General features: G+C 43.1%; 1 long non-coding RNA gene across 3 annotated transcripts; it reads right to left on the minus strand.

Moving 5' to 3' along the window:
• Positions 1 to 18486: 18486 nt before the first annotated feature.
• Positions 18487 to 71737, minus strand: LOC120380353. Of its 3 annotated transcripts, none has more exons than XR_005587734.1 (5): positions 71676 to 71737; positions 65279 to 65411; positions 58358 to 58454; positions 23535 to 23680; positions 18487 to 18678 (listed from the first exon to the last, which is right to left on the minus strand). It is a non-coding gene; the product is annotated as an uncharacterized LOC120380353 (long non-coding RNA). The 3 variants fall into 3 exon arrangements; XR_005587733.1 differs by having other exon boundaries at positions 23535 to 23685; XR_005587735.1 differs by lacking the exon at positions 23535 to 23680.
• Between the last annotated feature and the right edge of the window lie 72442 nt (positions 71738 to 144179).

Below are 144179 nucleotides of genomic sequence, written 5' to 3' on the forward strand. Positions count from 1 at the left end.
TAATGAAGTTGCACTAGGATTTTGAGTCATCTGGTGTAAGACTCCTTTGCTTTAAGATGAGACAAATGCAGTATTGCAGATAGCTTTCCAAGATTTAGGAGAATCAGAGAGACCTGAATAACATGCTTTGGAATGTCTGGCTTTGGAGTATATAAAACTTAGTTTTCCACAGATGCATGGTTTTAGAGGAAAGCATTTTCACATTACAATGAAAGCATTTGTCATGGCCTTAGTTTTTCTCTATGCCTAGGGCACTCTGGGCTGATGTGCATACAGCTTGTACCCATGACACTGCCCACATGACATGGGAGCTGTGGCATGGTTTGGAAGCTGAGTGTGACTGATAAATACATAAAATAAGGAAAAATTGAGAGGAAAGGAAGATTCTGCCCCCAAAAATCTATTTTTTGCTTTTAAAGGCAAATACCTGATACTGATGTTCATCAACAGTATGGAAATAGTGAGTAACCAAGACAAAGGAGTTCTACAGGGGCTGAGGAAAATACATTTGTAGGAAAAAATGGATAACATTTTCCTATATGCCTTTAAAGAAAGAATTTGTCTATAAATTAAAAAAGGTACAGTTCGCCAGATGTTTTATAACAATTGGTTATGTATTAAAAAGTGAGCTACTGTTTTGGTCTTTGAAGTGAGAAATAAAATGACTTCTGATTGTTTCTGATCTGCAACAGCACTGACCTGTTTTTTCAATGAATGTGAAATAATAGGGTCTGTGGTCTTGCCAAAAACATTACTTTATTGCAAATTTCAAAGTCATTTATTGCTCTGTATGTGATAAATTTGTATTTCTTCTAATGTCAAGGACACAGTATTCAGTCTTTGGCCAACTCCTCCTATTTAATGGGGTTTACATGGGTGTAACTGAAAGGAGAATTTGTCCTCTTGTACCCTGCCTGCTATTTTCGTCACTTGATCCAAAAGCTAAAAAGTAGCATTAAATCAAGAAAATCCTGTGAAAATTTTTGTATAAAGTGTTGCAGCCCACCTACAGTGTGATACTTAGTGAGATGAAAGGGTGTTAAATTATGAGTGCCTTGTGCTTTTCAAAAGAAACCTTGTTCCTTATATTGAAAACAAAGATAACTAACATAGTTCAGGTACATAGTTCAATTACACTCTAACAGAAGTTGAAAATCTCTCTCTCTATTGATGTAATGTAATTTTTGTTTAGAAAATACAGTATTTGTGTGCATTATATAGTAGTGCAGGAATGCCCCTTGTTGGAAAATGTTTGTTAGGGGGTGTTGTCATGTGCATATTTCCATATACTACCTAGGTTAACAAGCCTGCAATTTTTTTTCTCTTTTGAATTTAAATGAGGTTCAAGGGGTTATTTTATTCCTTTCTCCCTATTTTAGCGCACTCAGTGTCAACATGTCCAAGTTCCTATATGTGGTTTGAAGTGCTTAGATTATATGCGATTGCCCAAAAAAGAGCCATTTTTGTTCTTTTCCCTCTTAAATAATTGAAAACTACATATAAAAATTTCCATAAATTCAGAAGTAGGAAATATTTCAACAAAAGACAAGAGCAGAGTTAGCATTATTCCTTTAATCATTGCATAGCCTCAAACGTGTACCTGTATCCCAGTGATTGCTGTTTGCAGCTAAATTTCAATGAAAATGTAGTGTATGCAAACCAGTCAGGTAACATCACATAAATACAGTTAAGTAGCTAGTGCCACATTGTTCTCTCGGTTACTCTGTTTAAAATACTAGGGTTGCACTGGTACAACTGAGAGCAGAATTTGGCCCCCAGACATTAGCAATATGAACCTTTGTCAAACAGCAATATTCAGCCTACTGCTTAGTTTTATTTGACAAATGATGGTTATATAAGCACTCTAGGTTCAGGAGAGAATGAAGAAGACAATTTGCTGTCTGGATAAATATTTGCAATATATTAATAGTAAAGATTAAACAAATGAGAATGAAGGTTGGAATCAACTATTCACTTTAAGCAAATACTAAAAAATCATGCTAATTTGTTCCCCTTTGGAGGAGATCCTTTAAGTAGTCTGGAGCTGGGTTGTAGCTTCAAGATATTAGTAAGTGATAACTTCAAGCAGTTTCAAAAGGTTTATCATTAGGGCCATGCCCACCAGACAACTCAAACACCAAAACTCAAGGTGTTTTGGGATAGTTTTATTGCAAACATTGGGATCTGTTCTAGAGTCTTTGCTCTGGCAAAGCTCCCCATAGGGAAAAGTCCTATAGAATTTAACAGCCAATGATAACCCAGCATCATCCTAGAATATTATTGCTGATATAGAACTTTCTAAGATGGTTAGCAAAACCCTATACAAAGAATATAGTTCTGCATTATATTCTATGGGCGTTAAGGTTTCTTTGTTTTGTTTTTGGAAGTGATATAAAACTTCATGTTTCAAGGCATAAGCCAACCTCTAACTGAATGGGGTTACGAAAAATCTTTCCCTGTATGTAGGTTATTCCATAACTGCCTATTGCAGAATTTCTTGCACCTTCCTCTGTAGCATCTGGTACTGGCACTGTCCAAAAGAAGCTACTGGACTAGATGGACCACTGCATGGTATCCATTGGCGGGATCTGATATGGCAATTCTTATGTTTCTAATCTCTCTCTCTCTCTCATGCTTCTCTATTCCACGTGGACCATAGGGTTTTCACCACTGCCTTCCATCTCTCTAATAGAACCCCATTACATTTCTATAGTACCCTATTAACTTATATTAAACATAGAACTTTTCATAAAATAAGAACTGCCCAAGTTGTCAGAGCCTCAGAAATTGTGCTCTGAGGGCCACTCCTTTGGCCAGGTTTCAAAGCCTAGACTCCAGCATGAGCTTGAATATCTGCACTGTTCTTTTTAGCCTCATAGAGTGAGCCCCGTGAACCCAAATCAGTTGACCGAGACTCTGAGACTCACTGCTCTGGGTTTTGTTTTGCAGTGCAGACATACGCTTAGTCACATGGTACTCTTTTTGCTAGGTGATCGGATGACTGAAACATTTCAAACTGGTGGACAACAAATGAAGTGTTTCAAAGTAAATTTGCAGATGACTAAATCATGCATGCTAAATATATATGAATAATTTAGTATCTGTGAACATTTTGTGAGTAAATCGGTGATAATTTGCATCCTTGCAAAGATGGGTGAATAAACTTGTTACTTTATAACTTTTCACTTTGTGAACTTGCAACAAAAATATTAGCATATCACTTTTTTATTGGTATTATTTGACCAGATCTAGTTGAGGGGATTAACAAAATAGTGACTCCTGTCGCAAGGGTGGAACTGTCATTATAATTTAGCTTGATGCTCACATAATTTGAAATAAAGGATGTCCTTATGCATGTAGTTCTAGAGACCTGTGCCATGGTTTTGAGCATATGATGTAGCTATGCTGGCTCTTTTTGCATTGGCCCTGAGTGGAAGAGAGTATATTGTACAGGCAAACTCATTCTGTATGATTTGTAGGAAAATATTTCCATTATAAAAGGGCTGAGGCTATGGGAAATTATTCACTGTACTAGTAACTGGCAATACACTGAAGTGCAAATTGCTATTCTCTTCTGGAATTACCCAGCATGGAATAAAAACACATCTTTTATTATTACAGAAATCCAAACGTGTCAAATCTTACCCTTTTCTGGGTGTTTGGCTTTATTCACGAAAGGAACTTAAATGAAATAACACAATCCAGCCCCAGACTTCTCAGCCTTGGCTGCTACCATTATTTCTTCTTGTGGACTGCACAGCCCACACTCTAGGTCGAATCTCTCTCTCTCTCTTCAGAGAACCACTCTCTTATATCCAGCTGGGCTAACAGGCCACCTGATTCAGTGAGTTAGAAAAATCCATTTTATCCAGTCCCAACAGAACCAGTGCCTGCTGACAGGACCAGGTGTTTCACAAAAAACATTGCCAGCCTGGAATAGGATGTTTTTATGAAAACATTATCTTTGTTGCTACACTTTATGGACTGAATTGCTCCCCTTTTCTGTTCATGAATGACTCGCAAACAGAAGCTGATTTTTAGAAATTCATTTTATCTGGGTTTCTGTTCTAGCCAATTCATGATATATATAGCAACATTTTGTATTGTAGGCCACTTGTTTTCAAAATGCAAGGCTGGTGTTTCTGTAAAGCAGCATTATTATAAAGCATGGCACATCTATCTATTTCAATTGTAATTTGGCATGGTCTCCTCTTCTTACTGGCACTGTTGATTGTACTTACCCTATTTTCTTCTCTCTCTGCTGCAGAATTGAAGACAGTACTTTTGGCAACACATGTGATATGTATGTCACACCTGTGGGACCAACATGCCAAACTTTAGAATGTATTTTACCAGCAGCAGCATGTGGGCCTATGTTCCTCCCTCAGTGGCTGGCTGATTCCACCTCTGCTCTGGTTTCACTGCAAGCTGTGGACTTGCGTAAAAGGTCAGACTGATGCCATGGTCTTTTGATTTACATTTAATGGCATTTGAATGTTGAAAGTAGCATTTCTTCACAAACTTTTAACAAGATGCATATACAGTTGGTCAAATCAGTGTTACATTCATCCACCCTGAGACTGGTTACTCCTTAAAGGATCATTTATAAATACAGAGTAGGAACAAACTAGAAATGACTAGACAAGACTACAAAGTTCTTTGATGATAAAACAGAACATTTGCCCAAATCCATTTCCTTCTATCTAACCGCTGTCTTCCTTCCTATCTTTCCAAATATGTAGGCTTAGCAGATCCCTCAATCTAAACTTAATAATTATGATTAATGTGGTGCAAAGTCATAGCAAATGAAACAATGCACACTATGCTATAGGAAAATACCAAATAATATGTAAGTGTAGAGTCAGGCTGAGATTTTCAAAAGTGGTTAAGGGAGGTTGGTGCTCAACTCCCTTTGAAAGTCACTGGGAGTTGGGTGCCTAACTATTATGCATTGCCAGTGTGGTGAGAGAGCTGTATTTTGCACACATTATGCTGTAAATACCTGGGTGCATAGTGTGGTGAATGTGGAGCTTAACTAAGGATTCACAGGGAAACATCTTATTTGGGCTGCTCATTTTAACAGTGTAAACTCTTATCTATCATTTACATTTTTATCACTTTTCATTCAAACACATAATAAACAGCTGGGAAGAATTTGCTTTTGTGGCATTATCTAGGACAGCTACTTCAACAGCTGCTGCTGCTGTGCTTGCATGCAAGGGAAGCTATATTTTGATATCCTTCAACTAGAGTGCTACTTGACATGCTTGGGTGATGATGATATGCTGAGGGCACAATCCAGTCTCTGACCTGTCAAGAGAACAAGCACTACATATATGTTTCCACAGTGCATGATAAATCAGACGTGCAAGAAAGAGAAAAGTCTTGTGCCACAGGTGTAAGGCTGCCAATGCCAGTGACATTCTTGGGTATCAGTTTTTAAAGTGACAATCACATGAATTAGTGTCACTTAGCTTTAGCTATAGTACATGTCCTTACATACATAGCTAGACCTCTCCTCTTTTCACACACTGGTGTTATTTCAGTGATCATAACAACACTTTGTTTTGTATCTGTGTAGCCTCTGCCTTTCAGCTTTGTGCACTCTACAGCGGTTGGACGTTACAATCACTTGTTACAATCATTCATTGTTAGGGCCCTACCAAATTCATGGCCATGAAAAACACATCATTGACCATAAATCTGGTCTCCCCCCACCAAATCTGGTCTTTAGTGTGCTTTTACCCTATATTATAGAGATTTAACAGGGGAGACCAGTGTTTCTCAAATTGTGGGTCCTGACCCAAAAGGGAGTTGCAAGGGGGCATCACAAGGTTATTTTAGGGGGGGTCACAGTATTGCTACCCCTACTTCTGCGCTGCCTTCATAGCTGGGTGGCCGGAGAGCAGCTGCTGTTGGCCAGATGCCCAGCACTGAAGGCAGCACCCCACCAGCAGCAGCACAGAAGTAAGGGTAGCAGTGCTGCAACCCCTCCCCCACAATAACTCCCCACAACTCCTTTTTGAGTCATGATTCCTACAATTACAACACCGTGAAATTTCAGATTTAAATATCTGATATCATGAAATTTACAATTTTTAAAATCCTATGACTGTGAAATTGACAAAAATAGACAGAATCTGGTAGGGCCCTAACCATTGTCGAAGAAAAACTCAGTTCTCACTTTTTGTTTGGATGCAGCAAAATCAAATACTTTATTATTTCTCCAGTAATTACCATGGAGGGAGAGAGTGCCATAGGACACAGGGTCCTGGACAGGTCTCTCAACTGGTAAAACAATCACAGCAAGCCTTTATACCTTTTACAGACAATTTCTAGCAATAATACAGACAGTAAAAAACAACAACTACATTTTGTTTATACATAGCAAAAAGGCTTATCTTATTTGTCTCAATCCTAAGAAAAGTAAGCCTGCATTTTGGTTAGTGATTGCAAGGTCATAATAACTTTGTACACAGTTCCTGTCCTGTCGCCTCGCACTATCTTTGCTCCTACAAGTCTTACGTCATTAAGGTTACAGTATGGCCTGACTCTTGCTAACTAACATTCATTAAGATCTCTTCAAATCCTTGTTAATTATTTACTGGCTTCCACACCATTGTGTAACAAGTAACTCAGCTTTGCATTACTTTCAGTTTTGTGTGTGCAAAAAAATGAGCCCAAACAGGGCATAACTCCACCAGAGAGGTCCTTTGGGGCCATCTGCCTGTCCCAAGTCAGGGTAAAGGAGGAGGGTTGGGCGTGGGGCTAGCAACTCCACCCTGTAAAAATCAGCTTGCTACAGAAACGACAACAATAGAGTTAACAGAGACTTTTAGCCTGGAAAAAGAAGGGTCTTCAACTCGAAGATGCATGACGCTGGGTGGTGAAAGCCGCGAGGAAGCCACTAAGCCGATCACCCTTCTTGCAGCCAGGAGGATTACCATCGGCACATGGAACGTGAGGACCATGTACGAGTCAGGAAAGACGGCGCAGGTTGCAGCAGAGATGAGGAGCAACAACCTGACCCTACTAGGCATTAGCGAGACAAGATGGACGCAAGCTGGACAGAGACGACTGTTGACAGGAGAGCTGTTGCTGTATTCAGGACATGAAGAGAGCGACGCACACCACACACAGGGAGTAGGCTTCATGTTGTCCAAGCAGGCACAGAGAGCACTGATTGGTTGGGAGGCACATGGTCCCAGGATCATCACAGCATCCTTCAGAACTAAAATGAAGAGGATTAAGATGAATGTTGTTCAGTGCTACGCTCCAACCAATGACAGTGAAGAGGAGGACAAAGACTACTTTTACAACAGACTCCAGAAAATATTAGAGACTCTCCCAGACAAAGACATTACCATCCTTATGGGAGACTTTAATGCCAAAATTGGACCTGATAACACAGGATACGAACAAGTCATGGGGACCCATGCTCTGGGAGAGATGAGTGAGAATGGAGAGAGATTTGTGGATCTGTGTGCACTTAACAATCTGGTCATAGGAGGCAGCGTCTTTCCTCACAAGCGGATCCACAAGAGTACCTGGGTATCGCCAGCAGGCATGACAGAAAACCAGATCGACCATGTCTGCATTAGCAAGAAGTTCAGAAGATCCTTGCAGGACGTTAGAGTTAGAAGAGGAGCAGACGTGGCGTCCGACCATCACTTAGTGGTGGCCAGATTGAAGCTGAAGCTGAAGAAGAACAACTGGATAGACGCGTCAGACAGAAGGTACAACGTCAACCTTCTGAAGGACCATAAGACCAAGGAAGATTTTGGATTGACGCTGAAGAATAAGTTTTCAGTACTACAGGATCGGTCTGAGGAAGAGGAAGACAGTGTACTCAACAGATGGCAGAAAGTGAGAGACACACTTAGGTCAGCATGCCAGGAAGTGCTTGGAATTAAGAAACACCAGCAGAAAGAGTGGATCACAGCAGAGTCCTTGACAAAGATAGAAGACAGAAAGAAGAAGAAGGCAGCAGTCAACAACAGCAGGACTAGAGCAGCAAAGGCCAAAGCTCAAAAAGAGTATGCTGAAGCCCACAGAGCAGTGAAGAGGAATATTAGGAAGGACAAGAGAGATTATGTGGATGGACTGGCAGCAGAAGCAGAGCAGGCAGCATACAGCGGTAACATGAAACAGCTGTACGATACGCGACTGTCTGGAAAGTTCAGCAAGCCAGAACGTCCGTTAAAGACAAGCAGGAAAGTCTATAACAGGAATAGAACTACAGATGAACAGATGGGGAGCACTTTGAGGAACTCCTGAACAGACCAGCACCACCAAATCCACCAGACATCGACCCAGCCAACGAGGACCTCCCAATCAATTGCGATAAACCAACCAGAGACGAGATCAGAAAAGCCATCACCATGATGAAGAACAGGAAGGTGCTGGACCTGACGATATCCCAGCAGAGGCCCTGAAAGCAGACCTGGATGCCTCAGTGGAAATGCTGTACCTCTTTGAGAAAATATGGGAAGAAGAAGTGATTCCGGCTGACTGGAAAGAGGGATATCTCATCAAAATCCCCAAGAAAGGAGACCTCAGCAACTGTGCCAACTATAGAGGAATCACACTCCTGTCGGTGCCAGGAAGGTCTTCAACCGAGTCCTCTTAGAGAGAATGAAGGATGCCGTCGATCCACAGCTACGAGATGAACAGGCAGGTTTCCGGCAGAACAGATCATGCACGGACCAGATAGCAACGCTCCGCATCATAGTCGAGCAGTCTATGGAGTGGAACTCCTCGTTGTACATCAACTTTGTTGACTATGAGAAAGCATTCGATAGCGTGGATCGAGAGACCCTCTGGAAGCTCCTTCGGCACTATGGCATCCCAGCAAAGGTGGTCAACCTGATCAAGAATTCATACGACGGCATACACTGTAGAGTGATCCATGGAGGGCAGCTCACAAACAGCTTCCAGGTGCGAACCGAGTCAGACAAGGATGCTTGTTGTCACCACTTCTCTTTCTTCTCGTCATCGATTGGATTATGAAGACATCCACTTACAAGCGTAGGAATGGAATCCAATGGTCATTGTGGACCCAGCTTGATGACCTGGACTTTGCCGACGACCTTGCACTCCTTTCGCACAGTAAACAGCAGATGCAAGAGAAGACCAACGTAGTGGCAGCCACGTCATCACAGGTTGGCCTCAACATCCACAAGGACAAGACCAAGATCCTTAGGATCAATTCCATCAGCAACGACCCAGTCACACTGAATGGAAGAAGTGCAGTCCTTCACCTACCTAGGTAGCATCATCGACCAGCAGGGTGGCACAGACGCAGACATCAAAGTAAGGATTGGTAAGGCAAGAGCAGCCTTCTTACAGCTCAAGAACATCTGGAGCTCCAGAGAGCTGTCTTTGGCAATAAAGATTCGACTGTTCAACTCCAACGTGAAATCAGTCTTACTGTATGGAGCTGAAACCTGGAGGACAACCAAAACAACCACCAGGAAGATCCAGACCTTCATTAATAGCTGCCTCAGAAGGATTCTCCAGATCCGCTGGCCAGACACCATCAGTAACATCCACCTCTTGGAGAGGACCCATCAACTCCCAGCAGAGGAAGAAATTAGAAGGAGAAGGTGGGGCTGGATAGGACATACACTACGCAAGCAGCCAACCAACATCACCAGACAGGCACTGCGGTGGAACCCCCAAGGCAAGCGGAAAAGAAATACCTGGCGACGCGACCTTCAGGTTGATAGCAAAAAAATGGGCTATACCTGGAACCAGCTAGAGCGAATGGCCCAGGATAGAAGACTATGGAGATCTGTTGTTGGCGGCCCATACCCCAGTTGGGGTGACGGGCATGAATGAATGAATGATGAAACAGGGCATGGATCATAATGAATTGGGCCCACTAGTAATATATTGCAGTACTGATTGGTGTCAATAATATCTGAAGGGGAAGGTGACGCTAGGTTTTTCTACTTTGTTCCCATAGACTCATAGAGTTTAAGATCAGAAGGGACCATTATGATCATCTAGTCTGATCTCCTGCACAATGCAGGCCACAGAATCTCACCCACCCACTCCTGTAACAAACCCCTAACCTATGTCTGAGTTATTGAAGTCCTCAAATTGTGGTTTGAAGACCTCAAGCTACAGAGAATCCTCCAGCAAGTGACCCGTGCCCCATGCTGCAGAGGAAGGCGAAAAACCTCCAGGGCCTCTGCCAATCTGCCCTGGAGGAAAATTATTAAAAATGCTGTTATACAATACATGTAACTGCACTGGTTCTAAAGCTCCATTTTTGATACTACCTAGTTAATATGATGCTGGCCTTCATAAAGAACATGGCAATCTTTAATTACTCAGAAAGCCCCTAGACAAGGAAATCAGGAAGGCACATGTTGAAATCCTTCCAAATTGCTAGTTTAAGTCAGTATCTGGCACCATGTGGGCACTCTGGGCAGCACACCACAAATACTTGCAGGTATACAGACCATTTGTATTGATGGCTCTGACTAATTTTAGCTTGAAAAAACAAACAACCTATCTGTGGTTTTATTCAAAGATTGTACTTGAAGTCAATTCTGAATGCCTTCTCAGAGCCATTTAAACCAGAAGCTGCTGTTTTTGAGCTTTACAAAAATGGATTTGAATATTACAGCCTGTAAAAAAATAATCTATCTTTGCTTATATGAAAAAAAAACAACCCAAGTCAATAGAGTCAACTGTGTCAACATTAAGTCAACTGATCCTTTAACATAGTGCTAACCCTTGTAATCACTTATTACAACTATAATAACTTATTTTAATAATAAATAATTTCATTTCTATTTTCATATTGCACTATACTGTTGCAAGACTTCCATTATAACCTCGTGTCTCTATATGCTCATAAGTTTCTGAACATTTTTTGTTTGACATTTCCAGGAATGCTCTCAGTTCCAAATAATTTTTTTTACAGTTTGCATAGAATATGTTCATATGTTCTTGGTTATAATAAAGTTAAAAGACCTTTTCTGTTGTAAAATTATGTCTTATTTTCAGAAGTACTTAGCAGTCACAAATCCCATTGAAGTCTATGGGAGCTGCACTTTTAAAATCAGGACAGTACTTTGTTTTGCGCACACAGAACCAAAATGACAACATTACAAGTTGGAACTTTCCTAGTAACTAGTCCCTAAGGAGGATTAGCCTTCAGGTCAATTTCCAGTGGAATAAGTGCAATGATGATGGTGTTAATTGAATTTTATACACAGATATGTGCACACAACTCCATAGACTGCAATGGGAGCTGTATACATGTACAGTAGAACCTCAGAGTTACAAACACCAGAGTTATGAACTGACCAGTCAACCACACACCTCATTTGGAACCAGAAGTCCGCAATCAGGCAGCAGCAGAGACCAAAACAAAAGCAAATACAGTATAGTACTGTGTTAAATGTGATCTACTTTAAAAAAAATGGAAATTTAAAAAATTGACAAGGTAAAGGAACTGTTTCTGTGCCTGTTTCATTTAAATTAAAATGGTTAAAAGCAGCATTTTTCTTCTGCATAATAAAGTTTCAAAGCTGTATTAAGTCAATGTTCAGTTGTAAACTTTTGAAAGAACAACCATAATGTTTTGTTCAGAGTGATGAACATTCCTGAGGTGTTTGTAACTCTGAGGTTCTGCTGTGCTTGAAAGTAGAATTTAGCTCCCTGCTATATGTGCAATGCAGCAAATAAGTGTTGTAGCCATGTTGATTCTTGGCTATTAGAGAGAGAGGTGGACAAGGTGTTAATTTTTATTGCACCAACCTTGGTAAAAGAGACAAGCGTTCCAGTTTATTTAACTCCTTATCTGTTCCATCCTTGCATTTAGCTGTACCTTTCCCAGACCTGAAGAAGAGCTCTGTGTAAGCTCGAAAGCTTGTCTCTCTCACCAACAGAAGTTGGTCCAATAAAAGATATTACCTTACCCACCTTGTCTCTCAAATATGCAGCAAATAACACTGAGCTGGAAACTGAAGTTCCTGACTTCTAAGCATTTAAAGATGAGATTTTTCCAAAATGCATATGGGATATAGGTGCCTGAACCCCATTGAAAATAAGTCTGGGTCAGAAGCTAACTTCCTTAGGTTCTGTTGAAAATGTCTGTCTAACGTAACTCTGTGCAGTATCACTGTATCCATTTCTGCATAGAACTTTCCATTAAACTCAACAGCCTGTCTGTCTCCATTTCCTCATCTGTTACATTGTACCAGAGAGTGAGGCAGACACAGCTTCCTTCTTGCCAGCAGGGGCCCCGGTAAATTTGTCCCCAAGAAATACAGTGAGGCTAAGCCCTGCAACAAGTCCTGCCCTAAAGGGTATGAACAACTGTCCTACGCGATTCCCTGAATGGCTAACACTCTCCATTGATTCCAAATGCACCTGAGGATAACTATACTATTTTGTACATTGGGAAGGATATGGATCCGAAGAGTGCACTTGGGAACCTGCCTCCCATGTCCACGCCTCTGACCTGGTGAAAGAGTTTCATAAGGCTCATCCAGACAAGCCTGGCCTGGTTCTAGCCTGAAAAAGAGGGGTTGCCAGGGAAAGAGTGTTGGGCCTAGAACCAGAAACTGCAGCAGGCACCACTTCGTCATTGCCACTAGGGTTCCAGGGGAGGGGGGTTGCCACTGAGAAGTACTGTGAGGCTAAGTCCTGCAGGAAGTCCTGCCCTGTGATTCGCTGATTGGCTGTCACTCTCCATATAAACCAGGAAGCCATTTCTGGGAGTTATCTGAGTGATGCAGAGCTCTGGTATACTTTTGCCCTAGGTCTTCCCTTACCTGGATCCCAGACTCTGGGCTCTCAACGTTGGCCCAGCTCCCAACCCTGATCAATGTTTACTGTCTTCGGCTTAGGACCATTGCAGATCCTGGTGAAAGACCCCGCCTGACCTGGCCCCACATCTTGCCGCCAGGGGCGGCTCTACAAATTTGGCCGCCCCAAGCAATCATGCCCGGGAGGCGCCCCCGAGCCGCGGGAGCAGCAGACCTGCCGCGGGCATTACTGCGGAGGGTCCGCTGGTCGGGCGGCTCAGCTGGACCTCCCGCAGCTGCGGGCGGTTCGCTGGTCCGGCGGCTCCGGTTGAGCTGCCGCAGTCATGCCTGCGGGAGGTCCAGCCGAGCCGCGGGACCAGCGAACCGTCCGCAGTCATGCCTGCGGCAGGTCCGGTCGTCCCCGGGCTCCGGTGGACCTCCCGCAGGCATGACTGCGGCAGGTCCACCGGCCCAGCCTGCCGCCCCCCTGGGAAAGGGCCGCCCCAGGCAGGTGCTTGCCCCGCTGGGCTCTAGAGCCGCCCCTGCTTGCCGCATGCTCTGAATTTAATACCATACTCTAACTCTGAGGTTTTTGAGCTGGCCTGGTTCCAGACTGGTCTTCAACTCTTTGGCCCAGATACAGAGCAGCTCAGCCTGTGCCCACAGGCCACCCATGACACAGCCCTGACACATTGCCCTAAACCACTGGAGATAATGAGACAACCTCTATTCAGTTACACCCGTGCAACTCTGATTTATTGAGTTGCTGAGCCATTTATTGAGTTGGTGCGTGCTTGGTATGTAAGGGGTTAAGGTCAGCACAGTGTTTTTTTTCCTGTTCACCAGTTGTTCCCACAGGACATCATGAGGAACTGAAAAAAATAGCACACAGACAATTTTCAAGGCACAGTACTATCTGGTAAAGCAGGTCACTAGCTATGCAAGGGTCAGCTGCTGAAGAACTTCCTCTTTTCTTATGCAGGTAATGCTCTCAATGGGATCAATGGGCCAAATTCTGAAATATTTACTACATTCAAACTTGGACAAACCTCTCGCTGAGGTCAATGGGAATTCTGAGTAAAATGTAAGTGCCAGATAGCTGTATCTCCATAGTATGATTCAGACACAGAACTCAGCTGTTTCTCAAAACGGCCATAGGTGACCTTCTTTATCACACAGACATCAGCACAATACATCACTGACCTCAGAAGAGGTGAAGCCAAGTAGAGAAAAGAACAACCCCAGGGGAAAGCAAAAGCTATTTATATCAAATGACAGAAGTTGGACGACCTTATACTAGGCAGCTCACATGTAAATCTTTTAAAGCCTTCCACTCTAGAGTTCTTACATTTAAAGGAATATGTACAAAATGAACACATGTTGCTTCTTGTTCTGAGTCTGAAAAATGATAAACAAAATAATAGCTCTTCTGTGACAATACTAAATGATATTGACATTAGAAATGACCTTATTGTTTTGCAAATTTGTTCTGCAAAATATACATAATAAATGAATCTTTGGCTTTTAAAAATAGCTGATTTTGCTGTATTGCGGGTGAACCAGCATTATGATCATGACTGAGCAAGAAAGGCTTTACTCTCATATAAAACTAAAGGTACTTTTGTGAGCAGCACACAGTTGCACGTGTTGAAATACTGTAGCAGCTCTTTAGGTAACTCATAACAAAAGTGTATGCTCCCATACTTACCATTTGTTATTTCTTATGCTAGTCCTGAATCCTAATCTAGTAGGGGTTTAGGTCAGGGTGCACATGATGAGTTCAGGTATGGGCATATGATAACAGCAACTTTTCAACTGGCACTGATTTGATGCTGACTAGAGAGAAGATTACATGCCCTATTTGTATCTCAACCCATTAGGATGTTATATGTTGCTCTCCTTTTAATATGGAGAATTTACACATCTGTGGGCTGATTTCAATCAAGGTTGGGGCATGGAGGAGGTCTGTCATAATGTTTTGCATCATGAAAATGGTGGCTCCTAAGATTCTTTCGGGGCAGGTTGTAACTCTCTATGCCCTTCCATCCAATGGGGCAGGCCATACATGGGGCTAGTGGTCCCAGATACTGACAGCTCCCCTACTCCATATGTGATTTTGTTTCCCATAGAACCAAGAACATAAAACTTGCATAACTGAAATTTGTTGCTTGCAGTAGAGTATGAGATGCTACTCATCTTAGCTGGGAGATCTGCATGACTGCAGCTTAGAAGGGACAAGGTCACACATGCTAGTGCCACTACAATTAAAAGTCTGTCACTGTTTCTGTTAAACCTTTTAATCCTGTTTCTCTGGTATTTGTATAACCTCAATGTATTTAATACACTCCAGGTTTTCAACCTTTTCCATACCAGGATGGCTCCCCTAGGTGAGTCATGACCCTTCTATGTTCCTTTCAAAGAAATGCAATGAGTAACAGTAAACATGATGGGTCACTACACTGAAGTCTATGGAGGGATCATTTGGGCTGCTGTGTCTGCCTTACTCATAGAACGTGTACTGAAAAATTAGTTATTCTGGTGTAGATTACTCACAACAATTTCATGTTGCCATACTAACCCAGCTTCAAGTTCCAATTGTTCCAGTATAAATCCAGAGAGAAGGATCTGGCCCTCTTACTCTCAAACATCTCTTGTAAAAGGAAATTTTAAAAATCGAAATAAATACATTATACAAAAATGTGTAATTGAATATCTGAGGTGAAAAATCATCAGGCTAAGCTACATCATGTTACATTACTTCACTGATGGTAGGAAAAAAGAAATATTTGCTGTGGATTTTATATTTTTGGTTATTGATTATACAGCACTTTGTTTACAGAGATATATTTTAATTTATTCTGATATTGTAATCTGAATATTTTTTCCAGTGCAGGTTTTCTATTTTGGTGGCCAAATTTATAAGAATCACAATAAAGTTTTAAGACTATTTTAATGGCTAATTATCCCAAGAAGTTTTGAATGACAAGTGTTTATTTCTTTGTGTTTTGTAAGTAATTATTTTAGTACATCATGAAAGGCCAATCCCTGGACTCCTTACTCAGCCCTTACTCAGTTAAAACTTCAATTGTAAAAACAAATGATGTGATTCTGACCCCACCTACAGTAGTGTCAATTGATTTAAATGGCTGGATTTACACCAATGTAACTGATAGCACAATTAGGTTAAATGTGTCTGACGAAGTGGGTATTCACCCACGAAAGCTTATGCTCCAATACTTCTGTTAGTCTATAAGGTGCCACGGGACTCTTTGTCGCAGGTTAAATAGAGTTACCCAGTATAAAACTTTCAGGATTCAGTGCACTCCCACTGACCTGGAGAGGGAGGGACCACTCACAGAGCCCTGGTGGGTGGAGGCAGGCTGTGCTTACTCCTCCCACCAGAAGTCAGTGAGCAGGACAGGAAGTACAAAAGGCGGGTCTACGAGCTCAGTTGGGCCGCAGCAGCCAGATGCCTCCTGCCTGTTCCTGAACTGGGAGTCTGCAGCGGACCCCGGCAGCGCTGTGGACTGGCCAATGCAGCCAGAGCCACACACTGACCAAGCCAAGGAGGAGTTGCTGGGACTGCCGCTGGCCTTCTACCTGGTTGATGCAGAGGACCCCTTACAGACCCAGGTACTCCCCGAGGGGGAGATAGGAAGTAGCCCAGGGGAAGTAGACTAGACAACTGTCTGGTTGAGAGCTGACCTGCGACTAGGTCAACGTGTTGTGGGAGGATCCCTGCTGACCCCTGCCTGAGCTCCCCTAGTCTGCATTTGGGTGCTCTACCCCTGCCTGAGCCCAGAGGACTTGCTGCCCTGCCCTGACTAAGGGCCTGGGCTCTGAACTATTTGTTTGCTGCTCGGCCCTGAGTGCAGGCCTGAGACCCAGACTCTGTACCACCCCGCCCTGACTAAGGGCTTGGCTTACTAACTGTTTATTTGGCGCTCACCCCTGAGTACAGGTCTGAGCCACTGACCTCCACTGCCCTGACTGCGGGCTAGAGACCCTAACTGCCTGTCACTGTACCCAGACTGCCGACCAGAGCTACAGGCTGACAGCGACTCAGCTAATTCCCCAACCGTGAGCATTGCCCTGTGATGTAGTGAGGCGGAGTGGTCACCTACTGACCCAGATGAGGAGGGGCCACCGCTAACCCACTACAGTCTGTTACTGACCAGGGATCCCAAACAACTGAAAATATCCCAACAATTTTGCAGTTCATTTTTAATGCAGCCTTTATTCATTCCTCACATTGCTGTTGTGTAAGAGCGATGACAGCAGCCTACAGTTGTACTAATGAGGTAGGTGACTCCAGTATCACCTTTACCCACACCCGGCTAAAAATAAAAGTTCTATTCCCTTGGGAAACAACATGTTTTTCTTAAACCATTTTATAATTCTAACGTCTTTTACTGCTTTCTCTTGTTGATAGCGCTGTGAATATACATTGCTCACTTTCCACTCTCTACTGCAGTACCCAGGCCAGGTCTACACTTAAATTAGATTGACCTAGCTACGTTGCTAAGAGCTGTTAAAAATATTGTACCTTCTGATGAGTGATGGTTTACCTAACACTCTGTGTAAACACAGCTAGAATTCTTACTTCAACTTAGCTACCAGAGAGCTGGATTGACTACACTAGATAGGGTGGGATCTGAGTTACTACAGAGAATTCTTTCCTGGGGGTGTCTGGCTGGTGAGTCTTGCCCATATGCTCAGGGCTAAGCTGATTGCCATATCTGGGGTCGGGAAGGAATTTTCCTCTAAGGCAGATTGGCAGAGGCCCTGGGGTTTTTTCACCTTCCTCTGCAGCGTGGGGCATGGGTCACTTGCTGGAAGATTCTCTTTACCTCCAAGTCTTTAAACCACAAGATGAGGATTTCAGTAGCTTAGACATAGGTCAGGGGTTTGTTACAGGAGTGGGTGGGTGAGATTCTGTGGCCTGCATTGTGCAGGAGGTCAGACCAGAAGGGACCATTATGATCTTCTAGCCTTTAAGTCTATGAGTCTACATCGATAGAAAAAAACAAACCCTTCTCTCAATGTAGGAAGCATCTACACTACTGAAATACAGCAGCACAGCTGCAGCACCATGGCTGGGCTGTTGTAGGGTAAGATCCACCCACAAACTTTGAGATGTGGAATATGTATTCTCACTGGGTGAAATTCAGCCCCATTCAGAGAGTTTAAAGAATGCAATTCAGAACTGGATCTTGAAATGAACAGGATGCTAATGGAGTTGTTTGAGATGGGGATGATAAAATATTATAGAAACATCTTGGTACAGTGGTTGCTTTTAAAATGTCGACATTTATCCGTTGCCACATTAGGATATTTGAGATGATGTAGAACAATAATTCCTTGTACTTAGATTAAGAAATCACTGTGTCTCTAAGACATTGTGATGTAGTAATGATATGTAAATGTTTCTTATCAACTACTGTCATGTCAAATGCATTTAGTGTGTTAGTTGGAATACATACACCAGAATCAGAAAACTGCAGCATGTATGTACAGTACATGTGCTACATGTGTACATTGGAAAAGCATATAAGGTTATATTGTGCATACCGTGTAACTTTCCAGAAACATTTTCTGATTAATTATGCTACGCTGTAGTTGTACTGTTTATACAGCTCCATTTAAGTATCCCCAAATGTGAAAAAACAACAACAAAAAAGCATTAAAATTCACTTGGCATCCACATTTTATTCCCAGAGATGTTTTTCTATATATTGTATAGTGTGAAATTCAGACATTTATGTCTGAATCAGAACAGACTTGCTGGGATAGCTTTATGCTGCTTTTTCCCCTCACTGTGCCATTTGATATCTCACTGAAAACTCCCAGCTGTAACAACTCTACATTTCTGTTCCTTTCTGTCACATGGAAGAGATGCTCAGAGTTGTTTCTGGAAAAGGTGGAGAATAATGGAGATGGTGAAAATGCAGGACTGAGAAATGAAGAAGAAAATCCAAAACCGACCAACCTATTGAGCCATTTGGTATTTTTCTGTTTCTTACGTTTCATGACATCAAATGCTAGGATTATAGAGGGATAGGACAAAGCCAGAACTGTTTGGAAATGGCACAATCACTGACCTATGACTATTTAACTAATGGATACTGCTCAGTCTGGTAGCTAGGGCTGCCTTTCTGAATCTAATACAGAATATACCAGTAAAACAAATACAGTAAATACAAGCAGTCACATAAAAGAGTGATTTGCTGGGTAACCTTGGTGGGAACTTCCAAGGCTCTTGTTAAAATTCCACCCACGAACTGCACAGAAAGTTAGGGATGAATTCCACTCCTTCTCTTAGAAGTTTTGCGTGCTATTTAGGCTAAGATGTCTCTTAATGTCACCACATTATCTTTAAGTATCTCACTTAAATTTTTAATCCCTACAACCTGTTCTTGTTCTCCCTCCTTGGGGCTGGATTCTGAGTAGCTCTGACACAGGTGTGCAGTAGGAGAGGAGGAACTAAGGCTCCCCCTGTCCTGTCACTTGCATGACATAAATTCTGGGCAGAATTTCAGTTCCAGAGTTCACAGACTCCTCCAAAATTACTTCCCCAGAGGCACTTGGCACCCCAGATGGAGCAGGGGAGAGGGGAAATTAGGTAGAACCATGGCTCTGTCCCTTCCTGTTATCAGCTATGCTGGGGAGTACATGTCCCTAATCAGCTCTATGCTGAAATGGCATGACCTTGCCCTTGGTGTTTACAGACGGTGAGCACCTGTGGATGGTATCGTATCACCTCCTCAGAGCTGTCCTTTGGCAAAGGGGTGCCTATTTAGGGTCCAATTCTGACATGCTAAATCCATAATCTACAATTAATAACATTGCAATGCACATCATCATGTGTGCCACTTCTGCTTGCACCTAATGGCCACCGGACTTCCTTTTTAAAAGACATGGGTATTTCCCATTTGAACTGGTAGTAAATTGCATGCCACACTATAGAATTCCATCACAAAAGGTATAGTATTTGTATAATGTAATGTATAACTTGCAAAGGAAACACTAATTAGTTCCTACAACAGCTATGCAATGGTCAGTAAGAGTCACCTTACAGAAGGCCATATTTCAGAGACAGCCTGAAATCTTTAGTGGCTGCCCACAGGAGTGTAAACACCATGCCTTGTCTTGAAACGAGGGTTGTCCTTAGGTGCTGGCGTACCTATTAAAAATCTCCTGTTTCTTCAATTTAATCAGGATCAAGCAGACCTGCCTATCACGGATGATCCTAAGACGTGCCTTTGAGAGGCATGCTAAGAATGAATTCCCCCCAAACAGGGCAGAGTCAAATAACAGTCTAAATGCAGCATTTATTCTCTAATATGTATAGTGCCAAATATTCAATATAGGAACTAGGAAAAAAGTGGATTATATAGAAAATTCATTTTTGAAAATTAACTAAGAGCCTTTGGTAGTGCATGTAGGAAACTTCATGACAAAGTATAAATGAAATATATTTACTACAATGTAAAGCTTATTCTCCAAGTGCAATTCACCCCTGTGTAGAGGGGCATGCAAAGTCTATGCACCACTTAAGTTCCACTTAAGCCCCTAAATAGTGAATTTCATCCTTTGAGTTTTCATCTAGTCTTTTGACATGCCAAGACATGTCCTGGAGACTGGAGGCATGAAAAAGACACTTCAATGGCATTGAATAGCTTTTTTAAAATGCCTTTTAATCCACTCACTTTGGCTAGCCTGATCAAATGATTTAAAATTGCTTATTTCATTTAAATGACTCAGTGCAACTGACTGGCTATGTGCTGGGATTTTTGGTGTGAAATTAAACATTTGGACGCAGACAGGCCAATGAAAAAACATTTGTGTCTTTGACCTCTGCAGCCTCTCTGTCTGAGCTCACCTGTTAAGAAATGTCACACTTGTTTGTTCTACAGAAAATTCAGCTCTCTGGGATAAGCCCTTTTTGCAAATCATTTTTGTGTTTAGTTTGCTCATCTGAAATTTGTCCTCAGCCTAGACCTCTCAGGGTAAAGACAAAGCACAAACGATTTTTAATCCCATTTCCAATTTAATTTTTTAAAAAAGGAAACATTTATTCTTCCACTGGTGAAAGGCATGTTTAGCATTTCAGGGTCCACTCTGCTAATTAAAAAGAACATTTTGCAAAGACATAAGGAGACAAATCCTGAAGTCCTTAATCAGTTTTCTCTTTGTCTGAACTCAGGGAAACTCTATGGGAGTAAAAACTGAATCAGAGACTCTCAATTTTATAAACATTTTTGCCTTTATTGGTTCAAAATTGAGTTAAGGAAAGTAGCATTTTGCCATGAAGGGAATGAAATTCTCACTGACTGCCAAGTATTGTACCCCTCAGTAAATCTGAGGAGCCCAGCCTGGAAGCTGAGGTATATTTTATGTAGAAGCTGCAGGCAGAAAGGAGTCCTATCCCCTCCCACAAATGAGAGGGTCAATGATTGGTGGATCTGTATAGCAGCAGTTGTCCTGGGCCCACTCTTCCCCCGAGGTAGCTCCTTCCCCGATCTCCAAGCCCATTGTGTGGGAAGCTTCCACAGAGTGAGGCTCCATGAGTGACCTGTGGACCCCTTGAATAACTTTATCAAGTCCTGCATATGTCAGCCCCCTCACAATGCAACCCAACCATTCCTACTATGTGCGCAGTCCTCTGTCACTGCCGAAGAGGAGACAAGTTTTCTTTGGGAATATGATTGTTATGTAGCCTATTAACTGAATAGGAAGGGTGAAGATCCTAGAGAATTATGGTTCAGGATATAGTACTGGGGAGTAGCTCGAGGGCAGTGGTTCTCAACTGGGGTGTGTGTGTGTGGCATCTGGGGCCCCCTGGGGGGCTGTGAGCAGGTTTCAAGGGGTCCAGCAAGTAGGACCACCGTTAAACAAGCCAGTGCCCAGAGCAGCAAGCCTAAGCCCTGCCATGCAGGGCTGAAGCCTGGGGCCCTGAGCCCTGCCACCCAGGGCTGAAACAGAAGCCTGAGCAACTTAGCTTCATGGGGAGCCCTATGGCATGGAGCCTGGGGCAATTGCCCTGCTTGCTACCCCTTAACGCCAGCCCTGGCTTTTATATGCAGAAAACCAGTTGTTGTGGCACAAGTGGGACTTGGAATTTTTAATAACATGCTGGGGGAAGGGGGAGGTGAGGGCTCAGAAAGAAAAAGGTTGAGAACCCCTGCTCTAGGGCATAGTTAGTGCTTTGACTGTGTTAGTAGTTGAGTTTAGTGCTCACATAGTCTGTATATATATATATATATATATATTTTCCTTCACATCCTAGCACTACTAAACTTGAATTGCTTCCCTTAATCCTGGATGAATCAGACAGGACAGTGATTGTAATATCCCAGAATAAAGATCCTAAGGAGTAAGTGTCACTTGGGATATTCTTAGTGGGAAGTACGAAACTCCCAAGGCTAGAAATGTTCTAGTAACCCCTTTATTCTGAGATGCCTAAATCTCTGACGATAATCCTATGAGAGTTCAGCGAGGAGTTGGAGTTTGGGAATAGCTGGGGAGAATGTTACTTTGTGGAAGCTTTAAATGTACAGCTTTAAATTGCATCAGTGTTTTACAGATTTACTCTGCAAATCTCCTCAAATACCCATTGAACACTAGAGGAGAACCCCCCCCCCCCAACTTCATGTGTCACAGACATTCCTAGATGGTACAGTTGCTTTTGTCAAATTAGTTACAAGGTCCAAGTTAAAGGTTAGTTTGTTTGGATTAAGGATATTGTTTGTTTAAGAATAAGGTGGTTTCAAGTCAGAGGATAGTCTACTTTTAGCAGAGGTTTTATAAATATAACTCCTGAAGCCAGTGGGTTCTGCCAACTTTCTCTTTTGAAGATGTTGGGACTTATTCTTCTTTCATTTACAGAATTGTAAATCAAGAGTAATGTCAGCAAAGTCAAAAGAGTTATCCTGGTATAAAATGGATATGAGAGGAGAATCAGGACCTGTGAATGATTAAGAACATAAGAACATAAGAAAGGCCGTACCGGGTCAGACCAAAGGTCCATCTAGCCCAGTATCTGTCTACCGACAGTGGCCAATGCCAGGTGCCCCTGAGGGAGTGAACCTAACAGGCAATGATCAAGTGATCTCTCTCCTGCCATCCATCTCCATCCTCTGACGAACAGAGGCTAGGGACACCATTCTTACCCATCCTGGCTAATAGCCATTTATGGACTTAGCCACCATGAATTTATCATTTATTAACTCAAGAAGCCCATGCCTCATGGCCAACTGCTTCTCATGGAGTCCTACAATACAACCCCTTGCGAGCCTCATCTTTAAAACATGTGCATGACCCAATCCCAGCATATGATGATGTAGCCACTCAGATCAAGATGGCATATCAGACACTGGGAACTATAAAGCCGATTCAAAGATCTTTGAAGTCAGTGGAAGTCTCTCCACTGACATCAGTGAGATTTGGTTCAGGTCCATAGATTCTTAGGCCTGGACCTCAATGCCAAAAATTAGGGTAAATGCAGTCTTTTCCATCTATACAAATTAGGTGTGGCTGTCAGGATCCTGGCAAGCTGCCAATGTGGCCCTAAAATGGGCAAAGTTTGGTAGCCCCTGCTTTAAAGGAAAAGAAGCATAATTGCTCTCAACCTGCTGAAGGGTTAAAAGGGAACTTACTGGATCTGCTGGTCATATAGACAAAAAAAGTCTAATGCTTTGCTAGACAAGGATAGTGGGTTTTGCAACAGGCTTAAGGAAAGGAAAGAGAAGATTACTCTGTTGTCACCTTTTGTCCACTCTTTTATCACCTGCTGACTTTAAGTAAATTTTTTCTGAAGAAATTTTTCTGGATTAATGTAATGACTGCTTCCATTACTTCTGTACGTTTTCTAATGAAATCTGATCGTTCTGTTTCACATTCCTCTTCCTCACCTGCTCTGAGGAAGCAAATTTAATTCTTTGAACAGAAAGGCAGTCCTGATTAGCAAACACACGCGTGCACACACCCACCCACCCCAACCCCAAACCCAAGTCTTATTCTCAGTCATAAATATTTCTTTTTTTAATTGTTTATGTTATACTTAGGCTCGGCAGAATTAGATTTTTATTTTTTGTATAATTACAGTGGATAATGTTTATTTTTAGGTTTTCAGATTTTTAATAATTTAAATTTTCACAGTTGTGTGAAATTATAGGGGGGTGAGGCTAAGTAAATATTCTTAAATTAAAAAATCATACCTGTTTTTACTAACCATTTGCTAGTTCATTTGTAAGAAGCCTAATTCAAAAGTCTAAATCACAGGATTTTGACTAATAGGTTCTCAAGCGGCACTTTTCTTACTTTCTCTATCTGTAAATTTCAATGATTATTGATGGAAATAGGTTTTGCTGGTTTGTGTGAATACAGTGAAATCAATGTTTATCCACAGTTGATAAAAATCTAATCTTTCCAAGATTAGTTATATAGTTTATTTCATTACCGTTCATTTGCAGGTGCTGAGAAAACCTGAGATGTTTTGCAGCTAGTTTTCTGAATAATGCTATATGAGCTCCTACCCATTTAAATGAAATCCGAACACAGAATATTTTAAATGAGTTTTGTCTTGGACTCATTTGGGGGTAAAGTAGAAGTTCTCTGATTTTATTATTCACCAAAGTTATCTAATCAAATCTCTCCCATCAATGTGGGATCTGAACACCTTAAATGTTCTGCACACCTGAAGGACAGCCTTGGCGGTAAGGCACTGGATGAGACAGAGACAACCCGTGCCTGCTGATAGTGGGGTGAGGTTGGGGGAACAAAGTGAGGGCAGCTGGCATCAGCAGCATTACTGAGCATGCTAAGTACAAGCCAAGCAGCACATCTGTGGGGCATGTGACCCCATATGCCCCACCCCCCACACAGCCTCTGTGGTGAGGGTTCAATTCCTGGCTGTACCACATAGTTTTATGTGATCTTTCACAAAGTACATAATCTCTTCTGGGAAGTGGAGATAATACCCTTTCTCCCTTTGTTTGTCTATATAGATTGTAAACTCTTTGGGAGCAGTGAGCATATCTCTTCCGGTGCCTATGACAGTGATGCTGTAACCTTGTTTGAGGTCTCCATTTGCTACTATAATACAAATTATAATGAGGTTAAACTACACATGATATAGATTTGCAGGCCAAGAGGCACATGGGATTAGTTAAAATAAATAGTAATCTGTGAAAAAAATAGGTAAAGTTGTATGTTGCTCTCTGTGCTCTGAACCTATATTGATCCAGCACAGGCCTGTGTGGTGCTAGGGGGCATTGTGATGCTGGAAGTGCTGATGGGTGTTAACCATGTGTCTTATATACAGTTTGGAAAGGATCTTAACATAAGAACATAAGAACATAAGAAAGGCCGTACCGGGTCAGACCAAAGGTCCATCTAGCCCAGTATCTGTCTACCGACAGTGGCCAATGCCAGGTGCCCCTGAGGGAGTGAACCTAACAGGCAATGATCAAGTGATCTCTCTCCTGCCATCCATCTCCATCCTCTGACGAACAGAGGCTAGGGACACCATTCTTACCCATCCTGGCTAATAGCCATTTATGGACTTAGCCACCATGAATTTATCCAGTCCCCTTTTAAACATTGTTATAGTCCTAGCCTTCACAGCCGCACGAAAGGCTCTATATTGCAGAAGGATGTAGCAGCTCCCATATAGGTAAGGTTGTCGAGAGGTCTTCTTTCTAACTCCCCATTTTCAATAGCTGTTTTCAGAAATGTTCACTGCTGAGTCTTTGCTTAAGGGGGAATTTTGGGGGCGAAACTCGAGGAAAAACTTTGCTAGTGCCAACTAGTTTAATTGTGCTAAATAGGAGTCAGATTCCAAGTTCTGAAACTAATATATAGATTAATGTCCAAATAATGATTAAGGAATTCATTTCCCTTTTTATATTACTCAAGAGGCCTCAATCTGGGTGATTAGGTATGGTGTCTTTAGTCAAGGACGGATGCATTCTGGTGGTGTCCTCGTGAAAGAATATGGAATTGACACTCTGAAATTTTTCTCAAGCCAGGAGAGCTTCAAAGCCCTGGAGACTTTAGCTTTTTCTATTTATTCTCCCTCCCCCATCCCTTTTTTCATAAATTGAAACAAAACAAACATATATGACATTCCATACAAAAATCTAGGTTAACAGAATATTACAGTTGCACATTTAAGAACTCAAAAGTCAGTTAATTCCAAAGCTCAGCTACAGCTTGAACTCTGCCTCCTTAGACATACATATTGCTATACAATATTTTGATATTGCATGATCACATACTGTTTCTCAAATAGCACAATACTGTGTATGTTTCTAGAAACCTAGACACACGTGTAACTTATTGTAATCTGATGAATATCCAGATTTAGAGCGATTGAGCCAAATTCTGCCAATTGTGCAGTTTTTACTAAGGCAAAACTCCCACTGAGTTGAGAAGGAATTTTGTTTGTGCAAGGATGGACTAAGCACTTTATTATCTGGCCCTGTTGCTTTGTACTGGTGCCATATGTTATGTGCATGACTAAAACATAGTATGTTAGGAAAACTGCAAATGTGACCGTATGGAAATGAATATAATCATACAATATAATAGCCTGCCATGCCAATGACAATGGCAGCAAAGAAGAAGGATAGCTACCATCTGTACATTTTTATTGTATAATGCTATAATAATGACTAAGTAAAAGAATTATTGTGGTTGAAAACTGAGTTAACATAAGGCTTTAAGTCAGGCCAGGAATGCAACAAAGTACATCCCTGGGGTCTGTTCACTGTAGCAGCTGCTTTAACTGTGCTTGAGAATTCCATACCTTTATCCTGCTATCAGATTTAGTAATTTTATGGTTCCTGATTCTCTTTTGATTAAATGTGTATTACTGTGCCACAAGGGTGTTCCTTGGCCTGGAGTACCCTGCTGCAACATCAGAAATACCTCAACCCTCTCAATATTTAAATGACTGAGACATGAAGGGTAAATGGGTCCTTCATGATCTTCCATGGTAGGGGGAAGACCAGTCTATTGAGGGCTACCCTCACCTTCCAGTCAAAGAGAGTTCTGGACTCTCAAATAAACATGAAGGAAAAGGAAGGGAGGAGAGTGTGGTGAAAGGAGAGGAGTCAGAATGGGAAAATAGGGAAGGGATTTGAGTGAATTTAAATTCTGGAACAAGTATAATACAAGTAGATGGCCTGACCCTGCAAATTCATTCAAGTAGTGATTGGGCCCTTATTTTGTATAGCATTGTTTTGAGAAACAATATCTTAAAATACTTTAGAATTATAGTTAAATAATAAACAATAGAACAGAAAGAGAGAATTCAGTGGAACAGGCTAAGGAAGAAAGTATAGCGTTCCTTTGAATTTGAAAGAGGATGGCAAGTCAATGGGGCATGGAGCTATAGGAAGGAGAGCTGGTTGAAAAATGCCTTTTTTTTTGCAGGAAAATAAAAATAAAAAATCCTTTTTCTTTTTTCTTTTTTGACCTCCTCCTTCGCCTCCAAAAAACTCCTCAAACCAGAAATCATTGTGTTTGTTTGTTTTGGTAATTATTTTTGGTTTTCAGTAAAAATGTTCAGTATTTGAAAACCAAAATCTTGGAATATTTTACCATTTTTAATTGAAATTCAAAACATTTTTATTGGACAGATAATATTCTGTTTCTAGTTTTTTGACAATTTTTTTTTGTTTTGGATGAAAAGCCATTTTTTGCCAAAAAATTTGTTGACAGAAATATTTTGACCAGCTCTAGGAAGAGACACATCTTCTGCACTGCATTGTTTAAAATAACGCAATGAGAATTTAGGGAAAAATTCATCCCTAGAGGGTCCATCTGCAGAGTTGAAAACAATGCCCTGTGCACCACTCAAACCCTTTGCTTGTGAACAGGGTGAATGTCACCACACACAACTAGGATCTTGTCTTCATTATGACACTTTAGGTTCTAGTGCACCTTGGCTTTTTAAAACTTTTAATTTAAAATCTCTCTCTAAATCATTAATGGGCCAATTCTGTTTGCCTTATAAACATGAGCAGTTCCACTGATGTCAATGGGATTGCTAATGTGAATAAAGTGAACAGAATTTAGCCGTTCATCTATAGGCACTCTAGTCCAGTTCCTCACCCACACATTCCTTTGTCCTCTGTTCTACTGAGGTATTTAATGGAAGGCAATGCAGTTACAAACAAAAGAAAAGCTGTCAGTTTGACGACCCAACAGTGAATGCAAGTGTAAATGCTCTTCATCCACCAAACAGCTCAATTTCGGTACAGTTAATCTCATGAATGCATGCTCAGATTTAACTTTGACTCTTTTGTAGAGACTTGCTTTTGCTATTTGGACAGGTGAAAACATCAACCATGCAATTCATGTAAAATAATAACTGGTTGGTGTAAGTGAAGAAAGTCTTAAAGTGTATCAATTACAGTTCTCATTTCCACTTCAGCAACATTTTATTTACCCAGAGGGATAGTACATATGCATCATTTTAAAAGGAGAGCCCCTTAAGAATGACACACAATAATGGTGTTTTTTTTTTGGCTTAAAGGGTCTTGGAAGATATAAACAATAGGATTTATAAACAAAACAATGTATAAGTGAACTAAATGTTTTTGCTTTAAAAGTAATAAGATAATGGGCTGTATATTTGATATCAGAATGAAGAATATTCCATGCAGAAGGGGCTATGAATGAGAAAATATTTTAATAAATCTTAGTACTAAAATAAAAACAGAAAGAAGATTTCATACGTCCGAAGATCTTAGGGCTAGATGTTTAGGTGGGGTAAACCAGCATAATGGCATAGATCCATTGAAGTCAATGGAGATATGCTAATTTACACCAGTTGACGGTCTGGCCAGCAGTGTGAATGTTGCAAAGACCAAAAGTATAACTCAGTTCAAAAAAGGAATTAGATAAGTTCATGCAGAATAGGGCCATCAATGGCTATTAGCCAGAAGGGTCATGTTCTGGGTGTCCCTAAACCTCTGACTGACAGAAGCTGTGACTGAATGACACGGATGGACCACTCAAAAATTGCCCTGTTCCGTTCATTCCCTCTGAATCATCTGGCACTGGATACTGTTGGAAGACATGGTTAAATGGTCCATTGGCTGACCCAGTTTGGCCTTTCTTATGTATGTTTTTATGTACGCACAGAATTCCTAGGATTAGTGACTACATACTATGGTATTTCCCAAATAGGATATATGATAATAGGTGCACTAGAAATACTTATAAGTAGAGAAACAGACATAGAGAAGTAGATGTCGGGGAGACACAAACAAGAAAATAGTTGTGTAAGTTAACCACTCTTGCATTTAACATCTCAAAACAGTCGATGATCTAATGTACTATGGGGTGTGATGGCCTGAACATTTTGATATAAATTATAACAAACATAAGTTCTAGAAGCAGATGGTAAATAAAATAATGCTGTTATACATAAGATTTCTCAAGAGTCCAGGTTACTTCAGAGACAAAAACAATATTGCAGTGTTGCCTTCTAAGGCATCATTAGTTCCTAACAGTTCACTAGATTAAAATGGCCTCAGAAGAGATAATACTATTACTTTGTCATTATTTCTACTTGATATAATAACTTTTGCTTGATATGAGCCACCATGAGATGTAAAGCAAACTGAGGTCCTTACTGAGGCAAAAGTTTCATTTACTTCCATGGGTTAAATATTATATTTGATTTATAAGTTATTAATTCAGTGAGAATTTTGCCTTTGTAGGAACCTGGTTTGAGCAGGGGGTTAGACTAGATGACCTCCTGAGGTCCCTTCCAACCCTGACATTCTATGATTCTATCTCTAACTCAGTAAAAACTGAATGGACTTCAGGATTTGCCCTACTTTCTCATAGGATCTTGGCGGCTAGAGTCATGTGATCACACCAGAATCTCAGCTGTTATTTAAAAATAAAGACCATTTCTTGCCCTCCTGGTTATGGAACCCGAGTGGTATTACTGATGCAGAGATGTCTGCCTGAACCTGCAGACAGCCTGAAACAAGGGGTGAAATCCTGGCCCTTTTTCAAGTTGATGGGAGTTTTGTCATTGAATTTAACGTATGCAGAATGTCACCCAATATTTCTGAGTGGTTTGAACTGCTCCATACATCTCAATGGGGTGTTAACTACAAGAGCCATTGCTCTGGAGGGGATAGGCCTGCCATCATCAACCCAGCACAGGACTCCATGTGTGCAAAAGAAAAGGAGTGCAGTGGGCCTGGCCCACTTATCTGTTCATGTAGACACATTTCCCCTGCTGGGCTAAGTACTGAGGAAACCCAGGCTGCCACACCTTTCTCCTATCATGAGTGGTAGGAATGTTATTTGAACAATCAGGCCTTAGGCCTCCTGTGGGTCCAAGAATGACTCAATGACTTATCCCAATTTAGATCCGTTTCAAAAGGCAACAGCAAAAGAAATAATCAATTAGTTAGATCAGATTAGCATGGCTACAGCCTCCATTGAGCATCACCTAAATATTATTAAACCATTTGTTGCATATATGCAAAATGTGCTGTAGGGTGTGTGTGTGTTACTTCCTGGAATGTTGGGTTCAATAATCTCAGCTACAATAATCTGTGTATATCTGAACATTGGCATGATATTCATTTACTGTCAGTTATTCATTTTGCAAAAATAGAAATAACTGGGGGCCTAAAACAGACCCTTGTGGTATTCCCCTACACTTTCCAAACCTAAGAACTTGGGGCCATTTACAGAACCAAATTAAAGTGCATGTGACTGATAAAATTTAACACAAAGACCAAATGTTGGGCAAAATTCAGTCTGCAATGTCAATGATAAAACAAACCAATCAATCATTTCAAATGATTCATACAAAGATGCAATAATAGCACCCAATTGCTTGTCCAAAGCTTGAGAAAAATCATTTGTTACTTTGAACAGAGCAGCAGTTGCTGGATGATTTGCTGTGTGTTCAGATTATAATGGATGAAGAATACTCAACTGATGTTAATGGGGATGCTCTAATACTGGGGTTCAACTCTCATTTGGCCTTCAGTATCCCAGACTGCTGCATGGATGTTCTTGATATGTTTTGCCACATTGGGTAATTTATTTTGGGGCATGATGGAATCCTGATGCAGTTTGTACTCTTTATTGACAAAAGGAGACACCCTTTTTGATCTGGACCCTGGTTGTAGTGTTAGTGACAAATAGCTTTACTACAGTCAGAGCTAAGTTCAAAACCCACCTCCTTACTTGGGTTTCCCCCAATATTAACCTCACTCTCATACTTAGATGTTCATAATCTAAGGCTATGGCAAGAAGGTTTAGAGGGTAAGGAGCTCTCTGCTTCCATCTATTGGTGAACAGAGGAGAGAACACTCACACAGCTGTTTCATCTGCATAAACTGTTTACCCAGAACTCCAGATGGACAGATGCTCCAGAGAGCAAGGAGCTCTCTGCCCTGATCTATTGGTCAATAGGTGGAAAGTACATTTACAGATAGAGCTTCATTTGCATAAGCTTTCTACACAGTATACCTCCAGTGACACTTTGGGATCACCAAAACTGTACACCAACTCAGAATTGGCTGGATATGGAACTGAACTGAAAGATGGGATATCCTTTGTGGCAAGGATGCTGCTCAAAGGTCCTATATGCTAGTGGTTTCCTTTCACTGAACTTCTTGTGCTGCTGAGAAGTGCTTCTTTCACACAGTGCGATCTAGAGAGCACTCTTTGCTGAAGCTGCAGAGGACAGCAGGAAAGCTGAGTGAACTTTGGGGAGGCCTCTCCTATCTACCCATTAAATAAAGCTGAAATCACTGTGCCTGGGTTAAGTGGTGGAGCCTCAGGATAGGACCAGGCAGCACTTCCCCAATGGACTGGAGACATGCCTGTCCAAGTATACATCAGGACCTTGGGACTATGTTACTCACTGATCCCTGACTGTGAGTGGAATATAACAGATGGTGAAGAGGGAAGTGGCTTGGCAAAGGAACATTTGGTTATTGGACACTCACACTGGTGGGTAGGGAACTGATGGACAACTGCCAAAGTGGGGCAGGGTTTTATTTATCATTCACATAGATACATTATTGCTGTGTTTTCCCAAGTTGATTCTGTGTCCCTCTTTCCCTTCTAAAGAGATTGTTTCATACACAGACTCAGTGCTTGCGAGTGAGAATTGCATATTGAGGGTGACCAGAGAAGAAATGTAGTGATTCCAGAAATTCTGGATGGTGGATTGAGCTGAGGGTTTTTGATTCTGGCTTTTATTGATTCCAACACCACCTGGCAGATGGGATACAGTAAATTAAAAAAATAACCTTTATACTTCAGCATCAATTATGCTAAAACAGTAAAATAAGTGTTTCTTGTAGATTTATGTGGTGTACAAAGTAGAGTAGCTTATATCCTCAGCCTTAGGTATTTTGTGGAAGAAAAGCCTCTGTGGACTGCGAGATGATGATGAAGGGCCCATTAACTCGAAGAGCTGGGTAGCAGAGGAAGTGAAGTTGGCTCAGTTAGGCTTTTATCCCTTTTTTTACTTGTGTATTTCTGCTGGAGCTTATTCTTGAACACATCCCTGGAGTATTTATGTCCAAAATTCTTTACACATGATTACTAACTCTTGAAAAGGAGGCTTGCTCTTGGGAGACCTTTAGATGGCTGGGATGGTTGACCACAAAGGCAAGGCAGAAATTTCATTCAGAAATCAAAGAAGAAACACTTGAAAGAAAGGTCTAAAAGGAAAGGAAAAAATCCAGCTACTCAGGAATGCTTTACATGGACCTATTTAGTTCATGTTTTATTTGTATCGGATGCCAGGAGGAATGCTGTGGTTAGCAGGGGGTTACTTAACTCTTTCCTTGCTCTGTAGAGCAGTGATGCTTCCCATGCACTGGGTTTGTACCAGTATTGGTAGTTCATGGCTCTGTGGATAGCACTTAGGGATTTACTTTACTCCTTATACCTTATGTCAATTCTTATGTGTCTCTCATGGGTCCCAGAGCATAGATGCTGCCTGCCTTTCATTCAGTTGCACGTGTTCCCACCCACAAGGGGGAGGTTGGTCTGCTCTGAATGTCAGTTGTTCTGTGTGCATGTAGGATCTGATTCGCTCTTGCCTTGCGCCTTTCATTTCCACCCGTGCAAAGTGGGTGTAAAAACACAACTGGATCAGAATGGCTGTGTTTTCCACCCACTGTGCTCTCAGTGGGCACACATTTCAGTGACACCGTGAGGCTTAAGGAAGACAAAATTCAGTCCTACAGTCTCACCAGCCAACACGTGGCCTTTCTATTAGCAAGACTGGGGAAACTGCCTCTTCTGGGCAAACTCAGACATTGTCATGAATGTGCCTAGGTGGGAATGCATGTTTTTGACAGAAATGTTGACATTTTCCAGCAAAATGATATTTTCCACTGGTGAAACTGCCTTTCATTTCTATGGTAACAGAAAAAGGGGAGGCCAATACAGCTTCTTTGTGTCTAGTGGCTGGATTCTGTCTGGCCCTTTTGTGGTGGCGGAGGGGGAAAGAAGCATAATTCCTACCCCTATGCTCAGGGGGTGCAGAGACTGCTCTCTCCCGCTGCTGCAGGGCCACACACCACCCCGAAAGAGGGGGAGGAAGAAGTTGGGCCAGAGCTGTGTCTCTTTACACACTGGGTTGGGGGAAGGGTTGGGGTAAGCTGCATCTCCTAAAGGGGAGCAACAGTGGGAACTCCAAGAGGCAGAATACCACCTGGTGCTTCCCTAGGGTGGCATGGCACGATGAAGCCCTAAGTACACACCTGCCCTCTATCTGCAATTTGACACACATAACTATCTAAATGGAAATCTGCCGCTGTATCACTTCTGCCTGGCTCACAGTAATTGTGGAATAGCAACTGCTCTGCAGACCGAATGGATGAGGCTCCATTCTGTCCAGTGAGCATGGGTGGATGGAATAGTTGTTTTTAACACTATGCTGGGACATAGCAGAATATCCACTATATAGTCACAAGAAGCCTTTAGCCTGACTCTCCTTTTGCTCACACCAGTATAGCTCCATTGTCTCCATCAGAGTGAGGCCTGATTTACGCCAGTGGAATTCCCAAGAAGTGCTCCTTTAGATTAGTGATTTCCATACTGTACCAGTCTGTCAGAATAAAATCCAGCCATTCCTGCCAGGGCCTATTCCATCCCCTTCAAACGAGGGGCTAACCTACAATGGCTTTTGGGCTCCCTCTGCCCTGCCTTGCCTTGCCCTAAGGAGAAGTTTCTGCCTTTTCATTGTGAATAAAATGGTGTGCTTGCTGGAAATAGTAACAGTAAGCCCTGGATCAAATTCCCAAAGGCTTGTGTTAGTTCTGCACAGCTCTATTTAGGGGTTCCCAGTGACTTTAAATAAAGTTAGTAAACGCTGGAGTCTGTCCCAGTGATTCTTTGGGAATCATATTTAACCCATACCTAGCAGATGGAATCCACGGGGTTAAGGCAGAAGGGGAGTTAAAATAGGCAGCTGAGCATTCATGGGGAAAAGAGTATTATATAAACCCAGCTGGTCGAGTGACTGCAAAGAAGAATCTAACCAAATGTGGGAATAGATCCCAATTTATCACCCAGAAATCTACTGTTTCCATATTTTAACTTCTTACTAAATTACAGATTGGATGTGTAGTGCAGGTGGACTGGATGAACCACCTTAGTGACAAAATAACTGGGGACTAGATTCAGTTTCCTACAAAATCTTATGCTTTCCACTTTATTGTAGGTCTAAGATCCAGCAAACAATTGGACCTGTTTGTTTAAAACATTCTGGATCTGATTCGTCTCTGTCCTGCACCTTGGGTGGTCATTTACATCAGTGCAAATCAGGGGTAAAATGCTACCATGCTGATTGGATAATGTTTTACACCCACTGTGCATAGGTGTAAAGGATGATGGAGAATCAGCCCCTCTATCATTCACTGTTGCAGAGTTCATAGTGGTTGTACTCTCTAACATAAACGGAGACTACTACTATTGTGGTTTTCAAGTTTTTAGCAAGTAATAAAACACCAAGAGGACATTCCATTTACTTTCAGCTTATGCATGTCAGCACCTAACTAAATAAAGAGAAAGACCAAAATAAACTGACAGTGATTAATATCACTAATGTCTTGATTTGCTTATTTTCTAAAGCAGTAACTTGATTGTATGGGCTAAATTCTGCTCTCAGTTACAATAGAATTACTCTGTATTTACTCCAGTTTTGCATTGGTTTAACTAGGGTGACCAGATGTCCCGATTTTATAGGGACAGTCCCGATATTTGAGGCTTTTTTTTATGTGGGCTCCTATTGCACCCCACCCCCATCCCAATTTTACTCACATGCTATCTGGTCACCCTAGGTGTAACTGAGAGTAGAATTTACTCTCTGCATTTAAAACAGAGACAGAAATTACTTATAACCAAGGCACTTCTCTCCTGTTCAAACTTATTCCCTTAGCTCTGTTGTTTTCTATGATAGCAAATAAACAAATTAACAAATTTGTGAGGCGGTTCTGTTTAAAGAGGTTAAGATTGTAGGATAAAAAATGAAAGCAGTGAAACCTACATGAAGCTCCACCTCCAGCAAACCTCCTGTCTTGCAGTCTTAAGCAACCACTGTAAAGTATCCTGAGGTTTTCCAAAACAATTTTGTTCAACATTTAGGGCTTGTCTACATTACCCGTTGGATCAACAGGCAGCGATCGATCCAGCAAGGGTCGATTTATCGTATCTAGTCTAGATGCGATAAATCGACCGCCGAGTGCTCTCCCATCAACTCTGGTACTCCACCAGGGCGAGAGGCACAGGCGGAGTCGATGGGAGAGCATCAGCCGTCGACCTACCGCAGTGAAGATACCATGGTAAGTAAATCTAAGTACATCCACTTTAGCTACGTTATTCACGTAGCTGAAGTTGCATAACTTAGATCGATCCCCCCACTAGTGCAGACCAGGCCTTAGTTAAAGATCACTCCTAGCAAGCAACTAGTTTTTAACTGATCCTTTGGGGATCACAAAAGACAGAGTGCTCTGTACACATCTATTATGTAACAGCTGTTGTGTATTTCATTATAAAGTGATACAAAAGCAGGAGGGAAGAAGTTGCAGCTTAAGGCACAACCTGTTCTTCCTCAACTGGAGTAGTGAATGAAAAGTGCTGATCTCCAGGTTGCAGGAAGAAAACCCCACTAACGGAGACAAAATTACAATGTTATACAGCAGGTTTTTCTTCCCACCAGGGCTTCCGAGTGAAGAGCTGCTGCACAGCCTATAATTCTAGTTTATCGGTGCTAAAAATAAACGTGCTTCTTGCCAGTTACAGTGATTCACATTATGCTAATACTGGGCCTAGCGCTGAGAGGTTCTGAGTCCCTGCCGCACAGTGTCGAGCAACTTTTGGGAGAGGGCTCAGCACCTTGCATGATCGGGCCCACCGTTGGTTACTTCTGTACTGTGTTTCTAGCACCTGATCTTGTGATGTGCTGAGTGCTTCCTGTGAGTGGCCCTCTCACCTCCCCATTTCAGTCAAGGGGAATTGAGGGCACTCAGCAATGCACAGATAAGGACTTAATGCATAAGAGGGCAGAGTGGAGGCAGATACACACTATCCCTGCTGAGAAAGTGACTCATTCATGAATTTCTCTAAAAAGAATGTTTATGAGACCCTCCCCCCACTCAGCATTACTGCTACCCAACCAAGCTCGAAACAAGAGCCGCTGGATCCATTTGTAGAGGGAGCAGGATTGGGCCCAGTATGTTTTGGAATGATTTATGTGTGAGACGCTTGCTTGCTACCAATGCAGGGATTTACTGCTGTTGTCTAATCCTGAGGCACAGTCAGTTTGTTTGGATTTCACTTCTATTGTGCGTGACGCTGAGTGCCAGCACAGCCACATCAAGACCAAATTACTGGGTGCATTCAGTTCAGCTGGGCCATTTCGTGATGTCAGTTTGGAGGATGGTTCTATAGATGGGTGAAGTAAAAACAGCTGGTGTTTTCCTGTTTACTCATTCAGGCGTCCTCCTAGAAGTTCCGGAATGAAAACAAGTGGCCTTGACAAAATAGCATTTCTATTTATTTTATTGGAAACAATTTTAGTGATGGTGAAAGGGGCTGGGTTGACTGAAATCCTCTGACCATCATGAAAACAGGTATAGCACAGGCATTAGAAGCTTCCCAACCTCACCCTGCTAGTGACTCTGAGTGTGAGATACAGCTGAGCTCAGGAGGGGGACAGGGGAAAAGGGTGGCCTTACCATCCATTGGGGCACCTGCGTTTTGAGGCAGGCCAGAACTCTTGGGGCCATTCTGGCAGCTGAGAATTGCTGGAATGCAGATGCACTGTAGCCATGCCCCCTTTCCCACAGCCATGCTCCTGACACACTGCTGTACTGGGGACTAGAAGGGGCATAGGAGGTTTGTTCTGCTGGCTCAGTGCCACACAGGATTCCTTATACCAGGGAAATTCCCACCCAGGCTTCCCCATACTCTGAGGGAGTCTCCAAGAAGCCAGTCAGGCCAGATGTCCTCCTGCTTTATATTTCCAAAGGAGAAACGTGACTGAGAATTGGGGCAAATATTTTTTAACTCTGACGTGGTGGGAGTGTTTCTGTAGGTGAAAGGGTAGCTAGCTTTAGTCTCCATGGTTAGTCAGTCTTTGGCCTTTTTGCTGAGACTGCTGACAACCTGGAATGCAATTCTGAAAGCTGGACTGAAACCGCCTACTTATTTCACACGAGCCAGCACATGGAGACCACTTTTAATCACTAGCAAACCACTGACCTAGAGGTGCAGGGTTCTAAAAGCTTTTCCTGGAGCCACCCCATTCTCTAAAAAATAACATTTCTGACTGTTCAGGAGTAAGCAAGCTATGATATAAAATAAATGAGAGAAGATCTTCCATTTTCTGGGTTACTTGAGGCAGGACCAGCGTTGAAGTAATGCATAAAATGAAAGGAAGGAAATGTAGGCCGATCATCAGGACAGACTTTCTCAGTACCTCTGAAAATAAGGCCACAGATGTCTAAAGCTGGATTCTCAAATTCAGGCCTTGGTCCTGTACAGCACTTAAATTCATGCTTAATGAAGCATGTCAGTAGTCCATTTGCCTTACATGAGACTAGTTATGTGCTTAAAGTTAAACTCATGCTAAAGTGCATTTGCTTTGCTGATTTGAGGCCTTAAAGGTTATTCCTGAAAATGTGGGCCTAATTCTATAAATCAGACCCCTCAAAGGTGAGCCCAAACCATAGACCTCTGCCATTTGAGCAGAGACAAACAGCTAATAGTAGTAGGTCCCTTATTCTCTCTGTGGGCCAGCCACCTAGAGGACATCACCACTCTCACTCATATGCACAAAGTCAGAACATTCATAGATTCACCCTTTTAGCTGACAAGCGCTGAGATAAAAAATGTTGCTTTTTTCAGCCTGCTCCATCTTAAGTCAGACATAAAGTGAAAAATGGTCCAAAATCTGCCAATTTTGACAAACAGATTTCAAGTGTCTGGAAGAATGTTTTGGACACAGTGTCCTCATATGAGCAGCCAACCATCCAATGGGCCAGAGAGAAATGCACATTAGAGTTCAATCAATAAAAACATGAGAAATCACCTGTGATTCCTTTTAACTCTCTCATTTGATTGCTGGATTTCACTGCTCATTTACTGCTGTCCCAGGCCATAGCTCATCTGGCTCCTACATATGTCTGGTCCACAGTCCTGCTAGAGGTCTGCATTTACTATGATCAGAGAGTCAATGAAAAGAAAAAGAGCTCTGTAGAGAAGACTCTTGGAAATTTGGTGAGCGGAAACATGGTGATTCTTGCCAAAGATTTTTCTGAAAACTGGAAAAACAACAGGACTGGAACTGATGAGCTGTGGGGTAAGGAAGCTTTTAGCTTTGACGTCTTCCATTCCACAGAAAGACACAGATACCGACACATTAATCTTTAGTGGGGTCACAAAGGGATCCTGTTGTTCATAGTACATCAGCAGCAAAAAATATTTTGGAAAAATATTTTAACAGAACCCTTGTTTTGAAGACAAAAAATGCCAGAGTGGACACACAGAAGTTTGTTTAAGGAGCTCAATGAAAAAGGTGCCAATTGGTTAATGAAACTAGTCGTGAAACACTAGATGATATTTGTTTAAAAAATTAAAATGGTTAAAGTGACATCATAAAAATAAGATTCAAGACTAGGCAGCAGAGCCAAGCAATCTCAAGTACTATCATATAGAAAATATATGAAGCCACATGACCTATTACTAAACTTTAGAGCACATGTGTTGGGAAACAAATAATTTATTTGTAAAGACAAATATGTCAGTAGGCTCTGGTTTAGTTGGGAGGATAGTTTGGGAATATTCTAGGAAAGGCTTCAAATAGGCACCCCATGGAGGCAGCAAGCGTTTGGAGAACAGGGGACATAGAAGAGTAGGTCAACAGGTCTCTTCTGATCCTATCCTTCCCTTCCTCCGGTGGAACAGTGAGGTCCAAATAACCGGGTTTACTAACTAGATACCACATGCAGGACCCAGTAATATGTATCAGCACTGCTATTCTTCATGGCTTCTGGAACACAGAATACAGTAATGGCCTCTAGAGGACTCACAAAATATTGTAAAAGATACTACCCATATCCTATACACTACACTTCTGTTTTTCTGGAATAACCAAAGCCAAAGTAACATTTATCAAGGTTGTCCCTTGCAAAACTGTTAAACCAAAGATGTCTCCTTTTGGGTTGTCACAAAAAGTCACTTATTTTTAACTGACTACTCACTTTTGAAGCACTGCAGATTGCAGCTGTTAAATTGGATCTGTATGTCTCTTGAGGTCTAGAGGAGCTTTGCCTAAGTAGGTGAACTCCTATTTCTTAACAGTGTCTAATATCTATGATTCCATGAGCCAAACCACTTTATTTTGCCTTCTGTAAACTCAAAATAAGGTTTGATGGGATTAGTTGTAATGTGGACACTATTTTTTTCTCCCAAGCTGAGAGTTTGAATTTCAGATTTCAGTGCCAAAGGCATTGTTACAGTTTAGCAATAACCCCCCTAAAAATACATTTACAATGGAAGCACTGAGCCCGGTTTACACTTAATATTTAGATTGACCTAGCTGCGTCTCTCAAGGGCATGAAAAATTCATACCCCTAACCCTCAGTGTAGACATCTCTAAGTCCACGGAAGACGTCTTCTATTGACCTAGCTACCACCTCTCGGGAAGGTGGATTACCTACATCAACAGACAACCCCCTTCTGTTGATGTAGGAAGAGTCTACACTACAGCGCTACTGTGGCATAGTTGCGGCATTGGAGCTGTGCTGCTGTTGGCCTGTAGTATAGATATGCCACGAGACAACTTTAGCTATGGCAGGGTGATCAAACAAAATTGTTGGGTGAAGGAAATGAGACACATGTTATGAGACTAACACTGCTTACTGCTCATCATCTCTTTTGATGGGTCTTTGTTAAACTTTGAATAGTCTTGATTTTGCTGGCAATGAAGTCATGCCTCATTAGCATAAGAAGAAAATATCCTACAGTGGTGATGAGCATTTTTTTAGAGAGTTTATGATTTTTCCTTCAGCAGCTTCTTGCAAAGATGAGAGGCTACTGTGAAACAAGTTTCCAGAATCCATGCTGTGACATTATTATTTGCAATTTGTTTATTCGGTGATTATTATTGATGATGTACTATCATTATCATTATTCTTGGGATTTTGCACAATACAGCCAAAAGGTAGCCTGGTTAATTCCAATATAACAATTAGGATAATAAAATGCTTCAAGGTTTCTATGAGTTTAATTTAAGATAATCTGTAACTTATAATGCAGGCAAACTGGCCTTAGAGACCAGGCTCAGAACAGAATAAAAACTAAGAATAGACAAACAAATTCAGGAAAAAATAAGGTTTTACACACATTGGGTCCTTTGGTCTCCTCCATAATATAAATCAAATATTTACTAGTACTACACTCGTAATGCATAAGACTCCTCACAGTAATGTAGGTTTCAGAGTAGCAGCCGTGTTAGTCTGTATCCGCAAAAAGAACAGGAGTACTTGTGGCACCTTAGAGACTAACAAATTTATTTGAGCATAAGCTTTCATGGGCTACAGCCCACTTCATCGGATGCATGCAGTAGAAAATACAGTAGGAAGATATCTATACACACAGAGAACATGAAACAATGGGTGTTACCATACACGCTCTAACTGTATTTTCCACTGCATGCATGCGATGAAGTGAGCTGTAGCCCACGAAAGCTTATGCTCAAATAAATTTATTAGTGCCACAAGGTGCCACAAGTACTCCTGTTCTTTTCACAGTAATGTAGTGGCCTTTACAGTCTGCAGTAATGTAACAATGAAACCACACACTCTCATGGCAAAAGAAGATGATCAGTGTTCTCTTGAGAGCCTTCTGGTGTCTTGCAAAGGATCTACAGCATTTATAATGACCTCAGTACCACCATCTAGTGTCAGATCTTGGAAGGACAAGGAAATTCACCAGGACAGGCTGTTGATTTCAAATTCATGGCTTTTGGAGGGGAAGAAGGTTGCATTTCTGAAATACACTTTTCTTTGGGGACTTGTTCACTCTGCTTAAGTTTTCTACCCTTTACTCCCTGCATGTCTAATTTTGCCTATTGTCTCACTGTTTCCTTGTACTCCCCTGTCTGCCTGTATCTGTCTGTTGTCTCTTGTCTTTTTACTTAGATTTAAAAGCTCTTTGGGGCACTCTTTGTACAGCACCTAGCACAAAGGTTTGTTTATGCTTTTTTTTTAACTATGGAAATTCAGGTCTTCTCTGCTCTGGAAGACTGTATGGAGAACAGAGTACCACTGAAATTATGACCTCACAAGAGAGAAGATACTGAAAGCTGAGCTACTGAGAGGAAAAGTGATTTGCAGTTAGAGGGCTGAATTGTGGATCAGGACATTTATACCATGGTCCTCAGTAGGGAGTGATTTGGAGCTGCATAGTTCTGCTGATGCTTATCAGTGCACAAGATGGTCAACACTTCTGCCCCTCCCAGAGAGACCATCTCAGGAGCATGGATTGCTGGTTTGGTTTCCCATGGTGCAGCCCACTTCTTTGTATTAATATTATGGGTCATGTTTTCACAGATGTATTGGACTGGGGGAAAAACAGGTTCCCTATCTCCTTTTTTCACTCTAGTAGTCCAGTATAGAACTAGGCTTAATCTGGCTGTAAATGTAGTGCTGGAACCATGAATTTGTTCACCTTTGGTATCCAGTTAGCTAATGATATGCAGGAATGCATGACAGAGGAGGGGTAGCTGAATCAGTGAGATGCAATGCTCACCATCAGTACCTGAAAATAGCACAATCACTGGAATATGAAAATAATGAACTGGGTTGCAGATTTTTTCACTGATGGAGCAGATTGCAAGACTTCTTGTATCTGGAAATGGTGTTCCTAAAAGTTAAAGATTGCACATTTTGGGGGTAATCTCGGCCTCACTGAAGTCAAAGGGAGTTTTGCTGTTGACTTCAGTGGAGCCAGGATTTCACCCTTTATGTGACCGCTGTTATAATGATCAGGCATGCAGCAAGCAAGACAATTTTTGCTTTGAAGAGAAACATGCCATAGACGTTTCAAGAACTATTATTAATTTAGACATATAGAAAAGACAGAATCATGGGTTCTAAGGTGAGGTTTCCATGACTGTAATCTCTTTGGGGCAGGGATTGCATGTCTGCATCTCTCTCTCTCTCTCTTTCTCTCTCTCTGTGGACAGCGTCTAGGACATTGGGAGCTCTTACAAGATTACAAATACATAATGGGAATGTTATGTTAAAAATATCTCAGTTATTTCTAATTGATGAAAATACCCTGGTGTTTATACAAAGCTACAAAGTGACTCACAATGAAATGAAGTCAGCAAAATACCAGACGTTTTTACATCCAAAACAGAGACAAGTGCCATATGTTCATAAAATAGTTTTCTCCTTAGGAAATGTTTATGAAGCGAATGAATAGATATTTTCCAAAAAGAGAAACTTGTGTAATATTATTTTCAGATAACAGAAGTATTTTTCCAATAAGAGTAACTTTTTTCTTTTCACTTTGCTCATCACTTTCCATCAGACCACATGTACCATTCATAGACATATCACATTTTCATCTCTAAATATACTGAATGCACTGTCTACAATCACTGTCTGAAGTTCCTCTCCAGTGTATGTGGGTCGATCACAGGATGACTGAGCCACCAGTGTGAGGCATCTGTGAAAAAGGCAAATGCAATCCTAGGATGTATCAGGTGAGGCATTTCCACTAGATATAGAGCAGTATTAATATTACTGTACCAGGCACTGGTAAGACTGCATTTGGAATTCTGTGTACAGTTCTGGTCACCTATGTTCAAGGAAGACATATTTAAATTGGAACAGGTGCAGAGAAGAGCTACTAGGATGATCAGTGGAATGGAGGGCCTATCTTGTGAGAGGAGACTGGAAGAGCTTGGCTGTTGAGTTTAGCAAAAAGAAGGCGGAGAGGGAATACAATTGCTGTCTATAAAGACATTAGGGGATATATACCAGGGAGGGTGAAGAGGTATTTAGGATAAAGGACAAAGTTGGCACAAGAATATAAACTGGCCATGAACAAATTGAGGCTGGAAATTAGAAGCTTTCTAACCATAGGGGTGAGGGGAGGGGAAGTTCTGATACAGCCTCCCAATGGGAGTTGTAAGGGCAAAAAAGCTTAATTAGTTTTAAGACAGAGCTGGACAAATTTGTGAATGTCATGTGAAGGTGTTGCTTGTGATTGTAAGGGGCAGGGCTCAGCAGCCTTGGGGCTCTCTTCTGGTTTATGTCTTATGTTCCTAAAAACTCAGGGTTTCAGGGCTTCAGCCAGCCATCTGTAGGGATCAGGAAGGGCTCCTCCCGCCAACGTATTCTGTTTTTTAAAAAAAGTACTATCTTTCTTCTGAAGCAACAGGGATAGCCACAGCTGGAAATGGGACACTGGAAGGTGGCGGCCAGTGCTCTGAGGTGGCACTGAGCATTCTTTTTCAGGTGTTTGGCTGGCTGGTTCTTGCTCACATGCTCAGAGTCTCACTGATCACCATATGTGGGGGTTGGAAGGAATTTTCTCTAGGTCAGATTGTCGGACTTGTTTTGTTTTTTTTGCCTTCCTCTGCAGCATGTCGGTAACTTGCCAGGATTATCTCATTTAATTGTTTCCCTGCCATTGCAGGGGCTTTGGGCATTGGTGCACCTTGGTCCCTCCTAGTCTCTCTGCCTGTGGCACACAATAGTCTAGTCTTCTGTTAGCTGTAATACTTTGGTCTAGTTTGGTTGTTGGGTTTAAGTTGTGGGTGCTGGGTGGTGTTGGTGTCCTGTGATGTACAGGTCAGACTAGGTGGTCCCTTTTGGCCTTAAATTCTATTACTCAAAGTCCACCCTCTCCAATCCAGTTTCTGCCTCTTTGCTCTCCAACAGTTTTTGCCAAAGTCTCTAATGTCTGCTTCCTAGCTAAAGTTCACTACCTGTGATCTATCCTCATCCTCTGATCTGTCAGGTGTTTTTGACACTGTTGACCATACTTTTTGTCTTGAAATCTAGTCTAACCCTGGCTTTCATGATGCTGTCCTCTCCTGGTTCTCCTCCTACCTCTTTAATCACTGCTTCAGTGTGTCCTGTAGAGCAGGGATGGGCAAACTACGGCCCGTGGGCAACATCCAGCCCGCGGGACTGCCCTGCCCAGCCCCCGAGCTCCTGGCCTGGGAGGCTCGCCCCCAGCTCCTCCCCTGCTGTCCCCCCTCCCCCGCAGCCTCAGCTCGCTCTCTCCACCGCCGGCGCAATGCTCTGGGCGGCGGGGCTGCAAGCTCCTGGGGCAGCGCAGCTGCAGAGCCCGGCCTGACCCGGTCTCTGTGCTGTGTGGTGGCGGCGGCGGCAGCATGGCCTGGCTCCAGCTGGGCGACACGACTGTAGCACTGCCAGCCACCGGTGCTCCAGGCAGCAGGGTAAGGGGGCAGGGAGCGGAGGGGTTGGATAGCGGGCAGGGGAGTTCGAGGTGGCGGTCAGGGGGCGGGGGTGTGGATGGTGGTCGGGGGGAAATGGGGTTGAATGGGGGCAGAGGTCCCAGGGGGCAAGTCAGGAAGGATGGGGGGTTGGATGGGCCGGCGGGGGGCAGTCAAGGGCAGGGGTTCCGGGGGAAGTCAGGGGACAGGGAGAAGGGGTGGTTGGATGGGGCAGGGGTCCTGGGGGGCCATCAGGAATGAGAGGAGGGGTTGGTGGGGTGGCGGGGGTTCAGGAGCAGTCAGGGGACAGGGAGTGGGGATGTGACAGGGGTCCCAGAGGGGCCGTCAGGGAACGGAGGGGGGTTGGATGGGGCAGGAGTCCCGGGGGGGCAGATAGGAGGTGGGGGGCCGGGCCACGACCCCCTCCCCTAACAGGCCCTCTATACAATTTAAGAAACTCGATGTGGCCCTCAGGCCAAAAAGTTTGCCCGCCCCTGCTGTAGTGGATTCTCCTCATCTACCCTCCAACTTTCTGTGGGAGTTCAAAGGGCTCTGCCATTGGTTCCCTTCTCTTCTTTCTACACCTTACCTCTGGGTAATGTCATCTGCAAACACGAATTTAACTACAAATTCAGCCTCTTTGCTGATGGTAAACCTCTTTGCACAGGTAAACCTTTCTCTCCCAGACCTGTCTCCTTGTGTCCAAACTAAAATCTCAGCCTGTATCCGACATCGCCTTGTGAATGTTTAGCCATCAGCTCGAGCTCAACAAAGCTAAAACTGAGCTCCTAATCTCCACCTCCCCCAGCCTCCCCACTACTTCCTTTCTTGATCACTGTGGACAATGCCATTATCCCGCCTGTCACTCAGGCCCATTACTTGGGCATTGTCTTCAATTCACACCTCCCTCTAGGTCTTCACATCCAGGCTATGTCTACATCTTGTAAATTCTTTCTGCATAACAGCTCTAAGATAGGGCCTTTCCTATCCATCTGCACAGCTTAAACTCTCATCCGAGCGCTCATCATTTCACGGCTTGATTACTGCGCCTTGCCCTGCTCAGATCCATTTGGAATGCTGTTGTAGCCCATCATTTTACCATGTCCTCCCTCTATTCACATCCCTTCACTGGCTCCTGCTTCTCTACTGCATCAAATATAAGCTGCTTGTCTTTATTTTCAAGGCCCTTCATGACCTATCCCCAACCTACCTATCACGTCTTATTCACTACTGAGCTATCAGTGCTTCCCTCGGATCACCTTGTGATGCCAGCCTCCATCGCCTACTTGTCAAATTTTCAATTAAGCACCTCCGTGCTTTCTCCCAAGCTACCCTCAGGCTTGGGAGGAGCTCCGCATAAACATCCACAAAGCTGCCTTATTATCTTCCTTTGCTCTCTCCATTGCTGTGATGCTTACAGAAAAACTTGACAACGGCTGGGCTCTTGGTTTCCTGAGACTCTGGCCTATCATGCTGACTCCTTGTACTCTCCCATCTGTTTGTGTGCATCCACCATCTCTTGTCTTAAACGTACACTGTAAGCTCTTTGGGGCAGAGGCCATCTTTTTGTTTGATGTTTGTACAGTGCTTAACACAAGAAGGATCCTGGCCCATGACTGGGGCATCTAGGTGCTATAATAATATAATATAAATAAATAAATAACAGACAAATGAAGATGTCTTGGTAGCCGATTGTACATGCAGTGAGAAATATGGGGAACTACATGTCAGAAAACTCGCTGAGTGTTACACTCAGCAAAAATGCAAATCAAATCACAGTCCCAGGGAAGCCAGTGGGGCTGCACGTGGAGTCAAATGCTACTCAGGGCTCACACTTCCTTCCTGAAAGATTGCATCCCGAGAGCCACTGAATTCAATGGGAACAGCAGGCCCTGAGCACTCTTTGGAATTTCTGAGCACTGCTGACTCCTATTAAAGTCCATGGGAGTTGAGAGTGATCAGGATTGGCCCCTGATACCAAGCATTCTCTGACTTTGGGTAGCTTTCCGCTGGCAGGCATAGGGCCTTTCTGCAGCTGTTCCTGAGGGACCTTTCCGTATGTAAATGTATGAAGGTTACGTATTTTCAGTTTTAATTATTTGTGTTGCTTATTGAAAGTAAGAATGCAGCTATTAATAGGCATTTGTTTGAAGTGCGGCTTCCCATCCAATGGAAATGCCAAAGATGAAGAGCAGCAGCCCTTTAGGTGCCCACCAAAGTGGTGGAAACAAGCACCTGCTAGCAGGAGAGACCCTGCGGGAGAAGGGAAGCTAGAGAAGCTAGAGCAAGAAGAGATCTATCATGGGACCTAACCAGTAAAATAATGGTAGGGGATGATTTTTTTAGTATACTGGAAAGATTGTTCATTTGTACTTCATTCATGGACAGTTTGTGAATTAACGTTGCTTGGTACTCAATATTGGCCTTAATGGCCATGTACAGTGAATGCCTCATCTTTCAAAATATTTCAGGGCCACTGACAAAAATACTGTTTGTATCCTAGGAGCTCCTAGAGTCCCCAACCAAAAAACGTGCTTGACAACGTGCTTCACTTTAAGTACCTGAGTTGCCCCCAGACTTCAGACACTTATAGTAAGGCATGTGCTTAAGTGCTTTGCTGGATCGAAGCCCATTTGCATGTGGCGCTGTACAGACATAGTGAGAGACAGTCCCTCCCCTGAAGACTTTACATTCTGAGAAAAGGAAACAGAGGCACAGAGAGGTGAAGGGACTTGCCCAAGGTCACAAAGCACGTAAGTGGCAGAGCTGGAAATAGAATTCAACCTTTCCAGTGCCCCTTCCTCCAGCCCATGCTGTGTCTCTCAATATTAGGTGACTCTTTTAGAGGAAATTGGGTAATTTTTTTATTTGGTTCCTGTCCAATACCTCAAGTCTGACCCAATATGAATAATGAAACAATGACATTAGGGAAAAGAGATGGGCCTTTTTCACTGGGGTCTGTGAGCCTTGTTTGTACCGAACGCATATAACACAAACAGTTACAATTTCAGGTAGATAAGGAGAAAGGGTGAGGGAAAGGTAAACAATTCCATGGGATTGAATTTGATTGGCTTTACAGCTAGGCAACTCTTCCTCATCTGGACATCAGCATACACAAGAACGATCTGCGTTGCAGTGTTATGAAATAAACAGCTCTAGCTGACCACAACTGCTTTGCCTTTTTCATCACAGACTGGGTGCCGTAGAGGGAAAAACACTCCAAACACATCCAATAAAATGTTGCTCCCTGAATGGTAGCGCTGCTGCTGCTGCAGCTTCAGAGGCAGTGTGGTGCTGAGCTGGCAAGGCTCCTCCCCCTGCTCAAAGAGAGTGGCAGGGGTGGAGGATCTCAGGCTGCTTCTGCTGTCAGTCAGCTGGGATGACACTGGCTCTGGGGCTGCTGTGGGGGATAGAAGATGCCAAGGAACTGGCTCTGGGGATACCAGGGAGAGGGGCTGCCAAAGAGCTGGCTCTGGGGATGCTGGTTCCAGGGAAGGGGTGATGGTGGCCTGCGGAACAGCATTGCCACTGCCAGGCATGTTTTACTGCACACCCTGTTCAGGCTCCACCCAGGAGCCCAAAATTTGCTGCCCTCTCCTAGTAACACCTGAGGTGATGCAGGGTGGGGCCAGGCTGGCTCAGTCCCAGGCATGTGTCCAGAGTGAAGGGCCCAGCCCGGCCACAAGGGGGTGTTAGTGCAGAGTGGGGGGGATCATGCAGAAAAGTACTAATCCTGACCAGCAATTCAACTTCAGGTCTCAGTATCAGACCTGGTAAGGCCCATCCTCCACCGCCTTTGACCCACCCGACTGCAGCACCTAAATCCTCTTCCCCAATCTCCTCCCTCTGCTAGAGTCTCTGCTCCCCAACCACTTTTATCCCACACCCCTAAACTGCACCTCCTGCAGCCTCCATACCAGCCGCTGATACAATTTGGTAAAATTTCAGGAAATATTCAGTAAATTTTTTAGACTTCACCTTCTTCCCCTTCTAACCCCCCACCCCCGAGCTTGAGACCCCATGTGACTCTGGTCACTGAGCCAAGTAATACTTGAATAAACACAAAGTGTCTCTGGGAAGAGTACCCCACACACTAGTGCCAAGTGACAGAAGCAAGAATTGAAAGGTAGAAATGAGCGAGAGGAACAGAGGGGAATGTTAGTTAATACGGCACATAGGGGAGTGCAAATCGTAGCGTTGATATTTTCCTGACAACCAAAGTTCTGGAACTGGATGTGATGACAATAAAGTCAGATTTTTTTTTTAATTAGTAGAGATTTAAGTAGCCTCACAGAGCAGGGAGTTGGGGGTGTGTGTGTGAAAAATTCCCCCTCCCCCCCCCAAAAAAAAAGTTGGTATGAAAGGAACACTCTTTGCCTTGTTAACACTTCCCAAATTCTTAGTTTATCAGTTTATTTTTACTGATCATCTGAGCAGGGTGGGAAATGGTCTCTTGATTTTTATTTGTATGTACATAATGATATCTTGGAACACTGTTACAAATATTTTAGAGACTGGCTACAAATACTGTAGAGCAGGGGTCCCCAACCCCCGGGCCGCGGACCGGTACCGGTCCATGGCCTGTTAGGAACCCAGGCCGCGAACCGAGCGCACAGCAGGACATGAGCGGTGAGTGCACAGCAGGACGTGAGCGGCTAGGACATGAGCGGTGAGTGAGCTAGCAAAGCTTCATCTGTGTTTAGAGCCGTTCCCCGTCGCTCGCATTACTGCCTCAGCTCCGCCTTCTGTCAGATGTTAGATTCTCATAGGAGCGCGAACCCTAGTGTAAACTGCGCATGCGATGGAGGGAGTTTTGCACTCCTTATGAGAATCTAATGCCTGATGATCTGAGGTGGAGCTGAGGCCATGATGCTAGTGCTGGGGAGCGGCTGCAAAAACAGATTACATTAGCAGAGGTTTCACTGCACAGAGACCATAATAAATCAATCGCTTGCAGACTAATATCAGAACCCTATCAGTGAGTGGCAAGTGACAATTAAGCTGCATCTGGTGGCAGGCTTTATAGTGGCAAGTGAGTTGATGTACTTCAAATATACAGCTGCATCTGGTGGCAGGCTTTAAGTCAGAACCCGACACCTATATTAGTCCGCACGTGGCCCGCCCATTATTTTATTTACCACTTCCGTCCATGCCTCTTTCCCGCACAGTTTTGGTAAGCCCACAAGCTAACCCTGGCCAAAATGAGTAAAAAAAACCAAATGTCGCTGCAAAGCTTCTTTGAAAAGGGGGAAAGACCCAATGATGAGACAGCAGAAGACTCTAAGACGGCCAACAAAAAGAAAGCTGCATTTAAAAGAAAATACCAAGAGTCCTACTTAAATTACAGGTTCATTGCAACAGGTGACTCACATTCTCCACGCCCGCTTTGTATAATATGTGGCGACCGGCTATCCAATGAAGCCATGAAACCTTCAAAACTGCTTCGCCACATGGAGACCAAGCACCCTGCATTAAAAGACAAGCCTTTGGAGTTTTTCAAAAGAAAAAAACGTGAACACGAAGAACAGAAGCAATTACTGAAGGCCACCACTTCATCAAATGTGTCTGCACTGAAAGCATCATTCTTAGTGGCTAACCGCATTGCTAAAGCTAAGAAGCCCTTTACTATTGGTGAAGAGTTGATCCTGCCTGCTGCTAAGGACATTTGTCGTGAACTTTTAGGAGAGGCTGTAGTTCAAAAGCTGGCATGTGTTCCTCTTTCAGCTAGCACCATAACTAGACGAATTGATGAAATAGCAGAGGATATTGAGGCACAATTGTTAGAGAGGGTGAATGAGTCACCGTGGTATGCAATCCAGGTTGACGAGTCTACCGATGTTGACAACAAGGCAACAATGCTTGTTTTTGTGCGATATATTTTTCAGGAGGATGTGCATGAGGATATGTTATGTGCACTTTTGTTGCCAACCAACACCACAGCTGCAGAACTATTCAAGTCTTTGAATGATTACATGTCAGGAAAACTGAATTGGTCATTTTGTGTCTCTATATGCATGGACGGAGCAGCTGCCATGACTGGACGGCTTTCTGGTTTCACTGCTCGGGTCAAGGAGGTCGCTTCTGAATGTGAGTCTATGCACTGTATCATCCATAGAGAAATGCTAGCTAGCCGAAAAATGTCATCTGAACTTAACAAAGTTTTGCAGGATGTGATTAAAATTATCAACCACATTAAAGTACACGCCCTTAACTCACGTCTGTTCGCGCAGCTCTGTGAGGAGATGGACGCAGAGCACACACGTCTTCTCTTATACACAGAAGTGAGATGGCTTTCTAAAGGTAGATCACTGGCCAGAGTTTTTGAGTTACGAGAGCCGCTCCAGAGATTTCTTTTAGAAAAACAGTCACCACGGGCAGCACATTTCAGTGACACAGAATGGGTCATAAAACTTGCTTACTTGTGTGACATATTCAACCTGCTCAACGAACTCAATCTGTCACTTCAGGGGAGAACGACAACTGTGTTCAAGTCGGCAGATAAAGTGGCTGCATTCAAAGCCAAACTAGAATTATGGGGGCGACGAGTGAACATTGGGATTTTTGACATGTTTCAAACATTAGCAGAGATTTTGAAAGAGACTGAGCCAGGGCCTTCTTTTTCCCAGCTGGTGCATGATCACCTATCTCAGCTTTCAAAAGAGTTTGAGCATTACTTCCCAACCACAAAAGACCCCCGAACTGGGAAGGAATGGATCCACTACCCATTTGTGAATAAGCCAGGTGAATCGACTTTATCCGTGCTAGAAGAGGATCAACTGCTTGAGATCACAAATGACGGTGGCCTTAAAAGTATGTTTGAGACGACTTCAAATCTCCATACGTTCTGGATTAAAGTCAAGGCGGAATATCCTGAGATTTCCACAAAAGCACTGAAAAGCTTACTTCCATTTTCAACATCCTATCTTTGTGAAGCAGGGTTTTCTGCAGTGACAGCAACCAAAACGAGATTACGGAGTAGACTGGACACAAGCAACACACTTCGGGTGTCACTGTCTCCCATCACCCCCAGATGGGACCGTCTAGTTGCAGGAAAACAAGCTCAGGGCTCCCACTAATTCTGCATTATGGTCAGTTGTATAATTATTTCATTATATATTACAATAATAATAGAAATAAAAGTACAAAAATAAATGTAATGCGCTTGAATCGTCCCAAAACCATCCCACAGGTCCGCGGAATTTTTTTTTTCTACGAAACCGGTCCCTGGTGCCAAAAAGGTTGGGGACCGCTGATCTAGAGAACTGTACTTCAGCAATGGTATTTGTATAAGTCTTCCAGCAACAAGGTGTATGCAGAACTCTATCTTGGGTATGGAAAGTTGAAGGCCAAAAGTCTAAGTACAAGGTGACTGTGATGAGATATTCACAACTGTCCCTGGTGGCCAGGGGCGGCAGGTTTGTATAATTTTTGGTGCTGCCCAGAACAGGTCCAAGCCTTGCCCCCACACACCTGCCTTGTAAGCCCATATATTTTTTAAAAAAATGCAAAAATGTGAGGGCTCTGGGTGGGGCTGGTGATGAGGGGTTTGGGGTGTGGGTGGGGCTCAGGCAGAGGGTTGGGGATGATGATTCATGATGCAGGAGGGGGCTCAGAGCTGGGGCTGAGGGGTTTGGGGTGTGGGAGGGGCTCAGGGTTAGGGCAGAGGGTTGGGGCATGGGGGGGGTTAGAGCTCTGGCTGGGGTGTGGGCTTTGGGGTGGGGCAGGGCTTGGGATTAGGAGTTTGGGGTGCAGGAAGGCTGCCCCGGGGCTGGGGCCAGAGAGGAGGACTCCCCCTCTCCACTCCCCGGCAACACACTCACCTCGCACCACTGTCACTGCATGTGCTCCTAGGGCCCCCTCAGGTCCAGGAAGCCCCCTCGCCTCCCCTGTGGTGGGTGCCGAGGGGAGGGGGGGGCTGCCATCACATATGCATCTTCTCCCCTGCTGCTGCCCCTCACTCACTCACGCCTGTCACCCCAATTGGGGTATGGGCCGCCAACCACAGATCTCCAGAGTCCTCTATCCTGGGCCATTCGCTCTAGCTGGTTCCAGGTATAGCCCATTTTTTTGCTATCAGCCTGAAGGTCGCATCGCCAGGTATTTCTTGGACGGCCTCTTTTCCGCTTGCCTTGGGGGTTCCACCGCAGTGCCTGTCTGGTGATGTTGGTTGGCTGCTTGCGTAGTGTATGTCCTATCCAGCCCCACCTTCTCCTAATTTCTTCCTCTGCTGGGAGTTGATGGGTCCTCTCCAAGAGGTGGATGTCCTCTCCAAGAGGCTGCTGCCCCTCACTGTAGCCTTACTGGGGGTGAGGGATGGGGCAGGAGTGGTGACTGCCGGGGGGGGGGCTGTGCTGGTGGAGGGTCCCACTGGAAAAGGGAAGGGTCTGAGGCAGAAGGGCAAGGTCAGGGTCAGCCTGCCCTGGCACTAGTGGTTGGGGGGCACTAGGACCCCATGGTGGCAGTTGATGCCGGGAGCCAGCAGAGCAGAGGGGGCAGCAAGTGGGGGGCCAGGGGACACTCAGGGAAGGCGTGCAGGGGAGGGGCAGGCAGGGCCAGAGGAGAGACCCAGCTCCAAGCACTGGTGGGGCTAGGTCCCCAGGCCCTGAATATTGCAGGAGCCTGGGCACCAAGGACCCATATAACTCGCCGCCCCTGCTGGTGGCTAGGTGACTATGTGGCCAGTTAACCACTTAAATTGCACCGCGTGGAGATCCAGGCCTAACTGAAGAAGAAACCCAGCTGGGAAAGAGTAGGCTGGAGTATAAAGTCAGGAACTTTGCAGCAGAAGTGGGGTGCAGGAAGAGAGTCTGCAGTTACTCTCTGGGAGCACAGAGCAGGGGAGGTGAAAACCCAAGAGAAAGAATAAACCCTGGGATTCTAGCCCTGGAAGAAGAGTCAACCACAAAGGAGCTGTGGTAAAAGAATGCCTGAGAGGGCTAGGTAGGAAGAAGCCCAGGGAAACACCATCAAAGGGTAGGACTGTGTGAACCTTGGCTGCTTGTTATAGGGTTTTTGGGCTGGAATCCAATGAAGAGAGCAGTCCTGGGTTCCTCTACCAGCCACGGGGAAGTGGCACAGGAGCTTTGGAGATGCCAACTGAGCAGCTGGTCCAAAGGGACTTTGTTACTGCAGAAAGGGAGGACTTATAGTGACCTGGCCAAAGGGCTGAGTCATGAAAAGGGAGCACCCTGAGTCGTGAAGAGAGAGAGAAGGATCACAGCTTGAATAACCAATGAAAGAGGGCACCAGACCGGGTGAGAACTGATCCCTAAGGAGATGCCACCTGCAGTGAGTGAACCCCATCACAGTGACATGTAAGGATTGAGGCAAGTTCTGTTGCTCATATAGAAACAAGGTGTCTTGTGACAACAGGAACAGGTGCCTCCAAACAAATTCAACCCCCACAAAAAACCTGTGGTTTATTATGCTGCAAATATCTTACAGGCAGCAGACAACAATAAAACAACACTGGGAAGAAATGGCCTTAAAAGAAAAATACAGCTGTATGTCATCAGCAGGCAGAGAGAGAGCCTCATTATACAAATGGCTCAAATCCCAGAGCATCAGCATAGAGCTCAGACACAGTGTTGAGCTGAGAATGAACCCCAGTGGAATGCTACGAATTCCTGGGGAACTTCCAGGTCTCTGTTTACGGACAGAAGATGAGAAATTGCTCACCGAGCAGAGATACGCGTCTGTTGAAAATTTAGGCAGTAATTTGAATACCTCCAAACAAGGAGAACCTGCAGAGCTGTGGGATATTATATTATCCTATCCAACTGGGAAACTCCACCCATGAAAAAGATTTGGATAAAGATCACTTAATATAAAACCTTTGGTGGGCACGAAGATGAAGAAAAATAGGAAGTATCTATTGAGAAAACAGATTATTTGAATGCCACAAATTTTTAAAAATATGACCCAGAAAACTCAAAAATATTAAGATACTCAAACTATATATTCCCTAAAATATTTTCTTAAAGCTCTTTTTATTTAAAATCCTGCTACCTGATAAAAGATTTAGAGGTGTCTGTCTGATGATTGGTAGTTAAACATTATTTAGAAACTATCTATCTTCAGTTTTTGAAATAACATTCTAGTCCAATTTTCCCTGAAGGTATTTTCCATCCAGAAATGGGTAACAGGACCCCATCTCTACCATGACCAAGCTCAGCCACTGCTGACTGTGGAAAGCCAAATCCAAACCAGAGCCAAAAAATGCCAAAATTTCCAATTGACCCAGTCATCAATACCATATATGTCTATTATTGCTGATATAAGTTCTCTGTGGGTCCCAGCCTGCATTAAATGCTTCCTGAAAGATATCAGGATCAGTGGGAGTTGCAGGCACTCAGTCTTTCTCAGGATCCAGTCTCTAAAGAGAGGAGCAACATTTTCTGCTTAAAGGACCTTTGTTTTCCTGTTAGTCAATCTGGTGATTTTGCTGTCTAGATCTGCCCTGACTCTGTTAGAGTCCCAAGAATGAATGTCATAGATATTCTTGGATCCCAGGACTAATCATACTGTATTAAGGTCTGATCCCAAAGTAGCTGGGTGTCCTCAGGTGCCATTGAAATCACTAGGTGTTGCAGGCGCTCAAGACCTGCAGGATCAAGCCCTTCACTTTGAACAACTTTAGGGTGCACAAGTGCCCTATAGGAGAAGCTGAATTTCTCTGAACTCATCTTAGTCCACAATTATGGACTTACAGGTAGTAGATATGCCTTCCTCTGCCAGCTGATATTGCTTCATCCAAGATGACAGTTGGATGATTTAACCACAACGTACGTAAGTTTCTCTGAAAACAAATGCTCTCAGTCTTTTTAAGTGATATTTTGCAATCATGAGGAGAAACTTAATTTCACTTCATTTCCAAACACGTCAGGCGCTCATTCACAAGAAAAGCTGATAACAAAAGGATATCAAATCTGAAAGGGAATGGCTGAGCTGTTACCTTGGCAGAAAAAACAATTTTGCAATACTTATGTCAAAGTCTTGGCACAATGTCCAAAAAGTAGGTCTGTTGTGGTAAAATACACTGTGTTGCTATGCTGGTTTGCACTGGCTTGTTTTGTGTTGGACGAAATGTATGTATGAGGACTTTAAAGGCTAAACTTTGTTAAAAAATACTTCTATAGCAAAGACATCCCTGCTGAAGAAACAGGTGGCTGTGGATGCTTAAGCCTCACTGTGGGCCAGATCCAAAGCCCACTGAAGTCAGTGAGGCTCTGTCCATTGATTTCAAAGGGCTTTGGACCAGGGTCTGTATGCACAATTATGGATCTGGAGCACACAGCTGCAGAGTTTGTGCATGTAGTTTATTTCATTGGGTGTGCACCTGTTGCAGCATGGTCATGTCTCTTAGGAGCAGAGATCGTCTCACCTTTATTTAGCATCTTGCAAACTAAAACCACCCCTTGGGGCCAAAGAGCAAAACCACAATAAATAGCTTTTCACAGCCAGAGTTCAAACAAATAAAATGAAACAGGTTTACCATATCCCGACAGTCTTTCCAGTAATAGCCTTTAACCAGAGTCTTTCACTGGTATCTTGTCTGTCTATTTCACTTTTAGTTCAGCTCCTAGGGCAACAACATCCTCTTTCTTTTCCTTTCATACAGTGATTTCCTGATGGGGAATCAGCATCAGCTAATTACAGCCCTATTTCCCAATGGTAGTTTCTCTGCTATTCTTTCAGTGACTGCAGACATCTCTCACTCATTGTTCAAGAACAAAGTTTTAACTTCAATTTATAGGGATTTTATGAATATTGTTACAGAAGGTTAAGTGCTTATAGTTTTTTTAAGATAGATTCCTAAAAGGCAAATTGCAGAAAACCTTACTTTGCAAGGGGAAAATGTTTCGTAGCTGGTAAATATATTGAATCCTTTACACGAAGACCATTCTTCTTTGGTATTGTAAAGGGGCTTTAAGTGAACTGAGAATCAGGCCCTCAGGCAATGTTACCAACTCTAATTTTATTGTGTGTCTTGCAATATTTGGTATTTTTCTTAAAGCTCCAACTGCTGGAGGCATGTGATTAGGTGAGAATCTCATCTTTCATTTAAAAACCAGGATGCTGCTAGCCCCCGTGGTTATGGAGAAAAGCCTGAAAACCTGAAGCAAGTTCACCTAATGGCTCAGAAACCTGTAGGCAAATAAAATGCACCCAATATGTGTTTGTCTTAAAAACCATGACTAAAAAAAAATTCCATGATTTTTGTGCCCAAATGAATACCTGGGGCAGGCAATGCCTGGGGTTGGCGGTACCATTGCAATATCTGCAGGAAACTAAGCTTTTAACAGACAATTGCTGCAAATTTAATAATTATTATAAACACAGTGCTCAACATTTGTAAACAAATACAATTCTTCGATTTTAAGCTCTTTTTGAGTACACAGTACATATCATTACAGGGCCTGATCCTGGCCAGATCCTTGGTGGGAGGGGGTGATACTGTAACAAAAATTACAGGTTGAGCTGATAGCACTGTCTATGATAAAGGTTGCCTAACAGTTTCCATTACAAGATCCTGTTTTCAGTTACTTATAATTTTGCAAGACTTTTAAAAAAAGGCTTTACCAGAAACAACTCTGCTGTTTCTCAGAGTCAGACTAGGGAAAAACATGTTTTGCCCATGTTGAAAAATGCTTTCAGCTGTTTACTTGAGAATCTCTAGCATTTCCATGCTTTTGTAGCAGGAACTTGAAATTTGTCCAGGCGATTGCCCTGGTGTCAGGAATGTGCCTGAAGGTGGTCTTCGTTCAGAGCCAGAACAGTAAGAAAGGGATTCTGGACATTTTTCAGTAAATTAGCTTCACCATATGCAGGCATCAGTTTTTTAATGGTCCTTTCCTTTTGTATAAAACGGTTCTGGAAGATTTAAGACAGTCCAGAAATAAACCAGAGTCTTCAGGAGCTAGGTGGTTGTTCTCAGACTTATTCATGCTTCTTAAAATGGAGACATTCTTATTGGCTACATACCTTCCAGAATTCCCTAATCCAAATTTAACTAGGGCTGGTCATGAACTTTTCAACAAAACTTTTTCTTTAGAAAAATGCCAGTTTGTCGAAACCAAAAGTGTTTTCAGGAAGGGTTGGTTTTGACAAATTTCCCATTTTATAAAATGTTGAGAAAAAAATCATCTAAATGCCCTGTTTTGGAATTTTCAAAGCAAAAAAAGTCAAAATAAGTTAACTTTTCATTTAGAAATGTTATTTATAGAAAAAAATGTTAAAATCAAAATGTACCATTTGGATTGACCCAATTAGAATTTTGTTTCTTATGTGTAGTTTGCAAAAATTTGAGATTCTGACTTCTGGGTCCAAATGAGGACAGGAAATATTGCTGAAAACTCAAATTCTCACAGGCTGGGAAAAACATTTCCCATCCAGGTCTAGATTTAACACATTCCTTGCAGCGACTATAACGCTAGGATACATGGGAAAGGAATATTAAAAGAATATTAAGGAGACTGAAAAATTTACTTGTCACACAAAATGCAACGTGTTGTTTCATTCGCATAGGCCTTTTGTAGCTGGGCTAGCTCTTTTATCTGAATGAAGGGCATTACATTTATTAGAACAAAACTTCTACCTTGAAGCCACTGCCACCATTCACTTCTTTCCAGGCCATTTTGAGTTTGGTTCTGCCCTCCTGTGTGTTGGCTACCCCTTCAATGTTATTGTCATCCCTAAAGAAACATTTAAGAAAGAAAAGACAGAAGCAGTTACAGAGGATGCAAAGAGGTTCTTTGTTTTTTTAATTTTAGTTGGCCAAGAAGCTTCTGGAAAACTATAAAGCATCTGGGCTTGAGAGAAAATTAAAAGGCGTCATCCTGAAAGACAGATAGATGCACAAACATTATGACAGAAGCAGCTCCATGGGTCATCTAGTAGTCTTCCATGGATCAGTGGTTGTTGGACCACAGTTTTAGACTCACTGAGCTGGATGGCTGCAATACTTTTTGGTAACCTGTAGAGTGTTTACACTTCACAGTCTTGACAACTATTGGGAAAGAAGGTCAGGATGACTGTATGTAGAACCTGCTGATCAGAACGACTCTCTTCAGACATGAGAACAAACCCCAGAGTTTATGACTTGCTCAGAAATGCTTGGCACTTACGTAATGCCAACACTAGAAAGTAGCTCTTTAAAGTTCTTGAGGAACGTGATATGTGGTTGCTTTATAGTGTCAAATGTTTCTTGGTATAGGATCAGAGGGGTAGCCGTGTTGGTCTGGTTCTGTGTAGCAGGGTGGACCCCTGCTCCTTCCCTGAAGGGGTTAAAAACAGCCCTGGGAAGGGGCTGTAGCAGGAGAAAACAGCCTTTAAAGCTGGGCTGATTGGGGAAGTGGCTGCAGCTGGGCCACACCCCAATCAGGCCACAGCTGGCCCTATAAAAGGCCAGGGAAGCTAGAAGCCAACACAGTCTCTCTCTGCCTTCAGAGAGAGAAAGGCCTGGCTGCAGGGAGCTAGACCGGGTACCTGAGTGGAGCAGGGCTGGGGACAGGCTGAGGAGCTGGGGAGCTCCAGCCTGGAAAGCCCCAGGCTGTGGCCTAGCATTGGGCTAACAGGTACTGGGGGTTGCAGAGGGCAGCCCAGGGGTAGGCCAAGGCAGCAGATCCAAACCCTCCTTGCCAGTGATGAGTTGGCTGATACTGCAGTCTGCCCCAGGACGTGGGGCTAGACAATGACTGGCAGTAGCCATACACTGAGGCAAGGTGGGGATAGAGGGTGGGGGTTCCCTGAGAAGGGGAAGCCCTGAGAGAAAGGGGTTACTGCTAGGGGGCAGCACCCCATGTAAGAGGGCACCAGGTCCAGGGAGGGACACGGGGGCCTGAGGACAGGTGGATCCCCAGCCTGCAGAGGGCGCTCCAGCGCTGGAACGAGCTAATTCCTGGAGTCACCAGCAGGAGGTGCCGCAGGGGTGAGTCCGACCCGTTACAATCTGTAAAAGCAGCAAAGAGTCTTGTGGCACCTTATAGACTAACAGACGTTTTGGAGCATGAGCTTTCATGGGTGAATACCCACTTCGTCGGATGCATGTAGTGGAAATTTCCAGGGGCAGGTATATATAAGCAATTAAGAAGCAGGCTAGAGAAAACGAGGTTAGTTCAATCAGGGAGGATGAGGCCCTCTTCTAGCAGCTGAGGTGTGAAAACCAAGAGAGGAGAAACTGGTTTTGTAGTTGGCAAGCCATTCACAGTCTTTGCTGGCATATGCCCATTTATCCATATGCCCATTTATCCATATGTCCATTTATCCTTTTCCGTAGAGACTGTCCAGTTTGGCTGATGTACCCTCTGCCATGTACATCAGCCAAACTGGACAGTCTCTACGGAAAAGGATAAATGGACACAAATCAGATATTAGGAATGGCAATATACAAAAACCTGTAGGAGAACACTTCAACCTCCCTGGCCACACAATAGCAGATCTTAAGGTGGCCATCCTGCAGCAAAAAAACTTCAGGACCAGACTTCAAAGAGAAACTGCTGAGCTTCAGTTCATCTGCAAATTTGACACCATCAGCTCAGGATTAAACAAAGACTGTGAATGGCTTGCCAACTACAGAACCAGTTTCTCCTCTCTTGGTTTTCACACCTCAGCTGCTAGAAGAGGGCCTCATCCTCCCTGATTGAACTAACCTTGTTATCTCTAGCCTGCTTCTTGCTTGCATATATACACCTGCCCCTGGAAATTTCCACTACTTGCATCCGACGAAGTGGGTATTCACTCACGAAAGCTCATGCTCCAAAACGTCTGTTAGTCTATAAGGTGCCACAAGACTCTTTGCTGCTTTGGTATAGGATATATCAGTTGGCAAAATGAAAAGCCATAATAGCCCCCTCCCACAGTTACTCCCCACACAGCAGTATTGTTAGTACTGGACAACAACTCCTTCAGTTTGTCATTATTTTGTCATTATCGTGTCAAGTTTATTTGCCAACATAGTGGTTTTGGCTTTGATTTAGATTAGGGTTACCATTATCATTTTGTTCTCCAAGGCTTACAGCCTGATTGTAAGAAGTGCATCTACAACTTGCATTGAAGTCAATCTTCTGAAAATCAGACCCTCACGTCATTGTGTGCATCACATTGTGCTGTCATGCCTTTATGTTATGATGCAAAGTGAGGGAGAGCTGGGTGATCATATTCACTAAATTATTTGTTGTGATTAAGTCCCTTTTTCTGATTGTTAAATGTGTGCCAACAGTGATTTTTTTGAATCTCTTTGTAAGTGATTGACAAATCCTTTGCACAAAATTTTCCCATCTTAGAGTAATTGTTCAGAGCGGCTAGTCATAATTCATTATTCCCTATTTGAACTGGTGCCCTAAGTCACATTGTAATGTTTTAGTTCCCTGGGGGGACTGAAGAAGAGAAATTGGTCTTATTACTTCTAATGTAATAAGATGCTGTAGGTCCTAAAAGAGACGCTGGGTATTTTAAAAAAGCTGTCTTTGCTACTCCAGACAGGCAACTAGCAGCAGCAGGAGGGAGAAGAAAATACAGTATGTGTTTAACAATTGTGAACAATGACATCTTGGGCATGTGATTAGTCTTCTGTTGATAAACTGGTGCAACTTGTCTCATATCAGCAGGTGGCAGGGCTGGCCTTACCATGAGGCGAACTGCAGCGATCACCTCAGGTGCCAGACTGTGCAGGGGCACCACTAGGACCCAGAGTGTAGAAAATTGTGTGTGCTGCTGGTGCATATGTATTCTCTCTGTTCTAGATGCACAGAGATGGTGGAGTGCTGTGCTGGAGGAAGGAGGGCACAAGAGACATAACAGGCAGGCAGGAGAAAAGGTGAGAGGGAATAACAGAAAGCAGCAGGAACTGAAGGGAGAGAGAGGAGGAGACTTATGTACCTCTAGCACCCCCAGGAGCCTGGACTGATTAACACCAGCTTCTCAGGGAGCTTCCTGTTTCCTGCTGCTCCCCTGAACCCACTTGAGGAAAATAGGCAGTCAACTGAAGTGGTAGGGCCAGTTAGGCCCTTAAGATGCTGATATCTTCCCTCACTCAGGCCCTGCTACCAGCCTGCTTATTTGTCCCCTTCAATTGAGTGAGAGTCACTATAGCTGGCACAGAACAGCAGTCATGAGTGAAAGAAGAAAACGCCCCTCTGGGGCAGCATTCAGAAAAAGAAAGAAAGCAAAGGAAGCTTTTCTATCTAAGCAGGAAGGAGCTCTCCTGAGATACATAGACACAGATGTTCACGGTGAGCCTGGTGGCCCCAGTGAGGATGTGAGTGGTAAGGAGATGCCTAATCTTCCAGTTAGTCAGAGTGCCGGTGACCAGGCAGCTACTGCAGCATCCATATCTCCATCTCAAATGGATGTAACCATGCACATTCCTGAAGAAAAGTGTAGATCAGAGAAGAGTGTGGTGGAGGCATAAGAAACAGCTGCTGCTGAGTTTAGTTCCTTAAGTCCAGATGATCCATGACTGTGGACCCACTTGAGCAGTAGCCTGAGGGACTTCCTTGTATTGAATGGGCCACAGCAAGTGAAAAACTTCATGTTCCCCAAAGACAATGAAAACAGAAGTTTCCATCCAACACATTACTGGTGTGAAATCCCCAGGGGTGACAAAGTGAGGCTTATGTACTCAAACCCAGAATGCTGCATACTGTTTTTGTTGCAAACTCTTCCAGTCCAATGTTCCAGCCACATTGGGTTCTACAGGAACAATGGGCTGGAAAAATCTGGCTAGAAATCTGGACGCCATGAGAAGGCAGCAAATCACCAGAGAGCATTCCATAGGTGGAAAGAGCTTAAGATGAGACAGGTTAAAGGCCACCATAGATGATTAGCATCAAGAGAAGATTGCATCAGAGTCTCTTTACTGTCAAAATGTTCTGAAAAGGCTCATTGCCATTGTGAGAATGCTTGCTACCCAAAACCTAGCACTGCGTGGCACTTCAGATAGCTGTATGTGCCAAACAATGGAAACTTCCTTAAAATTGTGGAGCTGATGGCTGAGTTTGATGCTGTACTCCAGGAGCATCTAAGAAGAGTCACCACCCAAGAAATGTTCACACACCACTACCTTGGAAAAAACAATTCAAAATGAGATCATATTGTTACTAGCAACAAAAGTCAAACAGAAGATTGTGGCAGATCTGAAGTCAGCAAGATATTACTCTGTTATTCTGGACTGCACACCTGACATCAGCCATACAGAACAAATTGCATTAATGGTGTGTTTTGTAACACTAACAGAATCTAGAGAAAATGTCCCTGCAATGGTGACTGTCAGAGAGCATTTTCTAGAATTTGTTGACATTGATGATACTACAGTAGCTGGTATGACAAATGTGCTTCTTAAAAAGCTGGAAGATATGGAAATTGCGATAGCTGACATGAGAGGTCAGGGCTACGATAATGGTGCCAACATAAGAGGAAAGAATACAGGAGTGCAGACACGGATCCAAGAGTTAAACCCTCAAGCTTTTTTTTTTTCCCCCATGCAGTTCTCGTTGATTGAACTTGGTGGTCAGTGATGCAGCATCAGCTTCTAGTGAGGCTGCTGAATTTTTTAATGTAATTCAAAGCATCTATGTATTTTTCTCTGCATCAACTCATCGATGGCAAATTTTGAAGCAACATCTGGGAACATCCTCCTGACACTGAAACCACTGAGTGCCACATGATGGGAAAGTCGAGTGGAGGCGATAAAGCCTATTAAACACCACATTGGGAAGATAGATGATGCCATAGTTGCCATTATGGAGGATAATACTATGACAGGAACTGTTTGAGGGAGAACAGTGGCAGAGGGAAATGGAATCACCAGAAACATACATAACTTCAAATTTCTGTGTGGCTTAGTGTTGTGGCATGACATACTGTTTGAAATAAATGTTATAAGCAAGAGACTCCAAGGTGTTGACCTTGATATATCTGGAGCAATGGAACAACCGGACAAAGCAAAGTCATACCTACAGTCTTACCAGTCAAATGAGGGATTAGTCATTGAAGAAGAAGATATTTTGGTTATGAGGCACGGGATAATCCCATAAGAGACCCCAAATAACAATTCAAAGTTGAATTCTTTAACCAGGTGCTAGATTGTGCAATACAGTCAGTTGAACGTTTCATGCATCTCAAGGAACACAGCAGTATATTTGGGATGTTATATGATATTCCAAAACTCCTCACTATACCTGAAGAAGACCTACACCAGCAACGCATGGCATTAGAGACAGTGTTGACACATGATGACATGCATGATATTGACGCAAGTGATTTAGGCGATGAACTGAAAGCCCTTTCAAGATACATTTGCAGAATCAACTCCAAAGGCTGTTCTGGAATATATATGCACAAATAAGATGACCACCCTTTTTCCAGTGGCTGCTGAGAGCAGCTGGGCCATTTCTACTTGGAACTGTCGATTCTGCTCATATTCAACCAGCTGGGCTTCCTGCAGGCACTGTTTGGTGGCCAGCAAGAAACGCCTCCTGGAACTGGTGATTCCTTTCATTCTCCGCCTGCTGTTGATTCACTGTCAGTTAGAGTATCTCCTCCATGCCCTTCTCAATGGAAGGTGTTCAGGTCAGTCCCTGTTCAGATGCCACGTGTAAAAGGATTGGAAACTGTCTGATAGCTTCCTCCTCCTCCTGGACCAGGCTTTGCTCTTGCTGAGCCAGCTCACTCCCTGGGGTAATTCTGCCTGAGCGCTCTCAGGGAATCCAGGGGAAACAGTTTGATTTTAAGCTTGATGAACAAACAAATCAAAACCTCCCTGACTCTTCCTTCAAAAGTCTGTGCAGGCCCAGTAGTCCCTTCCCCAAGTCTGTCCCTCACACCAGTAACTTCAGCAACCCAGAATTTCCAGGCTTATACCTCAGGCATAAAGGACTTCACACAGTCTCCCTTCTGTCCATTTGGTTTCTGAAGCAATTCCCTCTTTTCAGTAGCTCCAGTAGCAGTCCATTGGGAGCGTGGCCCCTCAGCTTTCTGCAGGGTGTACAGTCTCCCCCCCCCCTCCATTTCCTGTTGCCCTCTTTTATACAGTCAGCTAATCGAGTTACAGCTCTCTCAGGTGCAGCAGGTGGGGCTAATCAGTCAATTGCAGGCCTCTGACCCCAGAGGAATGGTATGACTTGTACCTTCACAGTGTTTGTTTAAAGAAAAAGTTTAAACTTTAAAAATCTTCATTTACTCATACATTTGATAAGATTCAAAGTTATTGTAGCATATGCACCAAAAAAGTCCCTAGTAATGGCTGACACCTTATCAAAGAGCTCTATTGATCACTCAGATTTTCTGGAGGCTCTGGATAATATAGCAGCCCAAGCGTGTGCCATTTTTATTGGCCTCTTAGTCTCACCACAGAAATTAGAACTGATTAAAACAGCCACTAGTGCTGATATGCAACTGCAACTGGACCCAAGTTTAGAAGCATGGCTGTCCCAGTTACTTAGCAGGACCTCATATCTGGTCCATGACTTCTATTATTTTACAATTAGATGAATCTCTTTGAAACTGAAGGTCCAATTACTTCTGGGAATGACATTGTAGCTCCACTGTCCTTGCAGGATATTTTAGAAAGGATACATCAGGATAACAGGGTTTTCTAGAAATGCCATGAGTAAGCTGGAATGTCAGTGGGATGCTCCGGCACAGAGTAAGACCTACAATCAAGCAAGTTGTACAGAATAACCACAAATACACAACTCAAAGAAATGTTCATATCAAAAGTTGTACCTAGTAAGATTTACAGCAGAATAGCACTAGACCTGTGGCAAGAAAAGGTAAATAACTATCTGCTCCCAGTGGCTATCTTTCTAAATTTGTAGAAATTCTGCTTCTCACAAGACTCAAACGTCAATAGGTCACAGGAAGTTAAAAGACATCTTTTCTAGTTTTGTCTTTTGTCAGAAATAATCACTGACAATGCTCATTACTTTGCCAGGGCTGACTTCCAAGCTTCTGGGATGAAATTTCAAGGAACTTACTTCCAGTCCCCCACCTTCAAGAGAATAGACCCCTCAGGGAGCACAGTATAGGTAACTAATAAAACTCTACAGCTAACAAAATTGATTATCTCTACTGAGCTGTAGGGCAACCCCATTCTTCAGTCCCAGGAGTAAGCCTGACTCAGCTGCTTATGGGTCAATGGATCAGTATAACACTGCTAACTTTTGAGTAAATATTCATTATAAGTCATGCTGCGTAAAGAATGTGAGACTGAGATGTCAAATCTAAGAGGTCTCAGGCTCTCTTCTTTATTTACCAGCATGCAGCCTAAAGCTTACACAAGAGCTTAAAACAAAGCTTAAACCAGGAGACCCAATCTTGACCAAATTGAATGAGTAAAAATATTGGATAACACCAGATGCAGTCACGGGATACAGCTGCACCTCAAGGTAGTTAGTCATTTTCACCTGCTTCCAAATTGTGTTGAATTGTCTTGTGGCCCCAGTAGTAATAATACTCCCTTTGGGAAGACAAAAACAGTCCTGTTGTGAAGAGCCCTAACTTGGAATTTGATAACTGGAAAATTAACTGGCTAAACCTCAAAGTTAGAAGATGACCCAGATCTGAATGTCTGGCAGAGAGTCTGGATCTATAATTTGTTAAATATTAAATTTCAATGCAATTATTTAAACAGAAAAAGAAAAGCCAGAAGCCATTTGGTCAAACAATTTTTGAGTTTTAGCCAAAAAAAAAGGTCTCAGCAGTATTTGGCCAACAAATTTCAGTTTTGGGTTGCTGAAAACCAAGATAGTTTTGGTTTTAAAAAACCAAACAAATAACCCTTTCCATTCTACTCTACTGGGGTTTCCAGGTGCTACCATAATATACACAATACACACAATAATTAACAACGGTACAGCCTGACATTTCCCTCCTGTTGAGCTAAGCAGTATTGGACCACTGAGCAGCCCTACGGCATGTAGGTGAACTTTGGCTTACTGGGAGTTTTGGTTAACTGAAGTTTGTGAAATTGGGGTTTCCCTGTCTATAGTAGATATAGAGCAATGTTGTTTCCCTACATTTCATACTCAGGTCAAATTATTCCTGGTACTTTCCTTAGTCCCGGGGAAGTGTTGCCCTTGTTCTAATTAATACTGACCTTTTTTATTAATACAAAGTGATCTTAGCATTGTGATCTTAGCATTGTGTCTTGTTATTTTCTAGCTTTTGCTTCCTTCCTTACAAAGTAAGATACTTTTTTACTGTATAGGGAGTGTAACTTTTTTCAAGATGATGTGTGTGATGGAGGATAGCTCCATGATGTGGCGCAGGGGTTGTTTTTTAGAGGAAAACTCAATTACATTCTCTGAAGTCAGAAAGTCTTAAAGAAAATTATTAAGAACTCATTCCCTGAGATCCCCTGGATGTTAATATATTATATTGTCATGCTTTCTCTTCCTCTCTAAAAACAGTGTTTCCTCAGATTACTCAAAGCATAAAAAAGATGTAATTACTGCTCATACAGCTTTGTAGAATTTCTTCTGGTACGCATGTAGTGCACTATAGAAATCCACTGGAGAGCCATTCACAAAGCATACTGGGCTTTTAGTATTTATGTTAAATTTGATGTCCTCTTACCAGTAACACAAATGTAATGCAGGCAGAGATTAGAACAGAAGCCTTGAAATAGAGCCAATACTTAAATATATTTTCTTCTGAATTTGAGCAGGCTGATAATTATGTCTTTTTCAACTGTATTTATTTTGTTTACTGATGTGATAAGTTTAGTTGCACTGTTAATAGAGATATTGGACTCTAGTATTTCCCTCCCCCATATATTCCTATTATTTGTATTTAATTTATAATTTTCACTTGTGTAGGGAGGCAAAAGCTCCCTTCATGCACATGACTTATTGAGCACTGGATAAATTCTAAGGTCTCTGGGCCTGATTCTTATCTCATACTGGTGTTACAGCTCTGCATGACACCATTCACTTTAATGGAGTTACTCCTGATTAACAAGGAATTTTTGCACCCAAGGCAAAGGCCGGCTCCAGGCTATTTGGCGGCAATTCGGCGGCAGGTCCCTGAGTCCCTGTCGGAGGGAAGGACCTGCCACCGAATTGCCGCCACCGCTTCATTCATTTTTCGGCAGCAATTCGGCGGTGGGTCCCTGAGTCCCTCTTGGAGACGCAATACAGTTACTCTAGCTGAGGAGCATGTGAGAATGTGTAACTTGAATGGTGTAGACATGGATCCACGGAAAAATTAAAATCTCCAGTACAATGGGTACAGGACAAATTAAGTGTGTTTAATCATAATGGTGACACTGGGGTGCTGAGGAGTTATTATGGTATTTATAAATATAATCTGAGATGGTTTAGGCAAATTAATCTTAAATTCATTTCCAAAATTAGGCAAAACACAGCAACAGAAAAGGTGGCAAAAGACATTTGGCAAATATTTGTTATGAGGAAAAGTCAGCTAAAGCTTTGAGTCATTTTGAAATGGAATGTATGACCCAATAATTGAAAGCTACACTGTAGAAGCCGTTGATAGCAATACATTATACTAACAAAATTATTATTAGTGGGTGAAGTTGAGAAAGTATCCAATATCTACACATTTAATTTCAGGGATTATTATTTACACATGATCTATTACCCCAGTGCAAAGTACAGTTGTCAGGATCACAGAGATGATTTAGGATTTTTCAGTCCCAAATTCTTTTGTTTCTCCAAATTATGGTTTCATCCAGTCCCCAAGATCACAGTATACTCTTCCTATACAGTCATCCCAAATGCACTGGAGGAAATGCAGGAGCACTGAATTATAACTTGGTTTCTAATCAGAGGTTCAGCAACCTCTTTGTTCTTAAATGGGAAGTTTTACAAGAGCTCTAATGAAGGATCCATATCTATGGTCTTGTCTTAAAGAAGATATTAGACAGACTAAAAAGAGGGTGTGGTAATGACACTGATATATTCAAGTTATTTGAACCTGTTTAATTATAATATTTTCATAATTTCTAGTAAGCCAACGCAAGTTAGGCTCTTACTCCCTAAAAACACTTAGGCCTGATTCACATTTACACAGAAGGCCTTTTACACAGCTCTGTCACTGTGTAAAAAAAAAAAAAAAAAAAAAAAAAAAAGCCTGAAAATGGGAGTGGCCCATTTCACTGCTAGAGTGATATTAAAGGGGCTCAGTGTCAATGAAAACCAGGTTTTTGTATGTTCTGAGACATAATAATGTAAAAATTAGGGTGTTTGCTATCTATATACAATAAAGCCAGATTTGGAAACCTTCTTATTTAAAAATGCCCTATGGAGCAGGCACCATTATTTGCAGCTAAAATAAGAAAAAGGGAATAATTTCTGTCTTGCTTTTATGAACAAAACATCCTGTTTTTTTTTTTCAGCAAATTGAACAGAGCTGTGGTCTCTCTCTCACACACACACACACACACACACACACACACACACACACACACACACACACACACACACACACTTTGCCCAGTCTTACAATCTCATATAATACATGATATATAACCGAATATTTTTTCTCTTTAGAAATAGTTTCTATCAACAGCAAACTTTAAACATATTATAATGTATTAAATTCTCTCTCTCTCTTCCCTAGATTAATTTAGGGCCTTCAATGTGATTAACAGTGAGGAAAGGCCAAATATTATCTGTAAAATTAAAGATGTAGGCATACAATGAATATAGAATTAAAACTTCCAGTGGCTCAATAAGAGGCAAAATATAGACAGTGAGGGTAATTAATCACTGGAACAATTTACCAAAGAATGTGATGCATTCTCTGTCACTGAAATCTTTAAATTGAGATTAAAGGTCTTTCTAAAAATATGCTCTACTTTAATCCGAAGTTATGGACTTGATGCAGGATTTACTGGGTGAGGTTCTGTGGGCTGAGTTATTATTCAGGAGGTCAGATTAGGTTATCGTGATGGTCCTTGTGGCCTTAAAATTTACAAATCCACAATTAACGCAATGGGCCACAGTGTTACTCTAGTTTTACAGTGGATCAGTTCCGTGAATTTTCATTTATCCAATTCTATGCACTCTAATTGGCTGTGAGTGTCTGATCCCTAGAGCCTCCTAACTGCTCCACACCCGCAAATCATAGGAGCACTGCCTCCTCAACTCTTGAGTTCCTATGTGCTTCTGTCTGGCAGCTGCTCCCAAACGCCTGCTCCCCATATAGAAAACCACTGCTGATAAAATTTGCGGATGATGCAAAGACTGGTGGGGTTATAAATAACGAGCACAGGGCATTTATACAGAGCACTCTAGATCGCTTGGTAAGATGGGCCTATTCAAATCAAATATGTGTAAATACAACTAAATACAAGGTCATACATTTGGAACAAGGAACACAAGCCAAACCTACAGAATGGGGGCTTTTTTTCTGGAAACCCAGTGACTCTGAAAAAGATTTAGGAGTTATAGTGGACAAGCAACTCAGCATGAGCTCCCAGTGCAGCGCTGTAGCAAAAAGGGATAATGCAATAGATAGACTCAGGAGTAGGAGCAGAGAGAAAATGCCTTACAGTGAGAGATTTAAAAAGAACAAAAAGATTGAGAGGTGAGTTAATTACAATGTATAAGTACCTTTATGGGGAGGAAATACCAGGAAATAAAGGGGTCTTCAGAGAAAGGCCTAACAAGAACCAAGGGGTAGAAGCTGAAGCCAGAAAAATTCAAACTAAAAATAAGGCACACATTTTTAACAGTGAGGGTGATTAACCATTGGAGGAAACAGTGGATTCTCCAGCTCTTGACATCTTCAAATCAAGACTGGTTGCTTTTCTAGAAGATATGCTTTAGCCAAACACAAGTTACTGGGCTCCATACAGGGGCAATCAGATGAAATTATGTGGCCTATAGGAGGTCAGATGATGATCTAATGGGCTCCCAAAGGTTTCTGTAATGGCCTCCCAGTGCTCTCTGTACTGGGCTCAGTGTAGGGATAACTTGGTGTAATTTTTGGCCTCTTAGATGGGAAGTCCTAGTTGATAATCTAATGGTCTCCTTGCTCAGGGAGTTTTTCCATCCTGTGCTATGGAAACTATATGGAAGATAGTGCCAACAGGGTTAATAGAATCTTTTACACATCCCTGAAGATGTGAGGCAGTATCTCCTGGCCTACTGTATCCCACCTTTGGCTTGCTCATCACAGGGCCTCAACCCAACTGCACTGAAGTGGAAGGAGGCATCTGTGGCATGAATGGGAAGGGGCAGCATTACATGGAGCCACTGCTTCCTCCAGTTTCAATCCCCCTGCCCTGAATTCTACAATGGTTGGTTCTTCTCTGCACTTGTTAGCTGTAGGGAGAACATGGGCCTTAAAGTCCAGGAAACTAACTGACCTTAACTCCAGTGGGAGATACAACATCCTAAAAGTGGAGCACAGATAAAATATATGCCTGACAGATCTTTAATTTGAAGAGTTACTATATAGCCTTCAAACCAGTGTTGAACAATCTTATCACTTGTACATATACTCTGTGTACCAGTACAGATCCAATTTTTAATAAGTGAAATATGAATATATCATGAATATGAATATATATGAAGATGGGCCACACCAGAACCTTGTATCAAATCCCTCTAAACTTAGAGGCTTGGGGATAAAGTGAGACCTGGATCAAAAATCTCCTGCTATAGGGTTTGAAAAACTCAGCCAAAGCATTTGCTAAGCCAGCTACCACTTTTCATTGTGCAAAGTTTTAATGTGACCAACAAAATTTTTCAAAATTCAACCTCACCCTATTTTTACCCATGACTCTCTCCAAACAAACACTAATTCTTGCCAAATCCATCATTTGGCAATTATAGATTTGAGTGTTAGGTATGCCCTGTGTATATATTTATTATTAATGGGGCCAGCTATCTTCACTCACACCAGTTGTGTACTGAACGCCTAATAATAACAAGTTTTATACTGACCTAAGTGGAGTTACTTCTGATTTACACCACTGCAAAGAGGAGAATCAGGCCCAATATTTTTCATTCTGACATTTTTAGGAATTTTCACAGCATTCCTCCATAGAACATTCCATTCTTCTCCTTTTGTTTTGATGTTTAGGTCATGTTCTCTCTAGTGATTAATGATTGGATCTTGTGGTCCGTTTATCTAGTTTATCTCTCAGAAACACATATCCATTCATTATAGACTGTAGAATTAAATACCATTGGGACTCTGTTCTGCTTAATTTCATTCTGCTGGTATTCATTTATTTCTACTAGTATCTTTCACTTCTTTAAAAAGGGACTTTAATGACAAATATATGGATGCTTCAGTCTATGGAAGAATAACTTATTCAATGAATCAGTCACAGTCCTTTAGCTTTGCCTTTCTGCTCAATAGTTGCGATTGAAATGATCCCTCTCTTTCCCTTTAGTGGTTTGCTTCTGTTTTTAATCAACAGATCTCCCCACAGTGCATGGGATACCACTTGTAGGACTGATTCAGAGCTTACAGTGAGGGGTGACAATATATTAATATAGATAGATATTTAATCTTTATTACTATTTTCTTACTGTAGTATAAACAGGGAAACTATGGCCCAAAACCCTGGCTGTGGCCAACCAATGCAGAATGTAATCTGTGAGGTTGCGGTGGGCGAGGGTGCATAGCTGGTGACTCCTCTAAATTGTGCAGGCTGCCATGTTCCCTACAGAACAGGGGTGGCATAGGAGCCATTCCAGGGCATCTGCTCTGTGCTACTGGAGGTGATCCTCTGATGTCTAGTTACACTGGCTTTAGGGATTCATGCATAAGGCAGCCCTAATGTAGGGGAGAAGCTATATACAGTTCCCCTGGAGAGTAAGAGAGGTGGGATGTGCCATTTCATACTTCTATTTACAATTTGTTTCTCTTTGTAAATATGTATTAGATATCAGGGGGTTAAACTCAAGAAGAGGCAGCAATCATGTAAAAATTCCTAAACCCGGGCTCTGACACAGATTGTAACTGTAGTGGGTTACTGTTGTCTCAGCAGGAAGCAGCTTTGGAACTAGTCAGAGGCTGTTTTGGTGGGCAGCTTCTCAGTTCTTTCCAGTCAATCATGCTGTTTTGGGGTTTGAATTATGGGAGGGAGCCATCTTGTGTGTGCAGACAGTAGGAAGGGAATGAGACAAATATCCCCAGGAATGCTGCCTGAGGAAGAAAAGGCCTGAGTGGGACTTATATGAGGAGCCTCTCATTTTGGAAAAGGGCAGCCAATAAGGAGGAAATAAGAAAATGCAGTGCTACAGGGCCATAGGAGTTAGTTTACAGCACAGTTCCAACCTCCTAAAAAAAGGCTTCTATAGCCAACCACAGTGCATCTTTGGACAATCTGTGTCCCAAGCCATACTCCAAGACCGTGAAATATTATTCCAGGAGGAATGATGGAAACCCTCAGTCATGCTCATGCAACCAAATATTTAAACCATTTAAATAATAAAAACATTTAAATAATCTTAAATCCTTAAGAGACCTGCACTCAAAAATCAGCTGAATCCCACACAAAAGTATGAGATCAGAGGAGACACTAGTATTCTGGAGCCAAATTCTGCTCTGAGTAACCAATGGAGCTGCATGAGTGAAAAATGAGAGCACGTATTGGCCCCAGGTGAGTAGGGGAGACCCCATGATGCAGTGTAGGTAAATGGATATGCCGAGGAGGGTCTTCAGTTGGACCCAAACTTCTAATTTAGTGTATTGTCAATTGTTAAGGGCTTTCCCTTCACCCTGCTCTGTTTTTTGTCATATAGACAGAAAGTAGAAGACCAGAAGTTTGAAGTGTAGGCAATGCAATGTCTGCAGCATGGGGCATGGGTCACTTGCTGGAGGATTCTCTGCATCCTGAGGTCTTCAAACCACAATTTGAGGACTTCAATAACTCAGACATAGGTTAGAGGTTTGTTATTGAAGTGGATGGGTGAGATTCTTTGGCCTGCATTGTGCAGGAGGTCAGACTAGATGATCATAATGGTCCCTTCTGACCTTAAAGTCTATGAGTCTATATACATAATTTTGTATGCTCTAGAGCCTTACCAGTGTTCCCATTCTCTTTCTTAGCAGGCACCTGTAGTGCACATCCTTGGTCCCACGCCTTGCAATTTATGGTCATGTTCTGTTTTGGAGGGTCTTGGGGCTTTGGTACCACCTTTTTTGTACCCTATAGGAGAGGTAAGGTGCTTCTGTCAGGGACAGGCATTTATTTGGCTTTTAGTGTTTTTTATACCTTCCCCTTCATTCCCCTTGCCCCTCCTCACTGGTTGTTCGATCTTATCTCAGGGGAGGAGTTGAGCCAGGGCTGTTCTTTAAGTGTGTGCTCATATATTAAACTCCCACTATACCCAGCAACAGTTTAGCTTTTTTCACCCCATCTGCTTGTGGGCAGATGTAACACACAGTGTCTTTTTCATACATATTAGTAAGAATATAAAAGTATTAAAAGTCAAATGGCCGAACAAGACTCAAAATTCTATCTCAGGCAAATATACAGGCCTGAATACTACATTATCATTGCTAACACTCCTATCATCAATCACAGACCATTAAATATAATCAGGGGTCCTCAAGTGTAAACAAGAACAGAATTTGTCCCAGAGTATTTGTCTATTGAACTCCTTACAAGTTTTCTGTAAGCCAGTTCATACTAAGCCATCAGACATGTCTGTGTTACAGTGATTGACTTTACAGTCAACATTTCCAGCAAGGAAATAGGCCTGAGAATAAATTATCTGAATATGTAGTTCCTCTTTTTAAAGAGGTCCGATAGTTAAAGAATCCATTATCACCCAGCCATGCTCCTCTATTGTTGCATAAAGAAGTAACTGCAGACACCTGTAGATCTATTTTTGAATGCTTCAAAGAAACATGAGTCAAACTCACGACTGCTGAAACATTTTGAGAAGAACTGGAGCTAGGATATTAGTTTATTTAGTTAAATGTGTACTGTAGATATAATATAGAACAGAACCTGTAATGTGAGAAGCTGAGGCAGAATTTCTAAGAAAGGAGTATTGTTTGGTTGTATAGTAGCTGCAGGAAGCAAGGCAAATAACTGAAGCTGGCTATGAATATGTCCATTCCATACAGTTGGAGCAATCTGATTATCTGAAAGCTTTTGGTTGGCAGAAAGATCAACTGTGGACAAAAGATAGATTGATTATTGCTTACTACAGAAAGAGAAGACAGACCTTGCTGACTTCCTTCATACTGGAACTGTGGCAGACGTGCAAGTAATTACTGCTCATGCTAGTATCTCACCCAAGAGCAAAAGTGGAGACACATTGACCAACTCTTTGATGTAAACCTTCTAAGTGATGATAATATTTTATTCCAACAACAAGAACATTTATATTGATTATTTTGTTTTAATTACTCATATTTGAAAAAAAATATTGATACAGTACTATTGTATGGGCAACATTTAGCAAATCCATTGAAATGTCCGCAAGAGCTGTGTCATACAAATAGACTGCCATCCAGGTTTCAAATTACTCTTTTTCTGTGTATGCTTTGTGCTGTATAGCCATCTGTTGGTTAAAATATATATACAAAGGAATTTCACGGATCTATCTTTGTCCTTTATGCAGCTCAGTGTTAACACACTGGCGATCACAATTGATAGGAAGACAAATGTACTGATAATCTATGTTGTTTTTATAGAAAACAGATGACTTAACAACTTGAGCCAACTTATGGTTTTAATGGAAAAAATGTGTGTCCAGGCCAGGCACTTCCATGGCAGATCTCCCTGCTACATGCAGAAGTGGCCCTAACATAAGAAAAACAGAGGGGACGAAGAGCAGGTACCCATCATGACCCTCTGGCGTCTGTCTGACTCCATTATAGTGCTACTTCATTTACTTCTGCAGGTCTTATTTGTATGTCAAAAGCAATGTGATCTGGCCTTCCTGGCATTACACACAATGACCTGCTGTGTGCTGTAATATTGTTGTGATCTGGCTCTTCTTTAATAAACTGTTGTAAACTGAAAAATATTTCCTTTGTATGAGTATAAAAGGGAATACTGAACTCTCCCATCAAGTTTGATCCTTTTGTCTCTCTGTGATTGTGTTCTGGGATTTTACTTCCACTATTGATTTTGTAAGAAAAAACATCGACAAAGTGATATCTGCTACTGCAAATATTTCAGCAGATCACAGTACACTAAGGTCAGTGTTTACATTCCCCTTAACCTGAGTAGAAGCTTCCTCGAATAAATTGTTTGCATAATCCTCCAACAGTTTCTATATTTACTTTCTGTTTTGTTGTAAGGAGCATTTTGATTTTTGACCTATGTATGATTATTAAACCTTTCTTGAATTAGCATTCTGCTTGTAATCAAAGAATTCAAGGAGATTATCTCCAGGAATCAATAAAGCTAGCATTGGTTTGTAGTGGCTACAGACCATACTAACAGTGTGTGAGGATGAAGTGCATTTACTCAGCATATTGCAAACTGCAGAAGATGTAGCTTCTGCGCATTGCCAATTCAAGGTTGGATCTTAAATGAAAGAAAAATCTCGTCTTCCTGGCAGAAAGGTTTAGATCTTTTTAACAGCATCAGATATATTCATATTAAAGTAAAAGCCATTTTCCTCTAAAATTATGTTCATCCTTGAATTTGACATTTTCTTACTTGAGTGCACACCTGTGGAGGTCTTAATGTTGACTAACATAGTTTTTACATTTAAGTATTAGCAATAGTGAGAAGGGCTTCTGTTTGGGGGAGCAGCACAGAGGGTCTATGTCCGTTTGCTGCTGCTAATATTTATTCTTTTTTTAATGTGCTCCTCTGCAAGGCTCCCATTAACATCAATGGTGCAAAACCAGAGCCATAGTGGTGCATATTCTTCACACAATCTTCCTCCATTGAATAGACCCTATCACATTCCCTGACATCCCCCATGATTCTTATAGTACTTCACTGTGCTAACTTTTTAGGAGGCTGAAGGGCAAAGGGCAATAGCATGCTACACCTATCAAAGATTAAATTGGTAAATAGCAGATCCAGTCTTCCCATTGGTGTTTTTGGGGTGTAAACAAGCAGCAGTTGTCATCCCTCCAATTTCAGTTAATCTTCTGTGGTGGGATGGGGTAAATTACTCTCTTCCATATTCTACAGCAGAGAAATCACATATCAGGTGGCTAGGGAAACTCTAGGGCTTATCTCTGGAAAGGTGGCTTATACAGCAAGGGCCTGATTCTTCTCTCACTTAAACTAATTTTACACAAATGTGACTCCATTGATTTCAGTGGAGTTACTCCGAATTTACACCTAAGGGAGAAAAAAAATCTGGCCCCAGTTATTTTTTCTGATTGTCTCAGAGATAGCACACAAAATGCAACTACTCATGCTGCAAGAACATGTCAAAATGGCTTCTGTTGACCTTAGGGTGACCAGATAGCAACAGTAAAAAATCAGGATCCTTTTTTTGTGTGTGTGTGGGGGGGTATAGTTGCATATATAAGACAGAGCCCCTAATATCGGGACATCTGGTCATCCTAGTTGACCTTCCTGAGCATAGATGTGATTACTCCCATCTTGAAACTCAGAATGGCAGCCTTCACATTTTCACGGCCGTCTACAGAATACAAAAAACATTAATGCCACTGGCAGCAAAAATTTCATAATGTAGCTTGCATATTTGTGGGAGCTCAGCAAACTGATAAGTAGGCAAGATTTAAGGTCTCTGCTTTCAGGTTCAACTTGGCACTGGACCTGTAGATGACCAACGGGACTGGGGTGCCATAAAACAGATATTCTAGTTCTAACCTACTGACAGAATCCTCAGCTACTCAGTTAGGGCAGCTTTACGGCTGATGGCAGTAGAGTGGATAAAAGGGACCCTCATGGGTTGGGTTTTGTCCCCTAGCATTATATATTTTCCAATGAATATTCCATGCAGTTGTAGTGCTTAGATTCTGATTAGAGCAATCTTGGCAGTATGTTTCCAGTAGTTTTTTCATATATATCAGATATGTGAGCTACACTTTGAGATATTAGGTGGATTTGGTTACCAGGTTATTGCCAAGTATTGTAGTGGTACCCATAGGTACCAAGGGTGGAAGAGATTGGTATTTCAGTACCTGCCCATCACAAGCAATTATATTTTTTTCTAGCTTGTGCAAAACAGCCCCTGACCCAGTGCAGGAGTTTAACTACATAGAAATAGAATTACCAGTCATTTAATAGGCACAGGAGGAGTTAGAGATCATCCTCAGAGAAAACTTCTGGTCCCATGCCAAAGTAACCATACCACGTGGACTTCATATGCACAAGGCATTTCTTTCGGAACCTCATTCAAATTCCCTAAAAAGAATATTATTTCTCTATACCCAAGAAGAACATTTGTATGTATTGAAAGCATGGCAGGTTCCCTTTACTATAAAAAGAAAGTCAGGAAACATGTAGCTTTTAATATTTGGTTTATATTTCCTTAATAACTTAGTTCATTTGACTCAAAATTATCAAATAGACACAGCATTAAATGCAGGGTAGCCTCTTTTCACAAAAGTAGAGACTAGAGTAGAGTACTAAACGTGGTAACTGGCCAAATTCCAATTGGGATAATTGCATTCTGCTTCTATAAAATAGATAGCATAGTCCCAAATTGAGGAGCACTGTGTAATGTTGTTGTATGCTGTTAAAAAGTCTTTGCATTTCCTGATAGAGATGGCTGTGTTTCATGGAACAGGTCACTGGACTAAGAGCAAGGAGACATAGGATGAAATTCCTGACAAATCCTGACAAAAATTCCCATTGACTTCAATAGGGTCACGTTTTCTATGCTTCAGTCTGCCACTGACCAGACATAGGATCATAGGCAAGTCACTTAACCTTTTTGTGTATAAGTTTCTTGATATTTAAAATGAAGATAACATCTCTTACTTTCTTTTGTAAAATGCTTCAAAATGATGAATGCTATATATGACCTAAGTTTTATTATTATAGGCAGTGCAGGTAGTGATATATAAATTTAAGGTTGCCCAACAATTTTCCAATTGTTTATATTGTTTTTCAGATGCTTGTTTCTTACTCTTTGTACTTAAATTTTCCATGCAGGGTGTCTGAGCCAAGGGCAACACCGAAGAGAGAAATAGAGAATAAGTCTGATCCCAGCTCATTGTTCTTTTTCTTTCTTTCTTCCCTCCTTTTCCTTCACATTTTCTTGCATTTAACTTTCCTGTTCATTCTTCAAAATAATTTCTTGGACAAGTGACACAAATTTCTTGTTTAATTCAAGAGAACTGCAGGTATTCAGCAATTGCTGAAAGAAGATTCGCTGGATGTGAGCCATTATTTCTAATGGAAATCATAATGGGAGGTACCACAACCTATTGTAAAATCTGGTGAAAAATGCATACAATCCTGCAAACAATGAGAAGCTGACCATAGGTACCATGTCTGCCTGTCTGCATGTCATATGTTAGTGACAAAAATATGTACAGAAAAACTCTTAAACTCACCTGTATACACACTTATCCCACTCACTCTTTTATGCAGAATTACAAGTAATTTCACTCACCATTCCACATAGCATTCAGAAAAGTTTCAAAACCAGCCATAACATCCATCCTCTGAAGGGCAGGCAACAGTGAAACATAAACAAAAGCTTGATCAGCACTCTATAATAAAAGAGGAAGGCGGCTGAACTTTTAAGGAAACATCTTTAGCATATATCGTAGTGATAAACTGACCCCATGTCACAATGACAACTGTGTTTACATGATCATATACAGAGAACACAATGCCAGGTGTATTTGGGGAATGAAGAATGAAATAGATCTAAGAATTAATCAATATGTAGGTGAGAATTAGAAGAAAATATTCCTACTCCCTCACTTGGAAAGCATGCACGAGCACTAGACAATATAATAAACAACAGTGAGGCCAGGGCAATCATCAGATTTCAAGTTCAAGAAAGTTATGTATTGGATAGAACCTTCTTCTGTTAACAAAACAAACAAATAAAATCCCTGATCATTCTGTCAGCAGAGTGGTTAGCAGTACTTAGGCTATTTAAAGCAATATATACAATGATGGTGAACCATGTCAGCCAAGTGCAACAATGATTAGTAAAATGAGAAGTGATACAGTGTGATGTAAGCTAACCTCATGCCTCTTGAGAGAGCTCCAGCTGTATTACAACTAGCCATCCTATTAAAAAAAAGTCTGCCAGTGAAACTTAATAAGTGCTATCTGTGGTGTGTTAATAGTTCAAGGTTATGATTAGGTGATAATAGGAGCAATAAAGTGTGTCATCCCATCTCACCCAGGAAGGTACTTAACACAAAATATAAGATGAGGATACTGTGTAACATAAGGAGTGCCAAAAGAAATCAGAAGCGTACACAAACCTAATATGCTAGGCAGCTGACACACAACATGCAGACAAGGGCTCTGTCCTGGAGAACTTGTGATATAAATAAACAAGTAGAGGGGGAGCTGAGGTAGATGGGGGGATAGCTCAGTGGTTTGAGCATTGGCCTACTAAATTTAGGGTTGTGAGCTCAATGCTTGAAGGGGGCCATGTAGGGATCTGGGGCAAAAAAAATGTCTGGGAAGTGGCCCTGCTTTGAATAGGGGGTTGGACTAGATGACCTCCTGAGATCCCTTCCAACGCTGATATCTATGATTAGGTATGTGGTTGAGAAGTTAAGTTAGCATATGTTTTGTGTAGAGTGGGCTTTTTTAACTCCTCTTTTTTATTAACATTGTTTGAGGAGAGGACTAGCTTTAACATACTTTTTATAACTGTCAGGGCTATAGCTGTGCACACGCACAGAGGGATCTTATATGTAACCACTCCTGCAGGGTTTACCTTGGCTTCTGTGGTGTATCTGTGCCACCAACTCAGGCAGGGAGTGCAGCAGGTTGCTGAGGAAACCCTCGGGAGAGGACTGCTTCTCCCAGGAAGTAGCATGGCCAAGGGCAGGCTCAGTATCTCCATTGCCTGACAACCGAGAGGGAGAGAGGGAAGATGCCAGAGAGTAGAGGCCTCTGTCAGCTCTGGGGAGTTATTGAAGTGTGTGGCTGGATGGCCACAAGCCAGGTTACTTCCTGGGACAAGCATGCTAGCTCAAAGGAGGAAGGTTGACAGGTTAAACCCAGGGAAATGAGCTACCCTAGCCAATGAGGAAGTTTCTGATGCTAGGCAACCCCTCCACTCCCCGGAGGAGCCATGTTGTGAGGAGAGAGGAGCCCTGAGCCAGCCTCGGAAGGGAGGACAAGCTTTTTGGTGAGTTTGGGATTCCCATACCTACATGCCAAGTCATCCCTGAAACATGGCCTTTGGTACTTGGCAGCAATATTCCTCATCCGGTTCCAGTCCCTATTCATGGTAGCTCTCAGTTTATAGGTTTCAGCTGGGAAAGTTCCCAGCTGGTTTAGGACTAGTTTAGTCCCTTAACACTCCAGCTAACGCAGTTACCACATGGCAAGAAATACTTCTCGTTGCTAGATCAGGAATTCCTGCCTGCTTTAACCTACATTTGGGTTTTATAAAATATGAAATTGTGGTTTAGGATTTATTAGAATTATTTTTTATATAGCCTGTTCCTATTCCCTGAGTCCCTCTATGGGGAGAGAGACCTCTGAAGCAGAAGCAGTATACTTTTGGTAGCGAAAAATAGTACAAGACTAGCATAGGATAGCGTGGACCTTGACTGAGACTGTCAAGCTGCTGAGGGAACCAGGCCAAGATCTAAACCTGAGGATCATCCATGTGATAGAGTCTGAGTGCATCAACCTTTCGTTAGGGAGTCAGGTCCATTGTTTGGAAGACACCTTTATAACTTGCTCTCTGCTACTACCATATACAGCACTCTCCCCAGCCAGCCAGGGCCCCACTGTAGTACACATACCAACAGGACATTAAAGTCCTATTTCCTCTGGTATAAGTCACAGTGTTGGGTGCCGGTGACTCTAAGTGCATTTGTTTGCATTGTTAATTTATGTTTAACTTTTGTTTAATACAATTACTTGATCTGATATACTGTACATCCGTATTATTCCTTGTGAGTTTCCATATATCAGGTAGCGGGGCCAGGGTTAGAGAGAGTAGTTAGAATTTTTTCTTCCAAGCAGCACCTCTTGCACTTTTGTTGGGAAGGAGTGTGAGAGGTTGGGAAACCACCAACTGATTGTGTCTCAGAACAAGACAAAGAAAACACTCAGCTGAAGCGGGAGACAGGACCCAGAAGAACCCAGGCCTGTCTGTCAAACCCACAAGAAAAGTAGCACCAGAGGAGGTAACCGGATAGGGGTGTTACATATATACTGTATATTTTTTGTGATTTAAGTAAACACAGTATATAAGATTTATAGCTTCACTGCATGTATGAAAAATAGGGCTATTTCCAGAAATAATTATGGGATGTGTAAATTTATATACATTACTAGGTGTTTTTAGGGTTTTAAATAGAGAAATACTAACATTTTCAATATATATGTTTCTTTTTATTTGAATGAGACAAAAAAAGATGCAGGACCATTATGCCAAATATTTCATGCTTCAAGAAGACAATGAAGAAACTTGCCCTCATATTAAAAAACACCAATAGCAGCCTGTCTTTGAATCCTTTGAGAATAGAAGATCAAAAAAGTGGAGGCATAGATACTGTAAAAGGAAGTACAGAACATTCGTAAGCTTCATGTTTTATTTATGATAGCAGCAGCCCAGTGGCAATCTCACATGAGCATTATCAAGACCTTGAATCTGAAGAGGAGAAGAATGAGGATGAGTGTGCTGCTGGACGACACACACGTAAAAAAAAAAGTTAAAACACCTGAAAGTGAATATGTGTCTTGTGGCAAACCCAGGACAAATGGCTACAAAGGGAGGGGTAGTAATTAGTCCAAGGGGGTTAAAAGGCCCCTCCCAATCCACTAAGGAGAGATAACCAGGGGGAAATAAGGTTCAGATGGAAAAGGGGTTACCAGGGAACTAATTAGGTTCAGCTGGCTCCAACTGCTGGAAACCTTTTTAAACCCTCCCTGGTGTGGAAGCAGTGGGGAGAGTGAGAGAAGCAGGGAAGCTGCCAGCAAGTTAGGTGCAGCAAGGTGCTGAACCCTTCCAGCAAGGAAGGCTGTGCTCTGTCCCCAGAAGGGGAGAAAACAAGCACAAGGGACTGACTGAGGGAAGGATTAGCCAGACCCTGTGCTACCTAGAAGGGTTTGCTTTGCCCAAGCCTGTGTCTCCAAGGCTAAAAAGGACTGAGCCTGTTGAGGAGAAGAAGATACTTTGCCACAGTCTCTAATCCATTTAAAAGAACGCACAATTGCTGTGGAAAAAGGTTTCAAAGTTAACATCACCACTGGGCCAGTTCTGCCACTGTTGCTCTTACTGACTTCTGTTTCTTATACAGTAAAGTACTATTCTAAAGTAATAACTGGAGATATACCAATCTCCTAGAGCTGGAAGGGACCTTGAAAGGTCATCAAGTCCAGCCCCCTGCCTTCACTAGCAAGACCAAGTACTGATTTTTGCCCCAGATCCCTAAGTGGCCCCCTCAAGGATTGAACTCTCAACCCTGGGTTTAAGCAGGCCAATGCTCAAACCGCTGAGCTATCCCACCCTCCCCTATATGAGTAATGGTGCTAGAGGTTGGCTGGATCCTGCAAGCTCTGTAGGCTGGCTCCTGCAAGCTGCTGATTCCGCCTATGAGGTGTTCCCAGTGGGAGCTGAGTACACTCAGCACCACATAGGTACATTCAGCACCTTGTAAAATTGAGCCCTAATATGTGTTACTGGGCTTGCAATAAAATATGAGCAGTGATCATCTTGTAATGTACATCAGCACATCAGTTCTTAGTAGTATCTCCAAGCAGTACTTCTATACCTGTACACTGCTAGCTGTCAGTCTGATCAAACTACTTGTACTGTTGCAATAACATCATAGGCCCACTTTACATTTCTCTTTCTACTGCGAAGAGAAGTAGACCCAGGCCATGAATCATGATAAAGCTAAAAGAAATAGGTAATTTTGCACTATCTATTACTGCATGTCTTATTTTAGTCAAACAATCTTCCAGCAGATTTTAGAGAAAAGTAACTGAATATCAAGGCACTCAAAAATATACTGTTGGGAACAATCCTACGTTGACCCTGGGGATAGACTGGTTGACCCAGTAGGCCCTTTTAACTTCAGTGATTCTGCAAAGTTTTGATGATATGATGATGAGAGAAAGATTGGCTTAGGTGCTGACCCTGTTAGGGAGGGTATTTATAGAATGTATTTGATGTTTAAAACTCTCTCTCTTTCTGCAACAACTCTTGCTAATTTCCCACTCTCCCCCCAACAAAATATACAGTTGAAGATTTGTCAGCTTGACTTCAAGAGAATGTGTAGATGTTCAGCACCTCTGAAAATCAGACCTCTTGTTCAGGTACCTAAAAATGGATTTAGGAGGCTAGCTTTAAGCACCCACATTTGGAAATGTTGGCCTTAATCCACAGTTTGCATAGTGGCTTGTTAAATTGCCCAGTTCAAGGTTCTCATGGCTATGGAGATAGATGCTACTGCACTGAAGTTCCCACTCTCAGGCCTTGTGTACACTATCAAGGTAAGTCAACCTAAGTTACACTACTCCAGCTGTGTAAATAACCAATGGAGTACCAGAGTCGACTGGAGAGCGCTCTGTGGCCAATTTAGTGGGTCTTCACAAGACCCGCTAAATCGACCCCCACTGCATCGATCACAGCAGCATCGATCCCTGGTAAGTGTGGACATGGCCTCAGTTATGCTCTACTGAGGTTGAAAAACTAAAGTCCTTGGGTGGCACAGGAGACTTTTTAGACATTTTTAAGTCCAAGGATCTTCATTGTGCTATCCTTTAGCCTACCATGGTCACCACCATTGAAATCCAATCTGTTGATGACAGTGAGTGTTAATTAATTGGCAGTTTATCATAGAGTTAGAAGATATTTGGCTTTAATGGTATATGATATTTTTGTCACATGTTACATTTGATGAGCCATCATGGCAGATTATCATTTGATATTCTGCTTGCTTCTGTGCTTCAAATGCTAATATTTTCAATGAGTGAGATGAGAAGAATGGACTCAAAGTGTGGGGAAGGGCACATAGGAAAGTGATTCTGGGTTGGTATATGAAGTGAAGAGTAAGGAATATAGAAATTCATAAGGCAATTCATAAGGGCCAAAATGAGTAGGAAGTGGAACACTGACTAACCTGGGCTGGACTAATAATGACAACTAGCCATTGAAACAAGGATGCAGAAGTTTTTCACTTGCACACTATTATTTTCTAAAGTGGCATGATACGGCCCTTCACACACACCAATGACAAAGAATATGCCACTATTTGTGTATAGAATGAAGTCATAATGAAGCGATACTGTTCATTATGTTAATTTATGTTTCATCAGCTTCTATAGCGGAAACAAAAGTTGCCTGCTGGCAGTGTGGGGCAAAATTTGATTTAAGTTTTTGTCTGACTCATCCTGGCCTCGCTGATGAGTCCAACATACACATTCAGGCTCCAAGTGAAGAGCTAGCTGGCTGGGTAATGTGCTTATTTTTGCAGCCCCATGGTTCTGGCACGCAGTTAGCTGTGTCTTATATCTGTGGCTGAGTTAATCCTAAATGGATTGGTGAAGTGGGGATTTTACACTGCAGTTGTGGAAAAGCAGCAGGCTCTAGACTGTGACCCACTTACACATTGATCCACTTTGTTTGGGTTGTCTTGTATGACTTTAAAATGTCAGTATCAAAAATGTTTAAAGTTCAGGCAATTATTTTAATTCCTAGTTTGGTTTATTCTTTATCACAGTTGTATTGTGGCTGTTAAGCTGCAATGCCAAGGGACTAGCTGCAGTTTACTCCAAGCCACTGAAATGTTTTCTGGTTTGCAACCACAGTGAAAATCTTCTCTTTCAAATAAAGTCACAATAAATTCTTTGCCAACAGAAAAACCTACTCTTCTTCCAGCAAGTACACCACCCCATTGAAATAACAGAAATGCATGAAGACGTCTCTCTTGAAATCTAACTCCCCTGCTTTATGATGTTATAATATACAGTTGAACTTTTGCTTTTTTTTTTTTTTTTTTTTAAACACAGGTATAGGTTTGAGACTTAGTGTGGTCCAGTGGCTTGTGCACTGTCTTGGGAATCAGGAAATGTGGGGTCTATTTCCAGGTCTGCATTGACCTTGTGCAAGTCACTTCAACCTTCAGCTTCCCAGTCTGTTACAGGGACATAATGATAATTAGCCTTTGTTAAGCACTTTGAGTAAAAAGCATGACAGTTTTGTAAAATAATTTCCAGCATTGTGTGATGATTTCTTTAGGAACCTTGCAGGTTCTAATTCTTGATACTCAGAGTTTGCTGATGTCAAAAATTTCTGAGTAAGTATCATCCTTGGATAAAAGACAAGAAGGCATTTATTACTGTGGTATCCTATTTGATATGTAGAGGAGACCTACAGTTTTGCCCAGTGTATTTTTGAGATGATTCTTTCTTTCTTTTTTTTAAAACATGGCAACAATAAAACTAGTGAGTTTTTCAGGGCTACATCCAGACTCCCTATAGTAATGAATAGAATGTAGTGACATTATTGGAAGCTGCAGTGTTTGGACCATTCCTATAGAATAATTTAAGGCTTCATCTAAAGCTGAGTGAAGTCAATGGGAACCTTCCATTGACTTTAATGAGCTAGACATATCTCTAGTTCGCTATATATGTTATATGAACAAAACAGCAATTAAAAAGCTTAATTTATGAAGAATGTACATTTAACATGCAGCCACAGACTTATTGAGAGTCCCACATCAGCAATTGCACTAGATTTTACTTGAACAACATTTTTATACTGAAGATACAAAAAAATCCCTTTCCCCCCACTTCAGTGTCTATTTAGCCAAGTTCAGCTTTACTAATGGGCTCCACTAACTATTAGTTTTGCAGAGATCTAGAAAATCCAGTCAGCGGTTGACCCTGTGAAAGGTCCTCAGGATTTGGTCCTAAATAAAGAAGAACTTTTACAGGATGGTGTCACAGGATGCCTCTGTCACTACCCAGTGAACTTCACTGCCTGGCTAGTCTCAGTTGGTTTCTGAGTCACAAACACACACTGGGCTGTTTATCTTACACCAAAGTGCATATTTATTTCCCTCTTGCATTGTGATACCACGCAACCCAGGCTTAGAGCAAAGGTAAACTTCCCTATAGCCCTCACTCCCCAGCCCAGGCTCATTCTATGAGCACCTCTGAAGCTCCCCTTGCTTCCTGTTTCCTTCCCTTATATTCTACCCAGTTACCTTGTTAGCCCAGTGATTGTCTTCCAGGTGCTCATAATGCCCCCAACAGAAAGTGTATAATTGCCCTCAGCTGGGCCTGCAGCCTTCTCCAGGCTGAAGCAATATCAATGATCAGGTGGTTGCTGATTATCACCCCGCCAGAGATGGTTAATATGGAGATATTGCAGGGGCTCAGTATGAGTATGGTGTCTCTCTGCAACAGTACTTCCCATTGTGAGGACTTAGCCCCTGTCCCTTATGGCACACACGTAGCTCCTCAGGCAGGACAGAACCTTTTAGAGCATCTATTGCAACAAACCAAAAATGTGACAAGGTGTAGATACACATTATATACCATAGACATTATGTGTTTGCTCTAGGGAGATGTGCTAGAAATTATGGACCAGGTGCAACACTTCACAGGCTATGCAACACTTGCAAGCAGTATGCTGTGTGGACACTGAGCACTAGGGTGACCAGATGTCCTGATTTTATAGGGACAGTCCTGATATTTGGGGCTTTGTCTTATATAGGTGCCTATTACCTCCCACTCCGTCCTGATTTTTCACCCTTGCTATCTGGTCACCCTACTGAGCAGTGTGTGCATTGAAACAGGTGGCTAGTCTGGTCACATTGCACAATTACACTTTCTCTGTGTCAGTCACAGTGGTGTAAGTTGCAGCAGTGCAGCTTCCTAGTGTAAAGGCAGCAGCAGAGACTTTATAGGAAACAGCTATAGTAAGTAAACAGCTTCGAGACAGTGCACAGGCCAAACGTCATTACCTCCTGACGGCATAACACTCCCTTCCAAGAGAATCTTAGGAATTTGTTATAGTTTGGATACATGGGAATGCAGAGGAGGCCTTTTTTTGTGAGAAAATCCGGCCTGTTTACAGCTTAAGTTACTTTAATTTTTTCAGACCGTTCATTACTATAGGGCAAGTCTTCATAAACAGGATTAAGTGTCTGAGATTTAGAACTGGATGGCTTCCCTCGATTGTCTTGGGGACGATGGCCCTGATCCAAATGACTTCCACTGCTGTCAACGGGCTTTATGTCAAGGCTTAGGACTGTGGGGTTTAGCCATTGCTCCACAGTGTTTGTAGTTTTCACTGCCTATAAAGCCTGAGTCATTAAGCCTTCACAGATCTCATCGTCTAGCGCAAAGGAGGTAGAGTATCTAGGCCAACTCCTGTAACGTACTGAGCACCCTTAACTCCACCGAGGTGAGGGAAGCTTTAGTTTTAGCTAATACTGTCAAAAATCCATTTGCAGAGAATATTTTTTCCAGCAGTCCCGTAGAAATGGAGGACACTGACACAATTACAGGGAGAATGGTGGGACAACACAGCAGTGAATGATTCTCCTTGTATTGCATGCTTGCCATCAAGGAATCTTTGCTACACGCAGGATATCAAAGGCAGACTGATGCCTAACTTTCAAGTTGGAAAAGTACAACTGAGAAATTCTGCAGCAGAATTTATAGGGGTTTTGTCTTGTGAATAAAATATAAGATAGGAATTTAAAATCCCTCTTCATGAATTAAACCTCTATTCTTAAATTGTTTCAGCAGCAAAGTGGCATATGTGAATTCTACTCCCACTTGTACAACCTAAATCTTTACATTAGTTTCTTATTTCACTGGATTAACTGGAATGCTAGTCAGAGCTGCCTCTCTAGCCAAATCAGTGAAGCCCAAATATGACTCCTTTGAGGATATTAATGTCTTGCTGAATCACTTAGCCTTAGTTAACAACTCCTCTTTCAGTATCAGAGACTTGGCTGATAAATTGTATGTCTGCTAGCTCTGTATTGCTCCACCAGGGAATTGGGACTGGTTCCAATTCAAAAAATAAAAAAAACCTCCTGTGAACTCTGGATTAAAAAGAAACCCTCTGAAAGGGTAAACATTTCAGCTGCCTGTGTCAAGTGCTGAGTTCTAGATAGTTGGGCCAGATGGTTACAGCAGTGGTCAAAGACAGGTGCCAAGGCTTGAAGACAGATATAAAATCAGGACTGAGCCAATGGCAGCACTGAAGTTTGGGTCTGGGGACAGGCCAGGATTCAGAACGGAGGTCAGAGTGTATAGACGAGACAAACCAGGAGTGGGTCAGGAATAGGGCAGAAGCAAGGCTGGAAGAGGGCATGGAGAAGGCTGAAGTGGGCTGAAACAAAGCTCGGGCAAGGCTGGGGCAGGAATAGGGACAGAATCGAGGGCAGGCTGGAAGCCTAAAGTACCTTTAACACCATGAGACAGCAGGAGAGTTCCTTACTGAGTAGTGCATAGAGTAACTTGCAGCTCTGGTAGTGGAGTCATCTGACCTGGGCCTTGCCCAGAGATAGGCTACTACAGCATACCTGAGGGATGAATCACTGCAGGTTCTGCTTGAGGGATGAGTCAGTGCAGCTGATTTGCTGCACCATGCCTGAGAGATGGGTAACTTCAGGCTCTGATGGAGGGGTGAGTGGGTCTTTGTATCTATTGAGGCTCTAGGGGAATGGATGGGCAAATTCTGCCCATATCTAAAGCCCCTCCCTCAGCCTAATGGGAGGAGCTACTGGACCCAAGACTCAAATAATCTCGGGGGACAACTAATGAAAGAACAGTAATAGGAGTGAAGGTCACATGGTCAAAAGCAAGGAGCCAGAAGGGGACAATGAGCAGAGAACCCCGGACAGCGCCCACTACTCCTTGAAGGCCATGGATGGGGTGTGTGTGGATCAGGAAATGTGGGGAAAAGTTCAGCCAGAACTAAGGAGAAGGCTCTGGAGGAGCCAGAAAAGAGACTGCAACCTGGTGCACTCAACATACATGTGCGCCAGGTTCTTCCTCTCGCTACAGAAAGGGCAGGTGTTGGGGGAGGAGCCATGCCAGGTACACACCCAAGCGCACGGCTCCATGAATGAACTGCTAACTAACATCCCCGGCAGGCCATGGGACGAGGGTGGAATATGGACTGACCGGGATTCCGCATCCTCCAGGGATGATAGGCAGTCCTGCCACTTGGTGTTGGGGTTGGACACAAGGAAGTGTGGAGCACAAGTATATACAGCTCTTTCTTAGGCACAGTTCGGAGATGGCTGGTTGCCTGTCACGCAGCCAGCTTAGGTGGTGTGGAGGGAGCGGTTGGGGAGGCTTGTGGGGCCTGATGGTGAGGTCTGGAGGGCTAGGGACAAGGGGTGGGTGAGAAACACCCTCCTGCAGGTCCCACTCAAGGAAAGCACGGGAAGCAGGCACTAAGGCTGCCCTCACCTCCTGGAGTATATGCCGGGGGACACGAGAGATGGAGAGCCCCAGGTGCTGGCTGAGTGCAGGGACTCCACCCAGTCGCTCCGGTCATAGTCCTGGAAGTCTTTGATCCTGGTGGTACCAGCCAAGACCAACCTTTGGCGGACCAAGGGGGACTCCACCACCTGTACATCAAGATGGGAGATGTGTAGCAGGGGCTCCACAAGGAGGTCCTGCCGCTTGGCAGCTGCCATGGACCTGGTCACTGAGATCAGCTTCCAGGTCCTGAGGAGATCCTGGTAGAAGACCAGCAGCTTGCAGAGGTCTCATGGGAGACCCTTTGGATGGAGGTAGGAAAGCTGCCAGGAGTGAGTCATTGTAGCCGAGTGAGCAGCGCTGGTCTGGCTGTGGGTTTGCCTCATGATCTAAGATTTTAAGCTCAAATAGAATAACTGTTCTTGCTGCACACCCAGATCCAGTTTTCTTATTCTTTGTTATAGTATTACAGTAGCACCTAGAGGTCCCAACTGAGAGTGGGACCCCACTGTGCTAGACACTGTACAAACACATAGTGAGAAACTGTCCCTGCCATAAAGACCTTACAGTGTAAACAGACAAGACAGAATAGAAGTAATATCATACCAATGTTACAGATGAGGAAATAATCCTGTCCAAATTCAAACAGGACACTTGTGGCAGAGCCAGGAACTGAATGCTGATCCCCATCCCATGTCTCAGTCTAGTGCCTTACCTACAAGTCATTCCTTCCTCCCAATAAAAAGGTTGCTATTGTCATTCTCTTGGTGACAGCTGGTGCTTTCTGCAAGCCCTTCAAATTCAATACTCCTAAAGCCTGGATTCAATCCTGCATGATGGATGCAAAGTTAGAATATCTGACTACCAGAGCCACTCTGTCAGAGGTGCAGCTTCAGCTGCAAGGAATCTATATCTGCGAAGTGCCTTCTTGCAGCTTGTTGGCAATAACTTTACCAAAAATTACTGGAGGCCCTTGGATAAGAACAATTTATGGGATACGTGATTCAGGTTAGGTCAGGTCAAATTGAGAAGGAAGCATGGTCTCGTAGATTAGGACTCCACAGAACTGGGCTCAATTCCAGGCTCCATCTCAGCCTTCCTGTGTTACCTGGGGCAGGTCACTTAATCTATCCTGTGTCTCAGTTCCCCATCTGTAAAATGGGGATAATGGTACTTCCCAGCATCACAGGGATGTGGTGAGGATAAAATCCACTAATGATTGTGAGCCCCTGAGCTCTATTACAGTGATAAAGGCTATGTAAGTATCTGGATAGATAGGTAGCTCCCAATTATGAAAAAAGCATATGGCAATATTCCCTGATGAGTATGGTTTTATTTTTCCCCATCCCAACATGATATGTGGAGAGAGAATTCTCACCCTATAATCACACACAGATAACCCTCTTGAGGTGAAAGTTATCTTCAAGCCTTGCTTTTCTTCCCTTGCAGGAAAAGGTTGATCTCCAGCAAGTTGGGTGAAGTCTAAGGAATACGAGGTTCTCTATTACTTCTAGGCCATATGACGCTGGTCTGATCTGAGGCTTTATGTTAGATCTTATAATATGTTTATGACTATTTGATGATATTTTACTTGACTCGCCAGGTTCCTGGGGAAACACATTCTACAGTATCTACTTTTTATAGAAGATAATCTTTAATCTTTATTTTCTTTTAGAAATTAATTTTATAAAGTTATGTTTATTTATTGATCAAGTTAGTGAATTTTCTCCCCTGCTGAGGATATTACACTTGTTTTCACATATCAGTGAATAAAAATCACCAATTACGGAAAGGTAAACACCTTAGGTACAAACTTCTAGAGTGAAGTTTCCTTTGATCCATAACTGCATAAAATTAAACAAACAGAATTTGTATAAACAGAATCACTTGTTCTTAAATTCAAAGATCATCTGTTCTTCAGGTATATTCTCCCTTCCCAAATTACATGAAGTTTAATTTGGATACAGTACATTTCTTCACTGACTGACCTTAAGTGGTGTGTAGCATTACTGCATGCTTTTAGGCAGCTGTTGTGTTCTATGCTCTGAATGTCAACCCTGTTTAAGGTGTTTCGGTTTAGACACCTAAAATCACTAGTCACTTTTGGATGAGTCACTAGGAACATTTATGTAGAGCACAAAGATACTTTCTAGGGACCAGGTTCTGTCATCTTTATGTTGATTAGTACTTTGTAAATAGTTTAATTTATTACAGTGGAACTACATCAGGACTAAGGTAGTCTGGCCTATAGCAAAGTATCACCCTGATTTCTCAGTTATTTTAATACCTCTTTACAGTGCCAGAGTGGTGTAAGAGGGGCTTAGTGTAAATAAGAATAAGTCCTGTCATCTTTTAAACATGAAAGAAATAATCTGGATGGATGAGGTAATATCTTTTATTGGCTATCCATGGCAGTGTGGCAGGAGGTTTGTGATTTTGTCAGTCCACTACTGTGTGGAAGTACTGAACTAACCCCCCAGGCTGCAGTAGTGAATGCAGAACTGCTGCCCCAGTTCTTCACACTTCAGATGGGAGAGGATTCCTTCCTCCCTGATCCCCATGGAAATTAATGCTGATTTGGGCCAGGATTTCCTACAAGTTTTTGGGATAAGGGAAAGAATTCACAGAGTGGCATTTTCTTCACCCCTCTACCACCAGCTGCTCCCACTGGGGGTTTGGGGAGATAGGGGAACATTCTGCAGGGCCTGCACACATTTATAATATATGGAGATATACCTAGCTCCTAGAACTGGAAGGGACCTTGCAAGGTTATCAAGTCCAGCCCCCTGCCTTCACTAGCAGGACCAAATACTGATTTTGACCTAGATACCTAAATGGCTCCTTCAAGGACTGAACTCTCAACCCTGGGTTTAGCAATCTAATGCTTAAACCACTACTATGCCTCTTCACATCAGACCTTAAAGAAGGCCCATAATCATTGTTATGTTCATAGCATACACAAAGAGGCGTTAGATAAAAACATGAACTACTCTTTCTGTAAGGTTGCAACCTAACAGTTACTTTATTTCTTAGAATTCAGAACCCTACCACACAAGAACCTCAAAACAGAGAGACAAAGTAGGCTGAGAGACACAGCTCACTCCATCTTACTCTAGGCTGGTTCACTGCAGACTGACTGCTGCTAGACCTACATTGCACTCTGACATACAGTCTGCAAACAGGACCAGGAAAAAACCCTGAGACTCTAAAGTGATAGCTTATAATTTTAATACAGGTTTCAATGCTCAAACTGATATTTAGGAAGGAGAAAACTCTATTGGTTCTGTTTAGGCATTTGTCAGGCTCCAGTCACCATGATATCTAGGCATGAAAGATATGTGATGTCAGCAGGATATCTATCAAAGGAATCATTTTCCAATGGATAAACCTGATACCAAGGAACTGAAAAAACACCACCAAAATTTACAGGTGTCCTTGCTTTGATCATTAATTAAAATGTGACTTATACTCAGTGTACCTGTTAGAGGACTTGACACAACAAAGCATGTGAGGTACCTGACTATTTCTTGTTATGCTGTGAAAGACAGGTGTTCATTCCTGGGAAAGCTTTGAAGCTAAAAATAAAATAAAACAAAATTAAAATTAAAGGATATTTCCAGGTACATAGTAATCATCTTAATACTTACATTTCAGGGGGTTTTGTGTGTGTGTGAAATACTGACAAAACTCCTGGCTGGAAAGGAATGCAGACAATGAGGTAAAGTAAAGCCTTGTAAGTCATTTGAGATCAATCGGCAGAGAATGTGTCTCAGCCGTGTCATTATCAGATTAATAGCTGCGTTCCAATTTAAGCTAGAATTATTTGGATAACAAAAATCAAAAGGAAAGTTTTCACAAACAATTTGCCTTGAAGCAAAATAAAAGTATTAGAGAGAGGATTTTTGTGATTTCCCCCACACCCCTTAAAATTCCATCCAGACTAGGTTGCTTCATAGATAAACCATGAGGCTCTTACCCCTGAAATTCTTATTTATTCCACCTTGCCATTTAAAGTGAAACAAGCCCTCTGATCTTCCCTGAATTCCTAGTGGACAGCATGTAATCTGTAAACCCACCATATAGATGTTCACAGTATTTGTGGTAGCCATAAGTGTCCATGATCCAGAAGGGATATATACCATAGATTAGATATTTGGGGATATCCTATTGCAACTGAGTTATATGGAAAGATGGCCATTCTGATCTTTTTATCTCTACTTTATGCTCTGGGGGTAAAAATTTCCAAAAGCTGCCTAAGCTCCACTAGACGCTTTTGAAAATTGTATCCTTTTCTTTTGCCTCCTTCTCATTTTGCCTTCTATCCCCTCATCTCCCCTTCTTATTCTTCTCTCATAGGTTTTTAACTTAATATTTGTTTAAATGCTTTTTTGAAATATTACTGAATTTGCACAACATTGAATCATCTTCTCATGGTGATTTATTTGTAGGCTGTGGGAAGTGCCAGGGGAATCTCCCTCCTTCTAAACATTAAGCAACTTCCCAGCCAGTGAATGTATTTGTTCCCTCCTCTTTTTCAATTTTTCTCTTGACTTCATTATCATTTGATAAATATAACACATTATTTATCTCATTCTGCAACTTGAGAACTGAACAGTATGTGGCCTCCACCCCATCACCAGTAGGAATTTCACAAATAAATAATTGACTTTTTCTCATGACTCATTGTAGCCACAGTAAGTGGCAAATGGCATGAGTTTTCCAATACCATGACCAGGGATCAGTATGGATTCATTCCACACATTCATGGTTTCTTTTGAGGGAGAGAGATGTAGGAGAAGAGAAGCCTCAAGCCACCCATTCCTCCATAATTAGGTGCTATTGATGCAACTGTCAAGATGTAGTTTGGAGCAGCCAGTTCCTAAATTTAGGAAAATTGACTAATTTCTTGCTACTCTAAAGGTCTTGTTCATCTTGTGTTATGGTTCGGGGCAGAGACAGTATTGGGAAACCAGCACTAAATCACGTCTGGACTATTCCATCTTATGAATTCATGGAAAGCTCTTTGTTGAGTCAGTGGGGCTAGATGTGAACCTACACAGCTCTCTAGACTTTAATTAACTGAAGATCTGGCTGATCCCATTCAAATTTCACCAAGTAACAATTTAATTAAAATAATAAAATATGTTCAGTAATATAACAGTCAGAAATACATTTTTGGAAAATAAAGCTGGACAAGTAGATTTTTAGAATATAGCTCCATCATACTTCTAGCACTGCCTTTTTGGATGGTGGGAATGTTATTTCATGAGCAGTATAGATAAGAGAACTGCAAAGCAAATCCCAGCTCTTTTTGGCACCCATACTGCAAGTGGACACTATCATACCCCAACAGCATCTATGAACCGAGATGAAATCATTCCAAACTATATTTTCAAAGGTTCCAACACCTCAGCTATTATGGAATGTTCCACCTGCAGGGAGAGCAACCCGTCACCAGCCAGTAAAGGATTCTCCCAGCATTTTGAAGATGACACATTAGCAAAATATGTGCCTTTAGAACATGAGAGGATTCTGCTTGCTGATTGGCTTGTGAGGACACAGTGATTTATAATATATTTAATTCTGAGGCAGTTTTTTTACCTCATCCTTCTCCTTTAATAGTGCACCTATATGTATATATGTAAGTTTTTGTGTATATAGCAGATATACCAGTGCCATTTTATGGCATATGTGGTGGAATATTAAAATTCCTATTTGTACTGTATTTTCACCAGATGTGTTACACCCATTGATAGAAACTGTTAGGCTCACTTCCTCTTCCTTTTAGCTAGCAGCTCAGCTTAGCTTGTTTGTTGATAAGCACCTATAGGGAATGTCTCAGCACAGTACAAGAAGTGTGCAAATACATTTAAAGCTAACAAAGAAAAGCAATTAGCTAGAGGAGTGACTAAAAAGAAAACGTCAGACAAAGACAGTCAGAAATGCAGAGTAGTCAGGACAAAACTCTTTGTCCTTTCCAGAGTCTGCTTGATTTCTATTATCATTAACATCTGCACTTCTCAATTCAGATCATATGTTTTTAAAAGCCATTTAAATTAAATGCATATTTTAAAACTTTCATTTCTAAACACGAACCATGTAAATTTACTCATTCTGGAAAAAAATGGAATAGCCACCTTGTTACTAACAAGTTAAGAGTGTGGAATTGGAGGTAGGGGGGCGGGGAGGAGAAGGAGGGCTTAGAAAAGCACCCTACCATCTGTCTAACCACCAATACTTTGTGTTCTTTACATGTTCATATTCAATCACCCAAAGTCTGATGCTGATTCCAAGATTTTGAAAGAGAATATATTTCGTCTATTATCACAGCTATTTCTGATGTAACCTCCCCCTCTCCACCTTGCCTTTTATTTACTGTGCTGTTTCTTGAGCCTTCTAGGTTGTGTGTCAAAGGATTTGCCATGGAAAGCATTTGTGAATGAAATAATTATTTTTAATATTGCATCCTAAGAGGGAAAAACGTTGAGTTAAAAGAATTAAGGAAAAGGGAAACATTTGCTGTTGAATTCTGAAATGCCCATATGTTACAAGTAGAAACAGAATGCACACTACTGCTTCTATTCCAGTGACTTTTGACTATAACTCTTATGAGTGATTGTTATAATCATGACTTAGATCAACACGTGTTGTACAGTGAAATATAGATCATTCAAAAGCTCTGTGCGAGCAGTTACTGATTTCCAAGAACTGCTCAGTCATTGGAGTTATCACTGTGTCTCTCTACATCTAGAAATTGAAAGCTAGATCAAGTTTCTGTAGGCAGGCCTTGGAAAAAGAGTATACAAGATGTACATTTTCTCATATCAGACGAGTGGGGGAGAAAAGGTAAACAAAAGCATAGGCCACCAGGTAGTTGTCAAGCAAAGCTAATGAGGGAAAATACGATGCCTTTTGCAGGGCAATCAATTTTCTGAAACTGCAGAATTGCCCCTTGAGATGATGTGGGTTAGATAATTTAAACAGAAGTTATAGACTTTACTTTAAACAGATATGTCAGGTTTTGTTAAACTGGTATATAATATTTTTAATGCTAATGTCAGCTAGAACAACTGCTGCCACTTTACAGTACCAAAGCAGTAGGCCAAATCTATCTATTCATTGTATTTCCAGTGACCTACATCTGGGATGAATTAGACCCAGTGGACACAATTCTGTCTGCACTGACAGGACTGTATCGCCTGCTGACTTGAGAAAGAGTCCCACATAAAAGTGAGGATGGAATTGGGCCAATTCTCTCTCTAATTCCCGCTGAAATAAAAAAATCATACTTCAGACCTGGTAGATGCTCCATTCATTAATTTTCCTTTGTGGGTGACTCTGTTAAACATTTTAACACAGAAACCTATCCATGCACTTAGCTTGTGCATCATATGCCATTTGCTTCAATACTCCTGGGTTTCATTGAAAATAATGAGATAGAAGTCAAAATGTCAGCTTTTATTGTACTGCTGTTCAACTATTTTAAGTATTACACATATTAGTTTAGTTTTAGGTAGGGTGTTATTCTTGATAAAATTTGTCATAACATGACTGCAGCTGTAAAACATGCATGTCATGATATTGACCCTTAACTTGTGAAGATAAATGCCTTTTCTCTCTCTACAACAGGTTTTGCCACCCAGGTGCAATGTGTACAGCCTTCCTGGAGAAAAGACCACACTGTGCTCTTACCCTCAGCTTGCGCAGACCAGCAATCTGGGAGTTCTAATGCTGCCAGCAGAAGCAGTAGCTTTGTGCTTCCTGGTGACTATAGCTAAACTATGACTGACTCCTAAAGCAGGTGAGTGCACTGTGTAAGATGGAATGCCAATGCTTGTGATTTTATTATGAGTCTCACAATATTTAGTGTTCTTGTGAAAGCCCCAGCTGCTGGAGTCATGTGATTACACAAGACTCTCAGCTTTCATTTAAAAAAAGTATGTTTCTAGCCCTCATGGTTATGGGGAAAAGTTAAAAAATGTGATGTGAGTGTAATCTAAAGGCTCAAAACCTAGAAGGCAAACAAAAGCAACCCTAAATTTAATATATTTTTTAAAAACCTCATGATTTTTATGGCCTGACTCATAATATTTGAAAGCTCAGGGTTGGCAATACTGGGGATGGCTCTGCATTCTTTGTTCCACCCTTCATACACCCATACTGAGGGAACCATAATTGCGGAGCTTGCATAAAAACCGATTGCACAGTTCGAAAGGCAGCATTGTGGTACTCAGATACTGTGTGAATGGGGCAAGTCAGAGAGATAGACCAATAGATATGCTAGTTTTCAACCAGTTTATAAAATGGTCAACAATTTATGAATATTTTAATTTTGATAAAAGCTATTTGCAAAAGATTTTCTGCATTTTTGACCAGATAGAGTTGAGTTGTTAATTCATTGCTGCTAAAAGAACAAAAAATATTATCCTTCCAGAAAGAGTGATCTTGTCATAATTTCCCCATCACATCCACCAGCAGAAATTTATATTTGGAAACATTATATTGTATATTGTAAATACTTTAAGATGGGTCAATTTTGGGTCTAATATCCTTGATAGTATTCCTTTAAAATAAAACATAAGATATAGTTAGTTCATCTGAAAATATAGCATGTATTGAGAACATAAAGCAAATAGGACAGCACTAATAATATTAAGGCATTTTTTTCTACATAACCTGTATGCTTAGTTTTCTTCAGTACTGATAGGTTCTATTGAACCAATTCCAGATTGAACATTGATACCAGATGCCTGTATTGGCAAAATCTAATACAACACATGCAGATAGTATGTAAAATTACATCATGTGTCATGCCGAAGCACCACAAATAACTTTTTCCTTCATCTCAAATAACATAATGTACACTCTGAGACTTCAGACAATGTAATCTTGGCAAAATGAAAGTTTTTGTATCCAAGTACATCAAATCTAATATATTTTATTTTACCAAGGGCGATGAATTTTAGAAAATATTCAACCAAATTAAATATATCACTGATATTTAAAATAAAAGTACCTGTCCTGTGCAGGTAGCCTGATAAATTGTATCTGGTCAATTTGGAGGAAATCATAATTTCCTCATGTTTGCAACTAAGGAATCAAGTATTAAAACAGGGGTAGGCAACCTATGGCACGCATGCCAAAGGTGGCACGTGAGCTGATTTTCAGTGGCACTCACATTACCCGGGTCCTGGCCACTGGTACGGGGGCTCTGCATTTTAATTTAATTTTAAATGAAGCTTCTTAAACATTTTAAAAACCTTATTTACTTTACAATCAACAATAGTTTAGTTGAAGATTATAGACTTATAGAAAAAGACCTTCTAAAAACATTAAAATGTATTACTGGCGCGCGAAACCTTAAATCAGAGTGAATAAATGAAGACTCGGCACACCACTTCTGAAAGGTTGCCGACCCTTGTATTAAAAGCTTAAAGGTGATATTATATATACACCTACAAATACTTCTTCTTCCCCTTCTCCCATCATCTGGGATTGGGTTGTTGTACAATTATCTGCCATCTTCATTTGTTTGAAGGAGCACCTAGGTTCACCTGCTTACTATCTTCTTTGATGCAGTCCATCCACTACATCCTTGGATTAACTCAGGGTCTCTTTCCTGCCATTCTATCTTCACCAGGTCCTCCTCATTCATTCTCTGCCTATGTCCAAACCAGCGAAATTGTGCTTGCTGGATTTTGTCAGCTTCATCACAGATTTTAACTTCCATCCTAATGCTTTCAAGGAGACAATTAGGAATGATAGGGCCAACTCCTGTAAGGCTCTGAAACCCACAACGTACATTGAGGTATTCAGAAACCCCATTCTTCATGTTTATTGCCCACTCCCAAGACAACTTCCAGGATTTGAAGGAGGCAGAGGTGTTACTCAGGGTTTTGTGAATCTGCAGCTATGATAACTTCTAGTTTCCCCTCTGCAAGTGGTTTCAGGAATAAATCAGTTGGGACACAGCTCCTCCATCTGATAAATGGTTGGCACACAACATCAGTGCTTTCAACCCCCCCCTGCCCAAATCCATTTATTAGGACTACAGCACACATCTAAAATAGCCAATAGTCTAGAGCAACCCAGATATAGTTACCCAAAGTCTGAGATGGTGTTGAGTGGTCAGAGGCAGGTTTCCAGTGGTCAGCCTTCCTCCTAACCACTGGGTAGTGGGCTGTTTGCCTCCAAGCTCATAGAAAACATCTCTGAACTTCTCCAACTTGCACACTGTGACTTATCTTTTTATAGGTTGCTCAAAATAAAGCACATTATTCATAGTAACCCTTTGCAAACTACTAATTTTCCTAACATCAGCAAGCAGCCCCTAGTCATAAGATCAGCAAAACCTCATTATCAGGAACATCTAGATCCATGGTCAGCTATCCACACTTCTGCCCATTCTCCTGGTTCTTCCAATTTTTACTTTCTATCTTTATCTGCAAAACTGCAGCTGCAGCTATTTTGTATGTTTATACAAAGCTCAAGTTCTTCCTGACTACATGGTATTCTCATTTCCAGTTAATGGTGGCTAAGTGAACAAAATCTGTGGTTATATCAAGTCCAGCTCTCTCATAAAGAGGCCCTGCCTGGAATTCCCACCAAGACACCATAGGGGAGACTAATTTATCTACCAAAGATGCTCCAGTAGGATAGCAGGCCACAGCTTCTTCCCAGGAAGATGACACCTACCATGTAGGTAAATGGACATTGTTGGTGGAAGACTTCTCATATATAGGACAAGAGGTTTCCTCCGTTCTCCCACCCTTGCTTCCAAGATTATGGGCTAGTGGGCTCTCAAGTGCATAATTTCTCTTCTAACTAACTTCAAACATTCAGAATGAGTAATTAGCACATGACAGTATGCTGAATAGAGTATCCCAGTTAAAATAAACAAAAATGACATTTTTGAATAAAGTTTTGAATTAAGTTTCCTCAGTATTTCTTCTTAATTGAGTACCTTACATAATGCAGTAAAAGTTTAACAAACCACCAACACAGGTACTGGGAATTAAGTGATGGCTCCAAAAGGACCAAAATCTCAATAGTCTCTAAAAATGTGGTTGCACAACTAGCTATGCAAACATTTGCATGAACAAGTTTCTGACTTCTGTGCATGAATGCTCATTTTCACACAGAAATGTATGTGATCACACATAACTGCAGACAATTTGGGGAAGTCAGGTGAAAATGTACATATCACTAAAGTAAGATCTGTACTTTCTTAGTTTTTTTTTAAACAGTTTGTAAGCAATGAAAATAAGGGTATGGTTACACTTGCAGGTGTGCAGCGCTGGGAGTTACAGCTGTCTTCGTACAGCTGTGTAGGGAAAGCGCTGGTGTGTGGCCACACTCACAGCTACCAGCGCTGCAGTGTGGCCACATTTGCAGCATTTACAGCGCTGTTGGGAGTGATGCATTATGGGCAGCTATCCCAGCATTCAAGTGGCAGCAACGTGCTTTTCAAAAGAGGGGGGTGGGGTGGAGTGTGACAGGGAGCAGGGGAGAGAGAGAGAGTGGATTTTTGGAGCCGACACTGTGTATCAGCTCCCTGCCTTGCAAAATCTGAAAATTTCCCCGACCCCTTACTCTTAACTGCAAACAGCCTGCAGACCAGATAAGCAGCTGCTCCAACGGACTCCCTTTCTCCGCCCTGCCCCCGCTGTTTCTCTCCTCAAGCAAACACTCATCCCCCTGCCTGCCTGACTCATTCACAGCAAGGTAGTGGGTTATCTCAATTGATTGTTCACAGTCAGTTACAGATTGATCACAGCAAACAGGAGCTGTGTTTGTTTTTTAGATAAGCAGCTCCCGGAGCCCCGAGTTCACAACAAAACAAAGAGAGGCATCATAACAAAACAAAGAGAGTAATTTAGTTAAAAGCATTCTGGGATATCTCCTAATACCCTGGAGGCCAATATCAGCGCTGGTGTGTGGCCACACTTTACGAGCAGCGCTGCAGCACCAGCCCTGCAATCGTTATATGCCAAGCAGACCCAGGTGTACAGCCAGTGCTGCAGCCAGGGAGTTGCAGCGCTGGATGTGCCCTGCAGGTGTGGACAGTTACTAATTGCAGCGCTGGAAAGCCTCCACCAGCGCTGCAACTCTCAAGTGTAGCCATACCCTAAGATACTTGTAAGATCTTTTCAGAAGGTTATGATAAAGTGGAAGGAGGTGGGATTTCCTTTGGTCACATTTCTTAACCAACCTCAGATATGCCGATGATATGATGCTTTTTGCTGCAACCATTGAATCTATAAAATGAATATTGAAATCTGTAAAATCTGCTAGTAAGGAATATGGACTATTCCTAAATATGGAGAAAACTAAATGCATTAATGTTGACACAATCAATAACAACAGGATGCAAGATCATGATTAACAGTCAATCTGTAGCAGCAGTAGTAGACTAATTTAATTATCTGGGATAATACATATCCAGCCAAGGAGGCTGCTCCAAAGAAATTGGAAGAAGATTAGGGAAGGCTTGCTCAGCCCTGGTCTCCTTTACAAAAATGTGGAAAAACCATGGCATCTTGAAATGTATGAAGGTTCGACTGGCAAAAAATTTAATTTTTTCAATAGCGACTTATGGATGTGAATCCTAGGAAACTAATGCTGCTGACAGGAAGAAAACTGAAGCTTCTGTGGTCCTGGTGAAGACTCTTCTGTATCTCCTGGATGGAAAAGATGATGAACTCTTATATTAGAAATATTATTGGAGAGAAGCAGACTCTGCTCTCAGAAAGCAACAGGGACAAATTTATATATTTGGCCACATCAGGTGTAGAGATGGAAATGAACTTGAGAAAGTTATTAGGAAAGGAATATTGGTGGGTCATCATAGCAGGTGATGATCAGTGAGGAGATGGATAGATGGTGTGCAGCAGATCACTGGAAGGTCTGCTGCTGAGTGTGTGAAGTTAGCAGTGGATTGAGAAGGCTTCAGAAAATTATTAAGGTCTTTCTAAAGAAATCATGCCTAACCTAGTCAAGATTACATTGTGTCATATGGGGGTTTAAACCTTTCTTTCCTGAAAATTATGTTTTCCATGGACAAAATAATAGTGATCACAATCACTCTTTTCACTTCAGGTTCTCTTCAAAATTTTGTGCTCTATGCATTTTCTTGTAAAAGAAGAGAATAGGAAAAATGTTGGCAACTCTAAAGAAAATGATTGCCTAGCCTATCATCACTAATATGGAGATGGCCTGGGCAAGGACATAAATCTTTAAGGACAAAGATAATCATCTTTATAGCTTGCAAATTCCTTATTAACATTCAGATAGTGTTACCATAAATTCAAGCTGTGTATTATGAGCCACACGTTTTTAGCTGTTTAAATTCGTTCTCTGAATATTTAGTAAGATGAATATGAAGTGAATGGCAGCTCCCCAGCTGGACACAGTTCCAGCTTAAGCAGGATGATAAACTTCTAATGTGAAGATGGAACTTATGGAAAGTGGCCAGAGCAAAAGAGCATTTAAACAGTGGAATTCTACTTCAGATGCCATTCTGGAAAGAAATAATTCTCCAAGGTTCCTCTCCCTTTGGAGGACTTCTGAAAAACTGAAGAGGGGAAAAAAAACATGGAAAAGACAAGTGTGTGGTCTTGTGAAATTTCATATTAGTTTGCAAAGGAGACAGCAAGGGTGGCTTGCAGGAAAAAGACAAAAACAGATTGCTTTTGATACAAGTCAACAAGAAATATTTTCTCGCACAAGAGGACCCAAGCCACTACCAATAGAGTTTTCCTCTTCCAACAGTATGCCTATGACTGAAGTCCCTATATAGATCATTAGATCTAGTTGTTTTTCCAGATTTTTAAGAGAAAAAGACATTGAGCACATGCTTGTGGAAAATGAGTTAGTCAGGATACTATATAGACCTTGGGGTTTACATTTGGGGGTAATTTTAAATTCTTTACCTAGTTTTTGTTCCAGTAGGAACAAATGTTATATGCTTTTAATTTCTGTAATAACATTTATGCAACAAAGAGTGCAATGATAGCTGTATCTTTTTCAGTGCCTAGTGAAGCAGAGTGCTTAAAGCCAAGTGACTTTATCCCTATGAAAAGGTCAGATATATAGTATGAATACACTGAATTATTCCCTATAGACTAACAGATGTTTGGGAGCATGAACTTTCGTGGGTGAATACCCACTTCGTCAGATGCATCCGACGAAGTGGGTATTTACCCACGAAAGCTCAAGCTCCCAAACGTCTGTTAGTCTATAAGGTGCCACAAGACTCTTTGCTGCTTTTACAGATCCAGACTAACACGGCTACCCCTCTGATACTTTTATTATTCCCGAAGATATATATAAGAATGAAATGGGACTTCAGTGGGCACTTGCCTCCATAAGAGATGGTTAAGAATCTACAAAGAACTTAATCTCCTTAAAAGTATTGAGCCTGATCTCAGTGCCAGTAAAGCTGCTTTGCTGTGCTCCACATGTGTAATGCAGGTTTAAAGCTGTCTTAACTACTTACATGAGGGGGTCCCTCTGGTAGATTTGCAATGGCACAGGATCTGGCCAACAAACTATAGTCACCTAAGGGAAAAAAAAAGAGATTCCTTTATTTCAAAAAATGTCATCACCGAGACCCCTCCATATGAGCTTTGGGACAATATTTAGACTTGTGTTCATTTCACACAGCAAAACTCCTATGCTGCATTAAAAAAAAATCACCAAAATAAATCATGAGCACTTAGCACAGTGCTGAAAATCAGATCTTTCAAGCAGGATAAACTATACAAATATGGTCCAAATCCCCCCTCCACCTTACTCACAGGAGCAGTCCCTATTTCAATGGCAGAAGTAAGAGTACATGTGCAATTTATCTCTAATTTCAGACATTTACCTTCTTTTGATAGTTATCAATCATTTTATACATTGGCCCTATCAGATGTTTTAGCCTACTGGAAGAATAAAACCAGAGACGCATTAGCATTTTTTCAGAGAAAGCTGAAGGATTTGTAAAACACTGCATCCCAAATCCATGATGATTTAATTCCAAGAGCAACTGGTAATTTTAAAAATCACCCTCACAGAGCTCTGTGCCACATGAAGGAAGCTACTTTATAGAGTGATTACTCTGGGAAGGAAATGCAAAACAATCAACATTTTTGCCACTCAGCTGCAGCAAACTACTAACATTACCGGCCTGCTTTGGTAGCTTTCTTCTTTGGCATTACAGCCTCCATTGGCATTACAGCCTAGTTACTCTGTGTGACATTATAACAGAGGGTTCTGTTAGAGAAGCCCAGAAGAGCATGAATGAGGGAAACAAAAGAGATTTTTACTAACAGCCATTTTTACATGAAGGCAAATATGGTATTTTCCTTTTAAAGTGATGCTAACACAGCATTTCATTCCACAGATGCTATTATTTACGACTCAATATGTTTAAATTCAAGACAAAAGCTTAACAAGACTATTAGAACTAGAATGAAACACTTCATGACAACCACGCCTCTGCTAACTGTTTGCCCTGATAGTTTGAAATATAAAAATTGATCTCTTAGCATATAATTTTGGAAATAATTGCTTGTTTCTCGAATAGTTTTGGAACAAGAAAGATTTAAACAAAGCTGGCAGCATCCTGTTTGACATTCACTATTGTTCACTAGGCACAATGTGTGCAAGTCCCATTTAAACCCCGAGGACTTAGTGGTGAGTAGGCCATATGCTAACTCTCTGCGCATGGGTGAATTTCACCCCGTCCGCCTTCCATAGGAGCATAAGTCTGGCCATGATGCAATATTCTGGCAGATAATGCTGAGTAATCAGGAAAGTCATGAGAAAATGTAGGCAGATTCTTTTCTCTTTCATTTATATAGCTTCTTTCATTTCTTGCAAGTTCTGGCTAAGGCCCAATCATTCTTTATGATAATTCAAATTCACTTGCAAATCTTTGTGTTTTTAACAGTATTTGAACATAAATAATGCTATTTTATAGTGTTACAGACAAATTCTTGGAATCAGTGATCCGCAGAAGTCCTGTTTTAAGACTTTTAAGGACACATTAAATTAAAACAGCATATACTTTCTGTACTGAAGAAACCCACACAAAGCTGAAGAAATAGTGGGAAAAGAGGTTTGGGGCCTGAATTCTCACTTACACTATGTCTCCTCTGGTGGTGTAAAGGAGCCATAAAGCGACTGAAAATGTACTGGTAAAGTAGTGTAAAGGACCTTTTAAAGTGATGCTAATCACTAAACAATATTTTAAAATTATGCATATTTTATTTGTCAAAATAGAATAGTATAATTACTCCAGGTTCAATTATTTTGGCAATCATTCCACAGATGCTAATCAATTTCTGGGAGCTTCCAAGCCATTGACCATGCTACCATGCTCCCCGGGAAGACCTTAATTTCAAAAATATTATTCCCTCTTCCCCATTCTGTTGCATATGATGTCTTGTTCTAGGACTCATGATACTTTGACTGAAGTATTTCACAGGGTGCACTACTCTTTTCACCCAAATGCAGAGAGCCCGAGTCAGGCCCTGCACACACTTAAGCATTTGCACAGCAAAAATAGCTGTAAAAATGAGACCTTACTGATGCTACAGATCTGCATCAGGAGTATAATTAGAGTCTATCAGAGCATTTTAGTGCCAAAAGTAAGTTTGTAATTTTTTTCTCCTTGCTGTTAACCTGCAGGGCAAGCACAGCTAAGAAAGGTTGACATGGATGCTACTCATTCTGTGCTCATCATCATAGCTGCTCACTAAGTCCAGTTAGTTACACCTTTGCAAGCCCAGTGCTGGCAATTGTTTGCACAGATGTCAGTGATGGTCCAGTTTGGCTTGCAGAATCTTTATTACTGGTGATAATGTGCAAGAAAGATAGATTGAAAATTGAGTACATTTGATATATAAATTACAGAGGCACATTCCAGATATCCATAATGCTATCTTTAAGGTCACTTTTCAGGACAGAGCTTCTTGTAAGTGTTTCAAAGCTGCCTTGTATAGGCCACTTGCACTGTATGAATTCAACTCTCGATTAATAGTGATCTATAATGTAGCATATACATACTCCTGGGGGAATTCTGCATAAAAAAATAAAAAATTCTGCACCAAAAACTTTAAAAATCTGCACACAATATTTTAAAATTATGCATATTTTATTTGTCAAAATAGAATAGTATAATTAATCCAGGTTCAATTATTTTGGCAATTTCTTTCAAAATACCTGTCAGCAAGTATGTCAACAATACAGACTACAGCAAAAAATATTCCCCCAGGAGTAGCAAGTTGAAGAAACTCCTACACCCCAGTTCCAGTTGGGGGGTGCTGGAGGAGTTTGTGTGGGCCCCCCACAGCCCAGATACCTGCACTCCCATACCTCCAGAGTCCAGCTGTGGGGCACCCCGCAACCCAGACACCCACACCCCCTTCCCCCCAGAGCTGAGACACAGGGCACCCCCTAGCCCAGATACCAGCCGCCCCGTCCACAGAGCCCAGCATGGGGAATCCCTCACACACACCAACTCCCCCTCCCCACAGAGCCCAGCCACAGGGCACCCCTCAGACACCAGCCCCCTTCCCCACAGAATCCAGCTGCTGGGCAGCCCCCATCCCATACACCAGCCCCCATCCCATACACCAGCCCCCCCCTTCCCATAAAGCCCAGCCCTGTGACACTTGTAATTTAAACTCCCCAAAAGTCGACCACCTGGATAATGAGTAGAAAGTGAAAAAACTCAAACAGCATTTTGCCAGTTTTGCCATATGGGGGGAAAATCCTTTCCAGACCCCAGCACTGGTGGTCATGTGTCCTCAGCATCACCAGAGATCCAGCAACAAGCTGAGGAGATATGGGTGAGGCTGAAGTGGGGAGCCTGAAGTAGCTACCCTTCCTGGGAAGCAAATTGTATCCACTCCCCTGCAGCCTCACCAGAGGGGAGCCAGTCACAGGGCCACGCACCGTGCATTATACCCAATGGCAATGGCAATGGCAGTGAGGGTGGGTCAAGCCCTAGGGAGGGGAGGGATAGCTCAGTGGTTTGAGCATTGGCCTGCTAAACCCAGAGTCAGGGGCGGCTCTACCTTTTTGGCCGCCCCAAGCAGTCATGCGCGGGAGGCGCCCCGGAGCCGCGGGAGCAGCGGACCTCCCGCGGGCATGACTGCAGAGGGTCCGCTGGTCGTGTGGCTCGGCTGGACCTCCCGCGGCTGTGGACGGTTCGCAGGTCCGGCGGCTCTGCTTGAGCTGCCGCAGGCATGCCTGCGGGAGGTCCAGCCGAGCCGCGGGACGAGCGCCCCCTCCGCAGTCATGCCTGCGGCAGGTCCGGTCGTCCCGGGGCTCCGGTGGAGCTCCCGCAGTCATGCCTGCGGCAGGTCCGCTCGTCCCGGGGCTCCGGTGGACCTCCCGCAGGCATGACTGCGGCAGGTCCGCCGGCCCAGCCTGCCGAACCCCCAGGAAAGGGCCGCCCCACGCGCGTGCTTGCCGCGCTGGGGTCTGGAGCCGGCCCTGCCCAGAGTTGTGAGTTCAATCCTTGAGGGGGCAATTTGGGGATTGCTTTGAGCAGGGGGTTGAACTAGATGGTCTCTTGAGGTCCCTTCCAACCCTAATAATCTATGATTCAGCTGCTTCTAGTCAAGATCTCCCCTTTCCCATGGAGGGTGTCCCCATTCCCCTTGACCCCACCCTGGTTAGTGAGGTGTGCATTTGTGCAACCTATCTCTGTACCATAGTCTTTATTTGCAATATAACTGAACAATTATTATTTCTAATGAAACAAGAATGAACAACCATACTTGTAATAGGTTTCAGAGTGGTAGTTGTGTTAGTCTGTATCAGCAAAAAGAATGAGAAGTCCTCGTGGCACCTTAGAGACTAACACATTTATTTGGGCATTGGCTTTCGTGGGCTAAAACCCACTTCATCAGAAGCATGCAGTAGAAAAGGTACTCCTCGTTCTTTTTGCTGATACAGACTAACACGGCTACCACTCTGAAACCTGTCACCATGCAAGGCACTGAATTTAGCCGTATGAAGTGGAAATCCATCAACTTCATGCCTACTGTATTTTCCACTGCATGCATCTGATGAAATGGGTTTTAGCCCACGAAAGCTTATGCCCATACTTGTAATGTAACAAAAATACACCTTTCCTCATGCATCCGGAACAGAACATTAGAAGACAAATTCATCCCTGGTGTAACTCCCAGAATTGATGCAATTCATCCCAAATTGAAGCCCAAGATACAGCTCTACCAGCGCTTGATGAGTTGGAAGGGGATGTAGATTCCTTGGTAATCTGAAAGTGTTCAGGTCCTTGAAAGATTTTCAAGATGTTCTTTCTGGAAAAATCTTTCAGCAAAAACAGGGAAGTCAGGGACTTTTATTTCTATGTAAAAAATAAATAATTTTGTTAAAAAACAACTCCCCTTCACACACCCAAATCCTTGGAAAGACCATTTTTATCTGTCATGCAAGAACAGTACAGGATACAGTGTTTTTTGTTTTGTTTTTCAGCTCACCTTTAAAACCCAGAGTCAGTGTTATTTTTTGAAACTCGTGAGATGTTTGCTACCAAAACAACCTTTGTTCTGAACTAAAAATACAATATATGCTAATCACAACTGATTCATGGCCTGCTGAATTTGTTTTGAACCTCATGACCTAATATGGTGATCTGACATTTGCGAACAAGGTGTTTGCTAAACCTAGCACATTACCCAGAGATGTAAGTAGAACTCAGTAGCAAGAAAAGCTACACAGGGATTCACTTGGGAATGTTAATATTGAAAAGTGTTAGCTTTTCTTAGAATTTCTTTAGGTTTATAAGAAAATATGGGAAATGTATGTGAACAGTCTAGGCAGGGCCGGTGCAAGGATACTTTGCGCCCTAGGCAAAACTTCCACCTTGCGCCCCTCCACCTCCACCCATCCTCCCAGAGCATTGATTATAAACTTTCAAAAATGAATACTGCATAATATGGCATTGTTCATTAGAATTAATACATGTTCGGCTTGAAAATTTATTATTTTCATTATTTAGTCTACATATTTAATGAAAATAAATGAATAACCTGAAAGGGTGTGGGGCTGGCTGGCTTCAGGCAGGTGGGTGCGGCAGGGGTTGGCTGGAGACAAGGGGGTGCAGGGCTGGCTGCGGACGGGAGGTGCGGGACTGGAGGCAGGGCAGGGGGTGCGGGGCTGGCTGCAGGCAGGGCAGGGGGTACAGCAGGGGTTGGCTGGAGACAGGGGGTGTGGACCTGGCTGCGGGCAGGGCATGGTGGTGTGGGGCTGGCTGTGGGCAGGGCAGGGGGGTGCAGCAGGGGTTGGCTGGAGACAGGGGGTACGGTGCTGGCTGGAGGCAGGGCAGGGGGTGTGGGGTTGGCTGGAGTTGGGGTGGGGGGCGGGCTGTGAGCTGGGCTGGGGTTGTGGGGTTGGCTGGAGACAGGGCAGGGGGTATGCGGTTGGCTGGACACAGGGGTGGGGGGCTGGCTGGAGGCAGGGCAGGGGGTGTGGGGCTGGCTGGAGACAGAGGTGTGGGGCTGGCTGCGGGCAGGGCAGGGGTGTGGGGCTGGCTGGAGACGGGTGTGGGGCTGGCTGTGGGCAAGGCAGGGGGTGTGGGGTTGGCTGGAGACAGGGGGTGCGGGGCTGGCTGTGGGCAGGGCAGGGGGTGTGGGGTTGGCTGGAGACGGGATGTGGGGCTGGCTGTGGGCAGGGCAGGGGGTTTGGGGTTGGCTGGCTGTGGGCAGGGCAGGGGGTGTGGGGTTGGCTGGAGACAGGGGTGTGGGATTGGCTGGAGGCGGGCAGGGGGTGCAGCAGGGGCTGGCTGGAGACAGGGTGGTGGGTACCGGGGCCGTCCCTAGATATTCTGGGGCCCTACGCCGCCCCCCCATGGGAGGACATGGTGCCCCAGGCCTCTTTGGGGGAAGGGTCATCGGGGGGGGGGGCAGGGGTGCCCCAGGCTTCCGTGGGGGGGCAGGCCTCTGCGGGGGTGGGGCTGGCTTTGAGGGCAGGGGGGAACCACCCCCCAGCACTCACCGGCGGCGCGGCTGGGGCCGGGTCTCTGCACTTCCCCCCACCGGTGAGGGCAGGCCTGGCCCTGCTGCAGAGCTTGGGGGAGTGGAGGCGGGGTGGGGCTGAGCAGGGGCGGGGGACCTGGGGAAGAGCCAGAGCAGCACAGCAGCCCCGGCAGCTGGAAGAGGAATGACATCACTTCCTGGCCAGCTGGAGCTGATCAAAGCCGCAGCACCGGGTGAGCATCCCAGACATTTTGGGCACCACTTTTTGGCGCCCTCAAATCTTGGCGCCCTAGGTGGCTGCCTAGTTTGCCTGATGGTTGCACCGGCCCTGAGTCTAGGCACCTCTGACAAATAGTTTAAAATAATGGTTAGTTAAGGTCACCTGCTCACAGACTTTAGAGTTCATCTACAAGGGCCTGTCACCTGTGAGACTTGTGTCAGAGTGGCTTCTGCAGGGTATAAAGGGGGTGGGACAAACAAGGATTTGGGATGTCTTCAAATAGATTTTGCTTCATTTCTATACAGCGTGTGGGTCAAATTCTGTAGCTTTCTTCTTTCCTTTTTTCTGGGTAGCTGAATTTACAAATTCCTTTTGCCATCTTAGGCCTCCCAAATGGAAACCTAAATGACAAGAAGTTACCAAATGACTATTTTGGACAATGTTGCTATGAGTGTGCTTTCCAAGATTTTGATTTCCTGTGTGAAATTTGAGACTGTATAGCATGCAAGTATAACTATAATTTGCCTTCCTACACACTGAGAAAGCCAGACTTCTTTTTCAAAAGAGAGAGCTTTTCATTTTGTTTGTTTTGCTGGGAGACAGGAAAGGAGAGAGACATGTGCACTGTGTGGAACAGAGCTTTAGGGATGAGATTTTCATGGGTCAAGTGAAAAGAGAGCTGTTCTCCAGCAACAACAGATGGAAAATTGCAAAGAAGCAGAGGATGATCAATTATTAAAGGGAAAGGGAGAATACTATTTTTGCCAATCTGTAAAGGGGATTGCTCACCACCAGTGGTGCCTAGTGCTCAGGAAAGGGTGTGGCAGGTTGTCTTGCTTCTAGACAGCCTCCCTTTTCAGTTCTAGTTCTGTCTTGTGGGGTCTGTCCCTTTTTTTGTGGCTCAGCATCTTTGGCCAGGTTACACATTCCAGTCCACCCCTTTTGGGGTATACCAAAAGAATGTCAAATCAAGAAGAAGTCTTTCAGCATCTGCATGCACTTCAGGGCTTTCACCTTAGTTTGGGGATTTGGGGTCTGGGCTCTTGAACATTTGGGGTCTTTTCAAGTTGGATTCTCCACTGAGGTAATGGCTCCTATTGTTGTCTTGTCTTTTGGAGTTGGTGGGGAGCCCAGGCCCACCAGCTCCACAGGGCTCTGATCCAGGGCCCATTAATGGGCAGCTTAATTCTGCACTTGGGAGTGCTAAACAGCTGCCTCCCTGGATCACTTCCTACCTAAGTCCCCTTTTTCACAGCGGTAAATTAAAGAACTTCAGATAAAGTTTCTGACCTTCACAATCAGTCACCAGTCTCTCCTTTGCAGGCTTTAGCTGTGTTGCCAGGTCTCAGGCAATGAGAGCTCCTGGGTAATCCCAGAGCTCAGAGCAGAGGTCTGCTCCCTTTCTCTGCCTGCCTCCTCCAAGCAGTTCTGCTTCCCTTTTTCAATGCCAACTCCAGCTTGTACAGGCTGTGCAGGTGCAGCAATTGCAAAGCAGGGCTGTATGATCTAGAGCTCCAGTGTCAGTTTGTGTACCCCATCACACAATCCCACACTCAAAGTTTCTTCTGTTCTAAGAAAGCCAGAGCATTCAACTATGACATCAGAAATGGTAAAATGCCAGAGACTTCTTCAACTCCATGTTCCTGTCCTCCTTCATGACTGGGTGAGCAGAGTCTGAATGAGGAGTAGCAGTAACATTCACACTATACATTTGTAAAGCTGAGGTTACTACTAAGCAGGGATTGAGTCAAACTTGCCCAGTTACGAGAAGAGCTACTGACTCCTCAAGAAAAGCTGTTCTACAGTTGCAACAAAGTGGTGAAGATATTGTGAGTCTGACATGTTAGGGCAAATTCTCATCTGGAGTTGGCCCTCTGTGTGTAATGGCCTACTACTAAATTTCTTGTGGCAGGGTAGGATATGTCTGTATCAAATTATGAACTGTATTTTGTATTGTATGCTGAACACATCTAAACTTGGCTGCCGGAAGCTTACTGCATTGTATTCCAGACAGCTGCCCTGTCAAGGAAAGGTGCTTGAAACCTCATTGAAAGTCTATCACTGAGAATCCATGAAGACTACAGTCCAGGGCCATTGACTTTGATTGTCTCTCAACTCCTGGTACATACCTATGGAACAATGGTCTTTTACACAGGTGGCATATTGAAGTGGAACATGCATGACTGGAGGAGGGCTAGAGCTTCCCAGTGGAGCACATGTCAGAGAGACAGAGCAAGGAGCTGCTCTGTCCAGGTAGACAACCACCACCACCACCACATGAAAGGAAGACTTGCAGGAGGTTGAGAGCAAGAGGGAATCTGCCCAGCCTGAAATGCTGTCATACCCCACAAGAAGGGGTGAGATCAGAGCAAGAAAGGGTGTGTCTCAGGACTTGTCTTTTGTTTTCAAAGATCTGTAACTCTCACATGCTTTGAGGGTAAAGTTTCTGTGGTTAAGAAATTCCTTTGCTTACCTGTCACATTGTCCCCAATGGTGTTAAACTAGAAGCCCAGAGTGACCACAGCTTAAGTGGAACTCTGGGAGAGTGTGTGTAAGCAAATGTGTGTGTGTGTGTGTGGGGGGGGTGGCTTGGAGGGTCTCAGACACTGATTTGGAGTTTAATGTGGCTGAATGGCAGTGCCCAAAGAAGGATGTCAGACAAGAGAGCTGAGCCTGGGAGTATGCTCTATAGTTCCAGAGCTAGGAACAGTGACTAAATTCTACCTAAACCCAGTTGGGACTCAGTGATTGAGTCCACTTGCAACAGACTGGTGACCATACAACCTGGTCCAGTAACCCAGTGTAACACTTCTTACTTTTAGAAGTATTGTTTCTTTGTGGGAGACTCAGGCCTTGTCTCCACACAAACCTTCACTGAAAGAACAAAAGGAGTGAGCGAAAACCAGTTTAGCTTTTTAGATGCAAGTTTGTATGTAAACCAATCGCAAACTTATTTAAATCATTGCAAGAAGGAGGAAAAAGTATGTCCACACAGTGGATTTCTTATGCCATTCATAGATGGCAAAAAGTACTAAAGCTGCATAGACTTAAAGGGATATCTAATTTTTTCTTGTTTAAACATAAAAATCATCAAACCCTGTATTGCCAGCACAGATATGGATATACAGCTTCAGATAAAGAGGTACTATCAACCCATGCTTTAGAATGAAAATGCACCTGCTAATAATCAGGAGTAGAATCACAGACATTAGATCTATTAGGTCAGGATTATTCCCGACAATGTATTTTCTAGTGCTTTGTCCAGCTGATTTTTAAAATGAACACCTAAGGTGGTATGATTTTCACCACCTTTGGGAGTAATTTCACAGCACGCTTGAGACAAGTTGGCAATATATATAATTGCAATGTGGGAGACTCCTATGTTTAAAGATGCCCACAAACTCATTTCAGATACTGTAGCTCAATGATCAGCCACAGATGGCAGCAATGTTTGGCTACTATTCACCTGGGATGTATCCAAACCAGTCAGAAGTGAAAGGCTCCATAACCCATTGCTAATCCCCAGAGTCCTCCTGCCACCATCATAGATGAACTATTAATAAACAATGAGCTAAATGGCAATAGACCAAGACTGTGGCCTATTTCCATTTAGCTCATCAGTTATGCTTATTCACAAGCAAATAATAATAAATTATCTGCAAATAGCATATAAAAAACCTGAGGATTTATAGGAACCACCTGATCTGAAATTGTTTTCCTAATTTGCGTTGAAATAATTATTTAGTCTACAGGAATCCAAAATAACTGATAATGATTGGACCTGAGCAAGATGTCCCCAGTAGCAAAGCAGAATTATTCATTGCAAATATTAATAGTAAATTTAGTCTTTTTTTCTGTTCATGAATATATTTGTTGCTCATAAATATTCATTGAATAGTTAATGCAAGCAAATTTCAGTCTATAGGTTAGTTGCAAACTGGTCATTTCATCTATTAGTTATTCATGGTGTGAAATTAGTCATGTAAGTCACATGGTATTGTCTCTCTTTCCTGAATGGATGATAGAGACTTTTTAAACCAGGAGAATGATGAATAATGAAGAGTGAACATCACACTATTGGTAAAAATTACTGGACAAACAATCATATGTGCTAAAATTTTGAAACTAGCATGGCTCACTATTATCATTACAAATACCTAGCAGCTGTGTGAGCACTTATGATCATCAAATAACATGAATCCACGTGTAATAGGAGACTGAACTTGCTGGTTTTGCTTAAAACGTTTTCTTGAATCACATCTCTATTGTAAATGCCCACTTTTACAATGATACAATGCTTGTGTGTCTCAGCAGATGAACTACATATGTTATTATTATTTATTATTATTTTCAGCACCCAAAGCATAGCTAACTTTTATAATGTACTGGCTTTATGTAGTCCTGAAATGATGTTGCTGCCCACTGGCTGGCCCACACAGTGCCTAAAGAATCTACTATAGTTATACCTCAAGTAATTCTCTATTAGCTCAAGTGTCAATAGCCTAGATTTTTGCAATGCAGGAAGGGCAGGAGTTCTTATGTGTCTGTGTGTAAGTGGTTCAGTTGTCTGCGGCACATGGATTTCTTGCAGGATAAAGAGACACCATCTCTGCCCTGAAGAGCTCACATTCTAATTTAATGGTGACACAATGAGCGTGAGGGGTAAGAAACAGTAGGAAGGGATAGCGGTGAGGAAAGATGAGGGTTACAGCAATAAGATCATGCAGTTTAGGCACGTGCACAGCTGGGTGGCTCAGTTACATTTTATGAAATAAACAATTATAATTAAATTGTATGAAGATCCAAAACAGCCAAAAATATCTAAAATATTAAAAATCCTCCAAACACAAAACTTCCCAGCGGGGAAGATCCCAAGAGCAAATACATGTGAACATGTGAGGTCATGGGAATACAAGCTCCCCCAGAGTACTCCTTATGAACAAAGTCTTACCTAGCCTAGTGTTTACCAGAAAACAATAAAGTGCATATCATCAAATCAAGTTTGCACAAATACTTGTGGATCTTTTTCTGCACTATTAATTCAGCTGTGCTCATTAGAATCAATTTACCAAATGCCCATCTCCATTAGAAATTAATCTGAGGCCAAGAGCGGTCTAAGGGGAACAGGGAAATGGAAGGTCAATCTAAATGAGTATTCCTCTTCATTCCTGCTAGGACCTCACAAATCCTCTGTGACTGAGTGGATCTAGGTTTGCCTATAAAACTTGTACTGAGAGACTCCAGTTACAATAGTCATATCTGGAGAAAACTGAAATGAAACAACTCTCTGAGGGGAACGGCCGAACACCGATGAATCCTCACTCTTTTCGCCACACACATAGCACCTCTCTCTTTGAGGGGAACCTAAATCTAAGCAAGGCCCCTTCTTTTCCACATTTTTCTGCAGGACAAAGGCCCAACTAAGACCTAAATCTACACTTCTTTCCTATGTCTTCTGCCCATCAGTGAAAAGGATACCGAAGAGTTCACTCGTTTGGCATAAAGTCTTCAGTTATCTGCCCTTGTTAAAAAATAATAATAAAAACCATTATCCAATACAGTTTCCTGTCAGTAGCCCATTACTTATGTAGGGCTCTGATGGTCTCTGTTCACTTTGTGATCAGCCACCTGATGCAAAGAGCAGTAGGAATATCCACAAAGGCTGAATATTTCCTTAATATGCTAATTGTTATACTTACTACAGCATATGGCCATGTGCCGCTTATTTCACTTTCTGTCTCTGCTACAGCCAGGAGTAACGTTTAGCTGCTGTTGTGCTTTTTACCCAGCTCATTGTGATTCTGGCTGTTCCACATATGGAGGTTTCTTTGCTCAGATCCTGCCAAATATGTCAAAATTTGGTGAACTGTATATATACATTATCAACAGGTACTAAGTGGAGGCCACCATACAAAAGCTTTCACTTTAGATTTGTGAAATAGCATGATAGTATATGCCTCCCCACACCCCTTCCCAATTCCAGTTAGTAGAGAAATACATAATCTCTGCCTTGTATTTGCTCCTAGCTGACAAAGTAGTATATTATTTTTAACTTTGTCACTAAGCTTTGACTTTTCCCAGAACAATGCCTAAAAGCAAAATGCATTAGCGCAAATGTCTGTCTGAACTCCTAACCCATCTGGCATTAAAGAGCAATAAAATATTGCCATATTTGTCTACAGTAGATTTTAACAGCCTTTCTGGACAATATCATTTAAGAAACATTGTTGTGCAGTGGAATTAATTAATACGGGTAACATGTATAACATACATTTTTATTGTTTCTTATACCCCATAAAATTTCCAAGACAGAAGCACCTGGGAAAACCATACAGTCTGACTGGGCATCACATTAGGAAGGCCTAGATGAGGCAGATGGAAAGTTTGAGGATGAAATAAGAGCAGATGGGAAGTCTGAAGGTGAAATTTGAACTTGGGTATTTCAAAGTTCGCATTGCTGAACATAAAGTCCCATTAAACAAGTTCTGATAAAGAGTTAAACTGACAGGCTCTGCAGTGACCTCCCTCCTGATGGATTTCCAGTGTCACTTAGCTGTCAACAATTTTTGTGGCAGCAGTTAAAAAAGCACTTCCTTTAACTCTGCCTGCTTATTTAAAAACCAACAGATTGTTAGACAGCCATTCTGTACCTGGGATTTTATGAAGGCGGTGGTGCTATAAACAGGGAGAAAAGTTTTCACTTTTTTTTTTATAGATTTGATTGCCTCTCCCCTATAATTTCCCTCTTCTCCATTTAGACAACTGTGCGCACACAGAAAACCATGCTGGCAAGGACTTAATGAAGTGCAGCCAGTGCAGACCTGTGCACTGAGCAGTAGGAAGTATTCTGGTGTTTTAGAAGATGTCATGCATCCCACAAATGGCCTGTTTCATGAAAAGAAGTCCAAACTGGCTAGCATAACTATACACCGAGTCCGGTATGGCTTATTATAATGTGTACTGCTTTTTGGAAAAACTTCACCACCTACTGTTTCCCAAACAATACAGGTCTGTCACAGTTCTGTGAAATAACTATGCTCCCAAAAGTATAAAAACAAATTTTAATTACCACTAATATTTTAGAGGCAAATCCATGGGATGGAAGTAACCTCAATGGAGCTGCTCAACAGCTGCTCCATATATGTGGGGGAGGCCTTGTGACTCCTTGCATCCATGGTAGACACTAGGCCAGAGGTCCCCAACCTGTAGGGTGTGCTCCTCTATGGGGTTCAGAGGAACATTTGAGGGGGCATGGCTGGGGCCCAGGCCAGTCCCCACAGGGGAGAGGGAGGGAGCACCATCCAGTTCTGTGCCCGGGGCCCCAGCTGCTGGCCTTGGCCCCCGGCCGAGGTGCCACTCCTAGCCCTGGCTCTGCTCCAGCCTCTGCTCTCTTACCTCTGTCAGCATCCTCCCCTTCCTGGAGCCACGGCCCTGCTCCTGGTCCCGGCTATAGGGGTGGGGGATGTCAGGGATAAGGGAGGGTACGAGGTAAAAAGTTTGGGGATCACTGCACTAGGCTAAGAATCTCTCTTCCAGAGTGAAGTTAACCCTGATGCAGAGGGCCCTTGCAAGGTGCTGAATGCTGAGTCCTTGTTAAACCAACTTGTAAGGGTTCAAGTGGGGCTTATTATTATTTATTGTTATTTGTATTACCATAGCACCTAGGAGTCCTAGTCATGAACTAGGCTTAACTGATGTGTAAAGCCCTTCATAACCCCACTGGACTGGGATGTTGTTCACCCTTTTAAAATGCCACCCACGTGTTACATGCCACTGTACAAAACACAGTTAGATAAGTTCCACACTCTGACAGAATTATTGATGCTATTCCAGAATAGTTTGTTTGATTAATAGATTTGGTTTACTTGATAGTATTCATTTGACCAGGTGGAGGTGGTGGGAAGTAAAATTAAGAAAGCTGCATATCTGGGTGGCAACTCCAAAATTAGTGTTGGCAAACACAGGTCAAAATTTCTTCATGAACTTTTACACCAGTTTGTTTTGCATGATTTGTGTGTTCCTGAAATTTCAGTTTAAAAAATATTTCAAGGTTCTGCATGTTGCTGCCACCACAAATTTTTCCCCCCAGTAGTCAGCCAACCATCAGCCTTGGCTGGACCATTGTCTCTTTTAGTCTCTTGCCCCTGGATCCCATGCAGGAGCCCCCACTCCTGGGCAATCTCTCTCTTCTTGGTGGGAGTTCAGCTCACTCCTGGGGTCCTTTCTGAGTCCAATTACCTCTAGCCCCTGGCGATGCTCCCCACATCCTGTCAGGAGTTGCTGTCTTGGAGTAATCCTGCAGGGCCCCTTTTCCATATCACACTTGTAGAATCAATCTATCCCCAAACAAGGGTGGAGGAGAGAGGAAAGGCTAGCCACTGCCTCAGGCTGGGTTCCCCTTGCTACTGGAGCTCACTAACACTCCCTAGCAGCCTCTCATCCTAGGCAAACTTAACTCCACTCTCTGTGGGAAGCTTCACCTTTTTAAGCTCACCTTCTCCAGGTGAAGCATGTGCTACTGGTGAACCTAATTTGCACTGTGTGAGTGCCAGAATGCTTGTTAGCCTTTCTATCAGTGGGATGGGGCATGACTTGCAGAGAACACAGCAGTGAATTCTTGGATCATTTTCCCCAATTGGTTCTTTGGATCTGGTTGTGACATTACACCTCATATTCTTCATGGAAATATGGTTATGATATGAATATGGTATGACTAAGATATATAGTTCATGCAAGATGGCTCATGTAAGGTATCATTGGAAAGGTTATGATTTATTGAATGTGTTTATCCAGTTTGTATGCATGTATCATTTTGTATCTGAAGCTGGGCATATAGACCATGTCTCCGTATTTCAAATGTGCTACGTTGGATGAGGCCAAACAATGTTAGCAGCTTATTGAAGAAATGCAAACATGCATAAGGATTACCCCAGGAACTGTGTGCAATAGAAACTAGAGCTGTCGATTAATTGCAGTTAACTCATGTGATTAACTCTAAAAAATTAATCATGATTAAAAAAATTAATCACGATTAATTGCACTGTTAAACAATAGAATACCAATTCAAATTTATTAAAATTTTTTGGGTGTTTTTCTACATTTTCAAATATATCTATTTCAATACAACACAGAATATGAAGTGTATAGTGCTCACGTTATATTATTTTTATTACAAATATTTGCAGTGTAAAAATGATAAACAAATGAAATAGTATTTTTCAATTCACCTCATACAAATACTGTAGTGCAATCTCTTTATCATGAAAGTGCAACTTACAAATGTATTTTTTTATTACATAACTGCACTCAAAAACAAAACAACATAAAACTTTAGTACCTACAAGTCCACTCAGTACACAAGTCCACTCAGTCCTACTTCTTGTTCAGCCAATCAAGTTTGTTTACATTTACGGGAGATAATGCTCCCCACTTCTTAATTACAATGTCACCTGAAAGTGAGAACAGGAGTTTACATGGCACCATTGTAGCTGGTGTCGCAAGATATTTATGTGCCAGATTCGCTAAAGATTCATATGTCTCTTCATGCTTTGGCCATTGTTCCAGAGGACATGCTTCCATGCTGATGATGCTTGTTAAAAAAATAATACCTTAATTCATTTGGGACTGAACTCCTGTCTCCCGCTCTGTTTTACCTGCATTCTGCCATATATTTTATGTTATAGCTGTCTAGGATGATGACTCAGCACATGTTGTTCATTTTAAGAACACTTTCACTGCAAATTTGACAAAATGCAAAGAAGATATCAATGTGAAATTTCTAAAGATAGCTACAGCACTTGATCCAAAGTTTAAGAATCTGAAGTGCTGTCCAAAATCTGAGAGGGATGAGGTGTGCAGCATGCTTTCAGAAGTCTTAAAAGAGCAAGACTCTGATGCAGAAACTACAGAACCCAGACCACCAAAAAAGAAAATCAACCTTCTGCTGGTGGCATCTGACTCAGATGATGAAAATGAACATGCGTTGGTCTGCTGTGTTTTGGATCGTTATTGAGCAGAACCCGTCATCAGCATGGATGCCTGTCCTCTGGAATGGTGGTTGAAGTATCAGGGACATATGAATCTTTAGTGCATCTGGCATGTAAATATCTTGCGATGCCGACTACAACAGTGCCAAGCAAATACCTGTTCTCACTTTCAGGTGACATTGTAAATAAGAAGCGAGCAGCATTATCTTCTGCAAATGTAAACAGACTTGTTTGTCTGAGCGATTGGCTGAACAAGAAGTAGGATTGAGTGGACTTGTAGGCTCTAAAGTTTTACATTGTTTTATTTCTGAATGCAGTTTTTTTTGTATTTAATTCTACATTTGTAAGTTCAACGTTCATGATAAAGAGATTGAACTACACTACTTGTATTAGGTGAATTGAAAAATACTATATCTGTTGTTTTTTAAAATGTAAATATTTGTAATAAAAATAAATTTAAAGTGAGCACTGTACACCTTGTATTCTGTGTTGTAATTGAAATCAATATACACCGGACCCTCGCTAGAATGCACGTCTATACAGCACGAATTTGCATATAACGCGGTCGCGGCCATGTATCTCAAATGTAATTACTTTAATTGCAATTCATTTTAACGTGGTCCCCGCTACAACGCAGTCCCCATGTTAACGAGGTACCGCGCATGGATCCCAAATCTCGCGTACTAGCGAGGGTCCAGTGTATTTGAAAATGTAAAAAACAGCCAAACATATTTAAATAAGTGGTATTCTATTATTGTTTAATAGCATGATTAATGGTGATTAATTTTTTTTTATCGCTTGACAGCCCTAATAGAAACCTCTCAGAGATAGCTCTACACAATGGGAATGGTTTGACCCAGATCACAGCAAAAAAGCTTTCCAGCAGTGGGAGGGAAGATATGAAAAAGGGACAAATGACAACACATCAGGTCCTCACTCTATCCCTACAACAACACACACCAAAACACCTGAGGAACAAAGACTGAATGATTTGCAGAAAGAAGGCCTGGGGAATTAGCTCAAATGGTAGAGTACTCTCTTAGGGTATGTCTACACTACAAGAGTAGTTCGATTTAACTTAGGTCGAATTTGTGGATTCGACCTTATGAAGTCGAATTTGTGTATCCACACTAAGGACACTAATTCGACTTTGTGAGTCCACACTAACAGGGCAAGCATCGACATTGGAAGCGGTGCATTCTGGGCAGCTATCCCACAGTCAGGGGCGGCTCTAGGCACCAGCGGGCCAAGCGCCCGCTTGGGGCGGCATCCTGGGGAGGGCGGCATTTGGCCCCGGTGGAGCTCCCGCCGGCATGCCTGCGGCAGGTCCACCGGAGCCCGGGACGAGCGGACCTGCCGCAGTCATGCCTGCGGCGGGTCCCGTCTTCCCGCGGCTCGGTTGAGCTCCCGCAGGCATGACCGCGCAGGTCCGCTCGTCCCGGGCTCCGGTGGACCTGCCGCAGGCATGCCGGCGGGAGCTCCACCGGAGCCAAATGCCGCCCTCCCCAGGATGCCGGAGCCGCGGGAAGAGGGGACCCGCCGCGGGACTGGGGAAGGGCGGCGCAGCGCTCCGCGCTGCTTGGGGCAGCCTACTTTGTAGAGCCGCCCCTGCCCACAGTTCCCGCAGTCTCCGCTTCCCATTGGAATGCTGGGTAGAGCCCCCAATGCCTGCTGGGGGAAAAATGTGTCGAGGGTGGTTTTGGGTAACTGTCGTCATTCAACCGTCACTCCCGCCCTCCCTCCCTGAAAGCGACGGCGGGAAATCTGTTAGCGCACTTTTCTGGTCAGTGACAGCGCGGACGCCACAGCACTGCGAGCATGGAGCCCGCTGCGATCATCGCTGCACTTATGGCCGTTGTCAACTCCTCGCACCTTATTGTCCACCTCTTCCATAGTCAGCTGCTGAGAAATTGGGCTAGGAGGCTCTGGCAGTGCGGTGAGGACATGAAGTGTCAGAGTGGCACAGACCTCTCACAAAGCACGGGATCCCACGCCACGGAGATCATGGTGGCAATGGGTCACGTTCATGCTATGGGACGGCGATTCTGGGCCCGGGAAACAAGCACGGACTGGTGGGACCGCATAGTGCTGCAGGTCTGGGATGAATCACAGTGGCTGCGAAACTTCAGGATGCGTAAGGGCACTTTCCTTGAACTCTGTGACTTGCTGTCCCCTGCCCTGAAGCGCCAGGACACCCGGATGCGAGCAGCCCTGAGTGTGCAGAAGCGAGTGGCCATAGCCCTCTGGAAACTTGCCACGCCAGACAGCTACCGGTCAGTAGCGAACCACTTTGGCGTGGGCAAATCTACCGTGGGGGTTGCTGTGATGCAAGTAGCCCACGCAATCGTTGACCTACTGCTCTCAAAGGTAGTGACCCTGGGAAACGTCCAGGTCGTCATAGATGGCTTCGCTGCGATGGGATTCCCAAACTGCGGTGGGGCTATAGATGGGACTCACATCCCTATCCTGGGACCGGCCCACCAGACCAGCCAGTATATTAACCGAAAGGGCTACTTTTCAATGGTGCTGCAAGCACTGGTGGACCATAGGGGACGTTTTACCAACATCTACGTCGGGTGGCCGGGCAAGGTTCATGACGCGCGTGTTTTCAGGAACTCTTGTCTGTTTAGACACCTGCAGGAAGGTAGTTTCTTCCCGGACCACAAAATAACTGTTGGGGATGTGGAGATGCCTACAGTGATCCTCGGGGACCCAGCCTACCCGCTAATGCCCTGGCTCATGAAGCCCTATACAGGCGCCCTGGACAGTGACAAGGAGCTCTTCAACTACCGGCTGAGCAAGTGCAGAATGGTGGTGGAGTGTGCTTTCGGACGTCTCAAGGGGAGATGGAGGAGCTTACAGACTCACTCGGATCTCAGCGAAACCAATATCCCCATTGTTATTGCAGCTTGCTGTGTGCTCCACAATCTCTGTGAGAGCAAGGGGGAGACCTTTATGGCGGGATGGGAGACTGAGGCAAATCGCCTGGCTGCTGATTACGCTCAGCCAGACACCCGTGCGATTAGAAGAGCCCAGCGGGAAGCGCTGTGCATCCGGGAGGCTTTGAAAGCTAGGTTCCTCAGAGAGCAGGGTAACCTATGACTGTCCAGTCTCTTTACAGAGAAGCTGAACCTGCCCCTGTTTCAGTTACTATTGACTTTTTTCAGCGGTTACATACCCCGTTCACCAGGTTTCCCCCCTTCCAACAGACGTTTAAAAATAAAGTTATTGGAACATTGTTAATTAACAAAGTTTTCTTTACTAACGAATTCAAGTAAAGGGTTCAAACAGGGATGCAGACTGTGGTGGGTACGGTGTGCAGTGATGTACAGACCGCTTCTACACTCAAGGAATGACAGGCTCCTGCTCCTACAGCGGTCTCTGGGGGGAGGACGATTACAGGAGGGTGTGCAGGAAGGGGTGGGTTTGCAGGAAGGGGTGAGGGGTGCGTGGGAAGGGTGAGTAGGTGTAGGGGGATGATGGCTCTGGCTGGGGCTCAGGGCATCGGAGAGGTTCATGGCTAGGGTGGAAGGGCATGGTAAGGGCAGCCTGCCTTGCCATTTGTGGATGCCAGGCGCTTTGTGGATGTATGGCAGCATACACCTCCCAGACTGACCTGGGGCAGCAGACACCTCCCAGAGTGACCCGGGTGCCTAGTGACTGCACTCTGTGTGTGACCTGCTGTTGACCCTGCCCCCATGTCTGTACCCTGGTAATGGTGGCTGTCCTATGCAATTAACAAACCCCTCCCCCCCCTTCACACAAAGTCTTCTGCAAAGAAACATGACGGAAACAGTAATTAACAGCAAACTATTTTTAATACTCAACTACACAGTTGGGGGATGAAACTGGGATTTGGGATTGGGTGAGCCAGGAAGGGAAGCAATTCTCATACTTTAGGGAATGAGAGCTGTTTGGTACATGAGCGCTCTGCTGGGGTGGAGTGACAGTTTTCACGGCCCCTAGCACCCCTCCTTCTTGTGATTTTGGGTGAGGTGGGGACAGGACTTTGTGGCGGGGGAGGGCGGTTGCAGATACAGTTCAGGGGGGCTCTCTGCTCCTGCCTGCGGTCCTGCAGAACATCCACAAGGCGCCGGAGCGTGTCCGTTTGCTCCCTCATTAGGCCAAGCAGCGTTTGAGTCACCTGCTGGTCTTCCTGCCGCCACCTGTCCTCACGTTCGCTGTGTGAGCGCTGCTGCTGAGAGAGGGTCTCCCTCCACTGGCTCTGCTGGGCCGCCTCGGCTCTGGAGCAGGCCATCAGTTCAGCGAACATCTCGTCCCGAGTCTTTTTCTTTCGCCGCCTAATCTGCGCCAGCCTCTGTGAGGGGGATGCCGGGGCAGGTCGGGAAGGAGCCGCAGCTGTGTGATGGGAAAAAGGAAGTGATTTCCTTGCAAAGATACATGTTTGCGAACACTGAACACAGTCTAGTCTGTTTCTGTGAACAAGACCATACACGGCACCTATCTCATGTGCTCTCAGGACAAGTTCGAATTTTCGGCATTCGCTTTCATTGCCTGGGGTCTTGCACTGGAGATCAGACAAGCGGGGCAGGACAGCAGAATCCGTGTAGCAGCCAGGCCTGGTAAGCCGTAAACTTTAGGCTGCTTAAAAGTTAATGTATAGCAGTGCCTTCCTGCTGCAGGCAATCTGGAAAGCATAAACTCTGACCCTGTTCCACCCCCTCGCGGCTGTCCCCGGGAAAGATCCCTGTATGCTTCCCCTCTGCAGCCTCCACCACGTGGCTGTTAAACGACGCTTATTGTTATGTAAAGGAAAAGTGAAGCATTCCCAATAGTAACATTACACTAATTCCCCTAATTAGGTGCAGCAGTCGCCGAGCGAGATCACCCTGAGGCGGGTCACTAGGAGAGACAGAGAGCGCATGCTGCGTGAAACCCTGCACAGACCAGGGCCCTATGCTGCCATGCTCGTCGAGGCAATGCTCCCACTGTACGTGAGGATAGCCTGGCGCAGAAGAGTGTGCTTCCACGGAGCACCCAATAAGGCACCTCTCCCCAGGAACCTCCTGTGGAGGCTTTTCGAGTACCTCTACGAGAGCTTCGTGGAACTCTCCCAAGAGGATTTCTGTTCTATCCCCATATGCATTGACCTTCTTTTCATATAGTTTTTATTCCTGTTTTTAAAAAAAATAAATGTTTCCATGTTTATAGCACTTAACGACTGATCCTTCCCCTGATTCAGAGTCCGGGTTAACGGCTGGGGAGGGTTGGTAGGGGATCTCTGTGAGGTTGATGAAGAGATCCTGGCTGTCGGGGAAAGCAGTATTGTAAGCGCTGTCGCCTGCCTCGTCCTCCACAAACCCTTCCTCATCTTCCCCATCCGCGAACATCGCCGAGAAACTGCCCGTCGACACTATCCCATCCTCAGAGTCCACGGTCACTGGTGGGGCAGTGGTGGCAGACCCACCGAGAATGGCATGCAGTGCCTCGTAGAAGCGGCATGTCTGGGGCTGGGCTCCGGAGCGTCCGTTTGCCGCTTTGATTTTTTGGTAGCCTTGTCTCAGGTCCTTGATTTTCACGCGGCACTACGTTGCATCCCGGCTGTATCCTCTGAGTGCCATGGCTTTGGAGACCTTCTCGTAGGTCTTTGCATTCCGTTTTTTGGAGCACAGCTCCAAAAGCACAGACTCATCGCCCCACACAGCGATCAGATCCAAGACTTCCCGGTCAGTCCATGCTGGGGCCCTCTTTCTACTCTGAGATTGCATGGACCCCTCTCCCGGAGAGCTCTGCATCGTTGCCGGTGCTGCTGAGCTCGCTCCGATGTCCAACCAGGAATTGAGATTCAAACTGGCCAGACAGGAAAAGGAATTCAAATTTTCCTGGGGCTTTTCCTGTATGGCTGATCAGAACATCTGAGCTCGGACTGCTGTCCAGAGCGTCAACACAGTGGTGCACTGTGGGATAGCTCCCGGAGCTACTAAGGTCGATTTCCGTCCACACATAGGCTAACTCGACATAGCCATGTCGAATTTAGCGCTAATCCCCTCGTCGGGGTGGAGTACCGAATTCGAACTAAAGAGCCCTCTAGGTCGAACTAATTGGCTTCCTGGTGTGGACGATTGCACGGTTAAATCGAATTAACGCTGCTAAATTTGACATAAACTCCTAGTGTAGACCAGGCCTTAGCATGCGAGAGGTAGTGGGATCGATGCCCACATTTTCCAAAAAAAGGTGGTATGTTTTAAGGGGGGAGGGATAGCTCAGTGGTTTGAGCATTGGCTTGCTAAACCCAGGGTTGTGAGTTCAATCCTTGAGGGGGCCACTTAGGGATCTGGGGCAAAAATCACTACTTGGTCCTGCTAGTGAAGGCAGAGGGCTGGACTTGATGACCTTTCAATATCCCTTCCAGTTCTAGGAGATTGGTATATCTCCAATTATTACATTACAAGGCCCAATCTTGGCCAAATATCATGGGATATACTACTTTTTCTAAAAATGCTAGTGTAAATGAATAGGTGTGGGACCCCACTGTTGGTTCTAATCATCTACAGGTATAGGGTTTTATGTCTCCATGTATGCACTGCAAGTAAATCATCCCCTCCACCCACCCTAGGGTGCCTTGTATCACTGTCTGGCTACACTCTGAGTCTACAAGCCCCATTACCTCCTTCCCTTGGACCCACATGGGGACTGTCAACTTGGAGGGAATCCTCCTACTGGCCCTCTTTTCCGCTATCCAAACCTGTGTGTATTCGCATTCCATCAATGGGGATTCTTTCTTCCTGTATCCCTGTTTCCCATAGGAGTAGCAGGTTACTGAGGTCATCCCTGTGGGCTTCTTCCTGGTGGGGAGCAGATTTAAACTAGAAGTGGGGCCTGTGTTTGAGCTCTAGCCTGGTTGTTTTCATCACTGGGCAGTTATCTGGGTAATACCTCATCTGAGCTCACCCCATGTGTTACCAAGGTCTTCCCCTTGACATGCGGGTAGCTTGGGTCACTAGAGTGGGGTGTGTATATATTTTCCATCATGATGGGAAATGTGCTGGGGTTTGGTGTCTGCTGACAGGCATCTGGTACTATCAGTGGTGCTCATTGGCAAGCGGGCAGAGGCCATGCATGTCCCATCTCCAGTGACCCTTCAGCTGTGAGAAAATTCTCCCTCAGCTGCACTGCAACGACTCAGCGCAATCCGGCGAACTCACTCCTGGACCCTCACTGGAAGTATGGATGCAAACTTCTCTGTTAGGACCAACTCTGCAACTTGAGCCCTGGAGTGATCCTCTGGGTGAAGCCACAGCCAGCAATGCTCTTATAATCATCGTGCCATCAGCTAAGGTCATGTCTCCATGGAGTAGGTCTGTGTTCTAAAGCGCTGCTGACATCTCTCTTCACCTAAAATAGTGGCCTTCACCTGACTGTAGTCTCTAGCCTGCTCAGGATCAAGATTACAGTATGCCATCTGTGCCTGTCCCATCAGGTATGGAGCTAAAACTAATGCCCAATGCTTGAGAGGTCAGCACCACCCTTTCAACGGTGGTGAGGAATGCCTCTGGATTGTCATCAGGGCACATCTTAGTTAACTTCACCAGTGTATTGGGCCTTGCAGAGTCTCCCTGTGCAGGTGCTGGAGGTCTTAACTGTTGCATAAAGTCTCTCTGGGTTCTTGCTGCTAGGATACAATCTCCTTTGCTGGTTGGGCCTAATGCTGGTCCATTCACTGCTGCAACGTCTGCTGCTGGAATTGCTCTTGCCGGTTTTTTGCTATCCACTTACATCAGCATTTGGGGTCCATCTCGGTGGAAGCCACCTCTCAGCGAACCAGTGTGGTACCTGTTTCTGTCTTGGGGGCCTTGTATCAGGCATAGGGCTGTATGTCCATATTCTCTACCAATTGTAGTTGGCCCGCCCTCAGCCTTGACTTGGCCATAGGCTCTTTTAGTCTCTTGCCCCAAGTCCCCTATGGAACCCACCATTCCTGGGCAATCTCTCTGTTTCCAGTGGGAGATCGGCTCACTCCCAAGGTCCTTTCTGAGTCCAATTACTTCTAGTCTCTGGCAGCGCTCCCCAGGCCCCCGCAACAGGTCACTGGCTTGCAGTAGCCCTCCAGGGCTTATAGTAGCAGTCTGCCCCCAAACAAGAGGGGAGGGGTAAGAAAAGGCTAGACGCAGCCTCAGGCTGGGCTCCCCTTGCTACTGGAGCTCACTAGCAGTCTCTCCTTCTAGGCAAACTGACCCCTCTCTGTGGCAAATTTCACCTTTTTAAGCTCCCTTTTTTCCAGGTGGAGCATGTTCTGCAGGTGCACCTAATTGGTTCTGCTTGAGTGCCAGAATGCTCATTAGCCTTTCTATCAGTGGGATGGGGGCATGTCTCTCCACACTCCCGACTAGTTCATATTTGGGGAGTGTTCCTTTAACAGCCCACTGTTGGCAGGATAATGCAAAACTATGGTTGACTGAGATTTTAATTACTGTAAATGTGTCCAGAGGCTTAGGCAATGGGCAGAAAGGTCGCTTACAAATCTAAATGAGCTGCTGTTTTCATCAGCCAGTGTAGCAATGATCATTACTTCATTATGGCTCTAAATTATTTCTTTGGTTTCTTCTATGGCAGGCAATATCAATTTTAGGATATCAGGTGGAAAGTTTGCAGAAGTGTAGAGATTCATCTACAGTTCGTGAAGTTTCCAGCTCATTTGCTTATCTCATGCATGTGTCCAACTAGGGCAACCACCTGCAGTTTATGGTGGGCTTTCATGGTCTGGAAAACTATGGATCTTGCCAGGTGAACAAAGCCCTAAGCTGTCATCCTTCAAATCAATAACTCTGTTGCCAGACAGCTTAAGCTGGGTCTGAAGGAAGAATCATTGTATTCTGAAATTCTGGAAAGCTCTTGAGTAATGGTTTGAAAAGTGACAGGCTCGCACATGTCCCTACTGTACTTGAGGAAGTGCATTTCTTATGATTAATGGCCTCTCTGCAGTGCACAATGCCTTTTAAGATTTTTTCTTCAGAAAGCCAAGCCAAAGAATGTTTCCAGTTTCTCAGGCTCTATTTACCTTCTCTCTCATTAGAAAAGGTTATTTTCCTTGCATTCTGATGATTGCGCACATACTTAAACACTTTTGACTGTTTTCAGCTGCTACTGCTGGGTTCCAGAAAACTGAAACATAAAAATAGATATCTCATACCACATATCCAGCAGACACCCTGCTACACCATTTATAATTTGCTTTGGTTGTCTAGTGGTGGCAGCATGCAGAATTACGGCCCCATGTCTCTTGTGTCAGTCTGTATGATCGTAGTTTGACACTTATCCCCTGCTTTCTACTGGGATTCTTGCAGTTGCTTCAGAGTTTCAAAGGAACTTTAAGGCTGCATAGGAGCCTTGCTAAGAACACAGGACTGAAGGGAAATTACTGAGGATTGGGCCAGACTAGCAGGCTGGGCAGCCACTGTAACTTTTCACTGTGCTCCACCAGACCACCAGAGAACAATATGTTATAAATCCTTACCTCATTCTCAGCCAGTCAGATCTATCCAGTCTTCAGTGTTGCAATCTCTCTTTTCTTACCGTAATTGCTCCCTGATGAAAAAGTAATATATTTTTAGCATACCTCAAGTATAAGATACTAAAATTATACTACCTTTCATAAGGGTTGCCTCATAAATGCAGCATTCCACTTTTATGGACACTGCAATGGGTGTTTCATAAAGTATCATAAACAATTTAATTTGTGATGAAGTAACCCAGTGAATTATCTTGGTTTAAGATTGGGCTTGCAGACATGCTGTGTTTGTTTCTGTGCGCCTTGCACGCCAGAACTGCGGAGAGTTGTCCCACTTTTAACCTTTGGGCTGTCAGTGAATAAAAAGCTAAAAGCTTAAAATGCTTTGAAATGAATGTGAATTTATGTACTGAGTTCATGGAGGAGTGAGGGAACATAGCTCCCCTTATTGGAATGAAGCAATTTGTTTCACTTCTTTTCCTATTCTGAGTTGTTGTTTAGCATCACTGAGCTCTGTTAAACAGATGCTACATTCCACCCCAGATCTACTTTTCAGTGGCCAATGGAAGTGATTTGTTTTCTAGTATGTACAAAAGGCCCCTATTCAGCCAAATACTTAAGCACATGTTTATGTCCCACTGATTTCATCATGTGAAGAGGGGTGGGCTTACACACATACTTAAAATTGAGCATGTGCTGAATTAGGACGAAAGTTTGTAAAAGTGCTTAAGATCAGTCCAGGCTGAAAGGCTACACTATAAATGTAAAACAATAATAATTAGTTTATCATCTATAAGAAAGTGATTAAAACAAAGAAAAATTACCCTTTTGAAATGTTTCTTTCCCCAACCCTGCGCATAGTTACAGCTGTCGGTGCTTCTGATTTGGTAAATTCACAGTAAACTTCATAGGTTTGGGGTCATCTCTGCTTTATTTCCTTTTGTGGTTCTGCTATTGAAACTGCTTATGGGACAACTCTGTTAAGAGGTCCCCTCAGTCATGTATAATATAATATATACATAGTGTGTATACATATATATTATCCTTTGCAGTACTGAAAAATACCTTGCAGAAATGGCCTGCACTGTTGTTCACGTGTAGGTTGGTGCATTTTCCTGCTGTGCTACTTTGCAAATATTTTGTTCTTTAAATTGCAGTTCTACTCTGAAAAACTGCAGAGCTGGCATTGTGGGTTTCTCTCAGTGGATCCCAGTGCAAAGGTATTCAATTTACAGAAAATTGACAGCTCTGCAGACTCACCTTGGGATCTGAGCGGCAGATTCTGTACCTTCCTTGCCCCTTTGTGTAATCAGTTTAATCACAATGTTAGCATTTTCCACCAAAAGTGCAAGGCAGTAGAGAATCAAGCCCATAGTTTTAAAATGAATTGGCAGTGCCCCTTTCAAAAAAAACCCCATACTTTTTATTATAACATTTTTACCCTGCTCAATATCTGTACTTCACATGTTTTGTTGTATCTAACCACATTACCATGTATAACCTTATACCCAGTGATGAAAGCTGTACATGATGCTACAATCTAAAGGCACAAGCAGTTACAGTGCAATACAATTTGAAACACAACACAATGACTGGTATGTGGCCAGTCTGTGCATTATATGTGTAGCTGCTGCTGCAGTACATGTGGTTATCCATTTCTTTTCTTCATAAACAAACAATAGCATATTTGAAATTGAAATTTATATAAGAACTTACTAATTATACATTTACACACATGCATAGATCAAATACACATGAACAAATTGATTGCACGTAACATAATTGTGCTACTATTCAAGAATAGTCCCTTTTTTGTTTTGGGGGAAATGAATTTTAAAGTAACAACAGTGAGATTTAAACAGAAAGGAAAAAGCTAAGGCTAATAGCATTTACAGTGACGACAGATGGCAGCTGGTAGGGTTCCCTAAAAGAGCAGTAGTGACATTACTCTGAGGCAGCACCAGAAGAATTTATCCAAGAGCTATTGGGACCACACATGTGGTCTGATTACCCTTAAGTTAAATTCCTTTCCTCGTCTGCCTACTTTAAATACTCCAGAGTTTCCATTTCATCCTCGGTGAGGAGGCTCTGTAATGTGTTGGCCCATGTTGTCTATTCCTTCAGGTTCAGCTCACTTTTCAATACATTCAGTCTTCATAACTTTGCCTTGTTGTTTTATTGTAGACATAATATATATTTTTGAATGTAGCATACAGTGGTTAATGCAGCTGGGCTTGATTCACTTCCGCTAGTGCAGGGGAATGGGGAGGGTGTTCAGAGATTTGCCCCAAGGAAAGGGCAAGCAAGGCTTGCAGCTCCACTCTCCCCAGGATTTCTGCTAGCGGAAGGAAGCTTTAAAGTTGGTTCTGCCAGTTGAGGCTGTCCAGGGGATGCCCTGATTCACCACATCTAGCCACTGTGGGTCAGATGGTAACCACTTGGGAGAGGTGATTGTGGGCCTTTCACACCAATGGGATTTTCCACGATAGGGGATTGTAGCTTGGGGCCAAATCTAACCCATTATTTTTAAGCTAATATAGGTGCTTTTCCTAAGAAACGACCATGCCCTCAGAAAAGCAGTGTGAGTATTGTAGCTGCCCAGTAAATCAAATGCCTATGGGCCAATAGCGTGCCAGGCGTATCGTAACTTGGAGGCAAGCACAGTAGGTACTTCAGCAACTAGGCCAGGTAGGCACTAGCCCTGGTGGGTCCCAATAACCTCGCAGACACATGGTTAAGGGAAAGGATATTTCATTAGGCTTGACAGGAAAGTGAAAAGTTGTAGATACTGTAGGTAGAGAGCCTCAAACAGTTCCTGTTCAAAGTGAGTCTCCTGCTGGGTCTCTGGGGCAGTCCAGTTGAAAGGCAGGGCTCTTCAGCCATAGTGCCTGGGCTACCCTTTCCAGCCCAGGTTCCGTGGGTGTCTCTCACTGGGGCCTCAAACATATATCTCCCAAATTAAAGTCCCCCCAACAACAACAGTGTTTATCACATTATAGACAGTAGATATTCTACAAGCAAAAAAGAAGCTAAATTAATCTAAGGGCAGGTCTACACTAAGGGCAGGGGTCGAACTAGGGTACGCAAGTTCAGCTACGTGAATAGCGTAGCTGAACTCGAAGTACCCTAGTTCGAACTACTTACCCGTCCAGACGCTGCGGGATTGACGTCTGTGGCTCCAAGGTCGACTCCGCCACCGCTGTTTGCAGTGGTGGAGTACTGGAATCGACCGGAGCGCGCGGGGAGTTCGAACTATCGCATCCAGATTAGACGCGATAGTTCGAACTCCGAGAAGTCGAACTCACCGCGTCAACCCGGCAGGTGAGTGTAGACTAGCCCTAAGAAATTATTTGTTGTGAATTATTTTGCTCAGCTCTGTCTTTGCATCAAAAGAGACCAGCTATAGATGTTTAGAAATATCAACTATAGCAAGACAGAGCAGGAAAACATAAAAATAGTAATATATTTGACATTTATGTAGCACCTTCCTTTGAAGATCTTAAAGCCCTTTACAAAAGGAATTAATTGTATTTTTGCTAGGAATTAATGGATGGCAGTCACTGTAGTATCTAGACTTGCTAGAATATTGAGGCAGGTAAATGTTATTAGCCTGATTGGTACAGTTGGGAAAATTGAAGGGCAAAGTGATTAAGTCTAACATTTTCAAACTGAGGCATACCAATCCACGTTTAGACAGCTTCGTGTGTAGTCAGTTTTCAGAGTTGCTGAACATCAGCTCTTCCCATTGAGGTAACTTACCCAAGGTCATGCAGGAAATCTGTGACAGAGCTAGGAAGAAAAGCCAGTCATTCTGACTCCTTATCCTATGTTTTAATGAAGTGCGAAAATCAAATTAAGATATAGACCCTCCTACAGAAAAGTAAAGACAAAAATTATTAATAGAGTGCTAAGAAAGGTACATTTTCCACACACACACCCCTGACACACACATAAAATATCCCCAAAACAAAACTTTTTGCCAATTGCCACCTCATTTTCCACAACTTTGAAATTTTCCATCCATCTGTATGTATTATTGAGCCCATATTCATACTTTGGGTCTTTTTCAATCCCTAAAAAACTAGCACTTTTAACAAATAAAAGAACATAAAAGGTAGGTTTTAAACAAGCTCTTTTGAGCTCATGAGCTGACTGACTTTAATCTCTCCAGTTTGCTTGAACTGAGAGAGTGCTGCTTCTCACACATTCATCACAGAGCAGAGCGTTTCAGTTATGGTCTCGTCCCAGAGCGTGCATTCACAGTAGGAAAGGGTACAGAGGCAACACTATGAGAAGATGGCTTTAAATGGATTTTAATGAAGCAGTGTGAAAACAGAGAGAAAAGGAAGTATTTGACAGCAGAGAATGGGGAGTATGGATTGTGGTAGGCAAAGCAGTATGATGGTGATTTAATTGTTTGACAGATGTAAAATCCTGGGACCCAGCCCCTAGATGCTGCATAAGCTCATTCTTTACTGGCATGAATAGTGATATGACTAAAAGTATTAACACCCGAGCCACCAAATGGAGAGGGAATTCAAACTGCTTCTATTGCAGGTGCCGCTGAAAGGAAAAATTGTATTTAGAACAAGTTCACTGGACCTCAGTTTGAACATGATTTTTTTTCTCTTTTTTGAAAGTTCTAGGTCAGGCTTACGAGACTTCTGAGAGAAGCAGAGAAAAAGTCAAGTGTGGGAAGGGGACTAGAGTCAGCACCACAACATGAAAGGCGGCTTTACTATCCTTTTCCTTCCCCTGTCCCCAACACCATTGCCTACAACCAGCAGAGTAAATGGCTAGGAATGGAGAGCCAGAACCAAGAAACAAACATTGTGGTCACAAATGTGGAACAGTCATGGCCCAAGTTACTGTATTTTGTCTGGCTGAGACACTTACACTGCTTACCTTTCATTCTCCGTCGCCTTTAATCACATTCCCCTTAGGGTCATCATGAGCATGGGAGCTTGGAATTTTTCTTTTTTAAAGAGAGCTTTAACACTAGCCAGGTTCTCCTAAGCACACGACTCCCCTTTGAATCAGTTTTTCCATCAGATGAAAGTGAGGAGGGAAAAAGAAGTCAAATGTAACTTTTTTTTTTCATTATGCCCAGTCCAACTTTGACAGTAAAGTAACAGAAACTGTACTTCTCTTTTATGGCTTGCAAGGTGAGATTTTTTGCCTAGGTTCATGTAGCTAAACTCAGTGGACTTACTCATTCTGGACTTACAGTGACGGCTGCTGGTGTAAAAACTACTGCAGGGCTCTGGCAGTGGAAGGAGGAGGAGGCGGCTGTGTGGCCATGGAAAACAGCTACAATCGTCCCTTTGCCAGGGTGGCTGTAGGTAGCCTGCACAGCCCACCCAGTGTGGGTGGTGCGGGAAGGTAAATGGGTATAGGTTGGGTGGCAATAGATGCCTCTCTCACGCTATCACCTCTCCCAACTGCCTTCACCAGTGAGGTGTCAGGTGACCAGGTCATAGGCCTAGTGGTCAGAGCAGGAATCAGGCCTAGTGTCTGGAGTCAGAATGGCAGAGCCAAGAACTGAGACAGAGTCAGAACCAGGAACCAGGGCTGAAGGTCAGAGTCAAAGTCAGAGTCCGAAGGCCAGAATCAAAGGTTGAGACAGAGTCGGAGTCAGGAATCAGAGCCGAGGTCAGAACCAGATTACCAGGAGTCAGGAAATGCAGGAGCAAGGCTGGGACAGGGCTGGAATAAGACTGGGCATGGGGAAGAATCTGAGCTGGAGCCAGGGAGGAGCAAAGCAGGAGCAGGGCTTGGAGAGAGACAAGCACAGAAAGACAGAGAGTCCGTGGGAGTGTGCATTGAGCAGCCACTGAGTTATGGTTGCTGCTGGTCCTAGGAACCGGCCTGCTAGCTTCCTCGGCTCATCAGGCAGGCAGGGTAGTCCGTCAGGCAGCTTACCTGACTTGTTCGGCTGTCAGGAGTCCTGAGCAGGTGCAGCTGTAGGGCCTTACTCCTGACAGGAGATTCCTATGGAGTGTCAGCTATAAATCAAACACACACTGGCAACATGGATGGAATGACAAAGGGAAGGTGGCAATAATACCAAATCCCTTGTCCATTGGGTCACTGGTACTCTCCGTTGAAACATTTATCTCAATGGAACGTTCTAGGTTACACTTGAGGACTGCTGCAGAACCTGCTTTTTGCAGACTAACTCCTAAAGTATTATTAATTAATAGATCTGGATAATGAGAGTTTGCATCAGCACTATGCTGAAGAGCTTTGCCCCAGAACAAATGCTGCTCCCTCCTTATATGGATGTCTCAAGATCCATGCTATTATTGGGACTCACTCAGGTTATTAATTATTATTATTAATTATTTCTATTATTGTGGTGCCTCGAGGCCCCAGTCATGGATCAGGACTTGGATGTGTCAGGAGTTGTGCAAACACAGAACAAAAAGGCAGTCCCTGCCCCCAAAAGCTTACAATCTAAGTATAGAATGAGAGACAACACATAGGTGCAGGCTGACAGGGGAGTGCAGGGAAACGAGACAATATTGGTCAACATGTAGGGGTGCTGGAACACTGTGTACAGTGGCGATGGTGAGAGCCATTGAACCAAACTGTAAACCCTGTATATGATAGAAACCACTTCAAGCCAGGGGGTGTTGTTGCATCCCCAGCACCCCTAGTTCTAGCACCTATGTCAACATGATCTGTTCTCAGCACATCCTCTGTCACTTTCACCAGGGGAAATCCTGCCCCTAACCACCAATGGGAAAGTTGGAGAAACTTAACCCTCTCCTCAACACCCAAAAATTCCATCTCTAGTGTCCAAGCCCCTCCATGGGAAAACCTGTGTGAAGATAGCATTTACCGTGCTTGTAACTCTGGGAGTTTACTTTGGGGAGGGAGTGTAGAATCAAACCATATTAGAAATGCTAACTATTATCATTAACACATTCTACTATCAGATTTTTTTATATTAAAGTGAATTTTCTTGGCTGTGACTAATAGTGTATGCACAGAGATAACCTCTAGTAACAATCATCTGGACAGCCTTGTCCAGACAATTTTTCCTGGGGGGCTGAATTTAGCCATATTTAAAAAACAAAACAAAACAAAAAAACTCACCACCTCATTTAGGGAATTAAACATCCAAGCCTATACCAGCACACAGAGGTTTAATGTCCACAGTATTTAACTTATTTTAAACATTATTTTGTTTAGTAACCAAAGATACAATCTTGAGTCAGGAACACAAAGATGATTGCAAACAATGGCTGATTTGGAGTCCAGTTGCAGTAGGGTGACGCGTTGGCCTGCTAAACCCAGGAGTGTGATTTCAATCCTTGAAGGGGGCGATTTGGGGATTGGTCCTCCTTTGAGCATCTCTTGAGGTCCCTTCCAACCCTAATGATCTATGACTATCTATGATCTATGAGATAGCAAGCGTGAAAAATTGGGAGAGGGTGTGGGGGACAATAGGTGCCTATATAAGAAAAAGCCCCAAATATTGGGACTGTCCCTATAAAATCGGGACATCTGGTCACCCTAAGTTACAGCCACCTATTCTTGGGCAGGTGTAAGGGCTGAAGCAACCCTGCCCACCACCATCTTCAACTCCATGCACATTGAGAGTAATGACTACTTCTGCCTAGCACTACGACCTCTCAAAAAATGGCAGGAGAAGGCAGGGCCCAGTCCCCCCCATGCACCAGAATGCAGTGTGTGTGATGTATCCTCTTAAGAGATGTGGCAGTGGTTATGTTCCCTCTACACACCTATTGAGCTCTGGGTAGCATTGGGCAGATGAATCTCTGTATTTTAGGTGTTAGGAAGCAGGTGTTTTTGTGTCAGATAACATGCAGGGTACACTGTCTTGTAAAATAATATGATAATTTTCACTTAGAGATGGAATTAATACTTGTCAGAAATACTGGAGAAGTGGAGATTTCATAGATGTCTGCTTCATTTGAACACTTAAGAGATTTACATCTCTTAAATTTGGAAGAGTTTTCAGACTTTCTGATACTTATCAGAACCAAACTTCCAATATTTTGAAGCGCACCCAATGCTCACTGGTAACATACTTGAAAGGCAGATACTGAAGCAAAATCTCTAAGCTGAATTTTAGATATTTACGATGGGCTTTTCAGAAGCACTCAGCATTGGCCTAACTGCTTCCACTGAAGTGAGTGGAAGGTTTACTATTAACTCAAATGGGAGCCAAGCTAGGCTAATGGTGAAAACTTTTGAGAAGCCCATCTTTCAGCAAATATTGAAAGTGTGTCCCACAAGCATTTGTGACAAGTGTGACCACAAATGTACAATTAAATGTATTTAGTGCTAGTGATTGACAGACACCCACATGAATAAATTACAAGTGAGAAAATGTTTCACGGGTATATAACATTGTCTTGCTTCTATGGGTACCCAGGACCAGGGGTTAAAGTAACATAAAAGACTTACTTGTACAGGGGCCTGGCTCTGGGCCCCCGGAAGGGGTGGGTCCTTGGATAGAAGGGGTGGGGCTGGGAGCCGCGGACGGCTGGGAGCCCTGGTCCCTTTTAAATTGCTGGGCTCCAGGGCAGCTGCCCCTTTTGCCCCCACATCGGTGGCCCTGGAGCTAGGATGACCAGACAGCAAACGTGAAAAATCAGGACAGTGGGTGGGGGGTAATAGGAGCCTCTATAAGAAAAAGACCCCAAAATCAGGACTGTCCCTATAAAATCAGGACATCTGGTCACCCTACCTGGGGCGGGGGCGGGGGTGGTGGGGGGGAAGAGGAGGGGCAGCGATATCAGCAGCACTTTAACATTGGCTGTGTACAGGCTGGTACCGGTGGCCACGTCTTACCAGGCCGGCATGCCGTACCGGCTGGTACTGGCCCACTTTAACCTCTGCCCAGGACTTAAGTTGTTTTTCTACCTGGAAATGGTTTGTGATTGACTAGTTTTGTACTCCACCTGGGCATGAAATTTTAATGAGAACTGTTTCTATTTCCAAGAGATAGAAAAGGAAATATGCTGGTTGAAGGTTAAGTGAGGTGAGGGAATCAGTGGAGTCTATTTTGGTTAGGATATGTGTTTAGGCAACAAAAATAACTAGAGAGTCTAGATTGCTTTTGGCACAACTTTTAGCATGTACACATATCAGGAAATGGGGATGATTAAAACTGCTTGTTCAGTAGGGTTCAAAAAGCAGGTGCTCTGCATTCTCCTAGAGTAGATTGGGTTTGGAGCATAACTTGTTTTTCCTCATTTCCCACTTGCTACATTTGCTTTGTTTCTACTTAAATGGATTCCTCACCCACATTTGTCTCTTCTAACCAAATTAGAAAGGGATTCTTTTATTCCAGAAAGTGCTCCTCAAGGTATATTTTCCTATATAGCACATTCTTCAAACTTTCCCTTTAGGTCTCACAGAGGAGCTAAAAGTTTTCTAATCTTCAAGGAGCAGGGGAGAAACTTTCAGACATAATTCATGTTAAAGGCAATGATAGGTTCATATAACTTTGCCTGCTATGCTTGTTTGCTGGTCAGAGGATACTCTTTAGACAGATGAGAAGTTCTAGTTTCATATTAATTTATACTAAGTAGTCTAATTAAAAACTGATCTCAATTACAAACTCAGTATAGCCACTTGCTGGAATGGTGGCCCTAAATAGCCAAAAGATCAACCATTTATAGGAACATAGGAGCTGCGATAGTGAAACAGACTGCTCATCTAATTTGATAGTTTGTCTCCAACAGTGTCCTATGGCACATTTTGCAGAGGAAGTTGTTGGACTCCCATAATCCACCTAGTTACGTAACCTTATACCATGAGAAGAAATTTCCTCCTCTTTCCAGCTGGTGATCAGTTAGGCAGGAGGGGAAGGAGGCAGGAGGATTGATGACAGCCTTTGAAATTTTTATCCTAGGGTTGCTGCAGATGCTTTCATTGTATGCAAAGGGACACAATCATCATCAAGTTACACACTCTACAGTGCCAACTAGTGGAAGATGTTAGCCCTAGTTTTAGTTAACATTTTTATTACTGATCTGGAAGTGGGATTAAGTAGCACAGTCTTTAAGTTTGCAGGTTTATTAGTATATGCAAAGGTTTTGGAAGCTTTTCCTATATTAATGCTCATTTTAAGGTTCATTTTCCCCCGAAAGGAAGGTTTGACTTCCTGCCTGGGACAGATTGCTGAAGGGCAGGGGAATCAGTGGCTGCCTTTCTTATGGGATACACCTTGATAGTAGTGGGGCTATAAAGAGGCATAGGATCTTACTAAAAATTATTTCAAGGGAAAGTCTGTAATGAAAGCTGCTAGTAGGAGCAACTTTTTTAGAAGTTAGCATTTCTCTTTTAATTTGTGCTATAAGTAACCCATTCAACTGTGTTTAAGGTTGTATCAGAGGCTGGGAAAATGTGTCATCATTCATCATTTTATTTAATTCCTGTATATTTGCACCGTTGACATGATACCAATCAAAGCACCTTTGACTTTATAAAACGGGCTAGGAACCAACTCCCTTCAACTTCCCCTTTGACTTTTAAAGAATTGGTCCTGCAAATAGCAGGAGTAATTAATTTAAATGGACAGATGTTACAAACAACAATGAGGACAAAGAAATGATGCATGAGGACGTGAATGTACAAGTATGGGTAGGCAATAAAATCCTGTTTGACTTAGAAAAATGCAAGCTAGATAAAATAACCTAAACCACAAGTAATTCATGCAGGGAAATGCTTAGAAAACAGTTATGTCATGAGGTAGTAGTGGACAACACATGGGCTAGCAATGCAACGAGGTAATGTAATATCTTTTATCTTTCTTGCATTTCAACCATTATCTAACGTTTCATGTAAGGTGATTAGAGCTTAAACTTCTTGAGAGCTTTTGTAAAATGGCCATTTATATTTTCTGTATCCTACAAATAATAATAATGATGAAAATCAGTATCATACCACAGCCCAGGAGGCAGTAGTCCCTGTTCAGACGCCACCAGTGAGGCTAGCTCCCCTAGGTACAATTGTGGACAACTGAGCATGGTAGACATGTTTCCAAATTAGAGGCACTTTAGAGAAGAACACAATGGATTAAGAGATGGTGGGAATTATTTATGGAAAGAGCAAATGTGAAGAGTAGGGTCAACTGATGAGCAAGGAAGGAATATGATAAATATCTGTAAACATCTGAAGGGCATAAATGCCAGTAAAGGAGAGGAACTGTGTTTGGTGATCCAAAGGGGTATTGTTAAGAGACAGGTTAGAGAAGCAAGCGAGGGCAGAGAATGGCAGGGCTGGATAATCTCATAAAATGTGCACATGCAACTCTCATCAAATTCAAATAGGTTTAGTTCCAGCTGTGCCTGATCCCACATATGAGACCTTCAGTGAATAACTCAAGTTCTCTCAGTCAAGTATAATGGTAGTTACCTACTTCACAGCGACGTTATAAGACTCAGTTAATACTTTTAATAACTTTGGATGAAATCTACCATATGTCACAATTCAGGGTTACTGCTCCTGTATTGCCTCTTATTGGTTCAGCAAGGACACCCACTCTCAGACTTCTGGCTCCCCTGGCCATCACCTCTCTTGGATGGTGTGGCGGGGCAATGACTCACTGGCGTGGTGCCTCCTGCTGGTTGTCCAGGGAATTAGCTCTTTTCCAGCTCTGGAGCACCCTCTGCCGGCTGATGTCTCGCCTGCCACTGGCTCCCGTGTCCCTCCTGGACCCCGGCGCCTTTTGCCCAGGGGTTCTGCCCACCGCAGCAACCCACAATCTGGGTCTCTCCACCCAGGGGAACCCCCAACCCTCTTTTCCCACCTTGCCTCAGGGGCTACTGCCAGTCTCCACTTAGCCCCTGTTCACTGGGGTAGACGGCAGTCTGTAAACCACTCATCATCGGCGAGGGGAGTTGCACCAGCTGCCGCTGCCTATTCCTGGGCTGCCCCTCTGCAGCCCTAGTACCCTTTTTGTGGGCCCTTAACTTGGCCTGCAGCCTGGGGCTTAGCTAGGCTGCAGCTCCCCAGCTCCCTCTGCCCTTCCCCAGCACTGCTCCACCCTAGGTACCCTCCTCAGCTTCCCAGGCAGCCAGGTCCTTCTCTCTCTAGGGAGCTAGAGAGAGTGTGTCTGAGTCCTTCTGGCCCACTGCCCTCTTATAAGGGCCAGCTGGGCCCTGATTGCACTGGCTACAGCTGTGGCTGTTTTCCCAATCAGCCCAGCTTTTCCCCTGCCACAGCCCTCTCCCAGGGCTGTTTTAAGCCCTTCAGGGCAGGAGCGGGGTAACCACCCCGCTATAGATGGAGACACACCTCTTTCTCCTTTCTGACTGGGGTATTTCCTGGCTGAGCAGTTCCCTGCTTTCACTGCTGTTATTCCCGGCAAAAGACAGTCTGTCCTACTTGCTTTTCCCCCTCAGAGATGGCATACAGTGTGATTGTCAACTGTTATAAATCACCTCACAGTTCTTTCTCACCAAGCGTATTTTATTCTTTGGGGACAAACATTACAGAGAAAACATATTAAAACAATAGAAGAACCTACACACATTCTAATAAGCTTATGAGAAATCACCCTACCTGTCTCCAATATGGGTTCTGGCAGGTGAATCTGTCAAACCTCCCAAAGGAGTCTGTTTGGTGCCACAAGTTCATAACAGCCTCAGATCAGAAGTAGCACCCAGTCTGATAAAAAAAACAGGAGTACTTGTGGCACCTTAAAGACTAACAAATTTATTTTAGCATGAGCTTTCGTGAGCTGCAGCTCACTTCTTCGGATGCATAGAATGGAACACACAGATGGGGCCTCAGAAGGCCAAGTCCTTCCATCCCTTCCCTAAGGATTGGGCCCTCTGTGGACAAGGGTTCTGTCCATTTGTTGAATCAGGACAAAGTCAGCTAAACCTCAGGCTTTTATCCAAAAGTCCTTTCTTTATCTGTTGGTACCTGGAGAATCCAGACTGGGTCTCTGAATTGTTTTTCTTTAATAAGTGATCAACAGACAAAAGATCTCACCCTCGGGGGGAAGCTTCAAAGTTCCATGTTCATAGGTTTGGGTTTCCAACCCCCTCCTCCCTACTATTTCCTAGGAAAACCACTTCACACATATTGTCCCAAAAGATCAATCATGTTGCTATCTTGTTAAACATAGATTTTTGAAGTTCACATTATCTCCCAGAGATGGCATCAATCCATCTTCCTCCTAAAACACACTACATGCAATCCCACAATAGTACACAAACATTTGCATTTTCAATACAATGGACCCCAAATGTATTAA

Source organism: Mauremys reevesii, linkage group 1 (assembly GCF_016161935.1).
Source record: "Mauremys reevesii isolate NIE-2019 linkage group 1, ASM1616193v1, whole genome shotgun sequence".
NCBI lineage: Eukaryota > Metazoa > Chordata > Testudines > Geoemydidae > Mauremys > Mauremys reevesii.